Genomic DNA, 140468 nt, shown 5'->3' on the forward strand with positions numbered 1-140468 from the left:
AAATAAACATCACAGAACTGCCTGAGTCTCTGGTTGTCCACTGTTGAACTGGATTCTTAGTCATATAAGTCAAAGTGAAGTATTAATGACTTTGATCCAAGGAAGCATTCAATCACATTCCTAACCCATTGGAATCTATTGTACAGATCCAATACTTAAAGGTACACTTAAGTCTAAATATTTTCCTGTCTAAATCTTTCAAATGAGGAGCTAATATTTATAAAGAGGAGGCAAAATGAGTAAAAGCATAAAGTGGTTCAGACTAGTCAAAAATGGAGACCAATAAGTGCAATTGCAAAATATTTCTAAATATGGAAGTACAGATGCAATAAAGCAGTGCAAGTCAAAGCTCTAGATACAAGCATTAGATATTGTACATGAACTGCTGAGTAACAATGTAGCCAAAACACAGCTTTTCCCAAAAGCTTGTACACAATATTGCCACTGAGGAAATTAATTTAATTAGATTAATATGAGTATGAAAGTCCCTTTGCAAACATGACTACTCACATATACACAAATGCAATTATTTTGTGTTTAACTGACAGGGGAAATTTTGTGTGAAATTAGTAAGGAGAAGAACTATTGCAAAGCAAACAAATAACATGGGAAAGAGCTAACTGCACAGTCAATGCAGCAAAGATCCTGTGTTCTGTCTATGACTCAAGGAATGAAATAGGAAAGTTAAGAGCTCACGCCATGAGCTCCCAGCAGTGTGATTGTTTATGTGCAACAAAAGAACTAAATAAATACAAGGAAATGGGGAGAAAAAAGTTCCATCAGAAATTTTTAACCATACTTTTTTAAAGAAATAACCTTTCATGGAGCTTTAGCTCCACTTACTGGCTGTAAATTAAAGTCCTTACATATACTCAAAGGACAGCTCCCAAATAATTTTTACTGTGTTCAGTCTGATCTCCTTTTTCTTCCGTCTGAGCTCCCCTCACTGACCTTGGTGCAGCTTAAATCTGAGACACAGCAGTCAGAAGAAGTCAGTGAACTCTGCCTGACCAGTCACACCAGCATTCACCACATTCCTGGTGCTCTGAATTCCCCTAGGCTGCCCAGCTGCTTACAAATGGGTCCACTCCTGGCGAGGCTACAAGGGATACCCGGATCTGGAACATGGCAGAGGCATGGCAGAGTGAATGTAATTGTGATTCATGAAGGAAAGATACCATGTACAAGTCTTCATAGAGTTGCAAGATATGAGAATTAATCTGCATGAAGCACTGGCCCTGCCACCTGACTGCCAATGTCTTTTTAAACCTACTACAAAGGGTGCCTGCCTTATATCACAGAGCTATGGAGACTGCTATGCTTATCTGGCTTGGCTCTTCCTCAGCATCACAACTGGATTTGCAGATTGAGTTACTTTAATCCTCCTCAGTCTTATCACAGAGTGCCTGTAGAGCATGTGAGCATATACACTTAGGAAGAACAAGAAATGCCAAACCTAAGATGAGCTGCAGTGTCCAAATGTGGGTATGGAAATAGCTGGAATTCACTGAGTTACCCATGCACTAAGGCAAATGCCAAATTGTGGACTCTGTAGGAAACAGGCACAACAGTGCCTACAAATAGCTGATCAGAGAAGAGCAGGGCAGCCTGAACTTAATACCAGCAATATTCAGGGGATCTCAGCAGTTAACCATTCAGGCATGGGGAAGCACACGATTCAAAGAGTAACAAAGGACCTCACAAGCATAAAAAAGAAAAATTCCTTCCAAACTAGGGAGAACAAGACATGCTGTGAGTGGTCCATTTAAGGGCATTGCATTACCCTAACTAAATATGAACAGCAAATGGCAAAAATTCCTTTACAGAGACAGAAAATAATCAAAGGTGGACTCAGAAAGCCATGAGACAACTGTCTCATGTTTTTGCCAGCGAAACTATACATTCATGCTACCTGCAATAACAGATCATGGTCAAGAAGGGAAACAATGCTCTCAGCCAATCCTCTGTTCATCAGTACTGTAGATTCTGGACATATGAATAGCTTCACAGCTGCCAAATTTCACAAACTTTTTCTGACCATCAGCAGGGTGAAACAGACTGGGGATTTCCCTACATATTTCCTAGCCATGCCCTAATTCTTCTGGGAGGAATCTCAGGAGTGTGAATTAACCACCTGCTGTTGTTCTTGCTCACAATCATGTACTTCACCCTAGCGCCTGATGCCTGTCACAATGTGACAGATTGCAGTGGCATGTGCAGGCAGTGGATAAGGCAGAAACACAGGTGGTAGAAAACGCTGTTTCTATGATCACTCTGATTCTGCAGGGAGTCAAGGCTACCCCTTGACCTGCTCATTTGAGACATAAAACATTGCAGCTCAACTATACTAGCAAAGCAGTCATCCTTAGGTCAGAGTTAACTGAACCCAACATGACCTTACTTCAGCTTATTTTTCTAGTGCAGAAAAGCCCAAAGGCAAAATGCGAAGTAACACACATTAAGAGGGAATTCCATGGAAAGGTTACCTCTTCATTTAATCATACATTTAATTTATTGCTCAATTAACATACCTCGTGCATTTTCATCCCTGTATTACAGCTGAGGTATCTTTAGACCTGGAGCTGTACAGCTCTCTGCGAGGCATTCACTGTTACCTACTCAGACAGAGAAATCATTTTCTTTAGTATAGGCTGTCAGCATCTATCCTTCCAAAGGAGATGATAATTTATGTGTGTGATATTTTATCTATGCCAGGTATGTACCACAGCAAAAGCACCCTTTTTTGTCTCCTTAGCTCCCTACCTGCACTAAAGCTGAAGATCTGCTAGGCTGTGTGCAGGTTCAGGATCCAAGGTGACAGCACAGATCCCCATCTCTACAGTCTCCTGCTCATCAGGCTCTTTGGTCTCTATACACTAAGTAGCACCTAACTTATCATGTCCATGATTAAGAACTGCAAAATAACAGTTTAGAAATTCTGAAGGAATTCCCAGAAACTTCATCAGCAGACTGTGTCTCTAATAGATCAAATTTTCTCTGAGCACAGGGTGAAAGATTATGCTCATTCCTACAAGAGGTTTCCATCGTGACTGTATTACACCATACATGAGAGACACACATGCAAAGAGCACCCCAGGCACTTCATTCCAGTCCAGGTGTGGAGACAATTACCTACAACTTGTAGAGAGCTTCTTTCTAAGCTGATCACCCTGCTTTCAGGACAAAAATCATTATCTCCAGGATGAGTTACTGCCCTACCTATGTGTAACAACCTGCTTAGTGGGCATGCAGAGACTTCAGTTCATGCTCCAATGCCATGTAGGTGAGATTTCTGTTGCTCAAGATCTCAATGAAAAGCATTTTTAAGGTTTTTTAAGTCACAGCTTTTGTGCAAGGTGAACTCTAAATATAGGCTGGCTTTAATGCAGGTCTCTTTTGCCTCTCCAGACGACGCCCACCCAACACTTCACATTCTTTACTGGTTCATACACAGAACAGCTGGTGCCTTCACTTCCTGTTAATGTAAGTGCCTGAATCTTAAAATCAGTGCTGCAGAAAAGATGAACTGATTTTGAAACACGAATACTGTGTGTCCATCCTTTTGGGACACGACTCCATATATACGTATCTTCCATATCTGTCTTCCATATCTAAGAAACCACATATTAAGCAATGAATGTACACCAGTGTAAAGCTATTTTGCACAAGCAACTGCAGTGTTCAGTTGACTCAGTGGATAAAGTTGAGATGTTCCTGGTTTTGTGAATGGGAGAGTGAGTTTAAGCTCCCCTGCCTCCATACATGGAGCTCAAGGTCCATGTCTTATGTCCTTTTCCAGTATGAGGCAGAGAGGATTTGTGCTGCTACCTCCACAGGGAAAAACATTCATAAGAAAAGCCAGGATAAAAAAAAAGTCATAAGAGCTTTTCTAATTGAAATACATTGCCATAAAGAGCAAGGAGAAAAAAACTTCGAAACTGGAGAAGAGTTTGCTTGCCCAGAAATGTTTATCCATTTAATATAAAGCCTCAAGAAGAAAATACAATAATCTACAACATTATCACAAACCGCTGAATTGTCTAAAATATACATTAAAAGGTCACCCTGCCATGTGAAAAAATATCATTAATTTCCTGATCTTTAGAGCAGCGAATTCCTTCAAGGGGTATCTAATATTAAAGCATACCATAACTTCTTTCAACCAAAATGGCTCTGTACAAAATTTTAATAATTAAAAAAAACAAACCCAAACCAACCCACAAAACCACACCCAGGTCTTTCATTAATCATGAAAGCTGAACACTACAACTAAAATTTCTTATATTCACATACTTCTGAAATTAAATCATTACACAGAAAGAGAATAACTTCATCAAGATATTGTGTGTCAGTTTTAAGGTATAACAGGATTTTTGGTTTTGCTTTTTTCCTCTTCTTCCCCTAGACATCCATTCTGGCTGCTCAGGTAAAGTCAACAGTCATGAAAGAGAGCTAGTCAGAGAACCCTTAAGAGTAAAGGGATACCCATAGCCATTTATCTCTAGGTGAAAATGAGTGGAATAGATTGAAGTTCATAACTTCATAGTTCACAGCTTCTGTGTAATTATTTAGAATGGGTTTTGTTTTGTTCAAAGTTGAACTCGATGTCTCTTTACTGCCAAAGTCCTACAAAGAGCATCAAAATGGTGGTGCTGCATTAAAAGAGCATTAAAAGAGGCCTTGAGTTGGCCAAGTGTACAGTTGTTCATTCCAAGTAGTGAGTCTTGTCTAAAACCAAGTGATTCATTGCATTGAATTTATGGCAAATTCAGATGAGATTGGTAAAGACTGGAGGATTGAAAATCAATTTAACACATAATTGTAGATTTGAAAAAAATTCTTCTTGGATCCTGGGTTTGATATGTTTGAAAGACAGTGGGGGCATAGGAGATAGGCTGTCAAGGGTCATAATCTATTTCTACTTGCTGAGAGTGGAAAGAAAAATGCCTGTGGCAAAATAGTGGCAGCAGTATTGGAATATCTCTTTAAGAACAGGTAAAGATCAAAAGTACATGGAAGAAGACTTACATTTTATCTTTGTTCCAAAAGATTCCTTGTCCTGCAATGAAGGAATATATTTTGGATTCTATCTTCTTCCCGTGGGATTTATTTGCTCTCCTACTCCAGCATCATAGACAGCACCACTGCTTTCCCAGCACACCCACTTCTTCATGAAACAAGCTGCCTTACACAAATACAAGGGAGGAAAAAAAGAACTTAGAATAAATTTGATGTCACTGTTCCATGAAGACTGATCAAAAATTTAATGATTTGAAAGGATGCTAGATTTGTTTTTATTACTATTATTATTGTTAATGTAGAAAAGAAAGAGGAATGTAGAGAAAAAAAACAAGAACAGGGAGAGAAATCTGGCCATGCATATTCACTATTTCTTAAAAAAAGGTCTTTAAAAACTCTTTAAGTGTATAGATAATTTAAACTTCTGAAAAATTAAATGCCAGTATAAGGTGGTGTTTTACAGTGGCCTATTTTAAGCTCTAGGTACCTGTAAATATCTTTTTGTTTAAGGAAGTTTAACTAACACAATATTTAGACACCCAAGAGGTCTATAAATCACAAGCACATAAAATAATCCCATAGCATGGATGGCAGATGACCCATGTTATGAGCTGACTGAAACTTTAGATCAAATTTGCAAACATACTGTTTTCACAGACTTCTCCTCCCCAGCATGATATTAGGTGATATTCATTAAAACCGGTGATGCAGTTGAAGTAAAGGGAATAATGTAGGGGTAGTTCAAAATGAGGTTTCAAATAGCTCAGAAGCTGGCAACAAGCACAAACAGACCATCCTCATATCTTGCCTGACAATGCACTTTGCAGCAGTCTTGTCACAGCCATGCCTCAGCACCAGGAGTGCTGTCAACTAAATGAGAAAGCTCTTTTCTTTCTCACTTCTTAGTCATACTTCGGAGTTACTGTAGCTCTCCCTCCTCCAGGCTGAGATCTGACAGCCAAAGTAGGGCTATTGAATGAATCTCATTTTTCCCTCTGCTTAAGTCTCAGAGAGTTCTGCCATGACAATGGGACTTGAGCAGTACCTAAAGCTTGTGGTGGCTCTCTGCAAAAGAATAAATTTCAGTCTTTGGTAGTGTATATTTTTAAAGTGACTGATTTTGCTACTCATCCAAGAAACTTGTTACAGAATTATTAACATTGGAAATATTCATGTTGGTATAAATGACATGTGAATGGAAATGTGGGTATTTAACCAGAAAAAGAATGTCAGAGCAAGTGCCAAAGGACTGGTGAGCATTAATTGGCCAAGAATGCTGTATCTGTGATTTCATGCAAATGACCAAAGAAAGGGAAAAAACTTAAATGTAAGGTGAAAGTAGAGAACAGTGCTAGAGCCATAAAATACTCAGATAAGGAAAAAGTGAAATTCACGAATTTTATCTAAAACGTATATGAGGACAAGAAAAATATAAGGCAACATGTAGGAATACCTGGGACTCTACACAGAGATGAGTATTTCTCACATTCCTTATTTTTAACTACAATAAGCTACCACTGCAGAAAAATTCCAGAATGAGTCTGTATATATTTCCTTCCTTTTTCATAATAAGTTGTTTTCTTCATCCCTTTATTATCTGATCTCATTTTAGCTTACTGGCATCCTTTCTTTCTGGGATGTCAAACAGCAAAAGTAATATTTCCAGAGATCCTTCTGTGCACACCCTCTTCAAAAACTGGACCTTCTGATCCACTTGCATAGTTGCTGTTTGTTGCTTGAATCTTATCACAAGCATAAGCAGTTTGCAGCATATAGAGCAGACTTTGTTTGCTGGTTGTAGCAGGACACTCTGCCCTGGAATGGGGTCAAGTAACTCTGACAATGCCCTATTTTTGAGGCTATCAGTGGTGGACTGACAGGGGATGTCATGCTGAGTTTAGTGTTGAATTCTACTAAAACCAGTCTGATGCATCAACTCTCAATTAACATCCTGATAGTGAAACAAAGATTTGGCAGATAAACTGCCAGGCTGACTTGGAGACAAATTGTCACCAAAATTGCGGGATAAACAAAATCAGTATGACTGGCAGTCACACCACTTAACACCATAAAAGTCCAGTCCACTTTTATATGATAGTTTATTCCAACATATTCCTTCCTGGAGAGTGTGTATGAAGTTTTCTCCCTTAAAGTGGGGACAGCCCTTCAAGGATACTCCTTGAGGCTGAGTGAAAGAGATCTGTACACAAGCATTAGTACAGTGAGGAACATCAATCTTTGCTTTAAAATTGTTTCTTTTTGAGAGCTTTAGTATTATTGTTTTCATATATTGCATTATACTATACACTACAAGTGGTTTTGGCTTTTACACTGTGTAGTAATTAACTTGAACTAATATTATGGTCTAATAATTTGTCATAATAAATAATTCATTTTATAGAAATATATCTGATTTGCCGTCTTTAATCCTGCAGGATAAGATTACTTAATCCATTGACACTCTGGGGCTAAAACTGGATTTAGCCATCCCCAGACTCCTTTCTGAGAAGAAATTTACAATGCAGGGGGTTATCTCTGCACCTCATGGCTCAGCAACAGGGTTTGTCTGAAACCCAGGGTTTGTCTGAAGCCCCCACAACACAGGCCTGATGTTTCCTTCATAAAACAGTGTCAAAAGAAGAGTGAATAGGTCCTCAAAGTCGCTTAAAGCATATTATATGGCCTCTGGAGTGATGGGCATTCCTTCACCAGGAATATTTCAACACCTGAGACAGACCTAGGGCCACTACAGCTCTTTGCACCATTGCTGGAAAGACTTTGTCTCCTGTTCTGGGAGGATTTATGGATGCCATCCTCAGCTCTGCCACAACTCATTGTGAGCTTTTAGGTGAGATGTTGACACAATCATAGCATGGAGTAGACACCTGTCCTGAGAATTTACTCTGATAACCAGACTGCACTGCCTGCAATAACCTTGCCAGAATAAAATGTGCAATGTACAACTTCTACCTGAGGCAAGTTTGGAATAACTACAGTTGATCCAAGAGTGAGTCTTTCTTTCATCCAGCCGGCAGAACATATGGCCCAAATTCAAGTTACAGCTGAGTGAAAGACAAAGAACTACACACAATAGTTGGGTGATGCTGAGTAGCTGGCGAGGACAGTTTGTTAATCATGCCTCTTGTGGTACTAGTAGCAACAAACGGGTCATTCTCACTTCAGCCTCATCTTCTTGGAAATGACACAAAGTTTAAAATTTTTTACATAACTTTAGTCAGGGGTTCTGTTCACCTTTGCCCAGGTGCAAAAGAATTGAAGTTTCTTTTCAAAGGAGCTTTTCACCACTTGAGGCCTGATGAGTTTAACATCTCAACAGACTGTAAGTAGCACAGAAGATACAAAAAAGATAATGACCATTATGGAACATCAACTCCAAACATCAGCCTGACATGGAGACACCTAGAAAAGATAGATAAGAGAACAAATGAGAAACTAATTAACATCAAAGGCGAAGGGGTCAGTAACCAATAGGAAATCAAGTACTAAGACCTGTGTAACTTGGGACCAATGAATGTTAAAACAATTTCTCTGGGTTTTGACTGAATAAGTACATGAAAAGTCTAGTAAAGAGCATGTGTATTGGAATTACTTTCCCTGCACAACCCAGGCAATGTGTTGATGAAATGATTTCTGTTGCACATCCTGGCCAGAGCAACATTCTGGCCAGAATAAAGTAATGTCTTAATTTTTTAACACTAAAAAATGTTGGAGAGTTTTTGTTTTTCTGCAGTTTTGGTGACAATCTTGTCAACAGACAAACCTGCCAGCTGACAAGAATATGGAGGCAGGAGAAACACTCAGTCCCCCACTTTGTGGCAAGTGGCTGAGATGCAGGAGGCAGTGAGAGCTGCATAGTAACAAGAAAGCTGAGACAGAACTGGATAGCTGGTTCCAAGCGCAATCTCCAGTGGACTCACAACCCACCATCAAAAACTCCTCCACAGGAATACACAGAAGGGAGGGTAGCCAATAATGCCCAAGAATGGAAGCTTGCAACAGCAAGGACCTGCAGGAGGAAAAGGCTTCCCCTGAAGCCTGAGGTGCCCTTGCACAATCATTTGGTGGCTCTGCAGACAGATGAGGAAATACCCATCACATCAGAAGAGGCTGGAGTAAGGCAGCACAGCCTTCTCCTTATGTAACAACCAGCACAACTAAGAAAAGGCACTGGGTAGAAGAAGTAGGCAACTGTCCTCAGAGAGCTATGTAGGCATCCATTTGCTGACCTGACACACTCTGTAGAGAGGTGTGATGCAGAGGCTCCTGTCAGGGCTGTCACTGAGACACTACTGAGCCTTGTACAGTCCAGAGAATTACCCACTGCTCTTCCTTCTTGTGGGTGCCAGTGATACAGCCAGGGGCAGTCTGAGGTGTGTCAAGGATTACAGAGCTCTGCAGTAGATGCAGAGTGGTGGTGGTAAATGATGAGTAGATGAAGAGAAGGTGGTAAAGTACTCTGGAGCACAGGTAGTTTTTTCATCAATCCTGCCAATCAAAGGAGTTTGAAAAGATCAGTGAGATCTGGAAATTCATCAAAGGGTTACAGGACCAGTGCAACAGCCTACTGAGATGTTTTCCTACTGAGACCATGGGAATTGCTCTGGGAAACCTGGTCCACTGAGGGGACAGGTAAGGTTCACCTGTCACAGAAAGGGAAGAACATCTTCAGTCATAGGCTTGACAAGATGTTGAAGACGGTTTTTAAAGAGTTGATGAATTGAAACAGGAATCTCAATTAACCCCTCTCCTACCAGCCTGGAGAGGGTAGTCAGGTCAGTAGTAGAGCACCTGAAGAGCAGCACTTGGTCATTTCACTATCTGCATCTACTGCAGTTTATCAAGTTTGAACACCATGGTGTTTTTTCCTTATTGTTCTGCCCCCGACTAAGCCAATACAGCGACAGGATGTTCCTGGAGAGCAGCAGGGGCCAAAGAAGCAGATGGAGACAGGTCTGTTCCCAGCTAATCCTGGTACACTCTTCACAACATCAGTTCCTGTGCTTTGCCTTGTGCTGTTAAAGTTCCTGCAGGCAAGGGAGAGAGGATTGCTTGTAACATGAGCATAGCATGTGAGTTGTGACTTCTGTCTTTATTTCTAGTCCATGTCTGAGTCACAGAATATATGTTGATTCCCAAGGCAAGAAGATATTCCTCAACTGCTTCAACAGTCACACTTTTAAAAAATAAATCTTCTATTTCCCCCATCAGCTCACAAAACCATTCTCTCTTTAGATTATTGTATGTTATTATTGTTCAAATCAAGCCAGCAGATTTACTGGCACCATAAACTGGAAGACTGACAGAGAGACTCACACAGAATATTCATTTTGTTTGTCTCACTACACCTGAGCTAGACTCTCTGCATCTTCCCAGAAGTAAGAGCTGTTTTCCTTGCTTTTGTCAGACCATTTTCAATACAAGATTATACAGAGTAATATACACCAGCCCAGTGGAGCAGCTGTCATGAGAAAAGCCTGTACTGAACACCATGGTATGCTTTCTGTAGGGTTGTCCAGACAGTGCTGTTTCCACATTTCTGCAGATTTTTGGTGACCATAATAGAATGGTAAATCTAACAGAACTACTTTTATTTCTTATGCATTAGCAACACAGTCATTGTGCAGCCTAAGCTTCCTCTTTTTTTGTACACTTGAAGACAGCCCCTTCAACTTTATTCTGAGAAATGCAACAGAAGGGAGAACACCAGATGAATTGCCAAATGGAGAGGAATTAAACTATGCCAAGTGCTAACTGGAGTTTACTCACAGACACATACACCCATATCACAAACTGTCTTGCTGCAATATTTTTCTACTAGAACTAAAAGTGGTGCAAGGTGCATTATTGTGCATCTCTTCATGGATCACAAGTTTCCTATGTATTCCAGTGTGCCCGGCTGTTTCTGAAACACCTTGGTACATCCCAGCCTGTCTGCTCTCTGTCAGCAGTGCAAGTGTCAATGCATCAGATACAATAAAGCTTCCTAAAAAAATAGTATCCCACCAACTAAGATTTATTCCTTAGGAGGCAGACAACAATTTTCTTATTGTTTTGACTAAATTCCTCAGAGCTGTCTTGAAGTGCTGCTGATTTTTTATGCCACACCCCACCACCAGCCATTCACATGCAGTGAGCATCCCTGTGTCCTGCAAAGAGCATTTTCAGGTCTCTAAGTGTGTTAGAAATAGCTGGGCTTTCAAAGCTGGCCTTGTTCAAATACATAGTCCATCTTGTAATTGACTGTCAGCTTGATTTACAATGGCAGTTGTGATGGGCTTGGAGATTTCAATCCAAAAGGCTCTCTGAAATAAGTGAGGACAAAAGCCAATCCAGTGAGGCAGCTCGATTTGTTAATATCATCAAACAACATGGAATGGTTTAGGCAACACAGCAAGCCAAAACTAAATGCACTCAAGACAGAAGCAGCCCAGACAAAGGCAGTTCATAAAACAAAGCACAACTCCTGTAGAAATTCTAGAAGCAGATAGAGGAATGAAGGTCAGCAAGTGGAAATTAAAATATCATTCTATTCAGAAGAAAAGCAAGGAACAAGCAAGAATATTTGAGTTCTAAAGATTTTGATGCATCAGATGTTTTATTTAATTTACTGAAAAAAGCTTCATAAGAATCTAAATTATAAGTTTTGGGCCTGAATTGGTGGCATTATTATTCTTCCAGTCAGTTTGCTTCAGAAATATCAAGTTTGACCATTAAATTTTTTAAAAATCTTGAAACTCTGGTTAAACATTAGAAAGACAAGTAAAGGGTAAGGGAAAATGATGTTGACAGAGACCTCCATATTCCTTGGTTGCTCAGTGGAACAACAGACCGTAGCTTCAATCCCCAGGCTCTGAACACCTTGGACTTTGCAGATACTGCCTCTCTGTTTTTAAAGTGAATAAAGACACTCCAGACAAGCTAAGGTTAATCAGAACTGAGAGAACTGAGGGAAAAATCTATCTTTCACTATGGCAAGAGCTTGTCAGCAGGTGGACAATATTAACACCTTGTTTTCCAGCCACAACTTTGTTAAGTTTTATTCCTGTGTTTAGGTTTAATTTCTTTGTCCAGTCTGACAGATCTGAGATTCTCAGAATCTCAGAATTTCACTGAACTAGAATCAGAAATATATTGTTCAGATATAATAAACAGCAATGAAAAGCAAAGCAAAGATTGTCACTAGGGGACACGAAGTATTGCGAGGGTTCCGAGAAATCACAGCTACACAGAGGCTTTTTCATGAGGCAAAAAAGCCTTTATTTCAGGGTTTTAGGACCCTTATATAAGCTGTTTCAATCAGGTTACCCTGATTGGTAGAAGGAATAACACCTCTCTCATCCCACTGGTGGGACAAGAGAGAAAACACACTTAGAATATATGTGTTTTGTTTTGGGAAAGAAACCCTTATTTAAACAAAAAATCCTTGAGCGAGAAAAGATTCCCAAGACTTTCCCTTGAGAACAGTCAGCCCCTGAGAGCTTGAAATTCTCTCAGGTTCAGAAATCATGTCCACAAAAGATGACTTAAAAATGTATCAAGTATTTTATACAGAAACTTATATATTAAAGTAGAGCAATTTTTGAAGGAGACACAACAAATTAAAATATGACTTATGATCTTGATTCTTCATGTAGACCCAACTGACTGATTTGGATAAATTATTACTTTGCCACTGGGATCCTTCCATCTTCTGATTTCTGTGCTTTGCTGTTAGCAAACAATTTGTTAGTCAGACAATTAGCCACATCAGCAAGCAGCTGCCTGGTAATAATACTTTATGCATGGCAGTATTGAACTTGACATTGCAAACTGCAAGTGCTGTGGTCTGTCCTTAGGTGTATCAATCCTGCTGGTCAGGCAGATTAACCCCTCTGTAATTGAAGAATGCTCATACAGGCATTTGGTTCAAAACCAAAAGCTTCTCCCAAGTGAACCACAGATAAGTCTTCAGTTATCAGCAATGTAACAAAGTCACCTCTGCTTTCTTGCTGCTGAAGAACAAAGACTTTTGTGTGCTTGGTTGCAGTCAGCAAGAGGGCCATATACCTGTGGCCAACATCCAGACCAAAATCCTACTCCTAGTGCTACAATTTCTTTCTTCCCTTGTATAGCAAAGGCACTCTTTTTCACTCCTTGAGAAGGTTTAATTATTTCTGGATTTCAAACCATTTTTTTCTGTTGGGAAAATATATCCATACTGTTTTCAGTTACAATATTTACAGAAAGTTTCTTCTTTTTTTCAGCTAAAAAAGGAGTATATTTTTTAAAGAATATAATTCTGTTCCAATTTCTGTTGAAAAATATTTTACCTTGGAAAATCTGAGGAAAACATAAACCAACATCTAAGTGAAAATATATGTTTCAAATAAACCAACATACAAAAAGACAGATGGTGCTTTTCATCAACCTTAATTTTCCTTCCCCTTAACTTCACTCCTGTTTTCCTCATCTTCAGATCTAAACGAAAGCTTGTTCAAACACATCTCCATTTTTCTTCCAGTACTTCACATCTTCTTGATCTCATAATTGGAAACTCTCTTACTTTTCCATTCACATGCATCTCCTAAATTCATCTTCATACCTCTTTCCTGTTTCCCTGTTACTGTCAGAGTGGCTTTAAATCCTATATGAATTAGTGTTCTATCTTTAAGTGTCTTTTATAGTTTCTTCACATATAACAGCTGTGCTTCCCTGTTACACAAAGTCAGATCCATTAACCAGACATTTTCTTATGTTTCCCTTGACTTGATCTGGTGAGTTTTGTCTCTGGACATTATCACTTACCTGGAAAAGAACCTATGAGAGCTCATTAAAATTGTGCTTTTTTGCCCTTCTCCCAGAAAAGAATGTAGGACAACAATATTAATTAAAATACGGATATATCCCAAAATCTCAAAAACATTCCCTACAAGTATTGTGCCCACAAAACTCCATCCATTTACATTCTCCAGAATGTGGGTTTATATTTTGGCCATCAAAGGGCTGTAGCCCTCCTGGGATTGTTGGTTAGGACTCTGTCTGGAGAAAAAAGAGGAAGTGCTGCAGCTGCATAATGCTCCTGAGATAAATCACTTAGCACATTATCATATGTGGATGGCTTTATTAAAGTCATTTAATTAGGGCCAGAAATGTTGAAGTTCAAAATCTCCAGAGAGTTTAAAAATAAACCAAAAATTAATATGGGATTTGACAACAGCAATTGTCGGGGCACTATTAGCGAAAGGGACAGTGAAAAATAGATTTAAATATGGTATTTTGGTGTGATAGAGAAACAATGAAAATAAGATATGAAAAAAAAAAGAATAGGAAAGATATGGCTGAAGCAGAAGATTCACAAAATATTGGAAGTCTTTGAAAACAACCTGCAATGAGCACACACTAAATATGATCTCATTGGTATGTTGTGATCAGGGAATTGCCTAAATTATATTAAAACATAAAGAAGTAAGTGCTTCCTCCAAAGTAGCTGTTCATTGAAATGACAAAAAATACAAATTGAGAAAGGATAAAACATTGAAAGCTGGAGTTCCCTGAAAGATGAGATGCAGCAAGAGAAAGTCTCTCTGGGAAAGCTTTCTTTCTAGATTTCTGAAGAGTCACTGCTTTTCAATACAGAACTCTGCTCCACAGGAAACTTCACTCCTCAGGACTGTCAAACCCACAGGCTGGGTAGCAAATGCAGTTGCTTGGAAAGTAAGTTTCACTCTAATACCAAAAGAAGAAGTGGCAATTGTTTCTACTTTGTCCTTGCTCTGTTCAAAGGTGCAAGGACTACGACTTAGACTGAGAAAAGCTCCTGTGAAACAGTGAAGTATTTCAAAGGATGATGAGGGAATACAATGTAAGAAGGAAGGGATGACCAAAGCCAGCTTTCCTCAGAGTACTGGAAGCCTTTGAAATAAACTTGGAAAAGATATTCAACAAGTTCACTAACATTTGTATGAGATCTGTACAGACAAAATCATCCTTTGAGTTCTACATCTTCTTTGGCTCCATCTGTTTTTTGACTATTACTTCCAAATTCTACTTTGAGTCTGGAATTTTACATGCTGAAAGAAAGATGAAATGAGAGATACAAACTAATGCATACTCTCAATCAAAGTTCCTGTGAGCATAAAGGAGGGAAGACTGAGGGCTGGAGATTCGCTCAGGATTCAGGAACAAATCCAGAATTATGTCACTGGCATCATAACTCCTATTCAGTTTTTGCTGCTATAACTGAGACCAGAATCCAACTTTATTTAGCTCTGGCCAAAATTCCTTCATTATAAATGTATGTGCCTATTTTGTGTGGTCTAGCAACTTCAGAGAGAAGCTTTACCTGCACTATGGGATTCCTGTCCTTGAGATGGAAAACTAAAACTAATCTGAGGCTTCTGAAGCATCAACATTCATATCCCACTACAGGAGTCATTGTCCTCCAGCTGAGGTCAGACTTCTTCATTTCATAAATGAAGTGTAAGAATAAATATGAGCCAGCATCCTGTTTTCTCACCTTCTGCTCAATCTTCCTTCTGTTAATCTGTGTAAAGTACAGTAGAAAACACAAAATGAGAGGGCAATGCTAGAAAATACTAACAAATCAAAGTTCTCCAATGGAAGCTTTGAAAGTGAGCACCTGAAAACTGAGCAAGTAATAAATGTTACAAAGTTCTGCCTCTAACATTGGAAGAAACATGGTCACAATGCACTGGATTCCTCTCTTCAGAGCCTCATTGTCTCTGAAATGCCTGTGAAAATTTGCAGTTGCAAAGCAGTCAAATGTCCTGTAGCACAGCCCTTACTTGGTCAGTATGTGGGTGCTGTTCTGCCACCCCAATGACTACCAGGGAAGCATTCCTGTAATATTTGGAGCTGCACACCCTGAGCATCCTCGGGAGGAAGTTGTTGGAGACAGCAGGGAAAAGACACTTATATATCTGCCATTCCAAAACAATATACCACATGTGACCTTGATTTCAGACCTTTCATATAATTTTTTTTTTCCTAGCTGCTGAAAGCATTCTTTTTCTTCTTACAAAAGTGAGTGGAGTTTATTCAGCTCTTGTGAAAATCCATTGACTCATGTTAGAGATAAATTTGCCCCTCAGGACTCTAAAGAAAGCAGTCAGAGCATTCTGGCATGCAAAGAATCACTCCTGCTCCTAAAATCCATCCTGAGGCAGAATGTATTCTCACCCATGCAATGAGCAAACTCTACTGGCTGGTACTGAGTAGGAAGCAGAACAATATCTCTGCAGCTTCTCCCTTTCACTTTGCTTTTTTCCAACCACCATCCCACCTGGCTGCATGGGAGCTGCCTGTCAAGTGCTGCTCAGCATGACATTCCAGACATGGAATGGAGGAAAACAATCTCCTGGTTTTTCCCCCCATGCTTCAGCCAGCCCTGTTCTTGCCTGAACAAGACCAGACTCAAGCTTACCACCAGACTGTAAAACTGCAAAGGTTCTCTCCAGCTGACAGAATCTGTGGAAACATAACATCAATCTTAATGGTCTCCTATTGGCAGTGTCTGGGATCATCCCTGCTTTCCTGCAAGCATTTATTGAGGTCAGTAAAACCACTCTGACATTTATGTGCTGTTTGCAAAAGGAAAGGAGTGGCTAAAGACTTTACATTGGAGGTTGAGTCTTCATTTTATCAGGAGCTATTTGAAGAATGCTATTTGAAGAGTCAAACTAGATTTAGTGAGACAGTTCAGAAGGGATCAATGGAGCTTTATTTCATATAGTCCTAACTTGAGAGCCAGGATTCCTTCGCCTGAAATTGCTGTCAAGCTGTTTTTCAGCAGAAATGTGGGGTTTATGCAGCTTGCCACCATCTTGTCTCCTTAAAATCCTTTATTTGACATCTCAAAATTTCAACCTTTGAGGGTGCATTATTTGGCTTTTACATAGCAACCTCTTTGATTCATCAGCATGCGTAGGGAAGCCTGATAGTTACACAAAAGCCCAAAGCAACAGTACGAAGTAAGCTCAAAAGCCAGGGTTTTCTCTGACATCTCAATAAAATCTACAAAATTTCCAGAGAGAAGCTCCTATCTTTATTTACCTCCTAAGCAGCCCAGGCAATGGCAGCCTTTATCAAGTTGTCAATACCAAGAATAGCACTCTGTCATTTTGGATCATCACTGCAGAGTAGCGCAATCAGGTCAGCAGGCAAGAGCATCTGGTTCCATCACGACAGCAGCAGTTCAGCCAGGCTGTTCTGCAGCTCACTGAGGCCAAAGCACCTTGCAGAATAAGGCCCCTCCAGACTTTTTTGTTTGTCCTTTTGAACACCTCAGAGTGGCAGCCAGGCCAGCCCAGCCTCCTCACCTTGGTGAGGATTAGTATTGGTGAGGTTTAGTAGCTTTCCTTTGCCCAAAACAAGGATAGGGAGACAAACCAGGTCATCACAGATAAATAACATTTTCTTCATCCTTCCTCCCCCAAAGTCTCAGAGTGCAGAAACTGGGATCTAAAAGCTCTCCTCTGGTTCAAATTCTCTGAAAATAACAGCTGGGTTTTTATCAAGGAGATCTAACTAACATGTGGCTTAAAATATTAACTCATTGCTGAGACCAGACTGTGATTCTCCTGATTCAGCAGTATTCACTCAATATGTCTGAAAATGCTGGTAAATTTAATCACTAAGAGCCTGTGTGGATGACAGATGCAGATAGACAAAGTGGTGATGACAGGGGGTGGAGGGTTCCATATTTCCTTTCTCTATTTGTTTCTTAGTCAAATAAATGGCTCTCCAAACTCCCCTATCTCTGCAAGTTAAGGGCAGCTACAGGATGTAACAATGGTATGCAATATAACTCAAGGCTCAGCTGCTATTTTTCATGTGTAATGAGGAAAGAAAATATATTTGGCAAGCTTGATGGCTGCATGATGCCTATTTCTTGTTTCTGTGATTGCACCTAAGAGTTAATTGTGAAATTTTGCATTTAAAAATATGAATACATATTATAGAAAAAAAAATAAAATTACCTGACTATAGAGATTTTGCAGAAATAGAAAGCAATGAACCCTTAGTGCTTGCCTGTAGGAGTCTTTCAAGTAGTCCTTTAATCTAGCTATTATTCTTGGCCACTTTTTCCAATAATTTTATTTTTGTACCAGAAAAATAATCTTGGAATCCAAAGTCCTCTAAACAAAGAATAACTGTAGCACATGATGCAGCAACACAATCTCTCTATGTTTCATTAACATTTTCAGCCTCTTTCTCTTGTAGCCAAAGAAGCAAAGCAACCTACATCTTTTTTTGGGCCATATGTATCTTCATCCAGGCCTTTTGATGTGGAACTAGAAATGCCAAGTTTGTTCCTAGGTTAGCACTCTTTAAAGCACCGGTTTTTATCCATGGTCCAGCTTTGCTGGTCTGCTGTCTATATCCTCTTTATTCTCTGTGTCAAAAACACTTTCTGTAGGGGCCCAAAATAGCTCCGTATGCTTTTTCCTATTCTCCTTTGTTGTTCCATTCTTCCAGCTTCTCCCCCTGTATCTACACATTTATTATCATTGACCCTGTCATCTTCTATATTTCATTCACTGTGAACACATCCATCATACAGTTATGGCAATTGTGTCTCTTCATATCCCTCTCACCTCAGCTGCATCTCACCCTAGCAGGGTCTGCATTTTTCAATCTGTGTCTATGAAAATTCAGTAGTAATGGACTATAGGACTATATGGACTATACATAAAAATTCTGTAGCTGCCCATAGTGGTTTTCATTTTCTGTCCTTCAACGGGTTTTCTGCTCCCGAAGAAATTATTTTCTTTGCCAGCTTGGAAGCTAAAACTTTGCTGGTTTTACCAGTGTTTTTTTGCTTAGCTCAGAAATGGTGTTGTTATTGTCCAGACGGGAGCCCCAGGTGGGATCTAGGCCTGAGACATCAGCTGTTTAAACAAGTGGAACTGCTGTCATTAATCTCTGCTTCTGGAGCTCATAACAGGAAAATGGAGCAAGCAGGGAATTGGTTCTCAATAAAAGAAGCGTCCTTCAGCCTTACACAGGCTCATGTCCAGCCACTAGTCAATATATATTGTTCCCATAGATCACAGTAGCAGCAGGTGAGAAATTGCTTGGACTAGAGGGTTGTGTAGACTGGACATGTGAGGATTTCCCATGCACACTACAGACAAATCAATCTTCTAGAATAAGACTTGAAAGAAGGATCAAGAAAAGGCAAGAAATGATACCAAGGATATTTGGGAACAGATGCTTTGTGAGGAATATTTAAGACAGGAAAAAAGCCTGGTTTTTGTCAAAAGGGTTTTCTTGTACTTCAAAGATCAATACAAACATGTTAGAGGTATGTCTTTGCAAAAATACTGATAGCTGAGAGCTAACTGCAGTGTCACCTGCCTGCACACCAGGCTTTAACTTGTTTTCCAGTACCTAAAGGAAGCCTACAAAAAAGTGAAAAAGGCACTTTTTGAGTGCCACTACAAGGTCATGTAGTGATGGGGCAAGGGGGGATGGCATTTAACTAAAAGAGAGACAGTTTAGATTGATTCTAAGGAAGAAATTCTTTACTGTGAGGTTGCTGAGATATTGGAACGGGTTGCCCAGAGCAGCTGCAAATGTCCCATTCCTCAGTGTTCAAGGGCAGGCTGGATAGAGCCCTGAGTAACCTGATCTAATGCAAGGTGTCCCTTATAATGTCCAGGAGGCAGCCACTAGGTAATCTTTAAGATCCCTTACAATTCAGAACTTTCTGTGGTTCTATGTTTCTAATGCCTCATTCTCAGTGTCTACATCAAAAGTCTGCAGCTTCACAACTACGTTTCTTTTTAAAGGATTTAGCTACATGAAAATCAGTTTTCCCTAGGAAACATCAGCAATATTTAAGTGTTGTGGTGTTCAAATCCTGTGTAAAGGCTACTTTTTCATTGTCTATCACAATTTTCTCTTTTCACTGCTGAACAGTAAGGTAGGCTAGTCCTGGCATGCACTTGACTGGGCATCTCTGAAGGAATGCTTTATTGGGCCCAACAGATGTCTTTCCTGTTCAAAACAGAGGGTACCTGAAAGCGGGCCACAATAGAGAATTGAAAGGTTTTAATGGCTGAGACTTTGCTCAGAAGTTAATAGAGCCCCAATGTTCTCAGATGCTAGGCAGGTTAGAGCAAGAGGCATTTCAATTCCCAGAAGGAAGAAAATGCTTCTGGTTATATTACCAAGACAAATAGTGCAGTAAAATCAGTTTTGAGAGACAAGAATTGGTCCCAAAAGGTTGAATGAGTAAATTTTCAGTACAATTCAATTCATATGTTCCTTTGGTACTTTCTATTTTTTCCTCATAAGCAGGTGGTAGGCAGTGCAGAATGTGCCAAGCTCTTTTATATGACTGATGGGTTAAATTTTTCAATTAAAAGCATGTTTGCAGGTTTGAGGAAATCTTTGGCATGAAGGAGAAGGGAGATCTCTGTGAAAAGAAAGCCTTATTTTCTCTGCCTATTCTCCACTCCTGTTTAAATTCACTTTTTATTTGACCAAGGGGACAGGGTACCACAGCACATTGTTGTTGGGTGAAGATGTGACACCCAGCTCCTCTCCAGAACAGTGTCCACAGCACCCTGCCAAGGCCATGGGGAAATGGAGCATGAACTGGAAGCTTTGCCATTGTTGATCGAGTCTGGATGCCACCATCACAAGTGAACACACTGCTGTTCTTGATCCTTTCTGTCACCCATCTCATCATTCTCTAAGGGTCTGCCTGGGGAGAAATAAACTCAGGGAAGCTGTGTGTTACTCACTACAGGTCTGAGTATTTTTAAAAAGTGTAAAAAAATATTTTTGCTCTGGGATATTATCATCCAGTTCCCTTTTCATCTTTGAGAACACTGGAAATGCCACCACTGGTATACCTCCTCTTTCAAGCTGAGGAATATCCTGCTTTGGTTTGGCAGACTGGGGGCCACAATCCCCTCACTGTGTCCCTGCTGACTGCCAGGGCTGTGCATGGACTTGAGTAGATGCTGATGGGCTGCTTCTGTGTGCTCCCACATGCTGGCTTATTTTAAGACTTTCTAATAAACGCTGAGACCAGACACCTTGGATTGCTCTGCTGCCTGGCTCCTGACAGATGTTTTGAAAAAAACATTTCACCTCTTTTTGTTGAATTAAAATGATTCACTGAGGATGATATGCAATGATTATGCAGATTCCCCATGATTCTTGAGATAATTAAACTTTTTTATCCTTGTAAGTGGTCATCTGTAACATGTCCTTAGCATTTGTTTTTTTGTGGAATTTAGTATCCTTGATACTCAGACATTTATTTTGCCATCTAATAAATAAGATTTTGATTGACTCATCTTATAAAAGACATTTTATTATGATCATGATTGCTGAGAGTAATAACAAGCAAGTTTTTTCTTTTGTTTTCACAAATACATGTAACTGCAAATTACATGAAGGAGCACCCCACCAAATGGCTGATACCTTCACTGCCTAAACAGTCATGGGATGAAAAATGCCTGTTGTCTGCTAGTGGAGAGAAAAGAATACTTTAGTAGCCATGTTGCCATTAGCTGTGCTTTGAGCTGGGAGTTCACTGACAGTTCTTTGTAAGGTACTGAAGCAACATTGTAAATTGGCTTAGCTCCAGCTTTACTTTGGAAGGAGCTCATGAACACTATATCATTCAAAGGCACCACATTTCACAAATTTTCTTGTTGAAAATTTGGGATACAGAGCCATGTTAATGCAACTATATTCCAGACTACAGGTGTTACTTCAGTTAGTCGTCTTGTTCTGTTAATCTAAGGGATGTTAACACAAAACAACATCTCACTAGATAAATCTGAGTAATTCTCTGGAGGTGCATCTCTGTCTTTCCCTTGATTACAGATATCTTTATACCTTGATCCCCAGCAAAGTGTTTGATTTAAACATCCCAGACTAGATGGAATGAAGCCAGTCTGTGCATCCCCACCTAAAGCCATAGAAATTGATGTAATCCTGATGTCAGAAATATAAAGACTGTGAGATTTTTAGCAAGATTGCTAAAGCAGGCAGCGTACATCGGGCTGGATCCACAGTTTGTGATGCTGAGAATATTCCCATCAGAATAAGCATTTGTGCTGGGGTGACTTTATGATGTTTGTATCCCCAAATGCTTTATTTATGTTACATATTAAGTTCTGCACCTTTGAGACTGGCTCTGAGAGCAAAGTGGGGGAAGAAGAAGCCGCAGGTTGTGTTCAGAACGAGCCCTCCCTCCCCTGCATCCTGCTCCTGGACTGTGCTGTCTGCAGCACGGACAGACAGCAGGACAGAGCTCTCCTGTGCTGTTAGTTTTTAACTAGCTGAGGCAGAGAAGTTCCCTGGACTGTTTTTTTTCCTTTTCCTGGGTCTGTTCAAACCTGGTCTGGACTGAAAACCCAGCCAAACCCCGGAGCTCACACCTGTGACCCACTGGGGCCTGGGCCTCGGCACTTTCCAGCACCAGAGGGACTGATAAGAGATTGAGCAAACTACATCACATGAAAAGGACTTTTCTGGATTTGCCATCTCATCAAACAGCAAGAGGTTTTATTGTTTAGTATTATTCAATTTCTGTTAAATAAACAGGTTTTTTCCACTTTTCTCCAAAGAAATCTTTTCCCAAAGCAGTTGACACAGGAGCCACTTGAATTTGTTTTCTGGAAGAACCCCATTTGGAGGTTGTCTCCCAGATTTGCCCTAAACCAGGGCTTATTAACTTATGTTAATTGTAAATATCTATAAAGAGCAAATCAGGTGATAAGTCCTTTGCATGGCCTCCTGTGGTACTTGGAGCAGGAAGGTGTTTTAATCAACAGAAGCTATCAGGGGAGTATAAGACTCATTATTCTAACATGTGCACCAACTCCCAGCCCCTTGCAGCTTGACATATTCTTTTCAGGAAGGTTTCTTTTGACCACAGACTGTGTTGTGAGACAACAAGCCTGGCCTTTCCCCCTTCTACTCTCTGCACTGACTTAGGTCTGAAACGTATGTGCCCAAGCCTTACCTGAGCTTCCCTCTGTGGCAGCAATGATAAACCCTAAGACGTGCAGCAAGGATGTAGCATTAAATTATTTTGACAGAGCTAGGATTACTTGCCCAGAGAGTCAGTCAGAAGAAAGAAAGAAGACAGCATGAGAAGTACACTGATAAGGCAGCCAAGACTGGAGTCCAGTGAAGAGTCTTTTGAGGTGAAAAGTCAGTAGACTGGGCTTAGAGCATTTTAGAAGAGGCAGGCCTGGTAGCAGCTGCAACACTATGCCTCAATCCTGCAAGACTGGAAAGCCCCTGTCATTTGAATGTCTATGGCTGTTGAAGATAAGCCAGACATGAGCAATGGTAATTAGCATCTGCCTATCTTTTGTGTGCAGTAACTCAGTTCCCAGTGCCATGGTACAAACACCTGAAAACATTGCTGTTTAAGAACAACTAAATCAACTTTTATCTGAATTTCCATATGTTTCTTATAAATATTCATGTATTTATTTTTACAACACCCTTATTGCTCCTCCAAAACAGGGATTTAAGCACCTGAATAACATAAACTGCCAGCAAAAAGGGGACAGGTTCTGACCCTCTGAAGATAGAGGCTAAAGCCCCAAAAACTCACTGTACATGAAGGTCTATATCAACTCAGAAATGTGCAGTATGGAGAAGGGGGCTTTCATGATCTTCACTTTTTGTAATGGTTTTTAGACAGAAAACCATCCTTTCTGTGTATTGTCCTAGTGTAAACTATGAGACTGTATCTTACTTTGTTTAAATGAAAACAAGTCTTAGAGGAGTGTAGTAAAGCAGCAAGTAAAAAAGTTCTACCTATGTATGGCTTGAGCTCTAACTGTGTAAATTCATTAAATCTTTTCCAAAAAAGGGGATGTGGGACAGATATGTGGTGTTTTACTCAAATAACCTCACTAAGGAGACAATCTTCACTGCAGCCTGTGAAATTATTAGCTGCTTACAAAACTCATCATAACTTCAAGCACAGCATCTTAGCCACAACTTTGTGGCATTGTAAAATCTATGTTAAGCCTTCAGTGCCTTGATAATCCAGTGTCTCTGTCCTTCTCTGCATGGATGAGGGTGTGAAACTAAGGGACTATGAATATTTTTCACCTGTTCCTGAAAGCTGAATTCCAGTTTATAGCATTGCCACTAGAATAATTACTTACTAGATATGTCATTAATCCTAGTTATTTTTAATGCATTAGCATAGAGGCTGTAAGAACCAAGGGAACAGAAACATTGGAAGCTACTTCTCACACATCAGTGAAATAATAAAACACTATAAACTCAAAGTGGAACATGATCTTAAAAGAACAAAATTGCATTTGGAAAATTTATTTATGTATCAAAACTAATTATTGCAAGTTCCACCTCAGTAATACTTGAGGATTTCATTACAAGATCTAATTGGACTTATATGTGCTGTAAATTTTTTTTATCTTTTAATTGGTTGCAGAGATCAAAGTAAAGAGAATGAAAGACAAACTTGGTATTTGTTTCATAAACTCATCTTCTGACTTCATTTGTATCCTTGGAGCTACTCATAGAAGAGGCTTGTATTAGCATGCCAAAAGAGAATCTGCTCCACTTTTTTCAGTTCAGTGCTTCAGAAATTCGTCAAAGTCATTCAGCCAGTCAGATCTTAATTACCAAAGGATGCTACTTCAAGTCAGTCCTGTGTATCCAGCCTCTCCTTATGCCTTTCTAGAACAGGTTTGGAAAAAAAGACAAGAGGAGCTGTTGTGCCGTTTTAGTCAACTTTCCATGGTGTAGCCTCAAGCCTTTCCCAAGAGTGAGTGATTCTGTGTAATAGCTCATCTAAATTAAATTTGTGGAGCCAGACCATAGCCCTTTTAAACTTCACCCAGCCTGGTAATATGAACATTTTTGTTTAATTGTCTTAAATGAAGCCAAGCTGAAACAGCTCCTTCAGAGCCCATGATGTAGGAATGAGAATGACTGAATTCTGTCTGCAGCTCCCCAATGCTGTTTTATCCATTGACACCCACTAATGCCAACCTGGCTGGAACCAAATCCAGGAGCAATATAGCTGTTCTGTCATAATGGCAGAAGTTAAAAATGAAACATATACAAAAGCTAAAAGCCACTTTTTGGAGTACCATCCAACAGTGACTGGGGTTGAACCACTGCTAATTATGGTAAGTAAAATATCTCTTGAACCAAGAGGGAGACATTTCTGGAGTCAGTGATGAAGAAGGGACTTTAACACACTTGAGAGGTGTGTTGAAGCAAATGTCATGAAGTTCAACAAAGCAAAATGCAAGAAACTACACCTGGATAGCAGCAATCCTAGCAATGCCTACAGGTTGTGTGGAGAAGTGCTTGAGAGCAGCCCTGCAGAGCACTGGGGGCCAATGGTTGATGAAAAACTCATCATGAGCTGGCACTGTGCACTCACAGCCCAGAAAGCCAAACCAATCCTGGGCTGCATCTAAAGGAGTGTCACCTGCAGGTTGAAGGAGGGGATTCACCCCCTACTATGCTCTTGTCAGACTCCACCTGGACTGCTGCATCCAGCTGTGGTATCCCCAGCATAAGATGAACCAAAGGAAATGGAACTGTTGGAGCAATTCCAGAGGACACCATGAAGTTGGTAAGAGGACTAGAGCACCTCTCCTGTGAAGGCAGGCTGAGAAAGTTGGAGCTATTCAGCCTGGAAAAGAAAAGATTGTGTGGTGAGCTCATAGCAGAATCTGAAGGGGGCCTACAGGGAAGCTGAGAAGGGACTATTCATCAGGAACTGTAATGCTAGGACAAGGAGTAATGGGTACAATTTGAAAGAGGGGAAATTAGGCTAGATGTCAGAAATAAACCCAGGGAGGTTGTGGATGCCCCAACCCTGGCAGTGCTAAAAGCCAGGTTGGATAAGGCCTTGAGTAATCTGGTCTAGTGGGAAATGCCCCTGCCCATGGTGGCAGGAGTGGAAATAGATAATCTTTAAGGTCCCTTCCAACCCTTAATATTCTATGATTCTAAGTGGATCCTTCCAGTCCAGTGAAAAAATGGATCTCTTAAATGTTAAATATTTAAGCCGGCAAGTTAGGAGGCAGAATGAGCAACAGCTGCCAAAGAGACTGTAGAGTTGATTTTGTACTCACCACTCACATGTTCTTGACATTCTTTCAAGAATGCAACATGATTTGTTGTATTTTGCCAAAGACCAGCTTTGTTCTTTCTTTTGTTACACTTCTATTTTACATGAAAATTTAATATTTATAAGAGATGTATTGCCTGTCAAAGTTTCTATTGGGAGGTATTTAATCTTCCCAATTTTTGGTGTGTTTAAGCTGTGTGTGTTACATCTGTAAGAAGCCTATTGCAGTCCTGGCCACTCAGCCTGGGAGAACAGTTTTTTGTGTCAGAAGCATACCCCCTCCCGGCGCCTTCGCTTGAGACTGTGAAAGTTGCCAGTCCATCTTTCTGGCTGTCCAGTAAGAAAAAGGCAGGGTTTTTTTCTAAATCTGAAAATACAAGTAACTGGCAAAACTGCACAAACATCACAGAGAGAAGGGGAGAGGATAGAGGAGTACTGCTTTCAAAGCCTCTTGACCTCCTTGCTGTGTGCCTTGCTCTGTCATTTTCCAGTGCTGCACTTTGCCAGGTAGAAAGAAGGAAACCACAACCTTTACACAGATTTCCAGAGGGCAGAAGGCCAAACTGTCATTGCTCAATTGCTTTGAGAACCTCCAGAGAAAGTGACTCATGAAAGATAAAATGTGATGCTGAACCAAATGACACCATGATTTTCTCTCTGTGATGGTCCTGCAATGCCTCCTCCACTAAAAAAACATCCTGTTTCTCAAGGTATTTCGACATAAAGTGAGTATCATGGACGATTCTTTTCAGAAAGCTGCTTTATTTATTTTTCTCCAGCTAATTCTAACTCTCACCCTCTCCTTGAGATGGCCCAAGGGCTTCAGTAGTAGATCCTTCCCTTTCTTCTCCAGATATTCATTAAAGAGCTCAATCCTCAATGCATTTATTATAATAAAAGAGCTATGCAGTGCAAAGCAATCTAATTTTCCCTACCTCACAGAGGCCAACAAAATGCCTACTTTGGGGCCTTAATAAAATGAAAGAGCTGCAGAGTTATTTAGAGCCAAGCTGAAGATTCACGTGTTTGATTGGGTCATGGGTGCTTTATTATATGCTTGTCATTACAAAAAAAATGCTTATTCTGTAATGAGTTCCAGGGTGACAGAAAGCAGGCAGAGGCTCTTGTAGGAACAGCCAACATCTCACAGAAAGCATGTGCAGCCCTGCCTCTGAATTATCAGCTTCTCACAGCTAAACAGCTGCAGAACTGGATGTGGCCCATGATGCAGATGGGCTGCAGAGCAGCACTTTTCTTCCTGAATCTACCAGTAGTGCGCTGTAACAGGTCATATAAATGGACAGATAGGAGGAAGGCTCCAGCTTCTTTCTGATGGTTAGTGTGCCCTAGCAACAATGCTGAGAAGTAAGTCTTGCTCTTATCTGTTTTTTTTTTTCCTGTGAAAATGAAGATTTTTGAGATATGATCATCTTCACTCAGCATTAGAGTTCTGACAAAGAAACTTGTCTGAAATGCCTCACCTGCAGTGTGTGCATTACAGGATGCTGGAAAATCCAACCACAATATACAAAACCATAGGAAATCAGACTTCATTAGTTCATTTTGTCTCAGAACTATATGTTTATATATTATGCTAATTCTCTTGTGAAGAAGCCTGTCATTGCATTAAAGTTCTCCTGCATTCATAATCCTTTGCCTGTACAGGTGTATCTATACTTTGAAGTGTTAAATCATTGAAAAAAAAGACAGTTCACAGATCAACAGTGCAAAAATGTCTTTGGAGTTTTGGTATATCAAAACATATGGTGGGGGGAGAAGTGATCTCCCCCTGCCTAGGTAATCATTTTACATCTGGGTAAAATGAACTTCAAGCCTTTCCAGTCTGATTCAGATGAGTTTTGACATGCTTTATGGGTTACTACAAATGATAGCATAAGCGGCAAGACAACAGAAAATCAAGCACTGTGATTTGGATATGCCAGCTCAAAATGGATAAAGCAATAATAAAAAAGATTAGCATTGTGGCTTTCATGCCAGAAGTCCTAATATCATTTATATCATCTACAGGAAAATAGGGACATAGCATTGGCAGAGTCTGCCTGGGTCATTGAGTCTGGTCCTCTGCTATCACAGGCAGCAATATCATCTAATCCCTTTCATAAATCCTGTGACGTTCCAATAAAACACAAGAAACACATGGGAGAACACTGCAGCTGTTCAGAAGAGCACAGAAAAAACCACAGCCTGTTTACAATTAAAAATGCAATTGAAGTTATACAGGGTTTTAATAGGGATGAATAAAAAATTCAGGTTAATTCAGTTCTACTCCAATATTTTTTGCAGGTGTGCAGGTGGGAAAGGGTTACACATGAATATCTCATGCAAGAGATTCACATACCTCTTTCACATATGAAGAGGTTCTTTGAGGTCCAAGTCTTGATTTGAGCATCAGCAGCATCAAAAAGTGGCATGGATCTTGAATAATCAAGACTGGTTCAAAATTCTTCTCTATCTATCACTTGACGTATATTCAAGATGACATTTGAGTAAGTTGTCTGTTCACTCCAGGAAAAGCTAAATAAATCCAGAAGAGAGAACAGCCCAACCTAATTCCTCTTTTGCGTGGGATATCAGTCACTCATCTATGACATGCAGAGTTCTGAGGAAACAACTGGTGTTTCCGAGAAACTTGTCTCTGTTCCATTTGTGATTCAGGCATTTAATTTTGTCTTTGGTAAGTTTTATATAAATAATCAATTGCTAGTTGAGTTGGCTGCCCAAAGGGACAAATTCAATGGCAAGAGAAAGGGAGCAGTTGGAATGCCTCACTGGGACCAATAAAACTAATGAGGAAACAGTTCATATTGTAAACTTCGAAAGAGTGCATGTCCAGAAGTTTAACCTTTTGCTGTTTCCTTGACAGTGACTGATATTTCTGTCTGTATGTAAGCCGTACATAATCAAGAAATTTAAACCCATGCCAGAAGAAAAAGTTCAGACTGTCTCTTAAGCTAAAGAGAAACAGGCTGTTCCCTCCTTGTCCCCTACAAGAGACAGTTCTCAGTGCTGCATAAAACAAAGCAGAAAGGAATACATAGCTGCAGAGGATCTTCTTACCAAGTTTGTTCAGTTTGAACTGAAAAATAGATGGTTTGGGCAATACTAGGTCAAAGCTGAGAAGGTGTTTCAGTGGTCTCCTGTTGTCACAAATTCAAAATGGAAAGAGAAGTGAGTTGTTAAGGGAGAAAGTTTAGCCAGTCCACAAACTGCCACAAACTCTGCTGACCCTCACATATCTTCACTAATCACTGTTTCACACCACTTTAAAAAATAAAATAGAGACCAAGCCTATGCCTCTTCCAAACTGTTGTGAGATTACATGTTGTCTGCAACATCATTCTAGAGTGAATTTGTTTTTTACTTTTCCTATATTTTATACTCAGCTTTCCATAGTATGTGTAAGATTGTATTGCAACTGCAGATTTCCATCATGAAAGGATATAATTATAGTACATAGCCCTTTGCTTGGGATTCTCTAAACAATGCAGAGATGAAAGAGACACAGAATCAAGGTGTTGGTCCTCATTCAGAATATATTACAGATGAGATGTTGGGAGAGAGGAAAATGGTCAGTTTATAGAGTTGAGGGACAATTTGTTAGAGAATAACAAGAGGATGTACATAATAAACACCTCTGGCTACAGAGCCTGGGAAAAGAGGTGAGAGAAACAAGGTATGTGAGAATTCTGTCATTTAACCACAGCCAGCAACCAAGCCCCACACATCTTATCACTCACTGCCCACCATGGGATGAGGGAGAGAATCAGAATGGTAAAAGTGAGAAAACCCATGAGTTGAGCTAAAGACATTTTAAAAGGTAAAGCAAGAGCCATGCGTGCAAGCAGAGAAAAGCAAGGAATTTATTCACTGCTTCCCATGGTCAGGCAGGTGTTCAGCCATCTCCAGGACAGCAGGGAGCCATCACACCCTGGTTACTTGGGTATAAAATACCATCACTCTGAACATCCCTCTCCTTCCTTCATCTTCTTCCCCCAGATTTATAAGCTGAGCATGTTGCCATAAGGTATGGAATGTCCCTTTGGTCACTTGGGGTCAGATGTGCTGTGTCCCTGCTCAGCTACTTGTGTACCCCCAGCTTCCCCACCTGTGGGGTGAGGAGTGGAGAAGGCCTTAAGCACTGCTCAGCAGAGCACTTTTGATTACTCCCCATTATCCACACTCTTCCCAACACAAACCCAAAACACAACCACACGCTAGCTTTAGTTCTAAAACGTTACAAGTACTTTCTTAGTTTTTCATTATATCTAACTTCTACTATTAGAAAGACATCCCCTTGTCTTCACTGAAGTGTATTCATCACATACCCCCAGAAAAGTACTTTCACTCCCTGACAAACATGCATATTCTCTGCACTTGCTTAGGTGCGTATTTTAATTAGTTCTTTCTTTTTGAAAAAGGAGGGAAACTCAGCTAGGTGGAGTATTCAGAACCGTGTGACAAAATTTTGACACTTTCACCACAGCAGGTGCAACTAGTGAAATGAGTGTCCTAGAACTTGCATGTCCTGACAGAAAACCCCTGAAAATTACCAAATGCTACTGGCCTTGGCTTTGATAAAGGAACTTTTAGACTCCTCTTTCCAGTAGGTGCTGTGCTGATTCTCCTGACCATTACAAATACCATAAGTCCCTGCTGCCAAAATGAAAAATGAAGGTGAGGAAATAAGTGCTATGGACCTGAGGCAGCACTGCTCATCCCAGGGTCTGTTCTGGGTCAGGTGATGAGCTGAGAGGCACTGGTCCAAGGAGTTCCTGTGGTCCCAGGGATACACAAACAGATGTGAAAGAGCATCTCTAGCATAGGGCCTTGAAGTGCAAGAGAGAGAGCAGGTAACCTACATGGCACATACAAATGAACACAGGGATGGGCCACTCTATACATGGGGTAAAATAACATGGCATAGCCATACCAAGATGTGGCAGGGCTGATATTTCCTGAGAACAGAGGCAAGAAAATGATAATTCCTAATAAGAGCAAAAACAAGAAACAAAAGAAAGTGAGAATGGAAAGAGAAGATAAGGCAAGGAGGTCATTTAAAGACGGTCCAAGCTAAACTAATATAAGCAAACCAAAGCAGGAAAAAAAAAGGACCAGGTACACTCACCCTTATGCAAAACACAAGGAAAAACAGTTGATGCTGCCACATGCTGGAGGGTAGGGAGAATAAATTAATAAAGGGTAAAAGAAAAAAAAAGTAGCTAGTTATGCTGTATTTCATGCCTCTCTTCTAGTTGTTAGCAACTTCAGCAGCAAATAACTTTCTGCTCTCCCTCTGTTAGGAGAGAGAAATGCTGACAAAATGCACTCAGGTAGTAAAGGGTTCCCAAGGCCTTTCCTGCAGACTAGCACTCTCTATCCATGTAAAAACACCTCCCACAACAGTGACAGATTAGACACATTAAGTTACTCCTGAGGGAATGAGATGTCACTTTGGTCTCTGGCCATTCAGTCATCCACCTCCCTGTTCAGTGGTCTCCTCTATGAACTGGTTTATAGTAATAGATAGGGACTGAGGAGAGAAAATACTTGTTCCTTCCCCAACTTGGAGCCTGTGCAGTAACACTCAGCTCTCCACATGATGCATAAACACAGTAGGCTGGTGGTTGTCTCAAGCCTCCTGCTGGGCAGAGTTCATTTCCATCTGAAGCACAAGAGCAGAGAGACTACGGAAATGTCACCAAATTACAGCAAGGTGTTCACAAGGGAAAAAAGACATGCTAGCCAGCAAGTGTTTTCAAGGCATGTTAACAAATCCAGTTTATCTCACATGCCAGCTTTCCCCCACCTCATTCCCATTCCTACTGAATAGATACTAATTGAAAATTATGTTTTCAATGTGAATGCTTTTTCTAATTTGGTCTTGTTTAAAAGCATTTAGGGATCTTATTGTTTGTTGTATTTCAAAGTGATTTGTGTGAGCTCCCCAGGGAAGCCAACAAAGGGCACTACCAACATATTGCTGGCAGACAGCAAGGGTCTCTACTCAGCACAGAATATTCATGTGCTCCAAGAAACATGGATTCTTGATGTAGAGAAGACAGCTGAAGAGCTCCAGTGCAAAACATCTAGGAAACTGTTGTAATATCTATTCCTGCTCACATTTTTAGCAATCATAGTAGACACAGCTCAATTGAAAATACAAATAATTTAAAAATATTTTTCATGGGCAAGGTAGAATTGTCTATGCAATGTGAGACATGCTCAAAAAGACGCTTTCCAGGCTTTAAGTCTCATTATGCATCACACTGCACACTCTAAAATCTCTTCATTGAATTCTATACACTCCCACACATTTATGACAAATAAGTATATAAAGTATAAAACATCTTGTATTTACCCAACAAAATGTGTAATCATGCACTCGGACATGCACTACACACATGCCCATACATTTGACACATGCATGATGCCAGACATTGTGCATGTGCACATATTTGTGCATTATGTTATATGAGTGTCTTTGCAGATCATACAAAGTGCAGGAACAGCCTGCACCTCGCAACACACATCACTGCAGGACCCGCACACATCCAGACATGCTAATAAAGTTCAGATTACTTATATCTGTGTGCATTAACAAAACCTGTGTTTAAGACATCTTCCAATTTGTATGTATACAATACATGCCCATACATTCAGTTACTTAATAAAGTATGGTATTGAGAAAAAAACATTAAGGCATACAGTAAAGTCTTCAGAAGAGAATTTATTAAACAGAAAGCCCAATTCCTATTATTATGAGTTTTCAGATTGGTGTAAAACCTGGTCTGCATGCAAAAGCTTAGTTGGCACAGTTAGGTTAGGAACATAAAAAACAGCCCCATTAATTGACATCCCCATGACAACAGAAGTCTTAGAGCTATGCCAGAAAAAAAACAACTCTGGCAGTCTAATTTCTATAGTTCAAGAAATGGGATAAGGAAAAAGAATATTTTGTTTCTTTTTCAGAGTAATTGGAGATTCAACTTGCCATCAATTTTTTTCCATTATAACAAAGGCCTGCATCTACTTAGGATGATTTTTCACATTACAGTGGGCTCCAAGTGCTGGAGGAATACTATTTCAATCTAATCTAGTCAAGTTCCAAGTCGAAAAGAATCACCTGCTTAGAGATCCTGTTTCAACTATGACTTGGAGCACAGCAAGCGCTGCAGACTGTGGTTTCCATAGTCATGTTTACACAGCTTGCTACAGCCCACAGTGTGTCATCCAGGTGGCATGGACCATTATTAAGTGCTACTTGAACTTATATTCAGAATATTCCAGGTATTTAATCCACACTGCCATGATTTTTCTGAAGCACGTCTGGATAACATTGCCAGAACCAACTAAAAACAAACTTCACTCCTCCAAATACTTTCTCTTTTGTCACTGCCTAGCTCCTTCTGTGTAGCCACTGTCATTTTCATACTCTTATCAGCCAGCACAGATGAAAACAGTGCTCCATGCCATTGCAAATGCCACTGCAAATACACAGAAGCTGTGGAAAAGTTTTCACAGCTTGCTGCCATGTGGCTTTAGCACTTCCAATCTGTCACTGTGCTGCAGAGCAGCTCTCACGTGTTTTCAGAAGCAGTGGCAACAGCTGTCTCACCAGCAGCAGCCTCAGGAGCAGTGGAAGGTACAGAATGTACTGCTCAGCGTGGGAGCTAGGTCAGCATCCATGGCTGAATTCATCAAGCAAGAGGCAAGTGGTGGGGAATTTCATAGAGTCATAGAATGGGTTGGAAGGGGACCTTGAAGATCGTCCAGCTCCAACCCCCCTGCCATGGGCAGGGACATCTTTAGGCAGACCAGGTTGCTCAGAGCCCCATCCAACCTGGACTTGAGCATCTCCAGGGATGGGGGAATCAACATCCCTGAGCAACCTGTTCTAGTACCTCACCACCCTCATGGTTAAGAATGTTTTTCCAATATCTAATCTAAACCTAAATTTGTTCAATTTGAACCCTGTTCACCCTTGTCTTGTCACTACACATTTTGTAAATTCTTGCCCCATCTTTCCTGTAAGTTCCCTTCAAGTACTCTAAGGCTGCAATTATCTCACCCCAAAGCCTCTTCTTTCCCACGCTGAACAATCACAGCTTTCTGTGTTCCCTCACAAGAGACATGCTTCAAACTTCTGACCAACTTGGTAACCCTCCTCTGGACTCACTCCAATAGGTCGATATCCTTCCTGTGTTGAGGACCCCAGAGCTCCAGGTGGGGTCTCACCAGAGCAGAGGAGAAGAATTCTGCACCCTGCTGGCCACACCTCTTTGGATGCAGCCCAGGACACATTTGGCTTTCTGGGCTGTGAGTGCACATGGGTGAGTCATGTCCATCTTCCTATCCTCCAGCACCTCCAAGTCCTCAGCAGGGCTGCTCTCAACCTATTCAACTCCCAGACAATATTTATACTGTGGATTGCCCTGAACTAGATGCACTTGGTCTTATTAAACCTCATGATATTCCCATGAGACCACATCTCAAGTTTGTTCAGCTCCCTTTGGATGGCATCTTGTCCTTCATGTGTGTCAACTGCACCACTCAGCTTGATGTCATCTGCTGAGGGCACTCTTGATCCCATCTTCTATGTCATTAATGAAGACAATAAATAACACTCATCCTGATACAGACCCCTGAGGAACACCACTCATCACAGATACCCATTGGGACTCTGAGCCATTGAACACCACACTCTGGAGGTGATCTTCCAAGCAATTCCTAATCCATCCAACACTCCACCCATCAAATCCATCACTCTCCAATTTGAAAAGAAGGATGTTGTGGGGGCCATGAACTGGCAGTGTGAAAATGCAAAAGCTTGAAGGCAAAATTCAGAGACAAATTGTCCTGAGTGAGCCCAGAGAAGCAACAGACTCCCACTGAAATGTCCAGGAGGTAGGAATCATGGCATGGCAAGTCAATGATGACCATCATAGCAAAAAGGCACAATGCATCCAAACTTCAGCCTGTAGAAAAGTAACATCCCAATCATTTTATGTCTTTTCAATGAAGGATGCAGTACCCATTATCTGTCCTATTAGTTTGCCCTAGCCAGCATTGTATACATGTGGAATTTTCAACAAAAGTAGAATAAACTCAGTATAAAACAGTCATGTGTCCCTCTTCCATAGATGCTCTTTGAGATAACCAATTTGTAGATGCTTTGTCTGCTTTTAAGTCTTCTTGCCAAATACCATATTTCACAGTCCCATTTTCTTACTCTTCAAGATGTTTTGTCTCGAATATTGATGTATGAATGTTCCACACAAACAAGACAATCAAAGACTCTGAAGAGGGCTGGGTTTTCAATCTTTACCCAGCCTTGCCCGTGTGAAAGACATGCAGAATCTTGGTCTCCAAACGAGAGCACCTATTGACCACAGTTAATGTGCACAGCAGAAGCTTTGTTGGGTCTGTGAGAGCTTCTGAACTGTAGAAGAGAGGAGCATTATACGTTCACAAACCATTTAAAGGGATGTTCTACATTTCCTACACACTGTGGCAGGGCTAGCAGTAAGAGGGATACAAGCAGACTGTGTACAAAGGCAGCAACCTGAAAAAAAAAATAAAAAAGAAAGCACAGGGTGAAAGAAAAACCCGGCTCTACTTCTCTAATCCCTTTTTTCGGCTGAATTTGGAGATGTGACTTGGAACAGGCTAGGCGTAAGGTTTTCTCCCGAGGGCCATGCGGCGCGGCTCCGAGCGCGGCGGGGATGCAGCAAGGGCCGGGCGCTGCTGCCGGGAGCGGCTCCTCCGCGGGGCCCGAGCGCCGCCTGCCGGCACCGCCTGGCACCGCGCCCTGCGGCCCGCCCAGCCACTGCGCTCCCGCGGGAACAATTCCTCGCCTTGCAGGGGAAAATTTTGCGAGAAAACCCAATCACACTAGAAGGAATCAGTGGGAAATCTGCGCTTGTCTGAAGGGAGCAGCTAGGTGCTTACAGCTATACAGGGTAATTTTAGTGTGTGCCAATAAGGATTTACATTGCCTTTACATGTGTGAAGGTATTTATGCACTCGCTGTATTCCCCTGTGATATCTGGACACCATTTTCTGAAAAATTCTCCACAGATTTTTAAGATGGATAGGGGGTTAACTGCTGTACCCTTTCACACATAAAACCTCTGCTAGCGACTCAAGCCCAATTCTAAAAAGTGAGATTAGAAGAATTCAGGATCAATTGCTCATCCAGCATAAGCCAACAAATGGACCCTATTTCAGTCACTTTATTATTCACAGAAACTTTCCAGGTTTACTTCGTGGGATTAAACCACTATTCCAGTGTGAAGTTTTCATTAAGAATGTCTTCTCCTTCTGTCATAATGGAAGTATTTTCTTGCCCCAACTGTGGCTTTGTCTGAACCCAGTCCCCCACCAAAGACCAGTGCACTTGTGGGATAATTTCTTTCCTCAGAGGGAAACAGAAAACTTCATTAAATTCACAAGTAAATTATTTTTTCCTCTGGAGAACCTGCAGTGATTCCAGAGTACTTGATTTATGCACCGGAAAGGAAGTCAAATGTCTAATGACACCACTTCATTATCAAATTTACCACAGGGTTACCTCTACATGCTTGGGGTTGCAGAGATTGAGATGAAAAAAAGAGAGAAAAATCCTGACTGATGGCCAGATTAACCCTGTTTTGTGAAAATATGAGATTTGCACTGCAGAGTCTGAAAAAGCTGTGTCATTCTCAAATGTGCATTTCAAGCTTCTGAGTTCCTAAAGCTGCATTTTCAAAACATCACAGCTTTAACAAAGAGATCAATGACTAACTTTGAAAAGTAATTTCTTCCAAACATGTAACACCATAAGTTCTTCATTTATTTTCCTTCTGTATAAAAGCTAAAGACTAACGGTGATTAATTTTAAACAGGTCCATTACAAAAAATATATATGTTTCATAAGTAGGTGAAAACTAAATACTAGAAAACAGAAATTTTTGTAAGGAGAGAAAAATTGAAATGAAAGATGTAAAGAAACAAGGAAATAGTTAAGGAAATAAAATTCCAGGATCAAAGGATGGAAACAGAACAAACCTCAGAGAAAACAATTTTTTAATGTGGCTCTGTATACCCCTTTTCATTTTGTGTGTTCTTTGTTAGAAAGACAATGACAACAGCTGAATGTATCACTGCTACAGAAGCTGGAAAAGTATAATTCCAAGGCCTATAATAGATGTTATAAAAATGTGATTAAAATAGTTAGTTGTAACAAAATATATACCAGTTAATCTCCCTGTCATGCAGCCAAAGTCCAACATTGGAGTTCATCTCCCATCACTCTCCAGTGTCTGAAGTACCCCCTCTGCTCTGCTGTGGAATGCAGAGCCAGTCTTTCCCAGAAGGTACACAGCCCCTCTCATAACCATTTTCATTCATGCTTACTTCTTTTTTCTCTCCACAACTGTCATATGTACATACAACAATGCAAAAATGCTGCATATGTATCCATGCTTGCTATGGAACGTAATCACAGTTTGATAGAATGTTCTTGAGGAAAAAAAGCAAGAAAAGGAGATAACAAGGCAGCTCCATCTTTATAGACACTTCAGAAGGGAAAGTAAAAAGCAGTTAAATGAGATGCTTATCCTTCCCCTTTTCTGGCCACGTTGTAAAAGCTTGCCGTGGAAGTGCTGATAAAGATTATTATAATGAATTTTAAAATCTGCATTCAGATGCAATGCTGCCTGTAAAATGCTAGAGGACAAGAGATTGACATGTCTTAATATCCACCAGTCTGTCTGAGGAAGCTCTCCCTCCCTAGAAAATGACAGGTTCTCCTAACAGTCTTTTGTTATATTAAAAATATTTATTCTCTCACGTATTATTTTGTTCCCACTACTAAGATTATTCAGCATATTCTTTTAAGATTATTTTGGGTAAGTGTGATGGCCACAAGCACACCGAGGGACAGGATGTGGTTAGAGCTCTCTTGGATCTGACAGCAGCCATAAGATCTCCACACCCTCAGACCCCATCACAGTATGCAGGAATGACATGAATCCACCAGTGGACAGGTAAAGGCACTGAGCCCCAATTCAGGGAAGGGGACAAAGGTGACTGACGCTGTCACTACGGCCACTGGCTGAAACACTGAATAGAGGAAAAACAAAAGGCAGCAAATGATTGATGCTGCCATACGTCCCTGCTGCATGCAGTCTACCAGCATGGACTCTGGAGACAGGCTGGAGCTTCAAATGCCTCTAACAGCATCCTTCATGTTGCTGAGAAGGACATTAAAGAAAAGTCCAGTGCTTTGCTTCGTTCAGCCTCAGATTCACATAAGGGGAATCCACTTTCATTTTAAGTGCCTGTCAAATTTGCAGGACGTTAAAGTGTATTGAGATATGAGGAGGAGACACTGCTACCTTAGCCTTAAAACATTTGCCACAATTTGTATTTGGGGACTAGAGTCCAATGAACACACGCTGCTGTCATTGGCATGAGTTGCAGATACCTTGGTTTCTGGAATTAGGGAGCATCTTCCTCTGCAGGAAAAGATGCAAGTCACCAAATCACAGAAAAGCAGTCTCCATCTGGTACTAGGAGCTCAGAGTGCAACAAGCACTTCCCGAGCATCTTCCATCGTAATTGTATAGGACAGACAAAAAGGAACAGCAGTTGTATTGTAGTCGTACAGGACAGAAACGAGGCGCTGGGAGAACTCATCAGTCAAGGAAAGGATGAGCGTGAAGAAAGGCCCGGGGTGGGGAGAAACACCTGCTAGAGATGAAGTCCGCGGCACGCCTGTGAGCACAGGCGCGCAGGCGAGGCAGTGTTGGCTAAGGCAGGGGGCGGTGAGCAGCCGCTCGGGCCGGGCGCTGCGGAGCTCGGCGCGCTGGGCGCTCCCGCGGCTCCCGGCCCTGCGGTGCCACCTCCCAGCGCCAGGGGGCGGCGCGCGGGCGGCGGCGCGCGGCCGCTCTGGGTCTGGCGCCTCGCTGGTGCTGACGACGCGGCCCGAGCGGGATCGGCGGCCGGAGCGGCGGCGGCGGCGTTAGCGGCGCGTTCGGTGTTTCGGCGGTTCTGCCCCTTCCCCGCCGCGCCATGCCCAGCGTGGAGGAGCTCTACCGTAACTACGGCATCCTTGCTGACGCCACGGAGACGGCGGGCCAGGTGCGGTGTGGCTGCGGCCTGCAAGGCCTCGCTAGGCCTCGGGCTTGCGTAGCGCCGCCGCGGGGTGTTCCGGGCCGAGGCGGGGCGGGCGGGCCGGGGTGCCGTCAGAGGGGCTGCTCGCCGCGCCGCAGAGCCGGCAAGCCGCCGGGGCTGTGCTCCGCGTGGGTTTCCCCAGGCCCGCGGCTGCGCGGGGCGGGTGGAAACGAGCAGCGCGCCCGGGGACCTGCAAGGACCGCTGCAGCTCCCGTCGCTTTTGCAGCATCCGCGGCGTGTCGGCAGCTCTCCTTTAAATGTGGCGTCGCGGATATTAACCAGTTCTTGGCTAGTCAGGCTGTTTTTCGCAAGGGGGCGGGGAATTTCGACTGGTGAATTCAGGCCTTGAAGTCTTTGACGCCGCACTTGCAGATCCAGCGCACTTGCAGATCCGGAGGGCGTCTGGCAGGGCTGTCTTGCTAAAAGGTTTGCTGTGGGAAGATGAGGTCTTACGGTTTGAAAGCTGCCCATAGCCTTTTGGGTTTTTTCTTCTTTGATGCAAGAATGTAAGGTTGACCCTTAGGACTGTTTTTTTTTTCTGTAAAACCGTGGCGATGTCTGTTTATATATTTTTATATATATATTTGTATATTATATTTCTTTATTTATTTATATAAACATTTGTTTATACTATTACTGAATTATTCAAGAAAAGAGGATGACTTAGAATATTACCAATAGAAAATACTATGGTTAGTTACAGCTAGTTTTGGAATTGCATCAGTCCCTCGTTTTCCCAAATCGCCTCCTGAAAAAGCAGAAGATACGTTTTTTTTTGTTTTGGTCGTAATATCAATAAATAGGGAAGTATTTTTGCCATTTCTTTATCTAATCATGCATTTTAAGCTAAACGAGAATGCTGTTTATACGAGGTCATTTAGAAAGTTCTTTAAGAAAACAAATAATTTGGTGGTTGATTGGGGGCAGGGGAGTGCTGAAGTTTCTTTTTTTCATTTTAATTCATGTCCATTCACTTTGCTTGTGTGGTTCTGCCCTAGTGAACAAAGCATCCTTACCGACAGTCCAGCAGAAACCTCAGAACCAAAAACAAAGTGCAAATAAAATGTACTATCACCTTAGCACTTTAGAAATGTATAGTTCATCTCACCTTGATTCTTATGAGTAGCCATTGTGAGGAAGGAATGGCCATCTTAGATAGAGCAAACTCCAGGGTGGTTAAGAAATGCAGGTGTGACAGGGATGGTGTATAAGAACCTCTGAAGGTAAGTATAGAATGAGGATTCCTAAAACACACTCCCAGCTTTGCCCCTCTGCAGCTTTTGGGTTCCCAGAGGAAGTGTCTCTGTAACCAGCATAGCTTGTGGGGTTATTCTTCAGTGAACTTTTCTGATGCTTTGTTGAACTGAATGTGCTTCTGGTACATAAAGGTTGTGTGCTAAAACGTTTCATTATTTCATTAACCTTTGTGACGGAATTACCTCTTTTAATTTGTCATTTCATAATCTTCCTTGATGTCTCTCAGTTTTTGCATTCTGGAAAGCCATGATGAACATGGCTCATTCCATGTTCATCAGTTTTATCTCACTTAGTGCTTTATTATCTCTTAACATAAACATGTTCATGTTTATGAACATGGTCTCTTTCTGCAAAAAGTCATAGTCACCCTGTCTCAAATAAAGAAACATGGAACACAGGCACGGGGACTAGTAGAAGTTATGATATCAAGAGAAGTAGTTTAAAAGACTGTAAGCATTGAGCTTAGAGTATTTTGGTTGAGAAAGGGGTTCAGGTATGAGGTGTCCACAAGTGGAATGAAGGTAAGAAGTTGAAAAAAACTATTAAGAAGCTGGATGAAAATAGAGAAGAAGACAAATATTTTTTTCATAATGCATTGTGAAACTTCTCACAGGGCACTGTAGGGTATGAATTGACTCAAGAACTAAGTTAATGGATGATTGATCAATTAACAGTTACTAGAGACAAAGGTCTGGACACTTGTCTCCAGTTTAGGACATTCCTTTGTAAAGAGGAAGGGGATGCACAGAACAGAAGGATCACACTGCTTCTGTAGTTGCCTGTGGTTTTTCTACAGCATTCCATGCTGCCAGGTACAGGTGAAACAAACTCCTGCCTGAACTGTATTTTGCCTACATGGTAGGCGTAATTAGCATGCTGGAACACAAATGGAGGCAACACAGGCTACTCTGTTCCATTGCTGCATGAATGCTTTTTCATATGCATTAAGTTTTATGTGTTCTACAATAGAACTTGTTCTTAACGTGCAGCCTGAGAACTCATGTCTGTAATGTGTGTTTTCATTGCTAGTTTGTGCTGGCTCATTCCTGCCTTTGCTGCTGAGTGCACTGCATTGGCCCAACTACAGAGTGAACTGGCTGGTGATGTGGATCAGCTGAAAGGCAACCGATTCTTTCACTGCTTATTTTTCATCCAGATCACTTTCCCACTCCAGATTCTGGCAACACAGAGCTATCAACAAGCTGTAGGGAGTGCTTCAGGGGCGTGGGCACTAAATTTTAAAATGCAGTTTGCTTTAGAGGCCATTAATGCAGTGTACTGCTATGTAAATTAGTATCTGTATTTACTATGGGATAACTTTCATGTGGAGTAGTGGTGATGATATATGTGCCTCTGGAAAATTTAATGTAAATAAAGCAAAGAAAGTATCTTGTGCTGTCGGGGTTGTAGTTCAAAGTAGGATAAGCTGTTTTAAGTATTCTTTTTCACAACCATGAGAAAAATTAATTTTAGAAGGTCCTGATTTCCACTAGTATCCCAGTAAGGTGACTTCTGTTTCACAAACACACAGCTAACCACAACAAAGACTTCAATTAATTTAAAGTTTCAGTCCTGCAGGCACAGAATCAGAAGCACCTGTGTGATTCTAGTTGGAGCAGCTAGAGAATATGTTACTGTTGCTGAAGTGTTTGTTCTTATATTTGGAATATATATTCCTATATTTGAAACTGGAGGTTTCTGGGATTTATTTTTTTTTTAATCTAGTTTCCCTTAATAGTTTTTCCAAGCACTGTATTTCATCCCAGGTTAACTACCTGAATAGATAGCAGAGATTCCAGGTGAACTTAACTACCTGAATCAATGCCAGAGATACTTTAGCACCGAGTATGTTAACAAGAATGTACAGTGGCACAGTTACTGGGAAAGGTAATCTCTACTTCAAAGACAATACATGAGCATACAAAAGGTAGAAACTCCTTGAAAAACTGGCCAAGTTCAGTGGCAGTGATCATAGAATTCCTTGCACTAATCTAATCACAGTGTGTAAGAGGTGTTACTCCTGGGGCTGGCAGCTGGAGTGGTACACACTTGAACAGACAGGAGCCAAGCAGCAGAGGCAAATATTACCAAATTGGCATGGATATATCAGTCTAAGAGAGTATAGTTCTTTGTAAGAAATGTATTTGTTTTGTTCTTTCAGCATAAGGATGCCTACCAGGTGATCTTGGATGGTGTGAAAGGAGGTGCCAAGGAGAAGAGACTTGCAGCCCAGTTTATTCCTAAGTTTTTCAAGCATTTCCCTGAGCTAGCTGACTCAGCTATCAATGCCCAGTTGGACCTCTGCGAGGATGAAGATGTTTCTGTAAGAATAAGAACCTTGTAGCAAGTTGATACTTTGAATTTATATTTTGCTATTTTTTCTCTCTTTGTTTAATGGGCTGTGTCTTTTGGGAGGGGAGGGTTGGTCTTTGGAAGTCATAAATTTAATTGTATTCTTGCATTTAATTTATTGTGCGATGGCTTGGGAAGATGCATGTTTTCATTTCTCTTTTTTAGCTCCCACCACTGATCAGAGGAATAACTGTAGAAAGAAACTTACAGTTTATTTGAATAGTATTCACATATTTTCCTATCAAAAGCTGCTTTGTGGTAGTTGATCCTGGTAAATACTGCTGGGAGATGGAATCTTGTTTGCACCTGAGAACCACAGGGATGTGATTCTGACTGTTATGCTTCTTGAGATGCTTCATGCTGCTTCTGTGGTGCTGGTGGAAGCTGTACTCTTGAAGCATCCTTGCTTATCAGGTCTTAAAGGATTTGGACAGATCATTCAAAGATTTCTTTCAGTGCTGGGAACAAACCTTAGAGTTTATCCCTGTCATTTGCACAACTGTAGAACTATCCTTCCTGTTAGTAAATAAAACTCATTAACAACACACATTCCAGCCTTTATTTTGTTGATTATCGGAATGATTTTGTGAACAGAAGGGCTGTTTGAATTTGATTTTTTTTCCAGTGCTGCCTAGATCTAAGAAAAAGACATTATTTTTTTCATAAATATGTCAAGATAGGGGGATTTGGGACGTTAATGTAATTCCTGAAATGTTTAAAATTTTTAAATTTCTATATTACTGACAATTTTGGCAGATCCGGCGACAAGCGATCAAGGAATTGCCTCAGTTTGCCACTGGAGATAATCTTCCTCGGGTAGCAGACATACTGACCCAGCTTCTGCAGTCAGGTAGGAGACATATCCTGCCTGATCTCCCCATGGCACACCTAAATCTGTATACAATTTTGGCTTTGTAAAACGTTTTCCATTGATTCATAATTTATCCCAGTGCTTTTCATATCTTTGTTTTCTTTTTCTCCTGCTTTATATTTGCTGTACAGTTAGGTTGCTGCTTCTGCTGAAAGGTCACTAATTATTGTAACTAGTCACTAACTATTCTAATCTAAACTGAAAATCTTTATTTTAAATAAAACAAATATTTTTTCATTCAAGTTTTTTTTCATTCAAGTTCTCTGAAAGCATCTTAGAAAAAGGCAATGGGGGGGAAACCTTCCAGTTATGGACTGCAGCAAAATGCTTTCTGAAAAAGAATTACTGAATTTCTGATCCAGTTTCTAGAACCTGAAAAAGCCTGAGGGCATTTTGTTCCATACACTTGCATTTTTGGCGCAAAATAAATATTTTGGGGATAAATTCAGAATTTAATATACATTTAATCTCAGTGAGTTATAAAGTGCTAAATATTAGGTGTTCAAACTTCTTTTAAAACTGTATGGTTAAGACTCTGGGCATCTCAGAAATTAGGTTTTGGTTTGGGTTTTTTGAGATTTACACCATTCTCCATTTGGTTTAAGAGAGAAATAGTTGCCACATAGAAATATTGTTGATTATTTAAGAGTTTAAAAATAAAGAACTCCTTATTTTACATTAATTAAGTGAAAGTTAGCTTGTTTATTAAAGTAACTCAAATATATAGATTAATAACTTCCCTTCAGGTTTTCAGTCCTATCAAGTTTCATGCTTTACCTTTGACAGAGAGACTACAGCAACAAATACCTTTTTTATTTTTGCTTCCAACTTCCATAATCATGGCTTTGAACTAACTCAGTCTAATAGTTTTTAAAAAATACAGGCTATTTGTTTATAGCTAAATGCTGAGGACAGAATACTTCTTGTGCAGTATTAGCAGTCTTTGTTTTTCTTCTCTTACCTTTCCATTTCGAGTGGATGTATGTTAATTCTTTTTCTCTCTCCAGATGATTCTGCAGAATTCAATTTGGTGAACAATGCCTTGCTTAGTATATTTAAGATGGATGCTAAAGGTAAAGGATACAGTTTTCTATACATGGCTTTTATGAACACTCCTCAGTCTGTGATAGGATGAGAACAGGACTTAATATTTAATTTTTAAGTGCAAAAGTGAAACACACTCTTAATTTTTTGGTTTTACCAACAGTACTGAACTTAGTTGTGAATCTGAATCATACAGACTTATAAAAGTGTGGATTTTTATGTCGAGATACATGATAATTGTAAATTTTTTTAAAAGTTAGTATAGCAGTTATTTTAAAATGTGTCATGGAATCTTAAAAGACGAAACTTGTTCCTTCTGCCTAAAAAGTGCAGGTCATAACTTCTGAAATAATTTGTGTTACCTGATATATTCTTCATTCAGGGACTTTGGGAGGTTTATTCAGTCAGATTCTTCAGGGAGAGGATATCGTGAGAGAGAGAGCCATTAAGTTCCTTTCTACAAAACTGAAAACCTTACCAGAGGAAGTGATGACAAAGGAGGTGGAAGAGTTCATATTGACTGAATCAAAGAAGGTGAGTGCCTGATTTCACTTCAAACTGAAGTATTGTTCAACCATCCCTTATCATTGGTGTTGCTTTGGAGGTCTATTTGAGCCCTGTACAAATGTGATCTTGTGTTTACCTATTCTGATAGGTAAACTCCAAAGTTTGCAGCATTTTTTTGTGGTAATGTTGAAATCATGGCTCTTCTAATTTTTTAAGCGTGACTTTGATTAGAATTGGACACAATCATTCACATTGGAAAGGGTCTTTGAGAGATTGATCTGCTCAGTGAATCATGCTCAGCTGATTTCTGATCAGTCTCAGTGGTTTTTCCAGCTGGGTTTTGAAAGCCTTTTAGCAAAGTAGAGTTCCTATACTCTGTGGGCAGCCAGCTTCAATGTTCAATTGTCTCCAACAGATTTTTTTTTTCCCCTCTATCCTGTTGGAAAACTCCCGTTTTAGTTTTGTCATTGTTTCATTCCAACCATGTCTACCTCATCAAAGAACCTGGCTGCTATGGGTGGTGTCTTGCTCTAAAGTGTTGGAAAATTAGTTGGTTTGCCACACCCACAGCTCTCTTCCCTTAGGCTGGAAAAGTCTGATTGCTTTAGGTTCTCCTCACAGCTCATGTGCTCCAGACACAGATCAGCTTGTTGATTTGCTTTCCTAAACCTTATCAAGCGCTTCCTCATACAGAGGAGCCCAACACTAGGTGCACTATTCCTGATTTGGTCAGATGAGAACCCAGCCAAGGACCTGTCAGTCTTCTGTCCCTTTGTTTCCCTTAGTCTGTGCTCTTGTCCTTAGCCCTGAACACTGCTTGTCACCCAAGGAATGCTGCTGTCACTTGTGTTAGCCTGCTGTGCCCCAGAACCCTCAGTCTTCCCAGCAGAGCAGTTCCCCAGCCAGTCAGTCCCCTACATGTGCTGATGCAGGGAAGTTAGTTCATCCCAGGTGCAGGATTTGGCATTTGTCCTTGTGGAATCTTACGGGATTTCCGTGCATTCCCTAAGCTGAGAAAGATGTGAAGAGTTTTAAAACAACCAGGAATGAGTAAATACTTGTTTAAGATTTATTCTGCCTGAAGCATTTGATTTTTGTTAGATAGGAGTTTGTTCTTAAGTTTAGAGTTAAAAAAAACTGTTACCTATGAGCAGCTTGATGACACATGCTTTGATTTGTAGGTGCATTCAATTATACTGAATGTTTTCATGTGTTCCTTCAAATTTGTGTTTTTAAATAACTAAATGCTAAATATTTGCACACTTTACCTTTTCAAATGCAGTAAGTTTGACTTGGAGGTTTGCAAATTACCACCACAGAAATATGTTTTCTGTTTTTTCTGTCAAGGTTCTAGAAGATGTGACCGGCGAGGAATTTGTTCTGTTCATGAAAATATTGTCTGGATTAAAAAGCTTACAGACAGTCAGTGGGAGACAACAACTGGTGGAGCTGGTGGCTGAGCAGGCTGACCTGGAACAAACGTTCAATCCATCAGACACAGACTGTGTGGACAGACTGCTGCAGTGCACTCGGCAGGCAGTGCCATTGTTCTCAGTATGTATTTGTTTACTTTGTATGAGAGGTACTGAGGAAAGGTAATGGCTGGAGCTTGGCTTTGGTGTTCCCAATGATTATGTTTGAAAGACCACAAATCTGTACTTTTCCACCTTTAACCTCTGATGTATCCAAATGTTGGAAACATCCTTAAAGCCTCCAAATGCAAAGATACCTTATGTTTTTCTCTTCTCTTTACAAATTTAAGATGTTACAGCGAATTAGGACAAGAGTCTCACATTATTTTGTATTAATTTGATTAATTCAAGTCTAGTACCAGGCAATTGCAGCACTTATGGGCCTATACTTGGGTTGCAAGCTGCTGTTGTGAACATCCTCTGAATTTAGGTTACCTTCAAGGAGGTCTGTGTCTTAGGAATAAGAGGGAAGTTTAATAAAGCTTTAAGGTACAGTTGTGAGGCAGGCGTTTTTAAGGATGGAGAGGTGATGGGAGAAAAGACTCAAGAGTAACATGAATAATGTGTGATGGTTTGTTTGTGGTTTTTTTTCAGAAAAATGTTCATTCTACAAAGTTTGTTACTTACTTCTGTGAGCATGTTCTGCCGAACCTCAGCTCTTTGACTACTCTAGTGGAAGGTCTTGATATCCAGTTAGAGGTAAGCCAAAGCTAAAACATCATCCAAATAGTGGCTAATAACCATCCTAAAGACAGCTATTTTAAAAATCACAATCTCTTTCCTCAAGTAGTTTTCATATCTTGGCTTGTAGGAAAAGTAGCTGTCCTAGAAAAAACATTAGCTCTATTGAGGCATGACTGAGCACTGCCTTTTAAAGCATGTGTCATCTGTCCCAAGCTTTTGAAGCAAGGTAGAATAAGTAGATCAATGTAATCATTTTTATATTACTCTCAATTTTTTTTAAGCACATAGCATTTACTGAAATGATGACTGCATAGTTTGTGCTAATTTAGCCTCCTAAGGGAGTGGCTTAATGTCTGTAATTTTGTTGACATTAATCAGTGCTACAGCTTCAGTTAGATCTCTGTGGCTCTTACTTGAAAGTGAGCTGAGCTGCAGATGTGGGAGATGAAGTTTTGTTTACTTGTTGACTAATGCTTGGTGGGATTAGACACACAAACCTGTGGTTCTCTTGACAGACAGGAAAAACAAATTAGGCATGTACTTCCTTGTATTCCTTCCTGCAGTTTGGGAGGGATTTGGTTGTAATAGTTGTGCCAGCCATAGTGATGGGAGAATTGATTTTAGGTTGAATGTTAAGATTGTATACTTTCAGTTCACACACAAAAACCTGGCTATCCTTATCTGTAGGTTTTGAAGCTTCTTGCTGAAATGAGTTCGTTTTGTGGTGATATGGAAAAGCTTGAGTCAAATTTGAAGAAGCTGTTTGATAAATTACTGGTAAGACTAATACGATTTTTATTCATGTGAAACAGTAGGAAATTAAGTTTTCATCAAAACAAGTTATTTTTATGTATTCATCTCTTTATCCTTTTTCTGAAGTGGCTATTTCAGAGATAGTCCTGTCCACCGATAGAAGTTTGAACATAATTTTACAATTTAAAGCCTTTGTAAATAGAGTTGTTACTTGAATAGTGTTTTTAGTCCTGTAAACTCGTGTTTTTTCTTTTTAAATTTCATAGTCATGAGAGACTCATGTTGATCTCATTAAACACTGTATCTGCACTGACTATTCTAAGCAAATTCAGCACTATTCCAGAAGCATTGGTGCAGTACATTATTGCTTCCTGTGGCAGTAGTGCCACCACAGGTATTTCCTTTGAGTCGAGCCACAGAAGTGTAGGCAAACCACCTGCACCAGGGCCTTATTCAATAGTATAGGTGGATACTTTCCAAATTGTCAGCACAGATAAACCATCCAGTTCAAACACTGTGAAAGAGAAGTCAGCATAAATGTGTCTCACGTATTTGTTTTCCTTTCTGCTCTTTAGGAGTATATGCCCCTTCCTCCAGAGGAAGCAGAAAATGGGGAAAATGCTGGCAATGAAGAGCCCAAGTTGCAATTCAGTTATGTGGAGTGTTTATTGTATAGCTTCCATCAGCTGGGTCGCAAACTTCCAGACTTCCTCACAGCCAAGCTGAATGCAGAGAAATTGAAAGACTTCAAAATCAGGTAATGATTTAGAGGCAAGTGTTGATGTTCTGTTACAAGGTGTTCATTAAAAAGTGTTAGTGGGGTTCCCTAGGGCACAGCACTGGGGCTTGTTCAACGTCTTAATCGATTATTTGAATGAGGAGATTGGCTGCATCCTCAGTAAGTTTGCAGGCAACACCAAGTTGTGTGGGAGTGTTTATGAAAGGTAGGAAGGCTCTGCAGATGGTTTTGAACAGGCTGAATTGATGGGCTGAGGACAACTACATGAGATTTAATAAGGTGGAGTGCTGAGTGCTGCAGTTGGGCCACAACTACCCCACATCGCGCTGCAGCCTTGGGGCAGAGTGGCTTGAGAGCTGAGCAGCAGAAAGGAGCTTGGGGGTGCTGGCTGATAGCCAGCTGGGTATGAGCCAGCAGAGTGCCCAGGTGGCCAAGAACGCCAGCAGGACCAGGGCAGTGATTGTCGCCCTGTACTCAGCATTGGTGAGGTCACACCTCAAGTGCTGTGTCCAGTTTTGGGCCCCTCACTACAAGAAGGACACTGGGGTGCTGGAACATGTCCAGAGAAGGGCAGTGGAGCTGGGGAAGGGTCTGGAGCAGACGTCTGATGGGGGAGTAGGAACTGTTTAGTCTGGAAAAAAGGATGCTCGGGGTGACCTCATTGCCCTCTACAGCTGCCTGACTGGAGATTGTAGTGAGGTGGGCGTCAGTCTCTTCTGCCACGTCTCAACTGAAAGGATGAGGAAATGGCCTTATGTTGCACCAAGAAAGGATCAGATTAGATACTAGAGAAAAAAATTTTACTGAAAGAGTGCTTGGGCACTGGAATAAGTTGCCCAGGGAGGTAGTGGAATCACTGTCTTAGGAAGTGTTCAAGAGGCATCTGAATGTGCCACTGAATGTGGGGATATCGTTTAGGTGTGACAGTTGGACTAGCTGATCCTGTAGGTCTCTTCTAACCTTTATAATTCTCTGACTCTATGAAAGTGTGAGTTATTGTCTTGATGCTAAAGAAGCACAAATCAGATTGATGGAAGACTTATTTTGAGCATTTCTTCTAAGGGGGAAGAAACAAGATGACAGCTTCCCTTTGCTTATGCTTTTATTTCTACAGGACTATGTAAATTTTACTAAGGGATTGTTTTTAAATGTTTTAGGCTACAGTATTTTGCTCGAGGGTTGCAGGTGTACATTCGACAGCTTCGTCTGGCACTTCAAGGAAAAACAGGAGAAGCTTTGAAAACAGAGGAGGTAAGAATTGTTCAGGAATTCTGATTCTTCTCATTGCACCTACTGAAAGAACTGTTGGGACATATTAATAGGCTGAAGTCAGTTTTAAGTATGTAAATAGATTAAGGAAATGATAGTGCTAACATCATTGCAAATGCGTGTTACCTTATGCTACGTTTTGCAAGTGAAGATGATTTAGTTACCACTGTTAGCTGCTTGTTGCAGCCACATGTATTTGGTTTGTGCTCTGGGCTTTGTTTTGAAGGGGAAATTTTCATATGTTGAGAAAAAAATCCCCAGTGGGAGCTACAGTGCAGCATTAAAAGCAGCTAGTTAATATGAAACTACGACAACCTTAAAAGCAGCTGTGATAAAAACTTGGACGTGTACACACTACCACTGTTACTATAGAAATTCACTAGGAAGAGCAGTTTAATGTTAGGACATCATGAAATGAGGTTGGCATAAAGCTACTAGATTCTCAGTGATTCTATTTTTTTTACAGAACAAGATTAAAGTGGTTGCCTTGAAAATAACCAATAACATTAATGTTTTAATTAAGGTAAGTCCTCACATTATGAAGAACTAAATTCTCACAGCAGAGTAACTTATGCAGAAGAAAGGAATAGATTTGAACCAAGTTGTATTTTGTTATTGTGTATTGTGTTAGTTGGTGGTAGCCAGCTCAGAGTTGATGGTGCTGATTTATTTTCTGAAGAGGTGGATCTTGCTGATCCTGCAAGCAGGTTAGCTTTTGCTGCTACTGCTCTTGGGATGAGGTGTGGGTACACTTTCTTGCAGCACTAGTATCCCCAGGAAAAGATCATCTTGCTTCTTTAGGGGTCTCTGGATTTTCTTGTCATTTCCCTTTCCTGCAGTGAAAGTGAAGAGTACTCCTCTCAGTGAGGAGTTACGGAATAGTTCAAGGAGGTACAAGGAGATGTAAAGGAGGGAGGAGGCAAAGCAAGCTTCTGTACAGAACCTGTTTCTCCAAAAACCCTAGAAGATATGGGCTGCAAGAAAGAGACTTTCATCTGGAGCCCATGAAACCATTCTGATGTCTTCTAACCCCCTTTTCCTCTCTTTCTTCAATCTCACTTTCACTCACAATAAACCAAAAATTTGGTCTATCACACTGAGAAGCCTATCTTGTACCATCATAGGGATATCAGATGTCTTCCAGCAGGAGGCACTGTAGTTCATCATAAGATGCTTGATGTGTACAGGGATGGAGAGAAGGCCTGTGCTTTGTAGATGCCCAATTCCTTGAAACACTCAAGGCTGGATTAGATGGGGGTCTGAGCAACCTGATCTTGTGGAACATCTCCCTGCTCATTGCAAGGTCACTGAAGTAGATGGTATTTAAACAGCCCTTCCAAACCCAAACTAGTTTATGATTCTCTATTTGGTCAGTGTAAGACACTAATCTGCTAAGATAAATGCTGCTTGAATTTCCTAGTAAGGGCATCTGGATAAGGCAGTAAGCCTTCTGTCTCTGCCATGGGACTAAAGGGTTTAAAATTATTGGAAAGTAGTGGTTATTCTGGAGTCTCAGTAAGTAGCTAAAATTTTGAAGTGCAATCAACATGAATTTAACTGTAGAATAAACTGTCCAATTCTGCCTCCCTTAGGATCTCTTCCACATTCCTCCTTCTTACAAAAGTACAGTTACATTGTCCTGGAAACCAGTACAGAAGACAGATGTAAGGTAAGAGTTCTTAATGTAATAAAACAGTGGGGTTTATTTTGTAAACAGTAAAAATTAACCTCCCAAGCTCTGTCTGTACAATACAGACAGCATGTGAGCTAGTTTCACATCAAAAATAACACCCATCCTGTGGCTGTGGAGAAATGTTCTTAGTCTTGTTTTAGGGATACTAAAAGCTGAATCAACTGGAGGCTTTTTTGAGATACTACTGTTCAGGGTATCATCATTGGCTGCTGCTGGCTTCCAGTGGTTAATCTTTATGGCTGAACTGCTATTAGTGTACTTGTCACCACAAGGGTGTAATGATATGTTTTTGTTTTCTTTTGTCAGTCAAAAAAGAGCAAGTGAAGATACAACCTCAAGTTCACCCCCAAAGAAAGCTTCAGCAGGACCAAAAAGGGATGCCAGGCAAATATATAATCCTCCCAGTGGAAAATACAGCAGTAACCTGGGTAGTTTTTCTTACGGTAAGTTAGGCAGCTTGGAAAAACTTTATCAAGTGACAGTTGTATCTTGGGGTGGGGCAAATAAATATCACACCTTGGAAGATCAAATTGTACTGTCATGAGTTTTTGTTTGTGATGGTCTCTTCCTAGCTGTTGATGTATTGCAGTGAATGTTACCAGCCTATAACTTACATAATTTGCAAGTTAGTTTTAGTAGTGTTTCAATACCCAGAGTTAGTAATTGCACTGTTGTGTTCTCTGTTCTGACACATAGTGCACCAGTTTCCCATTGAACAGGCCAGTTAGAGCAAGTGGCAGAGCTGGGTCACCTCCTGTCATACAACTGGACCTGTGCTCCATTACTATTACAGCCATTGCTGGTGTTGCAGACCTGATCCAGAAATTCTGGGAATTGTGAGATTCACTGTGCCTGCACACAGTCATGTCCTTGTGCTCCCAGTGACACTGAATCTGCCTTTCTGCAAGTCATATTTTTGGGTGAAACACAAGAGCAGTTGCAGACTGGATGAGTAGGCCCAGCAATGGCAGCAGCCTATCCCTGTCTTTCCTGTAGGCCCATTGGTCCTACCTCTGGCAAGTAAAGAGTCTGCTATGAAAAATTGTCAGCCACTGGTTGAAAAACTAATACAAAGCATTGGTAGATATATAAAGCAAAGAGAAGAGATAACACCATCTGCAAATTTCTTTTTCTAAACTTCAGGTAACACACCTGTGTCTTTTAAGATAAGCTTGTAATCCTGCAGGTCTAAAGATTGGGAAGCTTTCAAACAGAAATGTTTTAGTGCTTGCTACTGTTTCTTGTTAGTGAGATGCTTCAGCCTCCCCTGTCAGCTGCTGATTCCTGTAGCCTTTAAAACCAGCATGCAATTCTCTCTGTAGATCAGTATAAACTGTATTTTAAGACTGTACATGAAGAGAAGTCATGGAAGGGGAATGAGGGTTTGGCACATTTTCAAACAAATCCAAAGAAAGTGTATAAACTATTAGGGTTTGTGTTGTTGGGGATTTTTTTTTTCTGTGATTAGATTTGTTCTTAACAAAGAGAAAGGAAAAACTTTCTAGAGTGTACAAATATTTGTGTGGTATCCATCTCTAGCTAGCATTTTTAATGGAATGATGATATCAGCCCCAGGAAAAAGAATAATATGCTGGTGATAACTTAGTGTTAAGGATAGGAAAGGACAGATAGAAAGACAAAGTTCTGGGTTTCCATCATTCTATAAAATCACTAGTTGCACATCAGACTGACACCTCAAGATTAATATTGTGTTATTGAACAGGAGGAAGAGCTAGGCAGCCAGTTTTCAATTCTGTGGTGATGGATTTGCCTAAATATAGTCCCAAATTACAGGGACAGTTATGTATCACAGCATTAGTATGCTGAAAGACTGCACTTAATTTAGATGGGCTCATTCTCCTGACCTCCTTTTAAAATTAGTGGGGTCCATTTTCCATCAGAAAATAACTCAGCAATTTCATGGTCCATGAGCAGGCGTAGCTCAGAGACTGAAGTTACCCTTTAGTACCTCCAGACCCTGCTATTAGTTTGGATCTGTATACAGCATAAAACCTGCCTAAAAAGTTTTGACTCTTATTTCAGAGCAAAGAGGTGGTTTCCGGGGTGGACGAGGAAGAGGCTGGGGAGGACGTGGCAATCGCAGCCGAGGAAGAATCTACTGAGAAGACTGCTAAATCTTCCATGCCCCTGAAGGGCTAAAGTGAAAGTGCTACTCAGCAAGTTCGCTTGGAGCATTGTTTTCTTCAAGGACTGCCTTCCACTGAGACTGACTTAAATGTTCTTTATACCTTTGTATGTATGATCTACTTTTCTAACGGACTGCAACTTGTCCATAGTGAAACTACAACTGTATTTTTGGATGCTTACAGTCAGCAGTTTTGGGTTCTTTCTTTTGAAGTGTCTTCAGGATTCAAAATTGGAAAAGAGCATAGATGTTTCATCAAAAGCTGCATCTTGACAGTTTGTATATTAACCTAAAAGTCAGCTACTGCATAACTGAAACTATATAATTGAGTTTATGTATTAATGGACAGGAAAGGCATGACAACAGAGATACGTGTTAGATAAGCTTAGCAGCTGAAGTAATCCTTTCCTCATCTGTAACCATATTTTGCAATATGTGGAGAAGAGTACCATTGTTAAATTTGCTTTGATTTACCTTCTTTAATTGAATTGAATGAGATACATGCTGTTTTTTTTAAAGTTTGCAACATGGCTGAAAATCTATTCTGCTTGTAGCATGAAGCAATCTTCTTACTTAGAGATGTGGAGAATGTGGCGTTTTTTGGTTTGCACATCCTACTCTTCTCCGTGCATTGTAATACAAAAGTGATGTTTTGAAAATTAATTTTTAATGTTTAATATGAATATGTGCATATAGTTATGCCGTGAAATCTCAGTAAATGAATAGCATAAAAAACCAAAACAATAAATGATTAATTATTTCAGGAATGGGTAAAGACTGATGCAGTGATTAAGCTTCATAGGCTGGAGCTGGACCATAGAAGTTTCTGGCTCTTTTCTGTTTTATGCAGATTTCTGGATTAGTTGGCACTTGAGGGTGGGTTGGTTGGTTGGTTGGTTGGTTGGTTTTTCTTGTTTTGTGATTTTTGTGTGTGTGTGTGTTTTGGTTCTTTTTTTTAACCAATAACTGCATTTAAAAATATATAAAAATATAATAAAATTGTATTTTGGGTAACATTGAAAAATTCCAGCTACATAGTTCGATTCAGGTGGAAGAATTAACAATTCCATGCTATTTTTTCCATAGCAACTTAAGATTTTTATTTACTGGTGTGCACCCAGAAAATACAATGTAAGAGCACAATGCTTTTTTTTTTTATCTCACCACTCAAAATTTTCTCAGGTCATTCAACATTGTAAAGAAATTAGTATATAGTAAAAAGAAGTCAAATCAGAAAAGAATTTTAATTAAGTGTTTCGGAGCATGTTGATGTAAAATACCTTAGGCTTTAGAAAGTGAATAATACTTCTTATCCTCCCTTTTTTTTGCCCAGTGGTATCCACAGGTGATGTCTCCCCACCCTAGTTCCATTTGTATTTGCTTGTGAATCTGATTCAGGTGTTTTCATTAACACTCTGATATTTATCACTACAATCAGTAGGCATGGAATACCAAAATTATGTCAAAGTTGGAAACATTGTTGATGATGCTAAATTCAAAGTCTATTTTTGCTTAATTCTGAAGCAGTAGGTAGGAAACTTTGGACATTCCAGGACACATGAACTGACTTTGTATTTCTCATTACATGCCAGCTGCTAAAGTATGTTTTGGCATTAAAACCATGAAACTTGGCTAAAAGCTTTGAAGGAGAAATTTGTGAGGTCAAAATGTCACTCTGAAAATAGGCACTAGATATGTAAAAGCTTTTGGGAGAAAAAAAAGACATTTTGCATTTGAGGCTATAATTGGTATTTTGAGGGGATTTAATAATGTAATCCCAAAGCCTAAACATAGCTTGTATTTAGATTAGTAACTAGGTATTAGCTGCTTCTTTTCTCACTAAATTTTGAGTGAGTTTTGTGTGACTCCTGTATTTCAGAGGTGATGTGCAAAGTTCTTTTGGCCTCAGAAGTAGTTAGATTCTTTTTCCCCGGTTTCCTATCTATTTTAACACAGTGAGTTCTTGTGGAAACACCTGTTTACCATCTTGTTGAACTGTAAATTCTCCCTTACAGCTTTGGAATAAATTCATTTTGTAATTTTGTTTGACTCATTGTTTCACAGTTACTCTGCAGCTTCGTGTCACCTTAGTAAAAGAGGTTCTGTGGTACCTTTTTGTTGTTGAGTTACTCCTTAGATTGCTGTAGATGCAGAAGGGTGTTTGCCACTAAGTAATGGATCATAATAAGACTGCATTAACTGTTTCAAGTTTGAAGTAATTCAACTTTCAAATGTAGAATTTTGAGGGGGAATTTAAATATTCATTGAAAGCTGCATGTTATAAATCTTATTTGGAAATGCAGTGAGAAGGAATCAGTCATTGTCAAACTCCTCGATGCTGACAGTGTGATACACTTTGTTATTACCTTTTGAAAGTTAATGTTTACAAACAATTGGATGGGTGAAGTTGTGGGTGTTAATATCATTGAAATGGGTCCTGGTGTCTCTCCAAACTTTGGGTATCAGGTTTGTTGCAGAGCCCGGACAGCCGGGCTCCTGAAGAAGACAAGGACCTGCACCAGCCTGAGTTTCTGAGCTTTGGGGTTAAATAGCAGGTTCAAGGGGGGAATATGTGGAAGGCTGTTCGGGAGGGCTGTACCTTCCTAGTGCCTCAGGCAGTGGGGAAGGAAGAGAGCAACACGCCGCCGGGAGTTTAGGATAAAAGGAGGCTGCGCCCTCAGAAACCCCGAGAGAGAAAACCCCGCGGGCGCGTGCCCCGGTGGACTCTTCCTCTATTGGAATGAAGTTGAAGAACTCCTCTGTCTGCTTTTGGACATAAACCTCTGGCGTTTGTGGATCTTCCTGACACTTATGATGGAGCAAGAGCCACTTGGAAGGGCAGCCTAGGGTTTTTTGTGGAATCTGTGATATACCTGATTTGAAAACTCTAGAAGCAGTAAGGAACTATCATACTTGTGCAGTATTTTCTCTAGGCTAATGGAAACAGAATCCCTTGAACCATTGGCACACCATTTGTAAACTTGTTCTTGTTTCCACTTAGTGAGTTTGAGTTGGGAGTGAATGCTGCTGTTTAATGGGCAATGGGAAGTTTGATGTTCCCAAAAAGCAGGATTGCAGAAAGATTGAACAGAACAAAATTTGAAGGGTGCAGCGTTCAGGTATCTCTCGGTACGAGGGAAACAGGCTCTCGCTGATGGGTTGGTATTAGAACAGGAAAGGAGAAGTTCAGGTCTTGCTGTGTAACTGAAAAGCATTAGAAGGGAAAAGGCGCGATGTGTTCTTCAGAGCTCTCTTCACCCAGCTGCTGGGAGTGCTGGCATCCTCTGGGTGTGCATGGCTGCAGGGACGGCTTCGTTTGCCCTGGGCACAAAGTCGTCCCCTCGCGCCGTCGTGGCCAGTGTTCCAGTGTGCCCCGGACAAACAGCACCTCTTTTAAATTGAAGCGTTCAGCGTGTCGCCACACGGCGCTTGTTGGCATTTAACGCCGGTCTTGTGTTCGGGACAGCGGCTCCGCCGTTACCGGGGCTGCCAGGGGTGCGGCGAGCCGCCGTTGGCCGTACCCGGCTCCCCGCGCGGGGCAGTCGGTGCGCGGTGCTGTTAGCCGTGCTCCAGGGCCGCGGCCCCGGGGCTGCTCCGGGACTGCGAAAGCTCCGGCCGGTGCCTCCCGGTTCCTCCTCGGGCACCGCCCCCGCACCGCCCCCGGCGCGGCCGCACCGCCCGCTCCCAAAATGGCGGCGGCGGCCGTTCCGCTTCCGGGGGCTGCGAGCAGGCCGGGATTGGGGAAGATGGCGGCGGCTGGAGCGTCCGGGCGGGGCGGGTTGGGGCGCGTATGGGTCTTCTCCGGATGGGCCCTGGGCCTGTGCTCGCTGCTGGCCTCGGGGACGCGGCCCGCCGCTGCCACCACCCACTGGGTGGTCACCGAGGACGGGAAGATCCAGCAGCAGGTGAGTAGCCCTAGGGACGCGGGTGCGGAGGCACGGAGAGCCCCTGTCCGCGCCGCCGCTCACCCATAGCCCCGCTCTGTCCTGAGCCGTACGGCGCCGGACACGGGTCTCCTCGGCCCGCTGTCAAGCCCATCCTGTTCCCGTAGCCGTGCAGCAGCCGGGCGGCGGTGCCGGTCGCTCCCGCGGCCCCGGCACGGGGGTCTCCCGCGGCGAGCTGGCGGCGCTTGTGAAACGTGGCTTGAATCCTCCGGGGCGAGGCAACGGGGAGGGGCGGTCGGTGTGTCGGGGCGAGCCGACGATGGATGTCGGCTGGAACTCTGTTTGGAGCAGCGGCGGTTCTTGCCTAGGGGCCGCTCTCGGGGAGCCTCCGGCACGGAGGCCGGGTCCCGCTTTGGTGGTGAAAGCAGCGGTACCACGGCCCCGGCCCGCAGCCGGGACCCGAGACCCGAGCGGGGCCGGCCCCGGGCATACCCTGACTCCTCACCGCGGGGAGGAGATGTCAGTGAGTTTGCGAATTTCCACGTCCAGCTGCACCCCACCCGGCCGCTTTTCTTTCCTGCTGGAAGTAGGGAAGAAGCGGTGGCGTGTGTGCTCGGTGCAGGAGCACACGCACGCCCTGTGGGTTTCTTTAGTAAAAATGTCTTATTTTGATAGTGGGCTGATAAGCGGCTTGAAAGAGTCGATCTGTATCTCGTGTTTAGGCTTTTTTTTAGTTGCTTGCCTTCCTTTTGTTGTAAAGGGAGCAGAAGTTTACTTTTGTGTCAGATCTGTCCGTTTCCCTCTGGAGTGGAAGAGTTGATTGCTGGAGTAAGCAATGTGGCCTTTCCTCTGTAGAAAAGAGTGGAGACGTGAATGAATGTCCATTATCACCTTCCATTTGTGAGGATTTTTAATCGGGTTTTCCTGTCAAAATGCATTAAGATCCTCAGACAGGTGCAGCAGACTTTTCTCTGCAGGAAACTCCTGCTTTCTTTAAGCTTCTTGGACTTTTCGCCTAACTGTGTGGATCCAGGTGCTCTAACACCCTAATTAATAATAAATCAATTAATGACAACAGCTCCAGTGCTATCTCATTTCCTTTCCCCACTTAACATAGTGAGGAAGTGGTGCAAGTATATGATAATGGTCTGGAGGCATCTGTGTATGTATACTGAGTGTATATTATAACATCTGGGTCAGGTGTTGATTTTGATTATTGCATGAAAAACAGCTGTGACTTGGAAAAATCCAATTAGATAAAATGGCTTGAAAACCTTATTAGCTGAATTCATTACTGATTTTAAGGAATGGTGTTGCACCATGTCAGCTAACTGATGCTACAGGTAGAAGCTTCCACTGTACTGTTGCTATGCCTTAGTCTTTTCTATTACAGTTCCAAATGCTTTGTAAGCAGGGGCATCCCCATGTTCCCTCTGTCAAGTTCTCAAAGCCTGTAGGTGAGGTGAGAAAACAGTATCTGTGGAATAACTGCTCTTACTTGCATGGTCAAAATTCATTCACCCATTTCCAGCAAGGAAATTCCAGTTATAATTATGTTATTACTTGGAATGTGGGGAGCCAAATTCTTCAGTACCCAGAATGTAGTGCTGGGAATTGTCCAGTGAGTTTTTTGTAATTAGATGCATTTTGGCATCTGTTACTGTCATGTCACTGGCTCTCATGAACATTATATTTAAATTTGTGGTTATTGCTATTGCCAATTCTGCATAACACCTCTGAATTTCATTTTTTCCACTCACTTGTGTTTTGGGGAATTTCTGGACCAGTTTTTTAGTGAACATCAGTGTTGTTTTAAGTGCCATAATGTTTCAGTGCTTCAATAGTTAACAGCAAAAGTAACAGTCTCCACATGTCCAGCAACAAGCAGGAATTGTTGTTCCACTCTACATTGCACTGGTACAGTCACACCTTGAGTGCTGCGTGCAGTTTTGGGTGCCTCAGGATAAGGACATTAAACTCTTAGATTGTGTCCTCCCAGAGGAGAGCAACCAGGAGGATGGAAGCTCTCAAGGGTTAGACTTACAAGAAGCAGCTGAGGTCACTCAGCTTGTTCAGCTTAGTTCTGAGGAGACCTCATCCAAGCCTACAACTTCCTCAAGCAGGGCAATGGAGGGGCAAGTGCTGATCTCCTCTCTGGTGAGAGGACACAAGGAAATGGAATGAAGCTGTGCCAGAGAAAGTTCAGACTGAACGTTAGGAAAGGTTCTTCACAGACAGGTCAATGGAACAGGCTCCCACAGCACCAGAGGTCAAGTAGCATCTCAGCAGGATTCATAACATCTTGGAGAATTCACAAGTGATTTATCAGTTCATTAGTAGAACCACAATATTCCAAAATATTTAAGCTCTCCTCCTAATACCAAGGACTTGTTAGCAGGACAAAAGCCTCAAACTTCACTGCAGAGCATTCCTTTGCTTTAATTTTTCAGAATATTCTTCATTAAGTTGTTACACATCGTGAGAACTCATGGGTCCATTCCAACTTGAGATACTCTTACTCGTTGGCAGCGGGAACCTCTGTGTGCTGTGTGCTCCAGGACCCTCACCACCTCAGATGGGCTTTGCTGGCCCTCCAAGAAACCTGAAGCAGGCACCTTCACATGGGTGCCTGGTGGAGGGTCACAGTCTCACTCCTTGCCCAGTTGTCTCCAGACTTGCTGCAGCAGCCCAGGGTGCAGTTGGCTGCCTCAGCTGTGAGGGCTTGCTGCTGCCTCACCACTAGCTTTCTCCCCACCAGAGCCCAAATGCCATTTCTGAAAAGTGTTTTTCATTCAGCTCCAGCCTTTCCTGCTGCATGGGGCTGTTTCATCCCATGGGCTTGCATTACCATTGTTGACTTCATGAGATTGGGCTGACAGGGCCCTTTCTCCAGCACCTTGTCTTGCTGCAGCCCTGCAATGGCCACGCTACCCCACGTTTTTGCAGAGGACACCAAGCTTGTGGTGTCCTCTTTTACCCACTGTCTGTAGTAAAGACCTGCGTTAGTAATGATTGGTATTGATCCCTGAGGGATATTGCTGGTGGTCAGATGGTGTTGGACCTTGCACTGCTCATTGCAATGCTTCCAGCACAGCAGTCTCTGACTGGAAGTGGCTGCTGATGGCAAAGAATGGTATTAATTTGCATTTATATGATTTAATTTTGGAAATATTAAGTATAATAAATATTAATGTATTGTTCTTAATAAAATTATTACTAATAAAAAAATAAATACTAATTCTTAAAGTCTGAAACACGTCTTCAAAGATTACCTTTTTAGAGAGGTACAGGCTTGGTCTTCATTTGAACTACTTCAGTTTATCTGAGTGAAGCCTGTATAATTAAGATGTAGGCAAAACTTAATTGATGGTAAGACCCAGACATTCCCACTGCTGAATGAGCCACTATCTGTGAAAATGCAGATGAGCACCAGTGACAACTGACTTCCTTGTAGCTTTGAGTTTGCTACTGTGAGCTTTGTTTTCCTTGTTACCAACGTGCATTGTGGATGAGGAGCTGACAGCAGGATTCGCAGATCCTGACCTAAATACAGAGTGTAGTTGCTGGAATGTGTTTGAGGGAAGAAAGGTGAGATTATTATATGTTATTGACCTAAAATCTCTTAGCTGTTTTTCCTTACCATGCAGCAAGGGTGCAAGCATTTAATATGAGACTACATTCAAGCATTCAAGTGAGATTGACTTTTCTGTGACGCAAGACCACAGGTATACCCTGGCTCAGACTTGATTTCCTAGTGGTACAATAACCTGGCAGCAGTGGCAAAATTAACACACTGAACAATTTTCCATATATCAGCAAGATCTCTTCTAGTAAATAGGAGTACTTGCTAAGTAGTTATTGTTTTTCAAGTTTCTAGTGAGCATTTCTAAATGACAGAAGAAATTACTGGCAGTGTATGTAATACTTCCAAGTCTCAGCCATCAAGAAAAAAACCATTAAGCTGTATCTGTTGCTCTAGTAGCTGGTTTTCAGATCAAAGACATCATTCTCTGGATCAGTTCATGTCCTTCTTTTAGTCTGAGTCTACCTTCAAATGTGTGCCTGCAAAGCCAGGGACTGAATAATCGTCTCTCTTTAATGAGATTATATCTGCTCAGTGCACATGTTTATAAGCCATTTCACAACTCACAGTATAAAGTTCAGGCTAATATATAACTGATTTTAGACAGTGCTTGTAGGGAAGCTAGTCACTCTACAGAAATACTAGTGTACTTCAAGAGAAGAGAGAAACTTGGCATAAAGAGAGGACAGACAGTTGTCAAATTAAATGCAATGCAGAATATAGTCATTCATGGCTTTTATGGTGGGGGCCAGCTGCTACCATGGCTCAGAGACTTGACATGAGAGCTGAGGTAGGGTCTTGCTAGAGATGCCTTGGTGGAGGTGATTCAAACTGATCAAGTTAGTGGGGACTCAAAGGACTGCCTTGTTGTGGGCTGCTGTAAACTCTGAAGAAGTTAGAGTAATTAAACTAAAAGAAGTTGCAGAGGCCTTCCAGGCAGATGATCCAAAGCAGGATTGGGAAAGTGTTGTCAGGAGCAAAGAGCCCTTGGCAAGGAATCTGAGTTGGCAAAAAGTTGCTTTAGTTTTAATATGTTGTCGTGTGTTTTGAAGTTCATGAGAGATGATCTGGAGAGAAGAGTCAAAGAGTAATACTGGCTAGCTTATTTGGGACTAAGACAACCAGCTGCTCAACAAATGTGACATCTGAATTTCTGCAGTGCTGTAGTGTGCTTCAGTCTGGCTTGGTGCAGTAGAGAGGGGAGACAGTACCTACCAGTTGTTCATTTGGTTGCAGATTTGAGTGTAAGAGCACCTCGAGCAAGGCCAGTTGATTCATGGGTGGCTTTAGAGCTAGTTAATGCATTACTCTGTCTGGCATCTGAGTGCACATGTATGCTAACAGGTTGGTATGAGAGCAGTGGTCCATGTGCTCAAGAATACAGGAAGAGCAGCCATCCAAACCCAAGGAAAGCTATGATTCTAGTGCAGCCAAATAAAAAGTATTTGCTGCTTACAAAAGCATCTTCTGTGATACATTTAAGTAGTCGCTCAGTCCTATCTTAAAAACGACAGGTGAATGTTTGCTCTGCTCTTACTCTAAAAGTTAGTTTGCTTGGTTGTGTGAACTCTTATTTGACTGAATTTCTTATCCTTCCAAGTCTATTGTGTGCAAAAAAACAGCAACAACAACAAGGAAACAAAAAACCCCACATACATACACCAAAAAAAGTTGTTCATTTTTACAGAAGTGTGTAAGGTGGAACCATGCCTTCCCCAAAGCAGTTGTCAGTACCTCCTTATGAGGGTGTGCAAAGACACCTGAGCTGATTGGTTTGAATGTTCTGTAGTTCACTAGATGTTACCCAACCTTGGGGTGAAGAGCTGCAGCAGGATGGTTCTGAGGCTTAAGGTAAGGTTTTCCTCAAGGAAAGGAATACTTTTTCTGGTTTAGAACTTCTCTCTTGATCACCAGAGGAGCATAGGCCATCATGTGGTATGAAAAAATAGTAGTTTAAAAAAATAAATCTCTTCAAATCTTCTGCCTTTACATAAGTGTATAAGAAATTATTGAACCTGAACGCTTTGTAGTTGCCAGTATCTTTGTCCCAGGTGGGGATTTAGAGCTGCACTGTCTTCTCCCAGGGGAGCACAGCCTATGTATTTCTGTGTCACTGTGAACATCACGACTAGATCTGAATTTATAAAAATAGGCCTTATATGATGTATGTGGCATCAGAAATGCAAATGTTTCATTCAGTGGAGCAGCAGTGGTGAAGTTGCTTCCACTGCTCTCAACTCGGCAGTCAGAGATTTGCATCTGAGGTAGAGGAGCTAAGAGGCAGATCCCAAGGGCTGCTGAGCTGCAGCTGTTGGTGGCCGTGCCCCTCACACCTGCCACAGCCCAGCACGTAATTTTATGCCAGGTTTTGACTGCTGACAGAAAAGCTTTAGTGCAGAGATGTCTGGATTTAGCTGAGCTTGATAAGACACGGCAAGGTGGTTCAGGCTGTAAGTCCAGAATACTGTAGCAGTGTCTCTGACCACGTGTAGGCATGTCCTGCTCATTCCTCAGCTCCTGGTGTTTCCATATAGCCTTTGTCCTCTGGACACGGTGTGTTCCCAGGTCCCTTTTCTCTTAGGATCTCACACTTCGATTTCTTGGCCTCTCATCCTGTTTTCTGTCACCTTTAAAATAAGGATTGGACAATCTGAAAAGATGATATGAATCATCTGTTCAAAACTGGTTATTCTATGGTGAGAGTTATGCTTGGTGCCTGGAATGCCTTCCCTGTATTGTGAACTTCACAGCCGAAGGGTGGCCTTGGAATTGGCCCAAGCACATGTTTGCATAAAGACCCCACCGAAGCCCAAAAGAGCAAAGTCAGCAAGACTGAAATCCACTTTTATTTCATGTACCTGCCTGCTTTAAAAATACACTGCTGGAGAAAGTTATTTCCCTCAAAGTTTAACAGAAAAAAAAAAAAAAAGGGTTTTCTGCTACTCATTTGCTGAAGAAATTACTGCTCAGGGTTAATCTTTTGTAGGTATCTTGTAAGTAGTAATAAGTCTTAAGTAAGCTATAATTTGTCTTCTTGTCTGTATTTTCAATATTAGAAGACTTGAAATTTTTAGGATTTGGCAGTGAGAAGACATCAAGAACCAGTCTGCTTTTATAAAAAAAAGTACTTGTTCATTACAGATGTATATCTGAATAATCTCTCCATCTCTTGTTTTCATTCAGCTGAGCATATGGCTACTGGAGAATATAAACCTTAGCTAGAATATACAAGTTGGAAATTTTTACCCTTAAGTATGACCAGCAACACATTGGGCTCATGGTGTTTCAAATAAAGTCTTGTTTCCCTTTGATGTGTTTAGATCTGTTACCTAGGATATTCATAGCTTGTGTGATCTCAGTTGAGCAGAGCTATTCAGTAGTACTGCAATTTTGTTAGGTTTTATTTCTGAAGTGCTACAGGTGTTAAAAATTTGTGTTTTCCCTGTAGCACAGCTGGTATTAAGTACTAGTGCTTAATATCAAATATCTAGTGCTGTTTGCTAACAGATTCTGCACCATTAAGCTTTTAAATGGCTCAATACTTATAAAAACTCATTTCTACGTCATTTGTCTGTGTGAATTTTTTCAGTGACATCCCTTGGAAATAGTAAGTATCTTCTGACGCTGCCTGCTCATCATTTGGATAAGTCACATTATTTATTTTCCAGTTTTGTAGTGTGTCTTGCACTGAAACCTGTACAGATTTTTTTGCAGCTTCCTCAGAAATTCCATGTAGCATCATGTTGGAGTGTAAAGTATTTCAAGACTTAGTAAGAATATACCAAAGGACAGGCACCAGTTTTCAGATCCTTGGCTCCCCCTCAAGACTGCAAGAAGTTCCAACTCGTTGTAGGGGGAATTGCCTTTATTTTGTACAGTGACAAAACATGCACTGCCTATAAAACAAATATGGAGAGTCCATTTTTCTGTACACCATCATTTGATACAGTGTGTTTTTCAGCTTCTTTCTCTAATAATCTGCCTTCTGCATGTAGTATAATGTTTTTAGGATGTGCAGAGGCACAGAACAGCAGAACAGCTGTTTTGATTTTGATTTGCCTGTGCCTCAGTTAACAGTGGGGTTTCCACAGTATTTTATAAAAAGTCTTATTTAAAAATAGTTGACTAAGGCATTAATCAACCCTTATTTAAAGAATTTACTTCCTAGTGCTGGATTGTTGGGAAAAATATGGTGGAAGGTTTGGCAAAGCTTTCAAGTCTAATTGCTGAGAGACTTTGATATATGGAGGTAACATAGGAGATTGTAAAACTTCAGGGTTTGATTCAACTCAGTGTCTTTTTTCATTACACAAATTCTTTGTGTTTCTTGCTGAATAAGATTCTTGGTGTACTTTGTGACAGTGAATACATTTGTACTGTGCTTTATAAAGAAACTTTCACCTTTGGGCAAAGTTGAACAGAGAACACTTATTCTAGAAGTGTTTTTACTGGCAGGCTTTCTGCAGTCTTAACTATAGTAGCTGTCAAAATTCAAAGAAAGCTTTTCAGCACAACAGTTTTTTCCCCTGTTTACTGTGTTGGAATTGAAGTCAAATTCTTGCATTTCAGGCGCTTCATCTTGAATGTCACAATTTCAGCACTCTAGAGGAGGAGTAAATGAATGTCTTGCTTTGCTATCAGCCAAACACTTTGAGTTAAAAATGAGTAAGTTGGACAAAGCATCTGTTCTGGTGCAGGAGGCTCCACTCTCCACACCATGAGGCTGTGTTTGTTCTGTAGGTTGATGTCTGTTCTGTTGCATCTCAGAGGAACCTTGTGGAAAGTTGGTTATGTTTTGAAAAAGATGATCTTAGTCACAATATCTGTGTATTTTTCACTCATTTGACTGAATCAGGTGATGAGGCTGGATCTGAGATGAGTAAGTTTCAGTTCAAAGGCCACCTTCAAAGTCACTACAGAGAAGTGGGTAATGAAAACTTACCAGGTGCCTACCAGAGCTGCTTTATCATTCCTTAGCTGCATAGGGGAGAGAAAATACCAGAGAAAGCTCAAGAGTTTGGATAAGGAACAGGGAGAGAACACTCACCAGTTGCCACCACAGGCAGAACAGACTCAACTTGAGGAAATTAGTTAATTTATTACAAATCAGATCAGAGTAGAGTAATGAGAAGTAAAAGAAAATCTTCAAAATACCTTCCCCCAACCCATCCTTTTATTCCTATTATAAGGACTTATTCCTGATTCCCTCTACACACTCACTCCTCCAGTGTGGCTCATTCCCATGGGATGTCACAGGGTCTCTCCCACAAGATGCCATCTTTCAGGAACAGGCTGCTCCAATGTGGATCCCCTGGAGGTCTGCAGATCCTGCCAAAATCCTGCTCCAGTGTGGGCTTCCCACGGGTTCACAACCTCTTTTGGGTGTCCACCTGCTCTGGTGTGAGGTTCTCCCTAGGCTGCACGTGGATCTCTGCTCGCTGGTGAACTGCAGGGGACAGCCTGCTTCATTGTGGTCTTCACAACAGGCTCTGGGAAATCTTGGCTCTGGCGCCTGGAGCATCTTCTCCACTCCTTCTCCAGTCACCTTGGTATTTACAGAGCTGTTTCTCTTGCATATCCTCACTTCTCTCTTTTCTGGCCACAATAACTACTTTTACCTTCTTAAATGTGTTATCCCAGCAGTGCTGCCACAGTCACTGATGGGCTTGGCCTTGGCCAGCAGCGAGTCCGTCTTGGAGCCAGCTCAAGTGTTCTCTCTCAGACTTAAGGGAGGCTTCTGGCAGCTTCTCACAGAAGGCACCCCTTGCCATGCAAACCCAATACAGCTACTAAAATTCTGTGTTAGGAGCTTTGTGTTTGCATGCTGGTAAGGTTAACTTTCTATTAGGCTGAAGGATTCTGCTGTTATTAAAAAGTACTTGCTGGTGACAAACTGAGTCAGATGTGGAAAAGAAAATCTGAAGACTGAAGAAAAATATCCTTGACTGGGGTGATTTCCTGGTGGATTGCCATAACTTCATTAATTAATTCAGTGATATTGCTGTTTGATTGTTGAAACTTTGGTTTCTGCTGCCAGATAGTTGATGGGAGTGTGGTACTTCCTGCATTGCTCTCCTGTCAACCCACACATACTGGGTTGGTAACATACCACTCCAAATTCTCCAATACTGAATTCAGACCTAACTCTCAATGACACTGTCTTACCAAAAGTTAAAAACAGAAGCCGACCCTGAATATCATTCTGTTTCTGGATGAATGATAAGCCAAGATCCTTCATCTTTCAGAATAAGGTTTTCTAGTTGGTGATGCCTGCATAACTTTTCTCCAAAAATGTCTGCCCAGATGCTGTTTGTCACTGAAAGCAGAGCTGATAGTTGACTTTGTCCTCAGTGACTGTGTAGTATCATGCATGCAGCCTTTAGATGTCAGATGAGCGGTGCTGTTTTGGAATGGGTGATGAAGTGCTTTAAACACAGTGAAACTTACTTTCTTTTCAAATTCAACTCTCATTCATTTGCACATTTGTTTCTTCAGCAAATGAGGCATAAACCAGTGCTACATTCAGTGCATAGCTCTGGCTTTGTGTGCAACCAGTTCAAAGTGAGGTGGGGCCCATAGGAGGAAATAGGAAATATGACCATGAATAAAATGCTGTAGACTTTAATACTTTGACTAACAAAATCATTAGACTTTTTTTGAAATTATATTTTCTATATGTCTCTGCATCATGATGGATACTTGGTCATCCTTTATTTGCAACAGTAGAATCCATTATCTCCAAATTCATAGCATAAAAATGGACTAGTATCAGTAGCACCCATTATTTTCTATTCATCTTGTGATATAAGAGAATTAATTTCCTAAGGGAGAAAATGGGCTATATGTATCTGTTTGGGCTGTACAGGTAGCCACTGATCAAAATGGATCCATACTAAAAGAAGCACTGCAGCTTTTCCTTTGGAAAGAAATACTTAGCCAGATTTAGCCAAAAGCATGCTTAGAGTCCAGTGAAAGGAACAAGTGTTTATATCTCAGAGGACAAGGTCCTTACTCAGTCAAGAATCTTGCAACGTGTAGACTTCACAGTCAGTAGTCCACAGAAAGTAGATTTGAACTTCTTATCTGACTCACAGCCAAGAGAATACAGCCCTAAGGCATAATCTGTTGACAGGACACATTAGGATGACCAGAAAATATGCTGGAGATGCAGTTGTCTGCAGTAAGGGAGTGTAACAGACATTTGCTACTTGGAAAGGTGACAAAAAAGGAGGAACTGGAGCTCAGGAACTTCTCCTGCACCTGTACATGGCAGACTTTTCCATTAAATTGTAATATCATCAAGTTTGCACAGATGTCATGGGGTGGACAGCCCATTTAGAAGTATCAAAGCTGAAAACAGGTAAGTATTCACATCTTCATGCAGCAGCTGGTTCTGTATCCTGAAAGCTTGAGTGGAAACTGAGCAGATCCAGGAAAAACATCTTGATGTAGACCATCTAGCAGTCATGTTAAATGTGTGAGATGTTGCTATTCTTGTCACTGTGTCTTTTTATGCTGTCATCACATACTCTTATTTCCTTGTTTCTGTTCTCATGCTCCTTGAATCCTTCATGAACCAATTTAGTTTACTAGTTCAGACAAAACAACCAGGAAGGAGTTATGTTCTGTTCAGCTCCTGAGTTTGTGTTAGCTTCCAAGAGATCCTGGTGGTCACCACAGCTGGTGTGCAGTCAGTGTTACTGCTCTCGCACTGACATATGGGAGGAAACACTGGCTGCAAGCCTGGAAGTGAGCCTTTGCATCAGCTCAGATGCTTCTACACCGCTGTAGGGACTTTCCCCCCACCCAGCGAGACAGCAGAGCTTGGCATGAGGACAAGGCTGGGTGTTTCAGCCCTGGGGTGAAGTGCTGTAGTTTACAGAGCCCAGCTAGGGGCTGACGTGGAACTGCTCTGTGAGTGACTTACCTCTAATGTCCTTCTTCATGGAGCTGTGAACTCCTTTGCACAGCTGTGGAAGCTGGAGCATGGTCTTCAGAAACAGAGTTTTCAGTCTTTACCTGTTTCCCTCTTGATTTTATTTCTTTAATAATAATAATATAATAATTCCTTTATTTATTAGTCCTGAAGGCAGTAGATCCTAATGGTAGGCCAGTGTGTTAAATTAGTTGCACAAAGTTGTTGAAGCTGAACTACTTTATGCCTTTTGAGGGACATGGTGGAGGAATTTTAAAGTTACTAAACAAAGTAAGTTTCTGTGATTGCAGTTTAAGGTATCTAGTATTTCAGCAGTAGGTACTCTTAGTAATATTTGTTGTGGAAATCGATTTGCCTCTTATGCTTAGAACTTATGTGTCTGATTAAATTAATATAAGTTTAAAGTTAAAGCATGGGCTGAATTGGATTCTCAAATGACAATGTTGTTTGAAGTATGGATTTTCATAATGGACATTATAATGAATGTTGACTGGACAGAAAGCCTCTGAACAGGCAAACTGATTGAATGAACATAACTGCCTTCTTCTAAAATCACTGTAATTAGCTGAATGTCTTACATGATGGACTGTTAAAATGTCTTGCAGGTGGATTCACCAATGAACTTGAGAAACCCACATGATTTGGTAATATTAATGAGACAAGAAACAACAGTTAACTACCTCAAAGAACTGGAGGTAAAGTGTAACATTTAAGTACTAACTAATTTCAGAAAATACAGATTTTTTTTTTCCGTAGACTTTATAGTGATGGTTTTAAATGGGGAAAATAATTTATTATTGGCAAAGTTCTGCTTCAGTGAAAGGATGAAAAATTTTTCAGATCTCAAGAATTTTTTCCCTCGAGTCTGCCTAACTGGTCTCCAGTTGTATCATTCCCTGTTGTTAGCCGTAAATACTAACATTTTTGCATAAAGTCACTAGATTCTATTGTACTGTATTTCAGAAGAGCATGGAGCAAATCATCTCTGTTTTTCTTCAAGCTCATTTATTCTTGAGAAGGAGTGTGAGACCACCCTTTTGAAAAGGGCTTTTATGAACTTTGAACTGATAAACTGAAGTTTAAATACAATAGGGGTTAGGTAAGCAAACAGCTCACAGCCCTTCTGGCCATGCGCCCCTTTCTTGTGCCAGCTTTGGTTTTATCAGATTGGGATGAATAACTAAGTGGAAAGCCAGATGAACACTGGAGGTAGCTTTAGGTGAATGGGAGAAGTAGGAGAATGGAAAATAAGCAGGACGGCCCCTGGTGTGACTATATTCAGCCATTCTTTCTCATCAGGGTATACTCTTTTTTTGTAGTGATGGATGTTTTAGCTGTGGATAAAATAATACTTGCAAGCTTTTTGAGGTGTGAGTTGTGGGTGTGGAAATTACAAATGTCCAACTTGATACACAAATGGCTTTCAGCTGAAGTTACCTATTGTAAGTTCTTGTACAAATTGCTACTAGTGTATATATATTTATTGTTTCATAGTAGCATGTAATCAAATGTGTATGGCTTTAATTAAAAATGCAGGTTTTCTCATTTCACAGGTATTCATGTACAGTACTATTCACATGTACTCATGTTCAGCTGAACTTAGCACACTCAACAGTTAAGATGATGATGATGATGTTGCAATGTCTCGTATTATTTCCACGAGGTCTTAGAAAAAAAGGGGGCCAAATGTGAAAAATTGGATGTACTTGTAGCAGCCATTTCTTCTTTTCCTACATTGCCTACCATGGATCTGGAATGTTACTAACCCACTTTTTAGCCTCGACAGAAGAAATAAGGGCTCGTTCAAGTTCCATTATCTCTAATGAAAGCATTTATATGCCATCCAAATCCAAAAAAGTCCTACAGATGTTATAAAAGATAAGGAGGTATTCCCAAAATTTAATAAGAATTTTTAACATTTTTTCAAATGAACTTTGTTTTAAGGAAAAAGTTGGACTGTTGAATCATAGCAACTATAGTGTTTGCTTTCATTGGTAATATATGCTTCTGTTTCCTTTTTTTTTCCTACAGAAACAGTTAGTTGCTCAAAAGATTCATATAGAGGAAAATGAGGACAGAGACACAGGGCTGGAACAAAGGCATAATAAAGAAGATCCAGACTGCATTAAAGCAAAGGTGCCCCTGGGGGACCTTGATCTGTACGATGGCACATACATCACCTTAGAGAGCAAAGATATCCGGTAATAAGATGCTTTAATAAGGTGCTTTATATTCTAAGATTTTTACTGAATGAAAAAAAAAAAAATGTACCACTAAATACAGCTGAAAAATTGCTAGCATTGGCTTTCTTTAGATGGGAGTTTTTTGTTTTGTGTTATGCCACTAGTTGTAAACAGGTACAACATACAAATGCTGTTTCCTCCAAACTGTCTATGCTAGCCCTGCCCTGAAACTGTTCCTTTCTGTTCCCCAGTTCTACTACTGTTACTCTGTACTGATACGACCAGACACATGAATAAAAGTGAAATACATCATGTAGTAGGGGGTTGAATTTGTTTGAGTGTGCTTTCACTGTTTAAAACTAGATACTTGCTTTAGTGGAAACTGTCTTGACTTAAATTTGAATGAAATTCCATTGTTTACCAAGCTGTTGAACTTTCTGGTCATATTTTGTCCCCTGTGTTTAGAAAGTGAAGGATGAGCAGACAGTGTACTTGACATTCAGCATCATTGGTAATTCATCTTCAGGAATGACTGTTTTGTTTTAGTTGGATTTTTTTTTTTATCATAACTGCATGAGTGCTTGAAGTGAGAAAAGATCCCTTTTATCATCATACACCTTCATTTGGACTTCTCATCACCCATATTTGGGATTGGTTTGTTTGTTTCAGTTGAAGAGTCTGTATGCATTGCCATTTGCCTGGCAGACAGATCATTAATCATAGCAGTGATACACTAGGTTGACACTGATACGTTTTGGAGGCTATCCAAATGTTGATATTTTCAAGCAGACAAATTTATTTTCTTTATCCTGTGGTCATGACATCCTGATACAACTGAAATCTGGGAATACAACAGAAATGGGCTAATGTGCCCTAACGGGATTTCCATAATGATTAAGTCAGAGTACTCTCTGTATTAGCTACCATACTGTATCTTAGGAACTTGTATTGTGTCATTATGTCCTCAGCCCTGAAGACTATATAGACACAAAGTCCCCAGTGCCTCCAGACCTGCAGCAGCCAGACTGTACAAAAGTTCTAGATCTTCCATACAGTATTCATGCTTTTCAGCACTTACGGGTAAGTGAACAAATGGAATTATTTTTCCCCATGAGGAGGAGGAACAGAAAATTCTTACTAGCAGTTCTCACTCAGGGTTGAAAGGTGTTGAATCTTCCAAGACTGTTTCACACTTTTATAAAACTACAGTTGGACCCTGATTAAAGTAGCTGTGTATCGGTATACAGTTTCTCTTTTGTTATTTTGGCCTTATTTTAGAATTTTCCTTATTTTTAGGAAAATGGAGTATTTTGTTTTCATAACACATTTCATTAGCAAATTTGAAGCTTTCATTGGGACTACTGCTAGCTTGTGAGTTGTCTCAGTTGAAAGTTGGAGAGTGCTGAACAGGGTCGTTAAAATGTATGAAGATTCAGGATAAAAAATTGTTTGCAGTTTTGTTGGTAGCCCCTAACAAATGTGAATGTCTGTTTGGTATCTGAATGCCAAGCCCTAACCCAGAGGATGAGATAATTGTCCCCTACTAGCACAAAGTTCAGCTGCTTTAGAAAAGTTAGAATGGAAGAGTAGTAGGAAAATTGGTTTGGTCAACAGCATTATATGAGCAGATTTTCTAATGCAGATTCAGCTTTAGTGCTTTTATCTTGATATTTATTTTACTGCAAGTATTTTCATCAACAAATAAGGATTTTCTTAGAGCTAAACACTAAGTGGAGTTTTTTAGCTCTGTTCCTGGGTCTGGATATATTTTTGAAAGAAGTATGTTTATGCTTGGGGAACAAAGGAAGAGAAGAGGTGTTGGGATACTTCCCTTGTGTGCATGTCATCTGACAACCCTGACTTAAGTGCTTCAGTGGTCATTAGTGAAATCAGGAGCTGCCAGATACACAGTGCTACCAGAACTGAATATTTCCCCTGTAGAACTCACAAGCAGAGGCTGCTTTTGGCTGCTTCTACTGTTTTCCTATCTGCAATGATATAAAGTTATCTGTCAGAGGTGAGATTGTTCTATCAATTCCCAGAGATCTTGAAAGCAAGATAAGATTGTAAAATAACCAAGCTGCACATTTTCCTGGGAGTCATGCTTTTGGTTTCATTTGTCTACTCTTAAGTGTCAGCAAATATCTGTATCAAATTTTTATTTTAGGGTGTCCAAGAAAGGGTTAACCTTTCTGCACCCCTGTTGCCCAAAGAAGATCCAATCTTCACATACTTATCACGGAGGCTGGGAAGAAGTATAGAGGAAATAGGTCACCGTATTTATGACGGGCTCATGAAGGTATGAAACTGTAATCTTGCTGGATACACAAAAAAGACTGCTGGAAAGGTCTCACAAGTTTAGATACACCTTGTACAAGCAGTCAGATCTAGTTTTGCACGTGTATTGTTGGTTTACAATTCAATTTCAAAAGGCAAACTGAGACCATTTTCTGGTAGGCAAGTAGAGGCAGGAGAAGGCATCAGCAAAGCCAGTAAATAAATACTTACTGTCACCTTTAAGGACTTATGTAGTTATGTTGTCTGGCAAGCCACATTCACTGGTTTGTCAAGGTAATAAGAGTTTTTAAACAAAAAATGCAGGTACTTCAAGAGCAAAGAAGAAACAACAGTACTGAAGTGTGTATATTTTTGTTGAATGTCTTCCTGCAAAATCTAGGAACCCTCATTGAACTCCAGCTGAGATGCTGATGCCTAAACTACTGTCACCTCTCATCTCACCTCATTTTGTATTTTTAGCTGCCTGAAATGCAAAAATTCTGTTTCTTTAATGCATTACTACTATGCTAGTTCAGTGTTCCTAAACATTGACAACTGTTTATATGACAAATGGCAGCTTTCCAGTGGAAGAGGATAGCTTAGTGCAGCTGAGCACCAACTTTGGTGCTCTGCTTTTCATCCTATAGTAATTAAAGCCCTGATTAACCTTTTAGTTCATGTGTTAGTAGCTAGTACAGTTGATGTGTTTCTCTTTACTGCAGAACTCTTCTTCCTGGGTACTCTATAACATGGCTTCTTTTTACTGGAGAATAAAGAATGAGCCATACCAAGTAGTAGAATGTGCCATGCGTGCCCTTCATTTTTCTTCAAGGTAAGAATTGCTAATAAGGATTTATTCTCAGATTGCTTTTCTAGTTATCCTAATTAGTAAACAGGTTTTGGTTTCTAAGACGTTATCCTAAGCAGTAATCTGTGTTACTTGTTCTTGGTCTCTGTGTGCTATACTAGGCATATAAATAGTTGAGACATTTTTCTAGTAAGTGATATATTTAATGTGTGACTGGCAAATTAATATATCCTTGTGCATGATTCTTAGAGTCTTACCTTCCTTTAATGTTAGTTTTTAATTTTTTCCCATTTTTATATTCTTTTTTTTAGACAAAACAAAGACATTGCACTGGTAAATTTGGCAAATATTTTGCACCGGGCTCACTTCTCTGCAGATGCAGCTATTGTGGTTCATGCAGCTCTGGATTACAGTGACTTCTTTACCAGCTATTACACTTTAGGAAATATATACGCAGTAAATATAATCTTTATTTTCCAAGACTTGAAGAAAATTAAATGTTACTTAATCTTTTGGGGTTGACTTGTAATGCTTTATTTTTACAGTGTGTCTCGTGCTCCATGTGCATTTCATGCTTAATGCTTAAGATTCTGTCAAGATGCTTTTATTCAAAAGTCTGTCTTTTAGCAAAGGCTTTTATTTGCACCTGGAAATAAATTCCAATAAAATTCTTCTGGAGCCTTTCTTTAATAGATATAGTGGCTTGAGTGTCAGAAATGACAGGCTGCTTGTTACCATAAAATAAAATTGAAGTTAATGGCATCTTTAAGAACTGAGTATTGTTTATTAAATGTTGCTGCACAATGGCTAATTCTCTCATTTGGTCATTCTTCAGATGCTTGGAGAGTACAACCACTCAGTCCTGTGTTATGATCATGCTCTACAGGCCAAACCAGGATTTGAGCAAGCTGTAAAAAGGAAGCATGCTGTCCTATGTCAGCAAAAACTTGAGCAAAAATTGGAAGCCCAGCATAGGTAACTAAAGTATCCCAGTGGCAATGCATACAATGAAACCCCTGTAGTTCTGTTGTAGCAATTTTTTACATTTCAAGAAGAATTGTTTTTAAATTATTGTATTTCTTTGATTATGCAATAGAATTAAGCATAAGAATTCTTTAAGGAACCTAGAGTTGAAAATATGCAAGAATGTAGGAAAAGGTGATATTCTAGAAAGCATTCAAAGTAAATCTTCTCTGTTTAATTTCCAAGATCACTTCAGCGAACATTAAATGAATTAAAGGAATATCAAAAGCAGCATGACCATTACCTTAGGCAACAAGATGTTTTAGACAAGTACAAGCTCATCCAGGAGGAACAAATCTTGAGGAACATCATTCATGAGACACAGATGGCAAAAGAAGCTCAATTAGGTACAACTTCTTAGTGTTCATGCTCATTAAAGCAATGAAATATGCCACATACTCAGATAAGTGTCAGGAAATAACTTATTCATATATTAAGATGTCCCTGAGTGGCTCTTTTGGTTTTTTTATTAAAACGAGAGATTGCAGTATGTTCTCAAACAGGGAATTCTTTTTGAGTCTTTTGGGGTTGGAGTTTCCTCTGGGTTGATGGAGAAAATAAAAAGGATTGACCAGACTGGGGGCGGAGAGGTTGACTGTATGCTGTCTTTGTCTTCTCAGAAACCACACTTCTCTAGTGTAAAAAAATATTTTGTGCTCTGCAGGGAACCATCAGATTTGCAGATTGGGCAACCAGCAGCATAGCTTGCACTGTCAGTGGGATCAGCCTGTTCGTTATCACCGCGGAGACATCTTTGAAAATGTGGAATATGTTCAGGTTTGTCTGTGAACTGATACCACTGCTTCGAGTTACATCCCATTTGCTTTATTAGTAAAATAGTTTCAATTTTTTCAGGGTTGACAAAAGGACTACATTTTGGGTGTGGTAATTATAGTGAGAAATCTTAGTCTCTTTCTTTTCCAGAGTGCAAAGTATTTTAATGTGCATTCCTTTTGATATTAATACAAGCTGAGAGACTGTGAACTGTAGAAATGCAGAGGGTTTCTTGTAAAAGACTTTGTTTTACTTAGAAAAGAAAATAAATTGAATTCAAAATTTTCATTTTAGTCCGAAGCCTTAGTTTCGTATTATTGCACCAAGAAAATTTGCTACAAGAGTACTAAGTAGTTTTGGAAGCAAAGTGTGTACTAATATTGAAAATACAGAATTACAGCCACCTGATCAACTCGTCTGCTGTGTTAGAGCTACAGATAAGGATTATGATTTCAGTTATTTTGCAGTGTGGAATCTGTTCTGAAGTTTCCCCTTAACTAGTTTAAGAAATAGGAATAATTATTTTTAATTTTGCTGTTGTCTTCTTGTTGTCTTTGATTGGTTTTCCTATTATAGTAATTATAAATTCAGATTATTGAGATAATTCTGAAAGCCTTGATCTTGAGCTGTGCGATCTAGATAAGTAGATATTATTTGTGGTCTATTACAAGTATCTGCTTTTACCTTTTAGCATTTTTTTCCTTGATTTGCACTTGTGTTTTCATTGTTGACCTATTTACAATATGAATATTACTCTTGCATGGTCTGAGTGGATCAAGAGGCTTAAATCCTTTTTGGTTTTTTTGCTACCCACACTTCAGCTCATCAGTGAGGCTTAACCACCTAAGTGGGGAGGGGAAGTAACATGGAGAAATTCAACAAGGAATGTACCATCTCCTTAATTAAAATTTATGCTTCTGTTGTTTTTAGTTTGGTGAAGACTCTTCAACTTCTAGTATGACATCCATGAATTTGGATCTTCATGCAAACCAAAGTGTTCACAGCCAGTCCTTGCAGTCTTCCCCTGTGGCTCGTTCTGTTGTTTCGGTGTGGAGTGTGGAGCCCAGCAGAGTGAGTGAAGGAGGATGAGCTTTTCCCTTTCATAGAGGAGGGGTGAAAGTGAATCCTCTCCTTGTTTATGTGAAACTTCTTAACATTTGGGCCACAGTTTTGATGTGTGACAGCACTGGAGAATGTTGCATTCTGAATTTCTTCAATATACAAGCATCTGTCTAGTTTCTCTGTACGGGTTTCCCATCCTTTGAAAGTAGTGTAGCACAGAGGGAGTTCTGTAAACATCTGTAAACATCTGCTGCATGTAAAGCGATACAGATAAGTAAAGATAGAAATTGCAACTGCTGATGTTAATTAAAAAAAAAAGTTTTAAAGATCTCTGGGTTTGTTATTTTTGTTCAGACTATCCTTTAATATCCCTTTTATTACTTTGTTCATTAGAATATTAAAAATGTTGAGAAAATAATAAAAAATAATTCTTTTCCCCCTTAGGACAAACAGCATATTCTTTGGCCTCAGCGGTCAGAATGCATGAAATCTTTCCCCAAAATTCCTCATCCAGAAGAACTACCAACTTACTTCTTACCTCCAGAAAACAGGGGATTCAGGCAAGTGTTGATTTTTAAAAGCTATATTTGTAAATCTTCACTTTGAGTGAGTATTTTCTTTCTGGAGAGGATGAATGCAGTTAGTCATCAACAGCAGAGTTATTCACACCTCTTTCTCTGGCCTTTCCACAGAAGGAAGGTATTTTCCTTGATTGTTGTCTTTGCTGTAAGTGTAATAGCCAGATCCAATTTCGTGGTGATTCTTCCCTGAGTGTTAGTCCAGGGTGAACACCTTAATTACAGTCAGAATGAGTATTTAAGCACAAGTCTGAATGTCTAGTGGATATATTAACAGAAAAAAAAAAAAAAAAAAAAAGCACAAGTCTGAATGTCTAGTGGATATATTAACAGAAAAGAAAAAAAAAAAAAACCTTGACAGAGAGAATGAGGTGAGCATCTATTTAATAACTACAGTTAACTCTTGTACATTACATACATCCTCTGAGTGTTTTGGTTATGATAACAGAAAATGATGAAGACCAGACAACACTAAAAAAGGATTAGGACTGGAAAACTCCAGCTCATCCCTTTGAGACAGAGGTAGAAAATCAGCTTAGTCATGGAAGAGTCAGTAATATTTGTTATTATATAGGATAAAACAAATGTGTCTGTACTGCAATAGCTAACTTACATAGATCAATGCAATGTTCTAATACCCTAGTTGCTTACATTATAACTGTGGTAGTAAAAAAGCTATTTTGTTCTACCTAGTCAGTATAATACTAGTCTTGAGCTTGTGTTAAAGGTTACCATCTACAAACATCCAGCAGCTTCCTTTGGAAAAAACCAGTTTTCATCTTAGAGTGTTCTTTGTAAGTAATTTGGCTACGTCTTGAAGATTTTGAAATCAAGTTTTAGTGCATAAAAGTTCAGCTTTTTTATGGTCACATATCTGTGTAGTCCTAAACTTCACAGAATCTATATTAGCATAATATGAGAACCTTCTGTTATCTCTACTGCACTGTTTATTGTTCTTGTTATTATGTGCTTAAAAATGTAAAGACCTTACAAATTACTTTTCAAGGGAAGGGTGATCCCCAAGTTTTTCATGTTTGCAGCTCATGTCTGATAGCAGTCTTCAGTATAAGGCTTAGCAGATTTTTGTGTTTCTACATGATGACATGCAGCACATGCTGTTAATTTGTCTTGGTTCTCCTTATTGCTAGAATCCAGACAATACTGAATATCTCAAGAGATACTGTTGAGCATGGAGAAGCACAGGCACCAGATTGTTCTTCCATTACTGATGCTCGTAATAATGAATCTCTAAACATACTGGTCAAGGAACTAGACACTAATCTAGATTTGAAATTCAGGATGCCAGACGATCAAGCAAGACAAGTAAGAGATGTTTTCTTGTTGGTTTTCTTTTTGTTTCAAATCCTCCTCTTTATTTCCTTAAAAATGTTATTCACATCATGAAAGATTTTGATATTTCAAGGTAATCAGTACTTCTGAAAAACATGGGCAAATTCTCTCTAATAGTAGTGGAGAAAGGGTTAATTTTTCTGACTTCTTTCAGATGCTGACCTAAAGCACACAAAATGGGAAATTTCATTTACTCTTTGAAGGCACATCTTTCTTTTAAATCTAAGAGTCACTTGATGCAATTCCTTTCCAATTACTACTGCATTGTACCAAGGCCTTCATACTGTGTTCTGGAGATTGGTTGCTTCAGGTGTTACGTGTTCACATCCTCTTTTTAGTACAATATCTTTATCTTCCCTTTGCTAAAGAGATTTAAGGAAGCAAGTGTTGAATGGCCCTTATAGGTAGATCTTGACTGTAAAATTTATTCAGTAGTTTGGGGAAAAACAAATCTTTGTGTTCCAGGTTTTACATTCTCGTATCAACAATGAAACTTTTACACTGCCGAAGATAGGAGTGTTTCTAGATCATGCCATGAAAAAGGTATGTCAGACTGTCACATGAGATGAATTCGGAATTCGTACTTGAGATTTGTTTTTGTACTTCTAAAGTAGTCAGTGACACACTAGAAAGGAGTTTATTTGCTGCCTGTAACTGAGATGAGACTGACTTAAGAATCTATGTTTACAAGTAAAGAAGAAATATATAGAGATGTATCTAATTTAGCCTAATGTGCATGAAACAGCCCTGTAGTTGTTTGTTCTTGTTGCAAGGATATGGAGCAGCAATATATTAGCTAATTCTGGCAGCCATTTGCTTAATTGAGAGAAGTACCTTGGAACTACTCCTCCGTCTGCCACCCCTTCCTGCATGCCTGCCTTGTGCTCTTCCTCCTCCTTCCCACTACCCTGCTTTTCCCCCTACTCTCCCTCCAAGGAAACCAACCCTCTGTCAATCTTCTGTCAGGATAATTAGCACTCTGGGGCAAAGAATGTACCTCTGTATAGAACCCTGTGGAATGCCACCTCCATCTTGCGTGGGGCCTTTGAGAGTCAAATGACAGGAAGCATTGAGAGAGACGTTGACTCTTTTTGACATGTCAAGCTGATATTTCTCAATTTAACTTTCTTGCAGAAGTTGTGTCAAGGTATTATATGTAGATTTTTTTTTTTTTAGTCTAAAATCAGTACCATTTACTATGTGCATCTGTCTTAGCCAGGAGAAAAATGAGCAGTAGGAGTTGATTCCTATTATTATGTTGTTCAGAACAGTCCTATACATGTCTAATATCTTGCTCTGCAGTGCATGAGTATTTTGGTTTTAACTGTAGTATTCTGTTGCTGTCATGCTAAAAGCCTGAACTTCTGTCTGCTGATGTAAGAACAGGCTTGTGTCTTTCCTGTTGTAATGATAAACTACTTAGAGCAGGAATGCCACAGTTAGCATCTTTGTATTGGGAAAGACAAAATACTAATAACTTGCTGACGATTTGGAAAGGTGATTGAGACCTGTGTATGGAGAGTAATTCCATTATTACTCTCATTATTATTATCCAAACTCCAGTGAGGAGTTTGGAATGAACAACATGCAAGCAATGTTGTGTATGTGCATTTCAAAACAGGGGTCATTAATAATCTTGAAATCACAGATGATGTATGAAACTCCAAACAAAGAACTTGCTATCATGCTGATCTCTTCCAGTTCTTCTGGAGCCATAGTTAGAACACTTCTGTGTGAGGGGGTTTTTAAAACCTGGAACAAACATCTTTTTACTGACTAATTCAACATAGTATCACTGTTTTGCTTCCTTAATCCTAGCTGCGTGTTTCCTACACAGGCATGCACTTAGGCTTCAGACATGTAGTTAGGACTGGACATCCATTTCAGGTGTTGCTTTTATACTGTAAATGTTTTGTAGAATTGGGTAGTACAGAATGATGAAAATACTAAAAACTAGAACATGCTTCTAAATATTTTCTAAGTGCATCTGAAAGTGGGTGTTTTACCTACCTCTGTCAACCTGTCAGTATATTTAAATTTTGCTATTTCTCCTTTAGGCTGAGTGCTTGTTTTTGCTGTTGTAGGTTAAAGAGGAGGAAGGAACATTCAAGGTGTATTTGACAATTCCTCCAATCTTTCACCTGCCCTCACTTATTGCTTGCTATTTTATAATCTTTAAACAGTATCTAATGCATGCCAATTGTCAACTTTCATAAGACAAATAGATAACTAAATCTAAGAAAAAACAACTGTGTAACCTTAAATTGACAGGGAAAGGTAATGTTAGACAGAGGATCTGAAAGCACATCTAACTGTAATTTAATAGCTGCCTGACTTTCAACTTCCAGCATTTTACATAGGTCTGTGATCTGTGTTTGTATAATTTTAAGACTCTGAAGTGCTTGACAAGCCTTGCTTCCTGTAGTGAACTAACCATTATCACTTGTACATTTTAAGGGATTTTGTGGTCATGATACAAAGCATTCATGTGAGTAGTGTGAGCAAGAGCTGCTACTAAATTACAGTTGTCTGTAAATCCTGTCCATTTGAGTAGAATGGTGCAGATTGAATAATCTGCTTATAGTCACAGCAAAGTCTAATTTGTATCTGGTTAACAATGTAGTATGCAAGAGTGAGTTCTGTTTGCTTCTTATTATAAAGCAGGCATTTCTATCTTCCTGAGACACCTCTTTGTGGGTGTTTTTATCCTTTTCCCTGACTCTCCTATAGCCAGAAGATCCTCTATGGCTTGTGCTTAATGAAGCTGGATTGTACTGGCGTGCAGTTGGAAATAGCACCTTTGCTATCACCTGTTTGCAAAAAGCATATAATTTGGCTCCACATGAGTATCAGGACATCCCTCTGGTCAATCTTGCTAACCTCTTGTTTCATTATGGTCTTCATTCGGATGCCAGCAGGCTTCTGCTGAAGGCTTTGGCCATCAATGCCTCTGAGGTAAGATGATGGGGTTTATGTTTGCTCAGCAGTAAATGTGTTTCCCCTCATTATTTTCTAAGTACATGTTACTTGTGCTTACCTGTGCATGCAGTTCATCTTCCAGCTTGTGATTTGCAATGGATACTAATTTTCATATAAATTCTTGACTGCACCAGGGGTGATGCTGATTGTTGAGAGTATAAACATCTAGAGAAGTTCTTGTAAATCAGTGACAGACTTTCAGCCTCCCAAAACCTATTATTATCAGCAGTGCCTCCAAGGAATTTAATCCTGCTGTTTGGCAACATTTTATCCTAAATAAAACAGAGATCTGTCAAGCTGTCAGCTTTGTATCTTGGTTCTTAAACCCTTTAAGTAGCATGTGTGCCACCAAGATCTTTGACTGTATAGACATCTTTCTGACACTTGACTTTTTATCTGTACAGTTCTATTTGTCCCTAGGTTTTGTATATATGCATAGAGGAAAAAGTGTTGTTTTCTAGTTGTTTGGTGGTTTTACTTCCAACTATAGATTCAAACCAGGTTTTTGTATTTCTGAACAGTAACACAATAAATGTTCTTCAGGTTGTCACCTGTGTCAGATAGACAGTTTCTGTATACACTGTTTGAATTACTGGACTGGCCAGAACAGTTGTGAAAAGGAAGGGGGAGGGAATGGCATAGCAGGGAACACGTTTTCTCTAGCAGATAATTTTGGTCTCACATTAGAGACACTTCAGTAAGTTCAAGTGCTTTCTTTCCTGTGCTTCTGCCTTTCTGCTTAGGTTAACAGCATTTAAACCTGCCAGGCCATCAGTCACCTAGCACATAAAAAAGCCAAAACCAGAATAAGTTTATTCAATGTAGCATTCAGAAACAAATTTTCAGGTGTTGGAAAGGAATGTAGTCCATTTGGGTGGTAGGTAAGTGCAAAAAGGAGCTACGGGAAGAACTATGCTTGAGTGATGTGCCTTAAGAACAACACTTGAAAACACAGCCTTGGAGGGGGAGGAACCTAGGAATCCTTAGGGCAATGATGTGTGAGTGGGGCTTTTCTTCAAAAACAGTAATAGATCCTGCCTCGTTACAGTAATGCCTGCTCATGGTTTTTTTCAGGTGTACTCAGTTCTGTGATGCCTATTGTACCAGAAAAACTAGCAAGAGGCATTGTACTTGAATGGTATTTCCTGGAATATAATGGAAAGTAAATACTAATTAAAATTTATTACAGCAACTGGAAGTAAAATATATGCTCTATCAGCAAAAGCAGTTAAAAAGAAGAAAAAAATCCTGTTGCTCAGCTTGCACCGTTTTCTGAATGCAGTTTAGTAATACAAGCTGGGTTGGAAAAATCTTCAGCTAGTGCTCAGTCTTCACATTTGTAGATAATCATTGTAAAAAATGTTTCAGTGAGAAAAATGACTGCTAAATTACAATGCTGTAGTTATTATTCCAGCAGTGCATGGTTAATTGTGGCAAATTACTTTGATTGAAAGACTTTTCAGTCAACCAATAAATGTAATGCTTTACTGTGTGCCCGTATTAAAGTGTAGAGGTCTACCCAGTGGAAAAGGTGTTTATAATCTTTACTTTTCAAAAAAATACATGTTTTAGTGATAGTAGCCAAAAGCAGTATACAAAAATACTGTTTTACAAAGAATTGAAGTCCATAAATGTGTACCCCTCTAGGCTAGTGTGACAGTGGTGTTTTCAGTAACCTAGCTTTGCTAAGGTAAATCTGAACTGGCAAATGCAGTGCATCTGTCCTGCTAAAACATTAGTGATATTTTTGCTTTTTTGCGGATTTCTAATGATTCTAAATTGTCTTTGCGCATTTCCGTTTAGTTCTTTGGTATTCTCTGCATTATGTTTCTGATGGTTATAAGTAAGTACTTAATGCTTCATTTCAGTTTGTATGTATTTAACAGCTGTTTTTTTAATTGTAGAAAGATGGAACTCCTAACACAACCCTATGGCAAAACAGCTTTTGGTTACCACCAATGCATCAAACTTTTAGTTCTCCATTGTAAGAATAGGCAATGCCTGTTTAAGAAATTTACTGAATTCTTTCCCATCAAATTTGGGAGGGTGTAACTTAAGGGTTTTTCCTAGTTGGCTTCAATTTCAAACAGCAAACATGCTTTTATGCTGCAGTGTATTGCTTTTCTCTTCACAGCCCCTGACTTTTTTGAGCCTAGGAAACGCATACCTGGCTCAGAACAACGTTAGTGGAGCACTGCAGGCCTTCAGACACGCACTGGATTTGACAACCAAGTGCTTGGAGTGTGAGAGCAGCCTGAAGATGATCCGCTGTTTGCAGTTTTACCCTTTCCTGTACAACATCACCTCTTCTGTGTGCAGTGGTAAGAACTGCTGAAAGATACAGCACAAGTCAAGTAATGTCTGTTTGCCTTGGGAGTTGGAGATTTTTTTTCCCACCCTTTTGCTTTACAGTTCATTCTGCCTTTAAAGGATCAAGGCTGAAACATTATTTTTAATGGAAAAGTTACAGTTCATTAAATAATTGCTTGAGGATGACTTCTTGAATATCTAGAGAGATTCCAGTGAGTGCAAATTACTTCCTGTCAATAATACCTTAACAGCACCACCAATATCTCTTAGTGGTAAATGAGGAATGCTAGATTCAGTATTTATAGAATTGCATATCTACTGCTAGGCTGCTCAACAGCCCCTTTGTATATCCCTTCAGGTTTTACACTCAGCTGGATCTGTTTCCTTAAAGCTGAAGAATTTGATGAACAGCAGTTTAGTTTTAATTCATATCCTTTCAGTGTGTTCAGTACTTTGGTTATCATTTTCTAAAATTCAGTCTTCAAGGAATAGACTGTCTTGTGTCAGCATTATATTATTTCTATGGGACCTGTGATCACTGTTCTTAACACTCCAGAAATCTGTAATAATGACTAAGAATCCAATCTCTCCCTGCAAAAAATTCTTTAAATCTTCTCAACAGAATGGTTTATTGTCATTAATGGCTACTTATATTTTAAAAGAATAATAGCTTTTGGAGATGGATTCTTTAATTTTATTCAATCCCACTGCATATTTTCAGTACTTTATCTGTACTTGAATATGGCCAATATGATACACATGAGCAATCTTGAAGACAATTTATTAATGTATTTCCCAATCCCTTCTGTCTCAAATTGTTAGTAAGGTATTTTTCTTTCCTTCTATTATTTTCTTTATTTTCAAGTGTAAACCTCACCAGAGAAATGCTTGTGATTTTTAGCATTGTTAGGACTTCCTCTGAAGGTTTTTTAAAATTCCCTCTCCAATGAAAAGACATGGACAAACCTCCTCTGATTTTAGCATCTAGAACTGTGCTGTCTAAACACAGACTGGAGGCCCTCCTGTATCTCCTAGTACAATATGGATGATGCTATCATAGATGAAATTCCAGGATTATGCCATTAAAATACTACTTTTTATGGCCTTGTGCATTTTGCTGTGATTGAGAGCCCATCAGCTGTGCAGAGAAATGAATGCTGTTTGGCTGAGTGGGCTGTAGTGAGTGGTGTAGCAGCCCAGCTGGTAGATCTCTTGCTGATATCCATAATGTCAACTCCTATACTGGTACCTCACAATCAATCTCTTAACTTCAGATTGCCCTTTTTAGAAAAATCCTAGGAGATACTGTAAGCAGTAATGGAACTTGCACATTTCATCACATGAGACACTATTCTAAAAAATAAAAAACAGTACAATGTTTGTTTCCTTTTAATTAAGATCTTTTAAAAGTTTGTTACTCACAAGGTTAAAGTTATTCCAGTCAAACCTTAGTAATAGCTACTCTATTTTGAAATTAAGCAGAAAGCAATTTAGAAGTATATTCACAGAGCAGAAACAGTAACGAGCAGTGGTTGTATCTGAATTCCGAAGTTATCCTTGACATCTTTAGTTTTATATGCTTTTCTTCCTTAAACTTGTCATAATGTAGTTTGGTTGATTCCTGGCTTCTGCTGGCATTGGTTCCTGATCCAGGATGTTCATTTTGAGGTCAGCTGTTACAGCATATGTTGTTTAGGAAGTTTGTGTTTCTTGAATGTGAGGGAAAACCCATCTCAAAAGTGCTTAAGAGAAAAGTGTTGCCCATTTTTTGCCAGCTTGGGCTACTAGTTAGCAAAGTGAGCATGAATATATTCATCTGGTACCTTGGAGTTGGGTTTTAGTCAATAAGGAATTTGTGAAGCTGGTAAATCAAGAGGGAGCTGAATATGCCTTAGCATGTTAATGAGCTCATGAAATTTCAGTATTCCATTATTTGTCTTATTCTGTATTTATATCATTTGCCTTTTTCTAGGACTCTTCTTGTCTTAATTTTTTTTATTATTATTTATAATATCCTTTAGGTCATCTTTTATTTTAGTGCAAGAAACCTAAAAATATAAACCTGACAAATAGCTTAAATACTCTTTGTACATTCTTGTGCAGAGTGTGAAATAAAGATACTGGTTAATTCAGCCTTGATGATGATTTGTGGTTTAAGTCCAAACTCAAAATTTAAAAACAGAAGGGTAGATTTACCTATCTTATATGCATAATGTTTGGGGAAATATTTTTTCCCCCCTATTGTAAACTTCAGCTGACTCAAGAGGAACCTTGGCAGGCTCTATGAAAGTGAGGTTAAGTCTCTAAAACCAGAATGATTTCAAGAATGTGTACTCAGAAATCATATTTTGCACTTAAAAGTATCCTGAAATTTTGGGAAGCTTCTGGTGCTCCTTCAGTCCAAGGAAAGCAGTTGAAAAGAGATTGTTATTAGTCACTTGATGGCATTTCATAAAATATTTGTATCCTTTGAGATCAATATCTTATGCTGAAAAATTTACCAAGAATTTGGAATGTCATTGGTTTAATATCTTGTTTTGATGAGCATTTCTTCAGCATTTCTGAAAGTAACAGCAGTAGGCTTCCTGTGCTTTGGGTTGTAGGCCCATGTGATAGCTGTGTTTTTGCTTCGCCTGTCAAAAGCCTCTGTTCATGAAAACTGAACAAAGTAGCGAGACACGGAATTCCTCGCTCTGCTGCCGTGAGCCATCGGCAGAATCCAGCACATGGTCAGTGGGAAATATATGCTAGCATGAGATGGAATATGGGATCAAAAATCTGAATTCATGGCCTGATTTTTGATTACAGTATGTGCTTGGTGTTTATTTCAAGTAAGTGAAATAGGCATTTTCTCAAGCATGTTGGGAAGTTTGCTGTTAGCACAGGACTTTGGAAGTGTGACAGACTAACGCTGACTTCTTGGATGCTTGCTTATATGTTCCTGTCTGTACTACTGCCTGGTACTGTTTTTCAGTAACTTACTTCTGGTATAGATAAGTTATATTTCACACCCAAGTCACTTCATGCATATGAGAATGCCAATTAAAAATCTCAGACCAACACTTTTCTATTTAACTTTTGTGTCTTGTATTCAAGTTTATATAAACATATGTTTTCATTGTAAAAGAATTTCTAAATCTGCAGAGGTTTTTGGTGGTTTTTTTTTTCTCATGGAGGATGTGTGTGAAGTGTCCAAAGTTATTGGACAAACCCTGTCATCTGTGACATGTATTTTAGACAGCTGCAGGAGTTCAGGCAGTTGCATCTAATATAGATGCTGTACACCAAGAGCCCACACAGTGCTTATTCCCAAATACCTGAGAAAACGATTGGAAGCCTTCATTCTTCCAGCATTATGCTGTGGTGATCCTTCTAGAGGTGACTAGGCAGTGTTAATGGTGTTGCTACATCAGCTGTTAGGTTATGGGTGAGTCATTCCTGAAGCAGGTTAAGAAACTTCGTGTTGCTTGACAGATAACTTCAGCAGCCATGTCTGACACACAGCTGACAGGACCAAGTGATGTCTATTAACAAGTGTAAAAAGCTTAATGTGAAAAACAGGGTCAGCTCTCAAAGGTGCAGAAATGAAATATTTGGGTGGTTTATTAAGCTAGTAGAGAAAGCCAACATCATTTTTGTCTGATTGCATTGCTGAGTCTGGTGCATTGCTGAGATTTATCTTGCATGCTTTATGGCTTAAAACATTGCAAGTAGCTTTTATCAGATATTAAGGTCTGTAGAGGATTCTCCCGCTATGGGATTGTTCCTGTGGCACTTCACTAGCTGGCATAAACATTCAGATGTTGCCTAGCCTTATTAAAAAGGTTACAGAATACAAGAAACATGTTTTTAGTGTGATGATCAGCTGGCCATCAAAACATGTTGATTTCTTAGTTGTTGTTGGATAACACTTTTTCTTTGTATGTGTAAACAGAATTGTTGCCTGGGCAAACAGAAGTAATTTGTACTCATAATATTTTTATCTGACTAAGCATCTACCTCTGACTCACATTTCCATTTGGTTATGAGCTCATGCACTTCACATTCTTTTAGACAAGACCAAAATTCAAAATCTTTCTAATAGACTGATGCTATTCAAAAACATGACACATGACTTGCTTCAAGTCTCACTGTCTTTCATCTTTGGCAAGATAGTGCTTTTACAAAAGGCTTTGTGCTGCTCTGTGGAAAGTCGAGGTAGTGTGAATTCATTGTGAGCGTATGTGCATGCCACCAAGAAACCCGAATCCTTGTATGCAGAGGGAGTGTTTGTGGAAGCAGTTCGTTCTTGTTCCTCAGAGTGAGTTCTGTAATGTGCATCCGCTTTAGGTGTGGCTTTAGTGCCCTCTTGTGGCACCAATACTCTGTACCACATGAAACCAAAACTCCTGGCTTATTCTGTATTTCCCCTTAAAATAAAACATGGAAAAGGTGCTTCAGCTTATGTGTGTATGCATTTCCCTTTATCCCCCAGCACTTATGTTCTTACAAGTTAAAGGAAGTTACAGTTAATAAGCTTATATCTTTAAGCAAATTGACCTAAAGGCCTGAAAGGAGAATCTCTGCTTGAAACTCTAATAGTAAGCTCATGACAGATTAAATAACTTCCTTAAATCAACATCCCAGTTTAAGCCTCTGACACAAGTTTGACAGCTACAATCACCTCAAGTTCCTTTAGTGATTTGAGATACAAAAACATTAAGCAAAAGCATCACATAATTTTCTTTAGTATGTTAAGATGCAGGGATGTGAAATACTTTGCATTTTTAAATGCACCTTTCACTTAACTCAGCTTTCCCTACCAGTGATGACTGACTTGGTAGTCCCAGCAACAGAGACTGCTAAACTTTTGTTCCATTTCCTGTAGCATGTGGTCCTTTTAGGCATTGTTATTGTAAAAGTAGTTTCCTCCTTCTCAAGCTGCTGTATTTTGTTCATCCAAGGAATACTTGCCACTTACAGTGTTAATGGTGTTACATTAATGTTAATGGAATAAACATCCGCTAAGATCTTTACTCTTGGAACAAAGGATATTGAGTTTAGCTCAGAATTTAATTGTGTTTTAGTTGAAGCAAAAGGCCAGAATCTATATCAATTATATGGGGTTCTGAACTGAGCACTTCTGTATGTTTAAAATTCAGCTTTTTCCCACCTTGATATGCATATTAGAAGGCAGAATTCTTAGAATAGAAGGCAGAACCTTATTGAGAATACTGCATATATTAGTACTCTTATTTATCTTGGAGTTAGCAAAAGGGGTGAAATCTGTGACCATTTGTTTCTCTGTTGCTTTTACTCTATCTCTTGCCTTATGGTAAAGTTCATCTCTATGAACAGAAGAGTCAACACCAGTAGGGTTTTTAAACAACAAGCAGAATTCTGTGAAGCACATGAACAGCTTGTCAGAGCTCTCAGAAACACATCATGGCAATAATTTGCCTTGGTCATTTAGGAGTAGCATAAAGTGGGTTCTGTGTGAAACAGTGGCAGTTCCAAGATCATTGTTATTCTTCAAAGTTAAATACTCAGTTGCTTATTGCTGCCCTGCACACCTGTGTGCCTGTTGTTCACCCTGCAAGTTGCACCTGGAATCTGAAAATCAAGCTGGATTCTTTCTCCCTCTGGCAGTCAGGCTTCTCTGGCAGTGAAGGTTGTACAGTTGACCATCCATGTGGAAGATCTTGTGGGTGCCACACAAGTGGACTCTAGGTCACCATATTTGGGCTCTGTAGTGTTAAAGGAGTAAGAGGAGGTTAAATTTTACTTGTGTAGAGTGAAAACATCTTGGAGAATGCCAGCAGGTGGGAGATAGGGAGAAGGAGGTCTGCTTTTTGTCCTGGTGGAAGCCAACATCCCTGGGGAGTGAGGGTATTAGGAAATGCCAGATGTCCTTCTGAGTGGAACATCTTGGCAAAATCTATGTGAGAATGTGCTCTGTGAGAAAAATGTGACCCAATTATTGTGGGTTTGTGCTACTGTTTCTGCACCACTAGCCCAGTAAGGGAAGAAGCAGTTCTCACAGTCCGTTTTGCTGCAGTAAGCTTAGAACATTAGTGATGTGATCTTGAAAATACCTGACCAGATGCAGTCTTCTTGGTACTTTTCACTCCTTGGAGCCTGATTTATAAATCATACCTTTCCCTGGAAAGTCTTCATATAATGTCTCTTGAGCGGCTGAAGGAAGTTGAAGGTGAATGACCTTTCCCTAATATCGCTATGCCTCACTTGGAAACCTGTCTTTCCTTTCCATGTATTTTTCGTGTCAAAACTATGTAAAAAATGTATAGATTGAGATTCTTAAATTGAAAAATTGAAGAGCATGGTACTATGTTGAATGTGGCACTTTTAGCTACACCAGTATCCAAAGGCTGTGAACCCACTGCTTACGCACATTACTTCCAAGCTGCTGCTTGCTGGAAAGACATTAAGAATCTTAAAGGTTTCTGTGAACAATGCATGATTCCTTGAGTATATCTCTGTTGCTCAAATGTCATTGTCTTTTGCATGTGTTAAATATGCTAATGGGTGAGTTTGTTCTGCAGCTTCTTTCATCGTGCAAAGTATGTCTTGCTATCCTACATATTATATCCTACATAGCCTGATTATTTCCTGCATGGCTGTGTACCTGACAGCTTCTCCCAACAGCCACCAGTCTCACTTTGCATCATGCTCTTTAAGAATGATATGCCTGCAAAATTTAGTGTTCTGTATCCATTCTGTCTTTTCCCAAGATCAGAAGGCCATTGGCTACTAGAAGAGAGAGGAGAAAATCTTGGCCTCAGCTGCTGGTTGGAATTACTAAGGAAATGAGAATTGCACTGTGGAAGGGAATTTAGAACTAGGGGAATTCAGGGAGAGTTTACTGATGCAAAACCATTCAGCATTAAGAAAAAGCAGTACAGTATTAAACTAAATGTAATACGACATTTCTCATTTTTATCTGCCTTTACAGTGCAAAAGATTCTTCATATGTTACCTGGATCTTTCCTTCACTTGAGCAACAGCTACATGTTCATGTAGGACGAGGAGAAACATCAGGCATTGCATGAAGGGAAAAGATTCTCTCTCCAATTAAATTTTCAAAAGTTGATACTCCAGTTATCAGATTGACATTTCTCATGTGGTGCTTTTCTGTGACAAGAATGTAGAGAAAAATGAGAAATTTGTGACTGTCTGTGTCTTCCTTTCTGTTTGAGAGGCTGTCTTTGCCTGTGGCAGTTACTTAACATGCAGCTGCTAAAATTTCTTACTGAACTTTAATTGGATGCACCATCTAGAGCTGGACCTATTTAAAAAGTTCCAACAACTGCATATGTTCAACAGCCTTTTTAGGAGGAGTAATAATTCCCCAGCTACATCTGAAGGGAGATGCAGTTTCACAGACGTGTTCCTAGTTGAGCTGTACACACTGGATTAGTGAGTTGATTAAAGCATGTTTGGAAAAGAGCAAGTGGTCCCCACATATGGGAAAAGTGACAATGTGTAGTTTAGTGTCATTAGCAGCTGGCTGAGACCTTGAAGCCTGTATTAACTTGGCTTAAATCTGAGAACTTGTAAAGTGGTGATGTGTGGCCTCAGCCTGTAATGAGTCATGTGGCAGTTGTCTCGAAGCAGCATGCAATGCCATGTGCTCAGATTAAAATGAGCACTGCACGCTGAGACATGGAGTGCCAGGCACTTAACTACCCCTGATCTGTCTGCTTTATTGATTTGTTTTTTCCTTTTAAGGTTGGTTGCCTGGTTCATCTGAGTTTGTGTTGTGCTCTGACTGTCCTCAAAGCTTAAAATCTATCATCTGTTCTGGTTACTAGAGTCTGAAACTAGGACAGTTCAGCATTTCCCTAGAAGAAGAGATTGAAGCTTCTGAATTTTGGGGAGAAAGGACATTCTTCCAAAAATTTTTATTCTTTCTGCAGTAACTATTCTGTGGCTTTGTACTGTTCTGGCAGTGTGAGGAGAGTGTTTTCTTGTTGAATTCTAATCTAGAGTGGCTGGCAGTATTCTTGTCAAACATAACCTTCTGCAGGTGTCCCTTACTTAAGAAAAGGCTAATCTTGATCATCACAACCATCAACACCAAGAGTTTATTTTTTTTAATCCTATTTACAGCAACAGTTTTGCTTTTTAATGGATTTGTGTAGAACGTGCCCTGTCAAGCAAACTGCCAAGCACTTAAAAGCCCTCTTAGATTAGTAAGGGACAAGCCTACCTGACTAGTTAACACTGGCTTGCTCTTTGAGCAACTCTTGTATTAACTCTCGTAGAGTTCAACTATATGATGCCATTTCTTAGTAGAAGGTTACTGTTGTACTTTGTCCTTTCTAGACTTGAGTTCATAGATACTTAGGATCTAGCAGGATTTAAAAAATATGTGATGTTTAGCATAACAGACATGTGGAAAAGAGGAAAGACTAGAAAGAGCAAAAAAATGCAGGCCACTGTAGGCTTTGCTTACGCTAGTTGATACTTAAACTAAGCATTTTCTTCAGCTTAATCATAAACAGGTTTCAGAATAGTGTCATTTACGGGGATCTAAATATTAGTAATTTAATATTCATAGTAAGCCTTATGTTGTGATCTACTGTGGGTCAGTGTTTACTGTTAAGAAATTCATAAGTAATTATTATCTACAGTAAAAAAATTTGGCCCAAGGAGAGGCCACTGAGGACAAGCCTTTGTCTTCAGACTTTTATGTGCTTATTTCTCTTGCTTTTTTTCTCTCTTCCCCCAAAGCAGAAAAAAAATCATTATCCTTACGTCACAGACTGAAATTCAGACTGGAGGGCTACTTACCTTCGTACTCTATACATAGAAACTAGGTCCTCTGAAAGAGACATTTTCTAGTCTTCTTTTATTCACTGAACAGGATTGGGGGGTTACATTTAGATATTTAGATGTTTCTATGTTTTAGGCCCTATTCCTGGCATCATAGAGTAAGTTTCTGCTTCTAGATGTGCATCATGAAAAAATAAGCTCCTATTTTAGTGGGTGGTGAGTGAAGGCTTTAGGTAGTCAATCTCTTTGATTTTCCCCTCCCTGATGCTGGGAGGAAGATTGACATTTTCTGCTCCGTTATAGAGTAGCCTACTGAATTCTTCAGGATGTTTTGCATGTGTGTCCCTTATTAAACTCCATTATGTTCTACTTTAAATAGGTTTGTCTTTCTCTTTAATTTTTTTCCCATTTTTTATTTATTACTTCTTTATATTTCATAAGGAGAATTTTTGTATCTGTTCATCAGGGACTGGTCTGTTATGCAGTGGTGAGGTATTTCTCTCAATATGATCAAGAAATCTGGTTATGTATTGTTGCCATTTGTATGTTTTGAAAGGTTTAATCAGAGCTGCTGTGATGAGACAAAGAGATAACCTTTAAATCTATAGCTTAGCCAATTTAGAGGCAACTTTTTTGCTACAAATCAGATTTTAAAACTTCTACAGTGACAACAGTGTTACCATATAAACCTCTTAACTGGGCAACTGTTGTTGGAATAAATAATAAAAAAGGAGGAACTTCTGTATGCTTCATTTTATGTGCTTCTGTCTAAATTTTGATGGCATAAATTATCATCCTGGGTTTTGCTATGCATCAAATGAAAGCTTTTTATGTAGTGTTTTCTTTGACTATTCCTTTTTGAGCATGCCTCTCATAATTTTTGAAGAAGGGCCATTGGCTATCAAAGGGAGGAATTTATGAAAATCAGCTTTTAAAATAATTTTGCTTTGGATTATTTGTTTTCAATACTTCATTTTTTCAAATAGTAGTTTGTCCTGTCCTTTGAAAATGTTTATTTTTGTCCTGTAAGTTCTGGCTTCTTAAAGGAGGATTTATATTAAAAGAGAAAGCTAAAAATTAACAAACAGTGTGTGTAGGGAGAAAACACACTAAAAGCTTAGTTTAAAATTTGAGCACTACACTCCTCATTCTTTTCCAGTACCCATACAGCTACTTCATCAGAGAGGGAACTTCCTGCAATCTTTTGATATCCAGAATAGACTGTGTTTTGATATGTGGGTGGTAGATTTTACGTGGTTCATCCAGTGTGCTACAACTGTAAAAGGCACTGGGGGTCCACTGGTGTTCCTGTTCTGGGGCTGAGTCGTGCATGGTTGAAATCAGGAGTGGTACTGTTGGGTTCAGAGAGAGCAGAACTGACCACTGCTTGGCCTGGTTGCTTTTCAAGTCATCAGCAAGGCTGTGAAGTGTTTTATGCTTCTGCAGATATAGGTTGCCCATCTGCTTTGTATCATTCCTGGGTCCTGTAGTGCACAGTGGATATGTGGTACATCTGGTGTATTTCTCTTGAGCTAAATACAGACCTAGCAAACATCACAGATCTGTATTGCACAACTAACTAATTCTAATTAAAACTTCTAGTTTTCATCTCCTTTTACCTACCTGCTCTATCACTTTGGTGATAATTTTTCACTAAAAATTAACTGCGTATTCTTCAGTTGTATTTTTTTATGCTTGTGTGTGTGGAAAGCAACAAATTCCTTTGGTATTGCTTCTTCTGTTATATATTTCACCAGTTATGGCCTGTGACCTTCCTGTAACATTTTTGATGGCAATCCTGTTCAGTCCTAAAGGTTCTGCAGTTTCTGCTTTCAGAGCTCAATTATGGGAGTATACATTTTGAAGTATAAATATGTACTTTTTTCATTAAAACAGTAAGAAAAGGACTGCATTAATTTTAGAGCAAAATCTAAGTAGGACCATGTTAACTTATGATTAAGGTAAGCAGAGCAGCAATAGCTGCTAAAGATAGATCTCTTCTGTAGTTACTGCTCATCCTATTGCTCTTAAAACTCATAAATCTCAAAATACTCAAAATAAGTGGCTTGGATTTTTTCCCTTAGCAAATGCTTTGCCATCAAATATATGTTCATATGTGATTGGAATAACATGGTTGCTGTTGATGTCTCTGAAGTTCTTTAGGAAATTACCATGGTCACCTTGAAAGATCAAGATAATTAGAGTATGCAGTGTGTTAATCACCAGTGCTAACATTGCCATGAAAGTCAAAGTTCATGTTTTTATGTTGTCTAGAGGATGGTCTCCCAAACAGCACTTCCCTGTGACACTGCCTGGCTTAATGTCAGATTGCAACAGAGTCACTGTGGTGCAGAAAGTAAGACAGTTCTTAAGGTGCTCACTTAGCCCAAATGTTGATGGCTGAGATCCCAGTAGTTCTAGATGCACAAAAGGTTCCAGTAGGTAAATTCTCTCATTCTAGATTATTTTTATAAACCCTGGGAAATTATATTGCCTGTGACACGAAGCACTGAACAAAACAGGTTTTGTAGAAGTGATGGGTGATGATGTGGTGGGTTTCAGTTTAATTTCTGTAATGAATATATTTTAGCCTGATTGTAAATATACAATATCACTCAAGCAGTGAGCACACCCAAATTTTTTATGTAACCTCTGAGCAGCATCATTGTCCTTTTGCATATGTATGGTGGTAATACACCACCCCTTTTACTTATGTGTCTCTGCATCTGTGTAAGCAGTGACTAGCAAAAGAGAAGTCTCTTTATTGATGCACTGCTGCTGAGATGTCTGTAGATGAGACTGTTCATCTGCATTCAGGGATTGAAACTTATTTCCACTGAGCTCAGTGATATGTCATTCCTGCTGTAAAAAGGAAAAAAAAAAACCACCTATCTTTACTGAATCTCACTGTGGGGAATGCTAGTTTTAAGCGTTCATAAAAAATAAGTATGGAGTTAATAACTCCTGTTAGTGGCTTGGTTTCAGTTTGTTCTCTACTCTGACAACTCAGGTATTAGGCTGACTTACATCTGTATTAAGTACAGTTCTCTCTTGGCTGTGTTTACCCATAAAGAGGCAAAACATTTAAGTGACACATATCTCCAGATAATGTGCATTTTGCCTAACCTAATGCAAGTCACTGGCTACAGCAACAGTCCTTGACTCTTGTAATAATTCAAGAGATAATGCAGCTCTGTTTATTCCAAATGGTAGAGAAAAAAAAAATCAGTACCTAAATTTAAAATTACTTGACTTTCAGTTCTGAGGCATTATTCTGCCATTGTAATTTCTAAATATGTACCAAAATAATTCTAAGGGAACTAGTCTCTATAACATTACAAGTTAGGACCCAATAATTTTCATAAACCTAGGATGTTGGAACATAGGTGGTGGAGTTGGGAATGCCATATTTTGCAGGTTCTGCAGTGACAAAGAACTAAATGTCAGTAAAAATATTGTGCTGACCAAAGACACCTGGAGATAATTTTAGTTTTTATTTCTAATGCTATTGATGACACCAAATCGTATATCTTTAGTTGGTATATAGGAATCAAACACTGAAAATATTTAATGAGGCCTCATTCTCTCTGCCAGATGTACCACAAGTAACAAACAGATACAGTGGCAGTTAATTTATATTTTTAGAACAATCAATGCCTTATTTAGTGGTGAGGTCTGATTACTTTAAAGACCTTACTTAAGGTGCAGCACTTCCATGTGATACTCTGGGGGTGTTGTTTATCTTTCCTCTTTTCCATATTTCCCACATTTTTTTCCTTGCCTTAGGTGAGTGCATTTCAATCTGAGCATCTGGGGTCACCTAATTGACAGAAATTTGCTCTTAGACAAAAAAAAAAACCAAAAAAACCCCAGCACATAGCACCAGAAAAGTTCATATGTAATAAGGAAAGTTCATAATGGTTTCCAGGTGTGACTTCTGAGAAATGTGACAACATTAAATATGGTTCAGAATTTGTTACCCATTCATAGATGGAGCAAGTTTTAAGTTACTGCAACGCTTTTCCCTCCTAATATTTCTCCTTCCTTGTGACAGATGTCAACACTCCAGGTGCTTCCCTCCTTATGCTAACTGGATTTCAGCTTAAGAGTTCAGAATCACCCCGTTCTTAAACAACTTGAGCCTGAGTTTTTGTCTAGGGTTTTTCTGCCCTACCAACTGCTGCAGTTATCACAGCTTTAGTGGACATTTGAGAGGGGTCCTGAAAATCATGAAGGCGGTTGATACTAAATGGGATGGATAATCTAGCAAATCATTCCAATATTTAAAATTCGGTTTGTGCTAATGCTGTACAAGTGTATTCACATTGGCCAAAAAATTACCTTAGCACAACGAAGGTGCTGGAAGCATTTCAGGGATACAGCCAAAGTTCTACAGACAGAAAATGTGCCTGGAGTTTGGAGCTGTGTTGTTCCCTTGCTGGTCTCACACTCTTCCCCACTGAACTTCCCTGGTGGGCTGCAGGCACCTGGCTGACAGAAGCTATGCAGTTCTGAGTTGCAGTGCTTCAGTACCAGCAGCTTCACAGTTCACTCACTAGATATCTTCAACTTCCATTGGTTTTTCAGCTAGCATTTTTGTCTCCAGCAACATCAGACAACCAAAAGCAGCAATTTGAAAAAATTAGGTCACTCAGGTTTCCATATATAGCAGCTCTCAGATCCCAAGAAAGCCAGCACAGTCATCTAGTCTGTTTTTAGCTGTCAGTGTTTGTAAATTAATATTAACAGAGTTGGTGTTAAGTACCATTTTAAGTGCCATCAATTTTTTTTCCTTCTGCTTGTGCTTTCCAGCCTTTTAAATTATTTTTGGCATTTTTATTTCAATCAAAAATAGTTGTCTGCTTCTTTCTTTATACTAACAATGAGTGGATCCTCAGCAAAGGGAATTGTGGTCATCACATTTCTGAGAAGCACCTGACTTGCACTGAAATCAGGCTGGCATAATGTCAGGTGGGAGCAGCTTAAGTGTTATAAGTGCACCATTTCTCATAATTAAATATGAGGCTCTCCATATACTGAATGATTGGTGGGGGTTTTTTTTGTTATTTGTTTGGGGTTTTGTTGTTGTTTTTTGGGGTTTTTTTATGAAACCAATACATTTTTTATTGGCAGAATAGGAGATTTGGGCAGGGGATTGATGAAAGAATCGACTGCTGAGTACAAAAGGCTGAATATAACTGTATGGTAGATATTAGAAGAGTTCATGAAGTGAATTACTTCTGTTTTATATATTTACTCATAACATTTATTGTCTTACATACAGCAGACAAGGTAAGGCAAGAAATAGTTTTCCAGAAGTATTTATAAATATAGTTTAATTTTTTTGATTTTGATCACATGCACAGAGAAAATACTAGTCTGCTTTCTCCTCCAGATACGACACCTGGGTGTGGGAGAAGCAGAGAGCTAAAAGCTGTAGTTTCACTTTGCAGAGAAGCAGTGGAACAAGTTACCTTTACATGAGAGTCAGAACCATCCTCTCATCCCACTGGACTGATAAAGGAGTAAAACCTGAAGTTATTCTTTTGTAATGTGGGATCATTGCATGAAGTAGAAAGGGGTCACTGATCTACTTTATTCACATTCTTGTTATTTTGTGCTGCTGGTTGAAAAAAATAATACATCCTATAAGCATGGAGAAGTACAATTGCACTCAGGGAAGGTAGAATGGGGAATGTACTTGAGAATCTTGCATTTAATTTTTCTTTTATTCAGCTGTGCACTTCTTAATTCATTTGTATATACCATTTTCACTCACAAGTGATTGAAATAAAGGAAGGAAGGGTGTGAGAGCAGCTCACACTGAGTGGCTCTGTACATGGAATATGTATTTTGCAGTGGACACAGGTTTCCCATGTGATGAGACCAGCGCCCCCAGTTCATGTCTCAGCCCCGTAGGTGCACCTTGGGGTTCAGGGCAGTTCCCAGCCTCTCATACGTGTGGAGAATTGTGTTAAAAGCACCTCTGGCTGTGGAAAGTAATTAGTATTAAAAAATCTGGGATGTGTAGTTAAAATGTACTTATTATCAAAAGTATTGTTACAAAGATGCAGGTGGCCACCCTTTAAACTGTCTGAATGCTTATGTGGTACTGAAGGGTGCTCAAAGGCTACTGTTGCAAGTGTGTGCTTTTTTTATTTCTACTTATTACTGACTCTACCTTTGGATTTTTTCCAATGCTGTTCCTAGATCTTTGCATTCCGTGGAACATGAACTTATAATCTGAGCACAAAATTATAGATATTAAATTTTCAGCTGTTTAAACTTATGATTTTTTGCACAGATTAATGCTCTTAGCTTTTGTCTTTCTTTTTCACAAGCTAGTTGTACCCACATGCTGTCTGTTGCTGGCATAGAAGGTCAGTCTGGCATTGCCAGATCAGTCTGCCTTGGCCCTTTTTCTCTTGCACATAAGCATGGTGACCATTGTGTCGTAAGTGGAAGTTCATGTGGTAGGCAAACACCTCATATGGTGCATTGTCACTAAAACATGTGTTAGGAGTATTTATTGGAGTGGCTGCCAACATGCAGTAATTTCTCATCTCCTGTGCAACCTTCCCTTGAAAAGTAGCTGATTTTTCATGCATTAGTAGTTCACAGCATATACCTAACAACATAGTTTCCTGTAACTGTTTTACATGATCACCCTTGTCAATGGGCAGACCAGTTTTTTTTATCACTGAATGAAGTCTTTCATGCTTCTAGAATTATTCTTTTAATCCACAGATGCAAAACATAGAAAATCCACAGAAAACTGGAAGATGGTAGCTTCCACGATACAGCTTCTGCACTTGTATCCAGGAGGAGCTTTCTCTCATGGTATATCAGTAAATTTCTCTCTTTCAGGCCACTGTCATGAGAAAAATCCAGATGGCAGTTATGGCAAGGAGAAATACTTTGACAACCACTATGAGTCAGCTACAGCAGTGACAGAAGGACACTCTGAGGGAGGTACAGAAGATCCAGAAGTCCTTACTCAGAGTTCAGCAAGAGATCCCTCCTTCTTGAGACTAGAAAGTAAGTCAGCCTTACCAAATCAGGTCTGGCAAATGAAATGGCTTCTAGATTTTTCAGAAGAGCTGTCTGTTTTCCGCTGAGAACCTGTGTTTTCCCTTCTCTATCCATAAAGGAAGAAGTAACCCCATAAGCCAGTTTCATTCTCTTCACCATTCTTCTCCAAGCCCAATAGGGATGTTTATTTGCAGTGGGGAGGTCTGCATTGACCAGTTCTCTCTTTTTGCAGTGTGCAGTGAATAGTCAGTGATAACCTGGGTTGTGCAAGTGGAAAAGTCAGGTCACAGAAAAAAAGATTCTTTTTGTACAATTTGTGAAAGCAGAGGGAAAATAATTTTTGAAGTTTTTTATGGTATTCCCTCTTAGACACAGTCACTGCAGAGAGCAACGGTTCAGAAGGAGTGGAGGGTCTAGAAGACAATCAGATGTCTGAAGAGATGCTGGCTTTGGTGGATGAGTTTGAAAATTCTTGGCCTCAAGAAGCTTTTGAAGGGGCACTGGAAGTAAAAGGTCGTCGGATGGACTTGCAGGGAATCCGGGTCCTGAAGAAGGGATCTCAGGATGGACTTGCTAGTTCCTGTTTTGGAGACTGTGGTGATGATGATGAAGCTGAGTGGGTAAGTTTGAATGAGTTTACTTAAGTCTTGTACTAAATGTTGTGGACAATATGGGAAAGATGAGAACAGTTCAGGTGGTTTAACACTGGGAGATACAGATCTATGAACTTCCCCTATAAGCCTAAAAGATGTAGTCATTGATGGCTGGTGTGAAATGAACAAATAGTTTCAATGCATCACCAACTTCTTGTTCACAGTTAAGAAAAAAAATTTAAAAAAATGTAACCTGTTAAGTTCTGGTTAGCATGAAAACACAGAAATCCCTTGTCATCATGTTACCAGTAAAATATATAATGAAAAATGCCTTTCTGTTCTCCAGCAGTTAAATTGATTCCTGTGTTGGAGGTCAGAAGTTGCTCAGTTTGATGCAGTGAAAGGGAGCAGGCTTTGAGAATGTGTTGAGATGGGGAGGAAAGGAGTGAGACAAAGATCTCATCTGTAACATCTTTGGGCTAAGACAAGTAGTGCATTGGAGCTGATAAAAGTCATGGTGTCTCTTACTGTTCACCTTGCCTAATACTGTTTTTTTGGTAGATCACTTTTCAGGTCAAACGTTTAAAGAAACCAAAAGCGGAAAGCTTGGATCTCCAGGAGCCAGTTGGGAGAAATGAGGAAGAAGGGACTAATGCAGAAAATGAAAACTTTTACCAAACTGCTCTAGAGATCAGTGGACCAAAGATACCTTCTCCTGGACCAATAGGTAACCTGATGCTTCTAGAGAAAGTAAATCATTTGCAGCTTTTGTATTACCATGATTTTTTTTTCCTTTGTAGCCTTGAATTACACTGGTTTATTACTGAAAATAAACATCACAAAAACTACATAGTGAAATGTTCCTTTCTAGATAGAAATCTCTTCCATCTGCACCTTCTTGATGAAGTGCAGCCTAGCTTTATGTGTTGAATGAAAACTTTATAGTTAATTTCCAGAACTTCTGGGGATGAGGTGGCGAGAGTGGAGAATGGAAGAGGTAGATACTGTGAGTAGAAACTGTAAAAGAGAGAGGGGGGACTTTGGTGATCTCTTCTGATAAATTAAATGGGCAGAGGAATTAGTTTATCAGGATGCAGAATAAGAATTTATACTGACTTCTGCCTAAACATGAGACATACAACTTGAAAAAGATGAAAGCTTAGTTTAATAGAAATGAAGTAAATAAATAAAAATCAAGTGTTCTGCTATAATTGTTCAGTGATATTATAAGAGAAAACTTAGAGACTGTCTTCCTAAACACTGTAGCCACGGAAGAGTAAGTTTTGCACCAACACAGATGAGATTTTGAGAGGCAGATGGAGTTTTTGCTTCTTGAATAAGAGGAATTGGAGAGTGGTCTGTTAATATGATGCAAAAGAATAAAACCCAAGTAACTGACCCCCATACTTCTTGTTTTACCTCTCAATGAAGCTAAAATCTTAATGTTGTGGGACTGATGTGTAAGCAAAGTTCTACAATGCATCTTAGTCCTTGACGATTTGATGACCTGGAAAGTGATTTCACATTTTGAAGGCTTTTACATTAAATCTTTAACAACCTCCTTTTTTTAGCAACTGACAAATGTAGGTTATTGAATTAAATATTTAAATTTGGCATGGGAGGGGGAAGGAATACATGAAAATATCATTTGTAAGCACACACCTGTCCTTTCCTCAATGTTTTATCTTCTTTCCCTCTGAGTTACTTTGTGGCTTTATTACATAGCATCCCTTGATTGTAAAGTAATCTTCCCAACATTCCTGTGAGGCAGGGTCTGCTGGTAAACTCTTTGCAAGAACTAAATAATCAAAATTTGAGTAACAAATTGAAGGTCACCTGGGGAGTTCTTGGTAGAGCAAAGGAATGATGGTATATGTCTTGTGTTTCACCCCTTCCCAGACTACCAAACTGTCTCTAGCATTTCCATACCCCTTTATGTCCTTTGCTGTTCATGCCAATGAGAACTCGCAATCAGATAGTTCACAGTGGTGATGATAACTGATAATTTCCCTTTGAAATGTCCCTCTCTATCTTGAAATTAATTTCCCTTTTATCACAATACTTTACAAAATACATGGTATTGCAGACTTGTTCATTATTTGCAAAATATGATGAAGTGGTTTACTATAACATGGATGAGAAATAGGAATTGCATCCAAATGGGCAAAATTTCATGTAACTATAAATAAATACTGAAATATTGTCTACATAGCTGGTTTGAATGACTGGCATGTTGTTAAACTTGGCTTCCCACTGTGCAAATCTACTGCTATAGTAAATTTTTCTTATGTTTCAAATACTTTGGATGTTTCTGATATGAGAGAAAAATGTTTCCTAACATTTAGCACAGACTGGTTTCCTAGGACTTGATACAGTATCCACTAAATTTGAGGGAAAGATTTCTGTAGGCTTTAGTTCAGGTGTGAAGACCAGGTTCACGTTTCTCAGTGATCTGTTTGTTAACACAAAGCAAGTTATTTAACCTTTCCCTGCCTTGCTTTGGTTCTCTGCAAAATGGGAGAGCTAAAGTGTAATTGTTAAACAGTTTCAGAAAGGTTTCTATCTTGAGTGTAAGAACACAGTAAAACCACTGACTGTCTTAGACAATACTCATTGAACAGTAGCAGTATTTTTTGCCTGGAATTGTCAACAGATAGACCGATCAACTTTTATTAGTTTTTAACTGTAGCTGTAAAACATTAATGATGACTCACAAATTAAGTTTAAGGGCATTTAAGTAGAGACATTACCTGTAAACGAGATTGACAATTGTTTTTAATCTGTAGTTTTGGAAAAAGTATAACAAAACAGGTTTTGAAACTTTATCTGATAATCTGTCATGTGCACAATCTGATTCTGTGCAGACTATCAGTGCCATTCACTCCATTTAGATTCAGGAATCTTGTTAAAGAAATGTGTTTGCAAGACAGTGACTTTCATAATGTAGGGAATGTATCTGCTCGCCTTCCAGAAAGTTTCTTCTATGTTTGTTTCACTTTCTCAAGGAAAAAGGCGTGACTACCGTAGCCTTGGCTGGCCAAGTCCTGATGAATGCCTGAAACTCCGCAGGGTCGAGCTTACAACAGTGGCCAGCACGTGGCTTGCTGTTTCTGCTAAGAACATTGAGTGAGTATCTTGGATATGAGTCCTAAGTAAGTTACTTACTCAAAGCAGGACAGTTACATGGTCTTCAGTGTGTGTAAACGGACGATTTTATGTTAGTAAGAAAGAACTGCCAGGATTTCTTAGCAGTTTGAAAACACCATGTGAAATTTCATTGGTTAGACTTGAAAAGTGCAAGTGCAGATAAAAGAGCCAGTTTCTCTTGTTTCCTAAGCTGCTCAAATGAGATTCTGCTAAGTTCTGGGCAGTATACTTTCACTAGAGAGCTTTCTAATGACCTGTTCTCTTAACTAATTTGACTTGTTTTATGACATTTGTAGCATTACAGAACACATTGATTTTGCCACACAGCTGCAGGAGCCAGCCATGGAGCCCCTTTGTAACCCAAATCTCCCAGCCAGTATGCATACTTTGGACCACCTGCAAGGTGTCTCTAGTCGGGCCAGCTTACATTACACTGGAGAAAGTCAACTGAAAGAGGTATGCCAGAGCTGAAGGCTGTCACAAGAAAATGGCCATACCATGGCAGATTCAAGGTGCATTTAGCTCAGTGCCTTGTTTCCAGAGGTGACTTTCAGTGATTGAATGCCTGGATAAAACTTGAAAAACAGTGCAGCATGAAATTTTACCAGAATGTTTTCCCAGCCATCAACAATCTGGCCTGAGGAAAATCCTAAAACACCATTAGTGACTCTGTATTTATAGCTCTTCGTGGATGAATTACTGGAAATAAAGTCCAACTCAGCATAGTTAGATTTTCTAGTGTTCTTAGTATTCAGTACCATGGAGTTATAGCACCATGTTTTACAAATAGTATCAACTCAAGATAGACAGTGATGTTTAGGTTGAAGTAGGTTACAGCATGTGTAAAAGGCCAGGCAGAAAAGCAACCGACAAGCAAGGGGACATCTCTTACCAGGTTCCAGCATCTAAGCACTTCTACTTTCTCTTCCACAGGTCCTACAGAATCTTGGCAAAGACCACTACTTACCACAGTCACTAGAACAAGTTGGTACTCGAATAGCCAAAGCTTTGGAAAAGGTATGTGTAAAGGAGAAAATTAGAAGTCTGGGCTTACTGCACATGACTGGCATAGTGGTCAATCCGGTCTCGAATCGTTTGTCTGAAATCCTGCTCAAGGAATGTATTAGTATTTGGACTAGGGATTTGTGTCTATTTAGCATCTGTAATGCCCTCACAGGTATTTTGTTGAGGTATAGCCTATGCTTATACCATCAAGTGTCTTCTGTATCTCTCTGCTGATACTTAAGCCTGTCAAATGTCCCAGTATTTCCTGCCCTGTAGTGAGCAGCATTGCTGATTATTGATTTATTAAACAATTTCAACAGTTCTCAGCCCTCTTCTTTCACTTTATGCTACATTGACTTGGAGCTTATGGAAAGTGGAGTTAAGCCATGTCTCCCCTCTCCAGTAACACTCCTGGCATGCAGCAGTCAGCTCAAAGGGGCTTTCTGTTATTTCAGTCTGCTGCTTCTATCTGGTTCTACCAGTGTTGGCCTGAAGTGTCAGATGTATTCAGGCAGAGGTGTGGTACCACGTGCAAGCCTGCACTTCCTGTTCTCCTCAGAGAAACCAAATCTTCCTAGCTAAAGGCTACTAAGGACCTCAGCTGTGAGTCCTAGAATGAGAGGATTAAGGACATAATTTTCACAGGATCCACAAAGCAGACAAGGATGCCAGGGATTGCTGTTCTGTATTTGCAACTAGTAGGGACAAACTGCTATATCCCAAAATAGAGGGCTCAGTGAACATAGTTTGGTGCCCCTAGCCTGTTGGACTGAAGGCTGTCTGAGGTACTTACTGCGCTTTGAAATTAAAACCAATATAGCTTTGTCCATCCCCTGAAAGTAAAGACCTTACTCTTATCCTCGTGTTACAAGATTTAGTTTCATTTCACTTTAGATGTATACTAGCTTTTTCTCTTACATGCTAGTTTCCCCTGCAGACACCAAGATTTATCCAAATAAACTGAATATTTAGTGCAGAAATTAGAAATGGAATTCTCAGTATTTTCCTTTGTAACACAGGGTATGGGAGTCAGCCAGCTAGAGGCTGGGCTTTGTCAGGCTTCTGGACTGAGCTTCATCCCAGGGCATCCTTTCTCTTTCCAGTGACTGCAGGGAGCCTACAAGTCCAATCAGCTAATTTAGCTAAGTTTTTTCCTTCATGTTGGGTAATGTGTGTGCACATATAGATGCTCAGCATCAGAGAGCTGGTTAGAAGCTGTTGTGGCTGCTGAAACTGTTGTTGCTGTTGAAAGCTATTTAACTGCTACTCCATTCCTAAGGAAATGATGTTGCATTTGGAATTTGTTTCATTTGGCAGACTCATTTACCTGGCTATTGCATATATGTTGTCAGAAACTTTCTGCTGCTTTGAAATAGTTTAATGCTCTTTTTAAGTGTAACATCCTCTACCTCAGTGTATCAAATAAATTGGAAGAGTGAAAGGTAGGAAGACTAATCACTACTGGTGTTTACGTGACAGTTTTTTGTGTTCTTCTTTTGCCAGAATCAGACTTCGTGGGTCCTCTCTAGCATGGCAGCTCTTTACTGGAGGGTGAAAGGCCAAGGAAAGAAGGCAATTGATTGTTTACGGCAAGCATTGCACTATGCACCCCATCACATGAAGGTGTGTACACGTGTGTGTGCCTACTACTCAGATGAAAGAGTGTTTTGCTTGTCATGGCAAAGCTTTCACAGACTATTATTAAGGCAAACACTGTATGTCAGGTGTCTCTAATGTATTAGATATTAGCTAGCTGAAGCGAAACCAAGATTTTCACCATTCGTTTAGTATGGACTGTCTCTTAAAAAAAAAAAAAAGATAACTGCAGAAAATGTTCAGTGGAATTTCCTGCAGTTCAGTGGGTTTGACACCTCTCTGGGCATCCCGGACTTGAACTTCTTCCTGTTAGTTAGGACTCCGAGTCTTCATCAGCCTTTGGACAAATCTTCTAACCTAAGAGGTGGGAATATGTTTTCTGGTTATGCTTTTAGAGAGGGGAGTATGTCTTCTGGTTGTGCTTTTAGAGATGGTGGGAGGTGACTTTCTAGAGGAATTACTTAAATGCTTGAGTCTTTAAGCATTTGGGCTGTGAATGTCGGTTGTACACTAGTCCTAGACTTTGTGCAGTAGTTACTTGCTCAAAAAAAAAAGGCAGTACTTTGGACACAGTCTTGTCTTTAGTGTTTCAGTTGTCTGAAGTGCTCTGTACCTTTCACCTTGCCAGGTGCTGTGCTGAGCATTGTAATGTCTGCTCTTAAACACCAAGCTCCCCCTTGCAAACTGATAAATGCAATATAGGCTACTTACTCAACATAGCAGATTTTTCTTTGGGACCTGAGCAATGAATTGTGCAGCATGGAAAAATGTGAACTCCACTGGAATCTTGGTCTTCAACCTTTCTCTGAAAATTTGGAGACAAAGTAATTAACGCTTTCAAGATATTATTAGGAGGATTAAACCGTTAACAGCAGAAATGCCTCAACTAAGAAATGCATATCACCACTGCACACCCTTTGTATGTTTCCTATAATTCTATTTCTTTGCATTATCCATTTAAAACAAGGTAGGATCCAAGACCTGAAGCATGCAGCTTTTGCTTATTTTCCTGTCTTTCTATGTAATTGGTTCCTCAGGAAAGGAGTCCCTAGCTGTGTGATTCATAAGGGTAACACTATGGATTGGAAACTAGTTTGGCAAGATTATGGTGGAGTTGTGCTGTTTTCTAGAAGTATGATATAATGTTGCTTGAGACTGTATGAGTCTCCCAATTTGTGCCTTGTTTTTATCCTCCATGTTAAAGCTGCCTCCAGAGAAAACTGTGGATCTTGTTTGTAAAGACAGAGCTGTAACTTTTACTCAGAGTTAGCACTGAATTAAAAGCTATTTTGTGTATTTTGGTTTATCCTCCTCTTTGCTTTTATGCTACTCGGCTACTTTTCTCATGCAAATAAAAGGTAATTAATTTTCCTATGAACTTTCCTTGTGATTCTGACTTTCATAATACCTGCTTTTGCAAACATCAATGACTTGTCCAGCACAGGTATTCCTTGACATGTGAGGGTTAAGGAATCTGTGATCACATACATCCAGAACTTTTTATTGTCCTGTTGAAGGCACCTAAGCTTTGGTACTAAGCGGTATTTTGTGCTCTGAAGGTGTGAGGCCAAGCTCCCAGAGAGTCTGTTATGGCTGCCAGGGCTCTACAGTTTTTGCAGTCAGACAAGGTCACAGTCTGGAAATCCAGGAAATAAAGAACGTACCATCAGTGTCTAGCTGAGAAAATTTTATTTATAGCTATTACTCAGCATCAGAATAACAATTCTGTGGCACAGGCAGGACAAAAAATGATGCATCTGTTGCACTAATGGTTAGGCCATGCTTTCACTTTCCTGCTGTCCCCTTTGTTCATATTTCCTTTCCTTTTATGCAAGAGCTGAAGGAGGGTGTTCAAACAAAGCAGCTTCTCTTATCTCTAAAGGGTGCATCTCATCTTTGGGGAGAAAAATAGTGTAAGAGCTTCTAAAAACTAAATGTACATGCACTTAAGTGAGTTAATTTTTGAGTTGTTTTTTCTATCCAAGAGTAATGTTTTTCACTATCGTGAGTGGATATGGATGTGAGGTTTTTTTGTTTGTAACTCAGGCCCAAATGTAGTTTTCTGTTAAAATAGGTCTGGATCCTTACTCAGCATCAAAAGAGAGGGAAGTGGGTAGGAACCAGATGAGTGCAGCTTGATGGTGGATACTTCTGTTTGTCTTGCTGATCCTGAGACAATTCTAATGGAAAGAAACTGTTTGTTGCTTGCTCTTCTCCTCCAGGATGTACCACTAATAAGCCTAGCAAACATCTTCCACAACGCCAGACTCTGGAATGATGCCATCATTGTGGCTACCATGGCAGTGGAAATAGCGCCGCACTTCGTGGTTAATCATTTCACACTGGCAAATGTCTATGTAGCAATGGTGAGTGTGCTGTCACCCAGGTATGGCTGTCTTTGGGATACTATTTACAGGCATATGAAAGTTTTTATTCCCACAAATAATTTTGAAGGAGCAACACTCAAGAAATTGGGGTATGATCATCAAGGAGTATCTTTAGAAAGTCAAAATTTTTATTACTTATTTTACTCCTATTTCTCGTTTAGTACTTAAAGGCCAACATTTTTATAAGCTGGCTTAAGAATGCTGTGTGCAAAGCTTTCTGAAGACAATAGCAAACAATTGGTAACTTGGGTTGTCCACCCACCTAAATATAGGATGCTTTTATAATACTAGAAAATTAATGATGAGTTTGGTTGCTATCTTGAAGAGGTAGGCTTGGAATAATAAGTAAAACCTAACTCAGAGTTAGTGTATGGTGAACAAACACAAGAGAAGTTCATTTTCAATATCTGTATTATCAATGCCCAACGTAATTTGCAGATTGAACTCAAATTTCTTCATACTGTCTATATATACTATTAAAATACACCTTTTCAAAAAATCAGTATTTACAACTCACCTTGGTGTAGTTAGTCTTTGTGATATGGCCAGAGATTCATACTACCTCTACTACTCCCTACATACCTAAAGTTACTGAGAAGAGGAGCTTAAAAAAAAAAAAAAAAAAAAAGAGTGATGAAACTGTCTGAAAACCCCAGAATGTTTTGGGTCTTTTCTCCTCACATTTTTCCTCTAATACATTATTGGATACTGGAATGCCTTCCTAGTTAATAAAAAAGCAGGGTGGCATAGGTAATGAGATTTCAGCTATACAAAAATAGATGCTATTTCCACATGAATGCTTCTAACTACCAGCCTGGAGTCCAGCTTATCAATCGAAATTGTCTAGCTATTGTATGCTCTTTAAGTTTTGGGGTTTTTTTTTTCTTTTTTTTTTTGGGGGGGGGGGGGTGCTGTTCAGTTTTTACTCTTATTATTGAGTAATCTTTTAAAAATAATTTCAGGTTGTTTCTAAAAATGTTAGCTTTTCAGAAAAGTTGATGGTTTTGCATTGTCCATGATTTTAAAGCTTTGATCTACTCAAATTCTGACTGAAATCTGTTTTTCACAGCACAAATACAGAGGTGTACTATTAAAAATAAAAGGCGAGAACACTGGTCAATAATTCTCAGCAATAACTCAACTCCTTTCCATAGATTATGCAGAATTGAGTCATTAGCCCAAGAAAATATCAGTTATTTGTGGGAGAAGGAAAAAAATCCTAAATCACAAGGATTGGTTTAGTTACTTTTGTGCATATCATGCTGCACAACTGGTTAGGATGGGAAAGGCATAGAAAATGTGTTCACTGTTTTTATAATCTGACTTTTTGCACTCTGGTTTATTTCTTCACAGGAGGAGTTTGAAAAGGCCATGAAATGGTATGAGTCAACACTAAAGCTTCAGCCGGAGTTTGCCCCAGCAAAGAATCGAATCCGCACCATTCAGTGTCATTTACTTCTGAAAAAAGAGCGACGGTCTCCTTAGAGATCAGCATCTTTCTCTTTTTTAAAAATGTCATTATTCTCTATTCTGCTCTTAAGTGTGCTAAGATAAATTGATGAATCTAAATTTTTAACAAGACTGTTAAAAAGAGATGGGATTTGGATCAAGGGTTCTTTTATTATTTTTTTGTCAAATAGAGGATCATCTTTGGAAAATATTTCACAGACCATAATTTTAAAACATCCGTGTAAATATTAAACCAAGAAACTTCCATGAGTCCATGACCACCTGTAACAGGACCTAGGCACTGTTAGTTTTTCCATAATGCTCAGATTGGCATCAGCATCCAAAATAACTTGCTTCATGTCGTATAATCTAAGCCACTGGAAATGCAAAGCACACAATGTACCAAATAGTAAGAGATAATCAAGCAATTCATCCATGTGAAACTCATGCTTTGTCCAGTCTTGTTCACTCCATACCATATTACCTGCTTCTTGGAAGGAGAGGAACAGACTTCTACATATTTATTAAAAAACATGAGAAACATGAAGCATTTTTGGAATTGTTTCTGTTAGGGAATGAGAAGGAGGGAACAGCAGGACCCTAAAGTCAAAGTAGTTTTTAATCATACTTGCAGAAAAAAAAAATTGGTAAAAATCCCAATAAGATGCTTTATATTTGTCTGTATATTCATAGCCCTCTGCCTCCCTGAATGGTTGATTTACTAATTCTTTGTTCACTGTATTTCTAGCCGTTTTGGAATAAGGTGCAAGTTTATGCTCACCCTGAGCCATACTTTCAGCTGCCAAGGAGGAGGAGGGACATGGTGTCAAGGTACCAACAGCAAAAAAGTCAGGTGGAAGATTTCCAAATCAGTTCTGTCTTTGGTTGGTGGAGGACATGATTCTCCAGAATCAAAAAGGGCACATATTTGAAATAAAATGAATTGTTTATGAACAAGTCACAACTTCTCCTGTACTGTGTGTGTCATGCGCCACTTGCGAGAGTCCAGGTTAACCTGGAGGAGCTACAGCCTTTCCTTGGGAGCCAGGAAAGCCTTTGACACTCCTAATCAGCCAATAATTTCATGCATACCCTTGGAAAATTCCTTGCACCTCTGTGTCTGACTCTGTGGCAAAAGGAAATAAGGAAAAGGTAACTAACTCAGCAGTTACATAACCCACTCTACAGCATCTAGTGTTAAACATGCTTCTTAGTGATTCATTTTAAAGAACTAACTATGTTTATGAATTTACTGGGTGTTTTTTCTCCCCCAATATTTTTCCTGTCTTGATACAAATTAAGAATAAGTATGGCAGTGGTAGAAACTATGACATCAGTGTAATTTTCATAATACTGGAACTTACTACTTCATAAAAGGATCCCTGAATATTTTTATATATGACTGAAAATGAGCAGTTCCAATGCAAATTTTACCTCTCTTTTATTGCAAGTAATTTCCATTTAGGTGGGAAGCCTGACAGAGGTATGAGTGAGTGCTAGTGTTGGGTAGATTTTTATTAAAAATGGGTGAACATGTTTAAATTTGTCAACAGAGTCAAGAGCATGTCAAATTTTATTCTCTTCCCAAGGTTACTGGAAGGTTGAATGTTGTTGGCTGGAGACTGGCATAGCTGTATCTCTGTATAAACTCCAAGAGGAAGATTCACTACATGTAAAGTCTAATACCACCACTAGGATCATGGACTGGGATAATTAATTACAGACATTTCTGACATAGAGCTGTGGGGGGGGAAAATAGCAAGGCAGGTGCAAGTAAATGGAAAGAATTTCCATTTGAGCTAGAAAAAAAGAGCAAAGGTTTTTCTTTGAATTAATGTGCAGAGCAGCTGCTTTTATTCAGTTTTGTTAACTGATCTGCTTCACTTTCATAGTGGTTGATAAATAGTTGGGAGTCACTTAAATACATTTGGTAAATCTTCCATTTCATGTACTAGTTTTAAAATGCAGCGTGCAAAAACTTAGCTTGGTACAGAGCACATACCTTACAAGTTGGTTTCTTGATGCATCACGTGGTTAAATCAAGTGGTTGCCATGTGCTGAGCTCTTTTCTACTGCCTCTGTCTCACTGCTGATGGGAGATGCTGGGATTTAAGTGAAGAGTTAGGCTGGCCCTTAAGAGAACCTAAAGCACCACCAATATGTGGAGCACAGGTGGTCATTCATGGCTTTGACAAAAGATCCAATTAATATAGACCTTTTCTGGATCAGCAAGGATTATGCTCATAGACAGTATTGGTGGGCACTTGAAATTGGTCATTAATACTCATGCCAGCTTACATCTTGCTTAGTACAGTGTTTACTAATTTATTTCTTTAAGAAATGCAGCAAGATGCGCTGTACAGTCATCAAGCAAAATGTAGGAAGGCTAAGTTTGTGTGTGGCCATACTGTAAACTGGCACCTATAGCAGGACATTGCTGTTCTTGCCATCTTCGCATTTTCAGAGAATTTACCCATTAGAAATGGTTCTTGAAAACTGCAGTAATCTGATGATGGGGTATTTTTCTGAATCTTGGGTAAGTACTTGAATGTGTACTGCCTTAATCCCATAAAACTTCTATGTATAGATGTTCATTTGCTACTTGGCTACTGTGTGGTCTCTCTGCCATACCATTTTTAAAATAGCCTATGCTTCCCTCTTAACTATATTTTCTGAAATTTTAGGTAATTCCTGGATGTGTACTGCACAAGAAGTACACCCAACTGAAGCAAGGAAGTAAGATCTACTTGAGAGTATAAACTTGACCTAATGTTAGCAACAGTGTGTCTTAAAAGATTTCACCCACTGGTGAATCTGCTGAGGAATGCTGGCTTCTGCCCTTGGAGAAGGCTAATGGAACACTCATCTCCATGCCTTCAACCCTCCTCTATAAGTGCCAAGAAGTGGTGTGTTTCAGTGGTTTGCACTCAAATATCAGTTAATTAAAATTAATTATGCTGGTCCTATGAACAGAAACAAGTTGGACAACATGCTGAAATGGAGGCCACTGAATTTTTAAGAGCAGAGGTGATTCTCTGCAGGGTAAGTTATCTATTTAGAGAGTACATGCATCTCCTTCCAAATAAGCTGTGATGGTTGTGTAGGCTCTGTCTTTCATAAATGGAAAAGATTATTATCTTGAGAGGGTGATCTACCCTTCCTGTTGTAGAGTGTCACAAATTGCCTGTTCAAACTGCCTGTTCCTTTCCATTGACTCTTGAGATACTTTTGACAAACTGAACTTCAGTACGATTTCTAATAATGAGGCTTGATAACTCGTTTCATATTGACTGGCTCTGCTTAACATATCACCAAAGTAGTCTGATTTAGGGATGACATAACCATAGGTAAATGGCAAAATCCTCTCATCCCCCAAAAAAGGGGTTTTCTCAGTTGTTTTCAGAGCATATCCAGAAATGAAGTGCAAATGGGAAAAAAAGTCTCCATTTGTTCGCAGATAGCATCCTTAAAATTCTCAGCCTCTACAGCTCCTGGCATTCGGGGGTTTTTGAGGTAGAATGATACAGGAAAAGATTCAGAGACTTCTATCTATAAATGGTTGAATTTAATTCACTGTTGATGCCTCAGTAGTACTGATCAAGACTGTACTCATGGCACACAAAAAAAGGAAACAGTAAAATACCATGTTGGCATCCAGAGTGACCATAGGATCGTATTCAAACAAGAGGTTTTAAAATGCAGTGGAGACTGAGATCACCTGTGGATGCCTTGTACCTTTCTACCTATGGTAGAAAATGGCCTTCAGAGAAGTTTTCTGAAGCAGCTTACAACCTTCTTTCCCTACTCTATAACCCTCCATCTTTCCCTCTCTCAGGAAAAGAATTAGAACAACAAACCCACAACCTTTCTCTAAGAATGGTATGGTATAGCTGAAGAGGCTATTTAGTTCTACTGCAGTATTATGATGCTTTTGCTTCTACAGTTTGCAGTAGCTGCCATTAACTTTTCTGGGTACCAATTTAGGAACCCTCAGATTTGGACCCAGGTCAATAATGTTCCTATCCTTGTTGCTGTCCTCCTGTATGACTTCAGGCAACACACATCCTCTTCTTGCTGTACCTCTCCCTCCCACACATTGTGTGATGTCTTTTTAGAACATATTGGGGGGTGGGGAGGGGGGTTGGAACTGAAATTGTTGCTGTTTGTGAATTCATGTAAGAAACAGTTGTAATGTCAAAGATTACAAATAGTAGCAACCCAAATTAAAAACAGCCTATGAAACAGGGAATAGACCAATTTTTAGTAGTCTGTGTCAGCACTGAGTGAAAATGCTTTAGAAGCACTTGCCTGGGTATTCAGGAAAATAAAAGCTCCTCTTTTCCAGAGCAACTGGATGTTGTATGGCAGGTTCAGGTGATCCTCCCATCTCAAGCATTACTTAGATGTGTCTTTCTGGAGTGCTGCAGGTTGTCTTGATTCTTAGAGGAACAGCTGGCCATGTTGGAGTCAATGAGACTCTCGATTTGCTGAATGTACTCAAGTGTGCCAGTATTTATTCAAACAAAACAATTTGGGTCTGTGAACAGAGGCTTATGAAGCTTTCCTATCAATTTGTGGTCATCTTGCTGAAGTCCAATGGCTGGTCATCTGTGAGAGCCAACAGAAGGTTGTGCAAATGATTGCCACAAAGGGACAGGCAGTGAGTTTAAAGGCAATTTGTTTTCACTACCATTTTTAGGGAATCTGTGCAAGAGTGGTACAGCCTATATTCCACAAAAAGAAAGTTAAGCAAATGACAGTCTGAATTAAAGGAAAGGGTTCTTGTACTTTAAGCTTTTTTCATTTTTAAGTATTGAAGAGCTCAGGATTGATTGGGAGCAGTGTTTTGATAAGGCTGACTGCCTAAAAAAGCATTCCCTCAAACTTTTGCAAGTAGCTGGTTTTTTTAAACTTTTACACCTAATGATCTACTTCTGGATTCCAGAAAAAAGAAATACTATTTAAGTTTGGTAGTCCCAGAGGAGATGCAATGACAGTGCCACAAAAGGAATGGTTTTGAATACAGGTGAGCAGGAGTTAGCTTTGTGATATTTATAATCTAGGGGTATTTTCTTAATGCAGGTGTTCTGATTTTTTGAGGTTTTTTTCTTTTATTTGGTGTCAGGCTTTTACTTCCATTTTCAGTCCATCAGAATTGAGTTATTACTAGTCTAACAGAGTATTGCTGTGCATGTTTATTTGTGCCTATGGCATGCCAGGTACTTCTCAGAAGAACCATTTTCTGCTCTGAAGGGTGTACAGCCCCAGATATTGTCCCACAGAAGAGTTTCAGTGGTTACTAGTGCCTTAGCCAGGGATCAGACAGCTGTTGAGTCAAACCTTCTGGCCACAGTCCCTCCATGGTGACACCACTGTTGGTTCTAAAATCCAAGCCATACACATGTCTCTGAGAATAATACTCTGACAAATCAATGATCATCATCCTATTACAATTCAATGGAAAGTTTGCGGTTGTTCTGCTTGTTGATCTAAATCCAATCATGTCCTTTCTAATAGTCTAATTCTACTGTTGGTTTAGTTTTTCTTTTTTTAAAGAAATTATTTCCCAGAGCTGCAGCTGTTACAGATTACAGTATGATAGCATGAGTTACCACTAGGTCTTAGGAGTGCATTTTGCTGTACCCTGTTTTGTGATCTATATGCTGAGGAGCAAAAATGGATACATAAAAGTTGTTAAGGGACACTAACTTGTGGGCAGATGCAATCCAAACAAACTAAATGGATGGAGGAGTCAGTCTTATCCCACTACTGTTCTAGGAGCTAATGTAGGAAAATGTTTTCTCTGTGAAAACAGAAAGTATTTCTGTTATATATATCATATATATAAATATATCAGGCTTTAGTGGTGAGACCCTTGAAGAAAGGAGAGGAAGCTCCAGGTAGAAGCAAGGAAGAGAAGGGTCCTGCTTTTTGTAGCATCAGAGACTTTGGTGGTAGAACTAGACAAGGTAAAAGGACAAAGCAGTGGCCTGAGTGGATGGTTCCTTCTGGTTGTCTGGAGAAATCAGAAAACAAGGAGAGGGACATCTAAGAAGCCGTGAGTCAATGCTGCAAAGCCATTTCAGACAGTGGGGCACCTGGCACTGACATGCATTCCTGCACAGTCAGTGTGTCCATGGAGTTTGGAGGGCCACAGCTGCTCAGCCTCCCTGGCTAAGGGACAAGTGCAGAAGTGTCCTGTAAGCCCTGGAATGGAAGTTCCCATGGTCATCTACAGCCAGGATTTCCAGAGGTCAGTTTCCAGTGAAGCAATATCTGTTCTTTTTGAGCCTGCTGCTTCTTGTGTTATAAAAGATCATTAACAGCTTTTCTCCCTCACCTTTTCTGTGACATGCTTATCTGAGACATGCCTTCCTGACTAACTAACTGAGACCTGACCAGATTCAGCTTGGATTTTAGCCTAGACTTCTTTTGAGAGGGTAGAATACTTGCTTAAAAGAAACTTTAAGATTTTTATGACTGTACAGCATCCGTAATTTGTTTTTTTCTGCTTTTTCAGCCTAGATTGAAGTTACCTCTGGAAAAGAAAGGTCAGGATATGATGCTGGTAACTGAGGTGTTAACACCAGGGTGGCAAATCTACACCTCACATTTGGCCTACTCATTCTTGGCCCTCTTTCTTCAAAAATATTCAAAAATAGTGAGTTCTGTGTCTTGTGTGACACGGGGACCTGTCTGTCTGTGGGCAGTTTTCTATGCAAGTGGATGGCATGATGACAGCGTGTGTATGTCCCTAAGCATGGCTGGATGCACACATTTGCACAACATGATAACCCTACTTCAGTCACTGAACCATTTCTATTAACTCTTAGACTGCCATAGTGAGAATTTGGTTTAAAATCTATTTAATCTGTATATTATCTTGATTAGAGTACAGCCTTACAGTCTTTTTCAGTGATCTGAGAGAGGTGAATTGAATGATCTTACAAACCCTACTTAATTAATTCCTGACTGTCATCATAGGGCAATTTTAATTATTTGGAGCAGCCTAGTCAGCACATCAGGCTGCAAGAGCTCAAAAACAATTCTTATCCTTGTCACCGTAGGTTTATATGGGCCTTCCTTTGAATATCTATAGCAACAGCCACCCTACACCTGCATACAATAACCAACCTTAGCAGGAGAGTCCCCAAAAGCTCTTAGAAAATTGGGTGGCTGCAACCCAAGTGACAGCATTTCCTCAGGAGCACATCAGATCAGGGCAGCACTGCTTCTGGTACCCTGACAAAGAACCCTCTACAGAATATCGTAACAGGATATTTTGTGCCTTTAGAAGCCTAGAGTGTTTCTTATGAAACACTTGCTCCTAAAAAGTTTCAAAGACATTTTGATCAGAAGAACAAACAATTTGGTGTATTTTGGTGTAGGCGAGGCTTGCTTTCTTCAGTTGTAGGACCTGCAAGAGACAAAAATAAGTAAAAAACCCAAATGGGTGGGAGTTCTTTTAGAAACTCTTCAGAAGAGAAGCCAAGACAAACCCCTTCTATTTGCCTGTAATTTCAACCTTCCTCAATGCTAGGCACAGGAGTAGAGCCCATTCCATTACCAGTGTGAATCCAGGGACAGGGTTTTTATTTTCTTTCCATCTTTTTATTTATTGGCTTAGCCCTGAGCTTTTTTTTTTTTTTTAATCTTTTTGACTGACTGCATAGCAGTTTCAGTTCTTTCAGTCTGGATAGCATGTCCTAGCATATCAGGTTACTGTGATTTCTTTGTTCAACCCTTCAAGTGGGTGAAAAAGAAGAACAAGACTTTCTAATATTGTCAGCATGACTCTAGGAAGTTTGAGAGGGGAATGCAAAGTGTGAATGAATTCACAATATTCATTTAAAAGTTGGTATTACTAGAATGAGCAGCAAGGTCACAGCAGATAAAATGGAAATTAATTCATCCCTGTGACTCTTCAAAGTGTCACCAGCAACACTTGATTACCATCTCACAGCCTTGCTTGCACACTACTGACGAGATCTACAGCAAAACGAATCCTGGATGTCATGGCTTGGTTTTTGCAGGGGAGAACCCATGATCTTCACTTTTTTATGTTTACATTAATCCTCCCTTACTTGCAGCAAAGTGACTTCTTCCCAGGGCTTCAGTAACCAGCTTTAGTTCTCAGGCACCCACATTTCTCTGTGCCCCACATCATGCAGCTCAGCCACCTCTGTGAGTACTGCTGCCAACTTGGAGCAAGCGGAGGAGACAGTGAAGGTCGAAAGAAGATGGGGCTCTGGAAAGAAACCAGGCAATGGCATCTGTCAGCTTGTAAGTGCTTCCCCTGTTCCTACTGTCTCCTCCAGCCTCTTAGAGCTGCTGTGTGGGAGGAAAGAGCAGCACCAGCAGCTGGAGGGAAGTGGGAGGAGTGGGAGGAAGAAGAGGGAAGAGCACCTAGGGGCTGAGAGCCAGCCTCACCGTCTGCTCCCCTTCACAGCCCCCTCCAGCTGTGTTTCTGTTCCTCACCTAGAAAAACGTCAGAGAGGCTGAGGAGCAGGTAGTGGTGTGAGCAGTGGCTGTAGGGCAATGCCCACCACCTCCCTCCCCATTGCCGTGCTTCTGTCTTTCTCCATGCCGGGAAAAGTGCTGTCACTGATACTGAAGCGCTCCAGCACTGTCATGCCTTATTCTCTCTACCTCCAAGTTAATGAATGGGCAGCTGAAGCAAAGATGAGAAGTGGCCAAGGACAAATTTAGTATTGCCTCCTCTCTGGATGTATTTGCACTTGGATGGATGGTCTGTCCTACTAGGAGCAGGTAAGATTGTCCTATCCCAGTACATCTCTCCTATCCCATGCCACAGACTGTCCTAGTACCTTCCTGGGGGGAGTCAGTGTGATGTGAGGGTCTTGCAGCTCTTAGCTAGTCCGAGCACATCGGGTTTGTTGAGCTATAGTCATGCTGCCTTTTCTCCTCCTCTTCCACCACAGTCTTGGTCTCCATTGACAGAATCGCTTTCGCAGGGCCCAGTTTTTGCTCTGCCTTTCTCTGTGTGCTAGCTTTGGCCCTGTGACTCCCTGGTAGCGCAGTTTTGTGCCTACACACCTGCAGCAGCGCTGGAGCCTCCTAGGTACACCCACATCCCCCTTCCTGCCCTCCAAAGGGTCCTCGTATTGAGCCCCTAGCTGCTGATTCATGGCAGCCCTCTGTCTGTCCCCTGTACTCCTTCCCCGGCCAGGCTTTGCCAGTGCGACGTGTGCCGGCGATGGGCACTGAGGAACGCGCCAAGGGTAACGCTGATTCCTCAGTACCCCCAGCTTCGGGCTGAGCTAACACCCTGGGCGGGAGGTTTTCATGCTGGAAGGTGACGTCCGTGCCGCAGATGTCCCGGTCCGTGCCCGTCCGGCCCCTTTCGTTGCCAGGGACAAAAGCCGCTCCCGCCGCAGCTCGGCGGCCCGGCGGCGGCGGGGGGAGCCCGAGGCAGGCCGGGGGCGGCGCCTCGCCCCGCTCGGCCGGCAGGTGGCAGCCGCAGCCCGGCGTGAGGCGGCCGGGCCGGGCGGGGCAGCGCCCCCGCCGCCGCGGGGCCGGGGCTCCCGTCGGGGCTCCCCCGTCGCGCTCTGCCCCCCACACGGAGCGTGGCCCCAGCCCGGTGGGCTCGCCCCCGCGGACACCCGGCTGCTCCCCACACGGCAGCCGAGAGGGCGCTGCCTCAGAGAGCGCCGCCCCCGCTCCCCTCCGTGCCCGAGGTGCGGCCGAGGGGTTCCCTCCTCGGCCCGGGTTCGCCCCTTGAGGGGCCGATGGGGGAGGCAGGGGGTGACGTGTTCTGAGTTTTTGGGGACGGAAGCCCCCACGGTAGCTCCGTGGGAGCGCCAGGTTTTGCGGGGGTGTTCCTGACCCCCCCCTGCTCGGGGCCGCCCGCACTTGGCCCCGCAGCCCGGCTGGAACCCCCGGGACAGCCCTGGCTGTGGGGAAACCCCCGCCCCGTTCCCGCCTCCCCGCCCGGCGAGCGGCCCCGGGGGAGGCCCGGCTTCCCCGCGGGCACCGCAGCGCCCCGGCGGCTGGGGGGGATCTTCCCTTCCCACCCACACGGTCTGAAACTCGGGGGATGCGGGTGCCGGGGGTGCAAAGGAGGAGGCGGCGCGGTGTTACCGGCGATCCCCTCCGGGGCAGGAGGAGTCCAGCACTGCACTTCTGAGGGGTTTACCCACTTCAGCTCTAGATTCTGTAAGGGGAGGGTTTGCCCGTGGAAGGTTTCTCCGGGCGATCCTCCCAGCCCACGGAATGCTCCTTTGTGCAGCCTCACGCCGATCCGCCCTTCGGGCTGCGGTGTGCGATTCCCTTGCCTGTCACTGTGGGTTGTTGTTTTGGCAAAAACTTCAGTCACAGCTGGGCTAATCTTTATTTATTTCACGAAGCTCACGATCGTTGCTTTCCAGATGACCCTCCCCAGCTTTTTTCACCAGCTCAGTGCCTCACCTCTGCGTGCCCTCCAGCTTCTCACAGCAGCCTGTCTCTCCAGAGCCCAGGGGACAGCCCATTGGCAGGGAGTTCCCTGCTCACCTTTTCTGGAGCGGGCAGAGACATCATCCAGCACTGCATCTGTCCTGAGATGTCTGTAATTCAGAGCACAAAGCACCTCAGGCTCTGTCAGTTTCAAACCTTTCGGGCTGGATTCATGCTCGGAGAATGACACCACTTTCTTCCAAACTGTTTTCAATTCAGTCAGAAATCAAACAGGAGAGTCATGCTTCGAGCTGGACTTTACTTGGAACCTGGGAGCAAAACATCAGGTCTTCTCACCTGATGGTCACCAATCCTGCTGGGACAGGTAAAAGCTGCTTTTTGGAGACCGAGAGGGACAGAGCTGGAGAATTGGTGCGAGCATCCCCACCCCAAGTCCCACCACCATTTGTAAGTCCCTGCTCAGCCCCCTGGCAGGTGATGAGAGATGAATTAGGAACTTGACCACGCAGGGTGTGGCACAGGCACTAAAGGCTGAGGTACAGAAGCCACAGCCATGGTGAGGACTTGTCCTGCCTGTGTCTATGATGTTCTTTAATATCTTAGAATACCAAGGGGATTGCAGTCCACAGGATGCTCAGACAGCCCCCCATTTTCCAGCTTGAAATGCTCTTTAAAATGTATTAAAAAAAAAAAAAATCCAAACACTATTAAATGCAAAGAAATCATGAAAAACAACAAGGAACAAAAGCTCTCAATCCTAGCTGAGCACTGCACAGACAGGAACCTGCTCTGACGTACATGAGCACCCCATAGGGATTAACTCTCTCCTGCCCAACAAAGCCAGCCTTCTAGCTTCTACTTTGCAGCACATTTTGTGTGCTATAAATGTATTTAATCTAGCCAGATAGGGAGATTAAAATGTACAGGCTTAGTACCTATCTGCAATTGTCCCCACCCAAAAAAATCCTCACAGTCCTGGTCCAGGAGTTTTCTGCCTATATGACAGATAAAAAAAAAAATAATAAAAAAATTCCCTGTGAAGCAGAAACGAGAATCAGGCAGCAGAAGTCTAAAGGAAAACGAAAAGGAGAAGCACTTAGAGTAATTTTCCCCTTTGCTTTCCTATAGTCAATATGCAGAAGGACATCTTTTGCATGTCTACTACCAGCCAGTTAATATTTTCTTACCCTCATCCCTTAACTGAGGTTCCTAAAGCCCTTTGCAACCACTGCTTCACTCAGTCTCAGGTACCCCCAGGAGACAGCTGGTGTCACTAACCTGCTTATAAAAGGAGGGGCAGTGAGCCACATTTGTCTGTGCAAAGCCACCTAACAGACAATTCTTGGAACACAAATTAGGAGGTGGGATTCTCAGTTTTGACTTTAACCTTCAAGCTAGGTTTCCTCCTTTCCCCAAACCTGCAGTGCCAAACCACTGCAGTATCAAACGTGCAACAGCATCCTCCATCTTCTCGTCATCTTTGGTACCACATCACAGTGGAGGCTGCAAGCCCCCAGACAGTCACCTGCCTTTTGAGGAAATCTCCATTTAGGAAGCTGAACCAGATTCATGCTTTTGGCTATTTGTATTATCCTTCATTTCTGTAATGGAGCATCATCATTGAGGAGGGAGTTACACAGAAATTACTTGCTTTAGGTGCTGCATCTGTCCCATGTTTAAGCACAGTGAGAAGGTCTGATGTTTTTCCCAATGTACCACCTACTTCTATTCCAATGTTTTTTCCTTGCATCTGTGGGCAATTCAAAATCTCACCATGAGACCACCTGTGCAGGGATACAGCCCACAGGAGTTCTCAGTTGTGGCTCCAGCAAGAACCAGCATAGAAGAATCTTTCCATACCCATGACAATTGAATCATAGCATTGCCTAAATACACAAATTTTGATTTTTCTCATTTTTTTACTTTCAGGTCTGAGTGGACACAGCCAACATCTTGGGGTGCCTATATGGGAGATGTGTAGAGACTTGTCTTTCACTGACAAGCTATTACTCTGGTACAGCACAGGACATGAGCAAGAAGCTCCATAGCATCTGAGATGGCAGTGAAAATCCCATGACAGAGGCAAGATCCTTGGAGACAGGTATGTCATAACAGGTATGGTGTTTTCTCTGAGAAAGCCAAGTGTAAAATATTTGCTAGCTTACACTCTATTGCACTTTGAGAACATCTAAGAAAAAAAATTCTCCCTCAGAAGAAAGGGGGGAAACAGGTTCTTGGAAAGAAGAGATTTATAGCAGGGAATTCCTCATGTCAGTACATCTGTTCTAGAAATGGAAAATGCTCATGAGCTCTATCCAATCACTTAATTGAAATCTTCCCAAAACACCACATCTACTTTTCTTAATTCTGGGATGGTACCATTCTGAATCTATACTTTGAGTTCATCCTAAAATAAGATAAAACTATGCTGAGGATGCCTAGTTGAGCATTGCAGGAGTGTGGTATGAGACACAACTTTTCATGCATGACACAGAAAGTATGGTGGATCAGTACTGAACTCAAAAGCACGCCAGCAAGTTCCTGGATGATGTTGCCCTTTGTTTTGTGTGCTTGTGCTCTCCACACATCAGTGCAGTGTAGAAGTCCTGGGGGAAGCACCGTAGGTGCCAAACCAGACTTTTCCAAGCCTCTTGTCTTCCACTTGACTGTGTTGAAGGCCCTTTCCCTCTGCAAGAATCTGTCTAGAAGCAAGTGCAAAGTTTAAGTGAGATGTCTCTGAGGCTATTATGGCATGATATGGGTAAGAAAAGAAGGATACAGCACTCACTGATAATCAGAATGTGAAAAAATTAATTTTGGTAATTTCAGGCTTCTGTTGCTCAAAAGCCAGCATTCATTGACATTTGAGAGGAAATGAGAACTTCTCAGTTAAGACCAAGGAGACATCAGTGTTGTTCAGTGTTTCTTGAACACTACAGGGGGAGGCTTAAAATCCCTTTAGTGCTCCTAATTCTGATGTCCTAGGAATTCCTCCTTATGTCTGTCTCTAGAAAGTCCAACAATGTCTGATTTTCATACTGGTTAAAATGTCCTGAATCTTGGCTTGAAACCTAAAATCTTCCTCACCTGTGGCCCTCCTGTCATTGATGAAACAACAGGATCACAGATCCTCTTAAGCATCTTAAGTTAAAACCCCTTTTCTTCCAGTGCTGCTCTTCTTGTCTCCATTTACTAATTGTGAGCATGGGAACTTGATAGCCAGAGACCTCATGCTAGAGCCTTACAGATCTCCAGATTACATGGTCTTAATTAAATTGAGAAGAGCAGAGGGAAAGAAATTAATACCTTAAAAAAAAAAAAAAAACAACAAAAACCACAAAACAACAAAACAGTAACAACCTAACCCCCAGAAATCAAATCCATGAGAATGACCTTAAATATGTAGTGTGTGGTCAGTGACATATGAGTCACTTGGGCCTATCTTTATAAGAGTAGCAAAATATGAATAAAACACCCAGCTGGCATGGTGCCACTGTCCCTGTAGCTATATCAGAGCATAACAGCATCCTGCATTGTCAGGCTTGTTGTCATCAAGGCCAGTCGAAATCCTAGTCCTGAGGCTCAGCTAAGAGTATTCCTATACCTCAGCCTCCTATTGCAAGTCTTTCTTGGAGCTGTCTTCCATAGCTGTATTTCTTTTTATGCCTCCATTTCATTTTCATGATTCCAAGAGTCTCCAAAAGAAGGAGAAGAGGGTATGATGTCTCTCATCTTTTAGTTATATTGTCCACAAGATTCACAGCTCTGCAGTGCAGGTTCAACCTATGCTTGCTTAATGTTTCTGGGCTACCATGGAGGCTGGTTGCTGCCTGCCAGGTTTAACAGTCCGGTCCACTTTATGTAGTGTTACCATGGGCCTTGGCCAGGTCCATCCAGGTTCTCCATTTGGAGGCATGAGTGTGGCCAGTGCTGAACCATTGCACTTGCTGTCTGCAGCATGGAGAGGTCCTCTGTGAAAAGGAGATTGTGTGTAAAGGATATTGGCAAAGCCTTTAAAAAGGTTGAACTGGCATCTGTCAGGAATGACGCTGGTTACGACTGACTCTGCTCCAGCTAGATGGATAGATTAGATAAAGCAACCCAAGTGCCCTCCGGCTCTGCCACTCAGTGACAACCCCCTGAGAGCAGTCTGTGCCACCATTAGCTTGATGAGCCATAACAACCAAAACATAAAGAGAAGCCAAGAGCCTATTTTGGTTTGGGAAGAGAGCTTAGAGTAAATTAGTGTACTTCCAAACCTGTATTAGTGTAGATACAGCTATAGTGCAATTGCAGAAGTTGGTTACCTGACATAGTTTAAAACCAGGGTCCATCTCATCCTCTGTTGCCAAGGAGCAGGCTAGAGGGAGGTTGTAAGGGCAAGATGAGTTTTCCAGAAATGGCTGGTCTTCTATGCTATGTCACTCTTTACCAGCCTGCTGACATTGAAGAAGCCGTGTTGTGCTAAAAGCTTGAATCCATTCAGTTCCCATGTTGTGGCCCCCAGTTCCCCGAGGGAGTTGCACAGCACACATAGTTAGCTATTCATGCTAACTCACGTCCAGCTCCAGCCCCAGGTGAAGCAGCTATTTCTCTTGGAGAGGAAACCTAGAAGAGGGAAGGGTTTCCATGCAGTGCAAGATGAACATTGGAAACACAAGAGCGGTGACATTGCTCAGTAGCAGTCCTTAGCCCCCAGTCCCCAGAAGAAGGGGTTTCTTCTTACTGGCTCTAAATTGGAGTAACACATGAATTCCCAAATGAGTGAGGGCATTACGCAACCATGAGGCAACTGATCTCATGTTCATATCACTGAGAAGGAGAGGAGCCCTCCCCCGCATCTTACCAGAGCAGACAGTGAGCGGGGTTTCCTTGATGGGAATCCCTCCACTGCTTCTCCCCAAATCCCAGGCTCCTGTGTGTGGGGTGTGCCGCCTGTGCATCAGATGGGCGGAATGAGGCTGTCGACTTATTTTTCATTCAAAGGTTTAGCTGAAGATAGATTTGAACTCCGCACATGTATTTCAAGGGAAGTTTTTTCAGCAAGTGTAGTAGGCTTAGCCTTAAATGCCCACCTCTATCCACCCCTCTCCCCCTGGAGAAAGAAGGCAGCCCAATTTGTTGCCTTTCACTGTATCTGTAAGGAAGTTGTGAGAGAAAATCTCAAATATGTGGGCTGAATACTCCAAGATAAAAAATAACAAAGCCCAGAAACCACCATGATCCTCTCAAGCGTTCTGACAGCTTGAGGTTTACCCTGATGTTGGTGAAGACCAGTTGAGGAAGGACCTTGTCCTTGCCCAGCAGTGTGTGGAATGTGTGTGTGTGCAGGGCAGATTAAAAAACTCTGGTTCTGAGCTCTCACACATTCCAAACTTTTCAGTGTCTTCTATCACCTAACTTTCATTTTTTCTGAGTTTAGAAGTATTTACAAGTCACTGATTAATCTCACCCTGTGACTACCCCAGCTACCCCTGCACTACGTTGCTGGGTAAAGGGACATGACTTACCCAGGTCAGGCCATGACAGAAGCAAGATAAAGCCTGAGAAACATCTGGCCCCAGTGCTTTCCTATCTGTCAGGTCATATCTGCTCTCTCTGCATTCAAGTTTGGGGAAAATTTGGTGTGAATGGGTTTTCCCAGGACACTGGGAGTTTATTTGCATGTGCAGATCTGATAAATTAGACAACTACCATAGCTGGTGAAGACCAGCTCTGTCCTAGGAGGCTACAGAGGAAGATGACCTTCCTTAAGTAGCATGGCTGGGGAGAGGGGCTGAGCCCTGACCAGGAGGTGGAGATAGGAGACAAGTCATGGCCGTTCAGGAGTAGATTTTCCATGTGCCAGCAGGATAGACCTCTGGGAGAAGAGCTAAAGCTCCCTGCACTAGGTGTCTGAAGAGCTATGCTGGAGCCTCCTCTGGCCTCTTCTCCCCAGGAGAGGAAGCTTTGGGCTAGGGCTGACTCAGCTCAGCAGGGGACAGGAGCAGGGACACCCCGCTGAGCAGCCCTACCAGCATGCGGTCAGGCGGTAGCAGTGTCACCGCAGGCAGCTGCCACCCCAAGCCCCAGGTGCCCACTGGCTACAGCCAGGCTGAGCACAGGAGTGACTCCAACATGAAAGAGCCTTGGAGGCTGCTGGGGCTGCCTTCCTGCACTGTGCTGGACACCAGATGGGAAGGGCAGCTCTTACTAGTGCTTGTCCCTCCATGAGAGAGTAATAGGAAGATTACTGGGATTTCTGCTTTTGTAAATCATCCTGCCTGTGAAATATAGCTAAGCAGAAACATCTAGGAGAAAGAAAAATGGAAGTATCTTCTTGATCATATGAAGGGTGTAGCCCCAAGACAAAAAAACTGGCTTTGTGTCCCAGCAATGCCACAGAATATCTCTACAGCCTTGGGTAAGTCACTCAACTTCTATTTACCTGGTTATAAAGTAAGTGCAAACGTTTTTTTCCTTTTGTCTTCATAATATTCCTTTTCTTTCTCTTTTCACATACTGAGCTCCTTGGGTAGCCTCTTAATACCCAGCATGTCTAGCTCCTCACATGTTATGGTACAGATCTTATTTGGTTGTTTACTTCCTCCCATAACATAAACAAAAATTCAGTATTCCCATATCCTTGTAGGAAAACTGAGATTGGGAGAAGCTATTTTGAGAATGACAGGATGGAGGGGGGGGAAAAAAAAGGATTTTGTTAAAATGCAGTCATTGCCCTTCCTAAGCAAGACTGAGTTAGCATCCTAGAATTGGGCAATAAATGCTACGGTTTTTTCTGTGTCCATCCCTTCTTTCATCCATTCTGAGCTGAATCTTTCTACTGCAGTGTATATTCTGTCCTCAATTAAAAAAAAAAAAAAAGGAAAAAACACACAAAATAAAATAAACGCCTGATAATATAATTCCTCTTCCACTGTCTGAGTCTCTGCACCAGGGAACTGTGAATAATCTCCCAGTGCAAACAGCCCCCTGTGTAAAAATAGCAACACAACTGCAAACTTCAGGGTAATCACTGCCTGATTTCAAAATATTTGTTCTGCTCCTGCCCTGTCCTTTATCTCTCAGGCCTCTATATGTCACTAAAGCAACATTCGACAGCTCCTCGCCAGGTCTGCCTCCTCCAATGTGCTCCATCATTATTAATGGAAACAATCTCCATCTCAGAGTATTTAAAAATATACCCTTTTCTAAATATAGGCAATCTGCGTGTGCTTAACTACTACAGGGCAGAATGAGAGGGACCAAAATATTGACATGCACTGGGTGTGTATAATTTGTTTTGATTCCTGCTCCCCCCCACTCCGCAGTGCCAATCTGTATATTACCCACACACCTTGGAGGAAAATCTGACATTATTTAGCATGAAGAATGTAGCTGCTGCTTGGAGCCTGGAGTTTCCTTTGTTTATTTTTCCATCCTCTGTCCAAACGGTGTCAGTGAGAGCGGAGCTTACAGAGCTATTTATAGCCTCTCGCCACACTAGGCTGCACCTTGCCAGCAGCAGCAGCAGCCGCCCCCCGGGGGGAACAGGACAGGGCAATCCACGGGGCAGGACACGGGGCCCCAGGCAAGGAGAGGAGGGCAGGGGAAAGCCTGGAAGACAACGAGGGGCAGGGAGCAGAGCACAGGAGGTGTGCAGACTGGATGACCATGGATTGCAAGGTGGAGAGGAGCTGGAGGCAGGTGGACAAGGAGAGCTGTCTCCCGTGCTTGACAGGGGACAGAAGCTGTTTTGGAAGAGATTTGAGGAGGGAGATGTCAAGTAGCTATTTCCTGGTTAGTATGGAGGCTTTGAATGAAATCATCTCGAGGCAACCTGTGCCTTGGGGGGGGGTACCTGGGAGCTGATCAGAGTGAGACCTGCCTTTTTGAGGGAGTGTAGAAACATCCTGTGTCACCCAGTACAGCAGGAGAATCTAAAAAAAGAGGAGTTTGTCCCAAGGGTAGGGGGTGGCAAGTCCAGGGAGAGTCATAAATGGGACTGGGAACTCTAAGCTTATGTGGCCTGTTGACCCAAGGGAATGAGTACAGAGCGTGCTCCCCAACCCTCTCCCGGCATCATCCATTTCCTGGGGTGCCAAGCTCTGACCTTGGTTGGAGCAGACAGGCAGAACCATGGCATGTACGTGTCAACCCCCAAGAGGGTCCCCAAGAGGGTCTCAGTGCCTCCTCCCCAGCTCCCTCAGCTGTCACTGAGCCTTTGCTCCCCCTGCCATGCCTGGCCCCTCTCCCTGGGGATGCTGACTGCTTCCTGTGCCCCACTGGGGACATTTTCCCTTCCCTATTCAGAGGTGGATTTGATTCATGCCTGGCTTTATGCAGATGTGTGCTGGTGGCAGTTCCCTAAAATGGGGTGAGGGCAATGTACCACTGCCAGAAGCAGCTCTGGGGCTCGGCTTGCGGCTGTGTTCTGTTGTTGTTAGCATTAATAAGCTTGCCCTTGGTGCAGTCTGCAGGGTTTGAGGTGCTGACTAAGGAGCAAAAATCCAGGGAAGGTGGAGAGTGGGAAAGAGAGCTTGATTTGGGAGTGTCTGTGCGTGCATGCTCTCCCCTGAGCACATGTCCAGAGCCTAGGGCCACCCTATTTTTCTAATGGGGTGCAGGGAAAAAAAGCTGCAGTTTCTGCTTTAGGTATTGCTTGAGCTGGCAGGGAGAGCTGGGCTGGCCAGATGGAGGGATGAGAGGGAGGCAGGGAGAGAGAGGCAGGCAGGGATGGGAGGAGGGAGAAGGGAGCTAGACACCTACGCAAACACAGAGTGAGAGGAGATCCTTGGATGCAAACACAGACACAGGCGTCCTCCTCCTCCTCACATGCCCCTGATTCATTTCCACATGCCATACACGTGACATGCTAATTCAGGGCTACTACAGAACTCCAGGGCGAGAGATGAACAGGAGAGAGAAATAAAACCCAGTAAGGCATCAAACTGCAGATTTTTAAAGGGGATTCGGCGCAGCTTTAGCCGCACCCCCGCCCTGTGCTCCCTCTGCGGGGGCAGAGCCCGGGTGGCCTCGCCGGCAGCCCCCCCGCCTCCTTATGCCCCCACGCACCCCCACACCACCACCTTGCGGGAGTGGCTCCACGTGAGCCCCGCACACAGAGCCAGCACGGAGCCAGCGCACATCCCAGCCCTGGCCGGGACACACGCGGTTACATCAGCGGCACGCTCCCCTCCGCGCCCCTGCGGCAGCGCCGCGCTGGGGCAGCTCAGCCTCTGCCCTCCTTCCCGGCACCGAGGGCCTGCCCAACTCCACTCTATTTTTAGGCACAGGCACGTAAGCCCTGCGTGCTGGGGGGCGAATTACTCCAAACAACCCCCTTACAAACCCGGACGTCCCCGAGGTAAATGTAGCTACCCGGCTGCGGGGCAGGGTATGTTTCCCGCCGCAGCCCGCTTCCCCACCACCGGCCCCTGCCCACCTCCATTCCCAAGCCACGGCAGGCTGCCCGCCCTGCCTGAGTCAAAGTCACATCCCCACTGTGACAAGGAGCTGAAAAGGAGGAACGGTAAAATACAAAATACAGCTGTGGCTGCAGTGGGCTCAAGTAACTGGCGATATGACTGCTCTGACCCCACAGGGGTTTACACCCGGGTAATGGATAGGGCAGTTTTATCCTCTGTACCTCTACCTTTGCCTGGTTTATGTGGTGCTTTCTTACCATCCACTCTTCCAACTCTGGGTCCAAAAGGAATGAACCATCTGGATTCATAATTTCTATCATGCAGAAATAACATCAGTACAAAGAGCTCTGCAGCCCATCACCAGCCATCTTCCTCCCACTCCCTGTTTAAGCCTGCATCGATGCAAAGACCTCAAGAGCTTCACCCTCTCAGGCACCACCAGGTGTGCCAGAGACATGGGCAGGGGAAAGCAATTTTCTTCTTCAGAGCCTCCCCAGAATGGGTAGGCGAGGGCTTTCATCTCAGCCACCCCAGATGAGCCAAATAGGGAACAAAGTCCCTGGACTACACCAGAGCAAGTGTGGTGAGAAAGAATGAACATCCTCTGCACTGCACTTGGGAGTGGCGTTGGCCACAGCTGCAGGGCTGGATCTCTCCCGAGCAAACAACCGGTGATGGCGGCGGCTCCCAGTGCCCTTTGGAGTTAGCCCTGATCACCCCCAGCTCCCACTGTATCAGGTCAGTTTGATGGGGGCACCCTGGGCATGACACAATGAATTTAGCAGAATTTATGTCTTTGTAGCACAGAGAACCAAGGATATTTTGGGCTGTATTGTATCCTTAGGATGTCTTTGCTAACTGGACTAACCCTCCAGACATTTCTAACAGGAGCTCCAAATCTAGTAAGACAAAAGCATCTTTGCTCTCCTGGGTAGAATCTTGTGTGTTTTACCTTTGAAAAACATATTGGAAAAACTTGGGATGCAGTCCTGGTAATTTTCTCCTGTGAACAGGTGCCAGTGACAATTTTTTCACCAAAAAAATGGGGTGTTGAGTCCCCTTCTTGTTTTGGGAGCCAAAGGAGCTGGCCCCTTGCCTCAAGAAAGGTAAGTTAGCAAGCTGCTTTCTTCTGCATTTCTGAGGAGGAAAGAGAGGTCTAGTTAACTGACTTAGCTCTCCCCATGTGTGAAGGGGCTTTATTTGCTAGACTGAATATTTTGAACCAAGACCTAGGAAGTAGAATACACAGCAATTGCAGGTTTAGCTTCCATTGCTTGTATTAGAGACACTCTGCTCACTCAGGAGAAGAAACTTGTGTTGGTTCATGCAAAGTATGAGAGAAGAAGGTGGAAAGCATTCAAGTGAAATATTCCACACAAGTATTTTAAACCGACAGTCACATGAACTAAAACATCCCACAAGCTATATAAGACTGTGTAAGGCTTACTGAAAAACAAGTCTTTCTGTCTAAGACAGAGGAAACAAAGGTCATTCATAACACCCACTACTGTTTGTATTTTTGAACTTTTATTATGTCCATTCTCAGAAGCCCTAATCAAGATCGAGGTCTTTGTGTGCACAAATATAAAGGTAAGATACCAAGCCAAAAATGTTTTTAATGATGTAAGCAGACAGTTATGCTCAAAAGGGTTGCAAATATGCACATGCACAAGTGTGTGTGTGTGTGTGTAGTTTATGTCCAGCATCCTGTTTCCTCACAGTATCACCCATGGGCACCACAGTGCTAGATGCCTCCCCCCAAAATAACCAGGAAATCCTTGAATGAAGAATGTGCAACTGCAAGTAAGGACCAAGCTGCCCTGAGTGCTTAGTTTGAGCTTAACGTGCTGCTGCATGCATGCCAGCATTGCAGTCCGGGAGTCCTGCCTCTCCCTGTCTCCAGTAACCATGAGACAGCACTCCTTCCCACATTTGCACAAACAAAGATTTTATTTTTCATAATTGTATTAATACGTGTTCTTCCCACATGCTAGCAATTCGGTTGATTTCTTGTTTATTGCTTTTCACCTTCTACCATCTATAATTCAGCCACATAGCCCCCAGGAGGTGGAGAACTAAATCCTTGTTTTACAGAGACTTGTCTAGGAAAGGAGTGATATGATAGTCGGAATTGGATGTCTGGCATTCTTAGTTCCTAACCCCAGACACAATCCCAGAGACAGCAATCCCACAATCTGTGATGCCAGGGCTCTTTCTGGCTTTTGGAGGTTTGTTATGGCTTCTATCTCCTTGGGTTTTGCCATAAGTAACAACTGCAGGATATGATCCTGATTGTAAATGAGGTCCATGGGTGGGTTGTGCACTGTCAGCCTTGCTTCTTCTCCTCTGGTCTTTAATCTTGTATTTCCCAAATCAGTGTTGTACTTGGATCCCCTCAGGAGTCCCTCTGTGGATTAGGTCATGGGATTCATTTCAGTTCTCAGTAAAACTGGTTCTTGTGGTTAAACTGCTACCAAAGTCGACCCCAGAAAATCCTGTGTTAGGGACTGGAGGGGGTGAGGAGAGAAAAGGCTGTGAAGAATCAGCTCCACTCACGCTCTCTAGCGAGTGTCTGAGCCATATAGGTCAGGCAGAAGCCATTTGCTGTGCTGTACCTGCTCCATGGATGAGCAGGGGACTGCACTTTGCATATGTGTTAGCTGCCTTACTTTTCTGTTTGGTTCATTAGCTAAACCCTTCTTAAAACCCTGTAGAAGTAGATATCCCTCTATTGCTCAAGCTACTGGCTTTTTTTTCTTTTTTTTCCTCTTTTGAAAATTCTTTTTCTTTTCTGTGTTTCTTTGCATACTGTCGTTCCAGCTCATCCTTCAAACGCCCCGGCCATCTCTTCGGGTGCCGTGAGCTATTTTTAACCTCTGTGCAGGTTCGAGCAAAGCCTCCCCGCGCCCGAGTCCCCCCGCCGGGGTGCGGAAGGGGCTGGCGGTGTGGAGCAGGGAGCGAAGTCAAGCCACAAGGGGGCATGTGCTCTTCTAATTCATAAAATGTGCCTTCATTGACAAAAAAAGCTGAACAATTGGTGAATGGTGTGTGCATAAGTTAATGCTACTGGAGAACACACGGGTAGTGACGGGGGAGCTTTGGCCGGGGGGCTTGTGCCCAGGGAAACAGAGATGTTCCCAGAAGTGGTGGGGGCTAAAGGGCACCTGGGGTCTCTCTGTGCCTCTCTCCTGCTGAAGCAGGGAGCTCTGGTGAGGGGAGAGTCAGGGAGCCGAATTTCTGCTTCCAGATTATACTGAAAATAATGACAGCTGCAACTCTAAAGCCAGGAAGATCTTAGTGATAGTCACAGGCTCGAGCTGGCTCTGGGGATGCCTTGTTGTTGTTTTGTTGTTTTTTTTAAGGTTTTGTAGCAAATGCTCTCAGCTGCCAAACAGTTTTAATTCCTTCACTAGGTGACAGTAGAGGAGACTAATGTCTAAGAAGAATATTTACAAGCAGAATATTTATTTCTAAGCAAACTTGACATCCACCTCCATCTCCTAGCCCGGTGTGGCTGAACCCATCCTCACCATGGTAATTTCCCCACCTTTTGCTGTCTCTTCCTGCTTTACAGCACTGTGTTTGGATTTGTGTGGTTTCACCAAAGGACAACCAGTGTAGAAGGAAGAGAGAGGGACTGAGCACTGAACAGGAAGCATGGACCCCTGGGGATGCTTTAGCCCAGCCCTTCTATGGTCTCAGGTGTGTGTGAATAGTCTGATGAATTAAAGCACTAGGAACCGCTAAAGACCACTGTAAAGTGTTGCTTTCAAACAAATTTCCCAATGAAATGGATTAAAGAAAATATGAGATGAACAGAGGCTTTTCTCTCTGAGGACCTCACAATAAATATTTGGTGCATTGGCTTTTTAGAACCCTATATTCTCAATCCAAACTGGAGCCAGATGGGCCGGGAGTTAGTTCATAACTTTCCAAGATATGGAGTTCAGCCAAGGATGAATTTGACAAAAGAGAATTGATCAGGATGGTCTAAAGTGATATCAGGATGGAGGAGGCAACCTTCATTCTGCCTGCCCTGTGAGCCCACGTCCTTCTTCTGCAGCCCTTCCCCTCCAAGTGTCTGGGCAATGCTATCAGACCTTCACCCACCATGGGCTGTGACCAGCCGGCGCAGTCAAGGACTCTTCCAGCAGTCATTAGAGACCGCACTGAAATAAGGGGCAGGGCTGCAGACAGTGAGTCTTCCTCTGCTCACTGGATTATTTCCTGTTTCCCTTTACTTTCTTTGATGGGGAGGAGGAAAGCCAGGCAGTAAGGAGAAGTACCAGAGCTGTCCCTACAGCATGCAGAGGGGAGATACTGGATTACTCCATAGTGACAAACTGTTGTGTCACAAGGAACGCCTCCTCAAGTAACCAGGCATGGGAGGACCAGGCTTACAGCCACTGTTATTTAACTTTGATAATTCAGTCTTCAAGCCCCTTCATCTCATTTTAAAAAGGCAGGGAATGCCCTCATCATGCAGGTCAGAAGGTAATGTTGCCCTTTTTGTCCTTCTCTGCCTCTGCACAGGAACAAGCAAGACATAGGTACTGCAAGGTTTTATACAAAAAAAAAAGATGAGGGGAAACAGGCTGGGTTTACCTGTAGTCTGAAAAAGATTAATGTCTTGAATGAGTTTCCCAAAATGGCATGTCTGGAAATTTCGAGTACAATGCAGCAGAGGTAGAAATAAACCTGCAAAGGGCCTTCTGTCATGTAAGATGCTCTGACAAAACAATGGCATGTGTGTATGATAACATTTGTTGGAGAAATCAGTAGAAACAAAGAGCCTGAAGTATGCTAAAGGATATCATACCCAAGGCTGCTGCATAAGGGTCTCCTTACAGAAGCTAATTCATTATGCTGACAGCAACACAACACCATTCAACATTTTGTGTGTGGTGTGGGCAAAGCTTCAGGAAGCCTAGTTTTCCCCTGGGTCATGTTTGGTTAGGTGAGGTGCAGGACAGTCACATCTCACGGTGTTACCAGTTTTTCAGGTCTTTGGTAGTACTTTTTGCTTTTGCTAAATTCCAGGAAAATTCTCCATCCATCAGACTCCTTGCGCTTTGTGCAGACCAGAAATTTCCCTTTGGACATCAAGTTCCAAGGCTAACCCTTCTGCACGTGGGAAAAAAAAACATCTTCCTTTGACTTTAGGCTAGACACAGGCACTTGCTTGTGTGCTCTCTGTAGCCTGTGACCTCTAATACCCCTAAAGCCATGTGCCATGATGCTTATCCAGACTGAAAATCTCCTGGTTCTTCTTCAAGGACTGAAGCTCTTGCAGTAATTCCTAATAGTCTTTAAATACAGGATGCCAATTTGATTTAAAAGCTGAAAATAGCAAGATGTATCTGTCCCACCCACAGTGAAATTTAGTAACTTACTTTGTCCATCCTTCTTCCTCTCTTCTAATTGTTTTTCTTTGTACAGTCCCTCATTTAGACTGCAGTCTCCTTGTGTACAGCACGCTCTCTTATACTGAACCATACAGCACTGTGTGCACTTAACTGCCTCCTTTCACTATTATTTAGTGCGTACAACATTTGCTGCTGCACAGGTGGTATGGTAACTCCCTGCTCTTCTAGAAAATTCCAACAGTCATAGGACTGCAATGCCTAAGAAGTCAACAATGAAATGCTAAAAGAAATATCTCTTCCCAACACGATCCTAACTGTGAGCTGCTAGCATTAGCTCCTGGAAGTGGCATGGCAAACACTGAGGAGCCTAATAAATAGACCTGAGACACTCTCTTTGGGTGTGCTATTATTAGAATCACAGACAACAAATTGGAAATCCAGCATTTATCTGCATCTATTCTGAGTATATTAACTGTGTTGACTGTAGCTGTATTGATTGTCTGCCAGTGTAGCTTGGGAAAGCTGATATCATGATACACTGCAAGGTCTATGTTGAGAGATGGCGTGTGGGTTATTTGGCTCACTGGCAAGTCTGGCCAATGTGTCTGCAGGAATTGTCCACAGCCTAGTGATGTGATCTGGCCACTGGAAGGGGCGAGCTAGGCCGTTGCACAGAAGGAATCTGTAAAGAAAGGGAAAAGTCAATACATCTTTTTATGTGATGTATGTAGGCTCAGCACTGGAACAGAGGCCAAGCCTAACTTGCACCTGTTTGCTTGGGTGACCTTGCCTTGTGTTTTGCCACAGCAAGGGAGACATTAGACTTTGTCCAGGAGTCCTCCATACTAATTTCCAGTGTGCATGCAATGGCAGGTGAGATCCCTGCTGTGGGACAGCACCCAGAGGGCAAACTTGAGTTCGCATTGCAAACAGCAATGTGTGCAACAGTTCTGGGTCTCTTCAGTTTCCTTGCTTGCTTTTACCTGCTCTCTGCTTCTTTACTTCCTGAAGGGAAATGAAGGAAATTTAATTCCCTCTAAGCAAAGTTTTGGATACCAAGTCATACCAAGTCTTCTTCAGTTCACACAAACACGCCCAGAAAAATGTAACCTTTTCCATGTTGAGAGCCCAGGTCCCCACACTGGATTTTGTTCACTGTCTTGCACACTACTTTCCTCTTAATGTTCCTGTGTTTGCAGGTACCAACAAGAATCTCCAAAGAGGACATTGGGAAAGACTGTGGAGTAGCCTGGGCCACTGACTACACTTTATAGTGGAGACTGTGTGACAAATGTGAAGGGAGTGCATACAACAAGCAGGAGACCTGAAACAAAGCCTTGTGAGGTATGGGTGTTGGTTCTGAAGTTGATCAGCTCCTCTCATTTTTTTTCCCTGCTTTCATCTACCATATTCCTTTGTGCTCTTTTTACTTCCTACAGCGTTTCAGGTCCTCTGAAATCTCTTTCATTGCACCCACACTTTCTACCTCCATACCTTCTGACACCTTCCCTTCCTTTCCATGCAGCTCTGTTTGCAGCTCTCCTCCCTTGTTTCCTCCTACATGTCCATCCCAGCTTTACCCTTCTGCTTCCCACATCACACTTGCAGGTTATTTGACATATCTGTGGGCAAGTAAGAGCACAGCAGTGCTTTGAGGTGTGAGTGCACCATGCGCAGAGTGGCAGCACAAGGGACGAGAGCCAAGGGTCAGCCCCAGGCTGCCTTGGGAAGGGGGTTGACAGCTCTGGAAATTCAGAAACTCATTCTTGGTCAAGCAAAATTGCCACATGAAGGAAAGCAATGTCTACACAGCACCAGGTGGCTCTGGCCAGAGACAGGCTTGGTGCCCAGCAGAATTCCTCTGTACTGCGTTTACACAGAGAGGAATGGGAGGTGCTTCTAATTTGTCCTCATAACTGCCTACATGGTCTTCATTCTACACCAGGCCCCAGCTCTACTCCTTTGCCTTTTTTTCAGTTGTCTTCTAACCCACTCACTCTAACTGCTTTTGTGCTTTCAGAATCCTATCCTCTCCTTCCTTTGCTCTCCTCCAGACCCTCCTTTGTTCTGCATCCAGCCAACTCACCCTGCCCCTCTTCAGCCGATGCACATGCCCCAAAGCCTTCCTTCTGTCCACTACCCCCAGAATGTAAAAAATTTAGGAACTTCAGAATAGCTTGTGCTAAAGGGATTTTTTGTCAGTGACATATTGGAGTAGATGACCAAATTGCTTGTTTTTCTTTGACTGCATTCACTTTCCTTGCTCCAGGTAACCTAATCCTGTTGTTTTTAACTGTCTTCTATCTTCCCTCAGTAAGTCATTACTGATTTTTCCTGGCTACTTATGTTTCTAAAACAACATTGGACTGTTTATTTTAGAGAACTCACAAACGTTGGTTTAAACCAGAGATAGTGGGGTTTGGACAAAAGGAGCTCTTGTAAAACATGAGCAGCATGTATATCACTCTGTTCCCAAAACTGTCAAGAAAAGTCACCTGCACAGTGCACGAGTGCTGCTCAGGTTTAGCCAACAGCCCATGGCACCCTGTGATCCACGTGGATCACTCAGTTGTTTTCCCAGCAAGCTGCCTGCAAGCCTTCTTGCCTCAGCAGGTCTTCTTTTTCACGTGCAACTCACTTTCTTTGACTCCATAGTTTGCCACAAGCTTGTGTGTGGACCTAAGGTCAAAGGTCAATCACTTTTGCAGTAGTGTCATCACTGGTGCTGAGCAGCAGCAGAAATGAATATCAAAGAATGAACCAGTCTGAACAGGGCCAAGACATCTTTTGCGAAACCATGATGAGGATGATGATGATGACAATAATAATAGTAGTAGTAATAATAATAATATCAGTAGTAATACAAAGATGAATGAATGCATGAATGAATGATTCATACAATGGCCGTGCTTTTAGTCTTTCTCTATTTCTCCCTCGGAACTAAGAGTGGAGCCTCTGTGCACACAAATGACATGTGAGATGCCCATCTCAGGCAGGCTGCGCATCTGCAGCTCCTTGCTCAAATGACTCCAAATTTGCCCCAAGTGGTTTTAGCCAGGGCCTCTGGGAAGTTCATCAGTATTGCAAAAATCAGATCGAGCATATGAATATTGGGGTGTGTTGCATACTTCCTCATTCAGCAGAATACGATGCTCATTCTTCACTACAGCAGAGCAATGCACACTCTCCAGCATGGATCTGAGTGTATACAGTGCTGAAGTATTGTAAGTAATAAATGGTGTACCCAAAAGTGCCTAGCTGCAGTGGTGATTAATCACTTAGGCCCTGATCCTGCAAACATGCATGAGTTTAATGTTACTACTATGAGTAATCCCCTTGATTTCAAATTAGATTAGTCACAGTCTTAACACTTGGCACGTGAATAAATGTTTGCAGGGCTAGAGCCCTATTTATGGCCTGATCTTGCAAATTATTACTGTCTAGCACTGTGGCTCTGTTTCTGAATATTTTCACCAATGCAAAAAAAAAATAAATAAAATCCTTACTCTCCTGAGTTGTGAACGTTGCAGGATTAGATTTGATGCTTGGTACGTATATACAGCTCTGCATCGTGTAGGTCATGGATAGATATAGCTGTATCTGGCCATGGGTGTGTGCCTTGATGCAAAGCACTCAAATGCTGATCGCCATCAATGTTTTTTACTGTCCTTTACCACTGGTTCTAAGATTTAAGTCTACCATCTACAGTGTAAATGGAATTTTTCTTTTATTTATTTTTTTTTTTTAAAAAGGAAGAGAGAGAGACATTAAATCAGTTTTGCTAACTTAGAATGAAGACAATAAGGAACCCAATAAGCAGCTTGCAAATTTAAGTCACCAGTCTAATCAAATTCCTCTGGGCTGCGGTGTCCTCTCTGTGAAATCAACCTGCATTAAAGCGACTGGGTTGCTGTTTGTGAATGTACCATCTCTGCAAATTACCGCTGCTCCGTTGCATTGTGTTTGTATGAATGGGGGTGACATGTGCTTGCCCACAGGTCCACGTGAGAGAGGTGGGGTGAGGAAGGAAAGATATTTTTAAAATGAATCTAGAGGGAGAAAGTGGAAGCTGTGGCTTCATAGAATGTGAATGGTATCCTAAAATAACCCCTGTCATCTGCCCACCCACCCACTGCCAAAATCAAGGTGCAGCTCTTTCATTTAAAATTAATTCTTGGCCCCAGAGGGTATCGATAGATCAATATCTTGTGCTTCTGATCTCTTGCAGGCCACCCTTCAATGGCTCATGCAAAGGCTAAAAACAGAAAGATGCAACACAAAAGATACCGCAGTCAGCTCAAGCAAGGGGGATATTTTTAGATCAGAAAAGGGAAAGGAGGGGAGAGGGAGAGAGAAAGGAAAGAGAGGGAGAGAGGCTGGTCTAGGGTTTGCAATCTAATTTGGTCTCCCTCTTCCCCCCTCCTTTTTTTTTTTTTTTT

At 41.1% G+C, this 140468-nt stretch overlaps 2 protein-coding genes across 2 annotated transcripts; both read left to right on the forward strand.

Annotated features, from left to right (window-relative positions):
• Positions 1-39093: 39093 nt before the first annotated feature.
• Positions 39094-56158, forward strand: API5 (apoptosis inhibitor 5). The gene is made up of 14 exons (XM_015630382.2): positions 39094-39289; positions 42741-42902; positions 43688-43781; positions 44810-44875; positions 45229-45380; positions 46701-46907; positions 47420-47524; positions 48197-48286; positions 48838-49019; positions 50159-50252; positions 50737-50793; positions 51863-51939; positions 52270-52406; positions 54007-56158. Exons 1-14 carry the CDS (start codon positions 39221-39223, stop codon positions 54084-54086), a joined length of 1572 nt encoding a protein of 523 aa, XP_015485868.1. The 5' UTR covers positions 39094-39220; the 3' UTR covers positions 54087-56158.
• Positions 56159-57783: 1625 nt separating this feature from the next.
• On the forward strand, positions 57784-111804 carry TTC17 (tetratricopeptide repeat domain 17). Its single transcript, XM_015630381.2, has 25 exons — positions 57784-58014; positions 70118-70207; positions 71544-71713; positions 72664-72775; positions 73863-73994; positions 74695-74804; positions 75092-75236; positions 75616-75755; positions 75990-76150; positions 76468-76580; positions 77508-77648; positions 78084-78199; positions 79366-79540; positions 80033-80110; positions 82298-82522; positions 84681-84867; positions 100499-100669; positions 101033-101283; positions 101818-101983; positions 104262-104382; positions 104700-104859; positions 105337-105420; positions 106912-107031; positions 109227-109370; positions 110745-111804. The coding sequence occupies exons 1-25, from the start codon at positions 57799-57801 to the stop codon at positions 110874-110876; spliced, it is 3660 nt and encodes a 1219-aa protein (XP_015485867.1). The 5' UTR covers positions 57784-57798; the 3' UTR covers positions 110877-111804.
• The last annotated feature ends 28664 nt before the right edge of the window (positions 111805-140468 follow it).

The sequence above is a fragment of the Parus major genome, chromosome 5 (genome assembly GCF_001522545.3).
Source record: "Parus major isolate Abel chromosome 5, Parus_major1.1, whole genome shotgun sequence".
NCBI lineage: Eukaryota > Metazoa > Chordata > Aves > Passeriformes > Paridae > Parus > Parus major.

Coding starts and splice junctions, on each gene's coding strand:
- API5 (XM_015630382.2), top strand. CDS start 39,221: ATGCCCAGCGTGGAGGAGCTCTACCGTAACTACGGCATCCTTGCTGAC. Junction 51,940..52,269: donor GTACAGAAGACAGATGTAAG/GTAAGAGTTCTT, acceptor TTCTTTTGTCAG/TCAAAAAAGAGCAAGTGAAG. Junction 52,407..54,006: donor CCTGGGTAGTTTTTCTTACG/GTAAGTTAGGCA, acceptor CTCTTATTTCAG/AGCAAAGAGGTGGTTTCCGG.
- TTC17 (XM_015630381.2), top strand. CDS start 57,799: ATGGCGGCGGCGGCCGTTCCGCTTCCGGGGGCTGCGAGCAGGCCGGGA. Junction 70,208..71,543: donor ACTACCTCAAAGAACTGGAG/GTAAAGTGTAAC, acceptor TTTTTCCTACAG/AAACAGTTAGTTGCTCAAAA. Junction 79,541..80,032: donor CAGACGATCAAGCAAGACAA/GTAAGAGATGTT, acceptor TTTGTGTTCCAG/GTTTTACATTCTCGTATCAA.